At 37.6% G+C, this 144,179-nt stretch overlaps 6 protein-coding genes, 3 long non-coding RNA genes and 1 pseudogene across 15 annotated transcripts in view; 4 read left to right on the forward strand and 6 right to left on the reverse strand.

Annotated features, from left to right (window-relative positions):
* Nucleotides 1-5,924: 5,924 nt before the first annotated feature.
* LOC311292352 (CD48 antigen-like) lies at nt 5,925-13,826 on the reverse strand. The gene is made up of 5 exons (XM_084412020.1): nt 13,683-13,826; nt 9,062-9,367; nt 8,562-8,822; nt 8,280-8,396; nt 5,925-7,760 (listed from the first exon to the last, which is right to left on the reverse strand). Exons 1-4 carry the CDS (start codon nt 13,726-13,728, stop codon nt 8,302-8,304), a joined length of 708 nt encoding a protein of 235 aa, XP_084268146.1. The 5' UTR covers nt 13,729-13,826; the 3' UTR covers nt 5,925-7,760; nt 8,280-8,301.
* Nucleotides 13,827-19,044: 5,218 nt separating this feature from the next.
* LOC311292237 lies at nt 19,045-23,529 on the reverse strand. The gene is made up of 4 exons (XR_014627691.1): nt 23,399-23,529; nt 20,538-20,680; nt 20,355-20,445; nt 19,045-20,033 (listed from the first exon to the last, which is right to left on the reverse strand). It is a non-coding gene; the product is annotated as an uncharacterized lncRNA (long non-coding RNA).
* Nucleotides 23,530-27,714: 4,185 nt separating this feature from the next.
* On the reverse strand, nt 27,715-60,634 carry LOC311292351 (CD48 antigen-like). Of its 2 annotated transcripts, none has more exons than XM_084412018.1 (7): nt 32,403-32,688; nt 31,033-31,341; nt 30,512-30,778; nt 30,224-30,355; nt 29,071-29,111; nt 28,606-28,662; nt 27,715-28,436 (listed from the first exon to the last, which is right to left on the reverse strand). In XM_084412018.1, the coding sequence occupies exons 1-7, from the start codon at nt 32,455-32,457 to the stop codon at nt 28,308-28,310; spliced, it is 990 nt and encodes a 329-aa protein (XP_084268144.1). In that variant the 5' UTR covers nt 32,458-32,688; the 3' UTR covers nt 27,715-28,307. The 2 variants fall into 2 exon arrangements, with proteins under 2 accessions (XP_084268144.1, XP_084268145.1); XM_084412019.1 differs by lacking the exon at nt 32,403-32,688 and adding an exon at nt 60,466-60,634 and having other exon boundaries at nt 27,926-28,436.
* On the reverse strand, nt 33,604-69,684 carry LOC311292349 (CD48 antigen-like). 3 transcript variants are annotated; one of them, XM_084412016.1, is made up of 7 exons: nt 69,289-69,684; nt 64,467-64,769; nt 63,747-64,022; nt 63,502-63,633; nt 63,297-63,337; nt 33,900-34,025; nt 33,604-33,753 (listed from the first exon to the last, which is right to left on the reverse strand). In XM_084412016.1, the coding sequence occupies exons 1-7, from the start codon at nt 69,341-69,343 to the stop codon at nt 33,679-33,681; spliced, it is 1,008 nt and encodes a 335-aa protein (XP_084268142.1). In that variant the 5' UTR covers nt 69,344-69,684; the 3' UTR covers nt 33,604-33,678. The 3 variants fall into 3 exon arrangements, with proteins under 3 accessions (XP_084268142.1, XP_084268141.1, XP_084268140.1); XM_084412015.1 differs by lacking the exons at nt 33,604-33,753; nt 33,900-34,025 and adding exons at nt 62,097-62,787; nt 62,953-63,078 and having other exon boundaries at nt 63,502-63,630; XM_084412014.1 differs by lacking the exons at nt 33,604-33,753; nt 33,900-34,025 and adding exons at nt 62,097-62,787; nt 62,953-63,078.
* LOC311292809 lies at nt 50,120-53,539 on the forward strand. 3 transcript variants are annotated; one of them, XR_014627805.1, is made up of 4 exons: nt 50,120-50,268; nt 51,294-51,367; nt 51,688-51,790; nt 52,614-52,914. It is a non-coding gene; the product is annotated as an uncharacterized lncRNA (long non-coding RNA). The 3 variants fall into 3 exon arrangements; XR_014627806.1 differs by lacking the exon at nt 50,120-50,268 and adding an exon at nt 53,217-53,539 and having other exon boundaries at nt 50,364-51,367; nt 52,614-52,710; XR_014627807.1 differs by lacking the exon at nt 50,120-50,268 and having other exon boundaries at nt 50,371-51,367; nt 52,614-52,909.
* On the reverse strand, nt 56,602-59,458 carry LOC311291418 (CD48 antigen-like; annotated as a pseudogene). Its single transcript, XR_014630280.1, has 4 exons — nt 59,434-59,458; nt 58,301-58,607; nt 57,745-58,005; nt 56,602-57,579 (listed from the first exon to the last, which is right to left on the reverse strand). The product of XR_014630280.1 is annotated as a CD48 antigen-like (transcript).
* A 9,307-nt stretch (nt 69,685-78,991) lies between the features above and the next one.
* LOC311292904 lies at nt 78,992-82,164 on the reverse strand. The gene is made up of 3 exons (XR_014627843.1): nt 82,042-82,164; nt 80,269-80,589; nt 78,992-80,020 (listed from the first exon to the last, which is right to left on the reverse strand). It is a non-coding gene; the product is annotated as an uncharacterized lncRNA (long non-coding RNA).
* A 793-nt stretch (nt 82,165-82,957) lies between these two features.
* LOC311292685 (C-type mannose receptor 2-like) lies at nt 82,958-96,118 on the forward strand. Its single transcript, XM_084412464.1, has 6 exons — nt 82,958-83,001; nt 89,840-89,904; nt 89,982-90,344; nt 90,432-90,764; nt 95,564-95,664; nt 95,854-96,118. Exons 2-6 carry the CDS (start codon nt 89,871-89,873, stop codon nt 95,992-95,994), a joined length of 972 nt encoding a protein of 323 aa, XP_084268590.1. The 5' UTR covers nt 82,958-83,001; nt 89,840-89,870; the 3' UTR covers nt 95,995-96,118.
* An 18,119-nt stretch (nt 96,119-114,237) lies between these two features.
* On the forward strand, nt 114,238-119,872 carry LOC311291457 (macrophage mannose receptor 1; the record flags this gene model as incomplete). Its single annotated transcript, XM_084410492.1, has 6 exons — nt 114,238-114,544; nt 114,629-114,964; nt 117,546-117,881; nt 117,970-118,293; nt 119,428-119,528; nt 119,732-119,872. The coding sequence occupies 6 exons, from the start codon at nt 114,238-114,240 to the stop codon at nt 119,870-119,872; spliced, it is 1,545 nt and encodes a 514-aa protein (XP_084266618.1).
* A 14,279-nt stretch (nt 119,873-134,151) lies between these two features.
* The window catches only part of LOC311291458 (macrophage mannose receptor 1-like), a 10,114-nt gene continuing 86 nt past the window's right edge, over nt 134,152-144,179 (forward strand). Inside the window, exons 1-7 of the mRNA XM_084410493.1 lie at nt 134,152-134,212; nt 134,290-134,666; nt 134,798-135,084; nt 142,613-142,959; nt 143,040-143,372; nt 143,493-143,593; nt 143,837-144,179. The exon at nt 143,837-144,179 is cut by the window's right edge and continues 86 nt beyond it. Coding sequence (XP_084266619.1) covers nt 134,179-134,212; nt 134,290-134,666; nt 134,798-135,084; nt 142,613-142,959; nt 143,040-143,372; nt 143,493-143,593; nt 143,837-143,941 — 1,584 coding nt within the window. The 5' untranslated portion in view covers nt 134,152-134,178 and the 3' untranslated portion in view covers nt 143,942-144,179. The remainder of the gene's footprint in view (nt 134,213-134,289; nt 134,667-134,797; nt 135,085-142,612; nt 142,960-143,039; nt 143,373-143,492; nt 143,594-143,836) is intronic.

Consider the following 144,179-nt stretch of genomic DNA (forward strand, 5'->3'; position numbering starts at 1 on the left):
TTGTTTTCCTTTTCATGTTTGGTATAATATTAAGTGTCTCAGTGCTATTGGTAAAATGGTCTTAATTTTTAATTGCAGTCATTGGTTTAATGGGAAAGATTGAGAACTTTGTTTCTCCTCTCTGGGAGATATCTCTTTACGATATCTCCTGAAACCAGGTGCTACCCCCATGGGGTAAATGGATTGGCCCAAACAACTCTAAACAATATTTGTATAACCCTTTTTTCTCCTCTGGGTATTTAAGGATGGGTGTCAGCAGTCTTCGGGACTCTTTACCAGGCATCCCCCATACAGTGATGTTTCAGTGTTTTCCTGTTGGAAAGCACTCACACACCACTGTGTGTCTCTGTCAGGAAAACATTACTTACTTTTAGAATCATCTTTGAGTAAATTATGTCATGTATTTTTCTGAATTGGCTTTTAATCATTTACTTACTGTAATTGGCATAATAAATTTTTACCTGACAAACAAATGTTACATCTTGATTTATTCTGAAGTTTTAGAAATCATTCATTTTAGTGGATTAATGTGTAGTCTGGTGTTTCCGCAAATCTTTGTCCAGGATAGATCAAACTGAAGGCACTTTGAATGGAGCATGGGGCACATCTTAGGAAGACCTTCCGATTTCTGACTATTCCCTGACTGAGCATGTTGTACGCTGCAAATATTATAAAAAATTACACCTATGGGTCTGCAGTGAGCGGCTGCATAGGGTAAAATACTTGCACTGCACCCTCTGACTATTTCAGGACTGGCTAGTTTGTGATCGTGAGCGCACATTCGTGACGTGACGTCTCAAAGTGACAGTAGGTCCGTAATGAACGAATATTTGAAAGTATGAGATGCCCAGAATAATCAAAGATCTAAATTAATTCATAATCAATATTTATGATTATCTTCTAAATTATTTGATTATTATTTGAATATATCATTTGAAATTGGAGTCAGATTACGCATAGAGCTAAAGTAATACTAAAACTAAATTCCAATAAATTAAGTGAACTTCACTGGAGCGCTGAAAAGACATACACGCATTAAACCTTCGCCAGGCCGTTGGATTCCGTCGTTGGGCCAATGGATGGTCCTTACAACCCCATTCCCTTATCAACTGCTTTTCTTATTGTTGTGTGCTTTATAGGGTGAGTGATATTCTTATAATACACAAGTGAGATAGACTAGTGCAAATATTACAAATAGGTCGTTAAACTAATATTAGCACAAGTTTTGCCTCAAACTACCTGACAAATGAAGCCACGCAATGATGACGAAGGAGTTAAGTTGAAGTTTATAAGAAACTTTAACTCTGGTTTCGCTAGCTATTTGAGTAAATGAAAACATAATACCAGGGCTGGCAACTTTTGAGTTTAGCTTGGAGTGAGATTTTTTATTTGTAAAAACAAATATTGCATCACAATAAGTGTAATTGTGATTGTCAAAACATTTGGTTAGAATTTTATGAAGTTTAGTGACAACATGTTACAATGTTTACATTGTAGCCTACACTGACTGGTAGGATACAGTTTTTATTATTGCTTGACAAAAATTTCAAGATTTCAATTCCATTCTTGTGATTTGATTCCGATTTTGATTCAATATTGTCTAATTTGGATACGTTTATTTAAAATTTTATTTTAAAAAATAATCTCACCTAATGCTGTAAACATAGAGTGCCCAATCTGCTGGTATTATTAAAGGTTAAAAATAACAAATTAAATTAAATATAATGCAGTTTTTGTTATAATAACAATTATTTAATGACATAAGTAAAAATATAATACATATAGTGCTCAGCAAAATCTCCTCTCTAGCTATTTTGCCTATTCAGTTAACATGCTATGGTCATTAAATGGCTTTCCTGAGGTAAATGTAACGTTATGTGACATAATTGTTCTCCTGCTGTTATATTGACCTCTTTCCGTGGTTGAAAAACACTAATTGGTCGATATTATGTATACTTTCGGTAAGTTGTACTGCATCTTTAAATAAAAAAGTAACAGATGATCGGTTCACGTGCACTTGAACTGAGGCGCTCAGCGATCTGTCACGTCACATTTATAAGCGCCAAACGTATTTTTGTCTGAATTTCGTAATAAAATTGACGGAATCTAAGAGCTGAGAATTAGTTTAATATTAAAAGTACCTCTTTGCTCCGCAATTTTTCTGTGCGTGAGAAAATGGATGTGTGGCTTGAGTGAGAAAAATGGAGCAAGTTATGGTTATTTAAAAGTACATGCACCATGTTACGAGTGAGCGAGCACCCTGTGGTAAGATGGCCGCCATGTGCGGACGTCGACCTCCATTGGCCAGCAGCGCGCACGAGACATCTAGCCTTGCTCACTCGTAACATTGTGTTTTAATGGTGCATGTACTTTTAAATAACCATAACTTGCTCAATTTTCTAACGGTTTTCAAACGGTTTGGTTTGTTATAAACGTCAAAGATGTAGTTATGACACTGCATACATATGAATAATTATAACATACATGTTCAAGCATTCGGAATTATAGCCACGTTAACGTTTGCAAGAAACCAAACTGTTTGTAAATCCGTCAAGATTTCAGCGAGATAAGAGGATTTGTGTTCGTGCTGATCACTCACCTTACATCAGAGCCTGCCTGTGACAAGATGTCCGAACGGTGATGCTGGAAGAGACTCCGCCGTAAGACATCTAGCATTTATTATATGATATCTATGATTGGGACAGCCTTCATCGCGCCGCGGTGACGCAATCGGCCTTCAAATGCGACCTTCCAAGGATGCAGCCTTTGAATTGGGACGTCCTTCGTCGCGCCGCTGTGACGCAATCGGCCTTCAAATACGGCCTTCGAAGGATGCAGCCTTCACATTGGGACACAGCTAGTGTCTCCGGACAAGATGGCTGCCGCCGAGCCAGTAGCTGTGTCTGAAACCGCTCACTCGTTCACTCATTCACTAATCCCTACATAGTAAATGGCAGTTGAGTGCACTACATCAGCAAAGAGTGAACGAAAATGAGTGAGCGAATTAGGACGCTGACATAATTATCACGTGCCATAGAGCTCGGACAATTTCATCATAAACATTACCTACCCATCTTTAATATTTCCTTTTTTGGCTGTATGAATTATATGTAACAATTGTATTGTATGTATTTTTCACGTTTATTGCGTTATTTGATAATAAAAAAAAGATAATAAAAACACTTGCTTGTCATATTTATTTACTTTTTACATTTATATGTGAAAATAAAAGAGAACAAAACACTACACAACACATTTGTTTATTCAAATATAGATATTACGGTATATAAATAAATAAATAAAACTGTCAACAAAAAAAAACTCTGTTATTTAAACATTACTTTCGCAGGGTTTCCAGTCAGTGTCCTTCAGCTTACTCCTGAGATAAACCAGGCATAAAATGTACTCCATCCTGTTTGTTTTCATTCTGACTAAACTTCTTTTCCTGAGGAGAAGAAAACGGCTTTTCTGGAAGAGCAACAGCTCAACAGATCATTTCACTTCAAAATATCTTTACCAAGTTTTTTTTTAATTAATAGAAAGTTACACTTACATTTATAAAAGTTGCCGTCTCCGTTGTTGCCGTCTCCCATATTTATTTTTCATTCGCGCTCTATCGCCTTATCGTGTTGTATTGTGGGAAATAGTGTCTCAGCAAGTGTACATCGGATGTACACTCGAATTCAGAGAGGATTGTGGGTAAAAGTAGTGAATGAATGTAGGGAATGATGTTGTTCACTCAGAATTCGGACACCACTACAAAATGGCCGACACCCTAAATAGTGCACTGTATAGTGGATAGGGAGCGCAGCTGGTGTCCCTGGACAAGATGGCCGCCACCGAGTTAGTGTCTTGGGTTGGTGACAGAGCTCTGGCATTCCCAGTTTTTCCTGTGTTTGTTTAGTTTTGTTTATTGTGAGCACATGGTTTGTCTTGTATTCCTTGTGCCATGTGTTCTCCTGTCAATTGTCTAGCCCCTCCCATCTCATTACCTGATATTGATTAATCTTCCCCACCTGCTTTGTTCACTACCCTCTTTTGTTTGCTCCCTATTTAGTCTCCCTGTGTTTGCAGTCCTGTGCTGGTTTGTTGTCTAAGTTCCCTGGTGTTTCCTATTCCCGCTGATTCCTGTCCTGTTTTCCCCCACGGGAAGTTTTTGTTTGTAGTGTTTTATTTATTTTGTTAATAAATATCCATTTGTTTTCTGCACTTGAGTCTTCGCTCCTTTCACCAACCCAGTCCGTGACAGCATGACAACCTATCCATGATCCAGCTGATTTGTGCAATTCTGTAGATGACCCAGTCTTTTTGCTTGGCGACTTCAATAAATGTGATGTATCCATACAGTTGCAAAATCTTGAGCAATACATAACCTGTCTGATGAGACTGGTTAAGACTCTGGATAAATGTTTTGGTAACGTGGAAGGTGCATATAGACGCAAGGTTACATCCACCTCTGGGACACTCAGATCATAATGTAATCCATCTTACCAAAATATAGGCAGCTATTAAAGAGGAATAAGCCTGCCATTCAGCAGATTCAAATGTGGTCCAGAGACTCAATAGAAGAGTTAAGAGGTTGTTTTGAGTGTACTGAAGGGGACTTATTTTTTAATAATCATGATTGTTGTATTAATTATGATTTGTTGAATGATATAATAACCTGCTATGGCAACTTCTGTGCAACTTCTGTTTTTCAAACAAAGAATGTCAGAATTGATCAAAATAACAACCTATGGATTGACAAAGATTTGAAACATTATTTAAATATGAAGAAAATGGCTTTCTTGTAGAAAGTAAAAGAGCTTTTTTTTTTTTTTAAAGCAGTTAAACGTATGATAAAAGGTGCACAGAAGGAATATAAAGACAATTTTGAGGAGAAATTCAAAACAGGAAATTTAAGAGATGTGTGGAAGGGTTTGAATGTAATGATGGGTAGACAAAAGAAACCAGTTCAACAATATGAGGAATCTTACTGTTTCGCAAATAATCTTAATATATATATATTTTTTTTTATTCAAAATTTGACAATGATTGAAGTGATTTGACTGTTAATGAAGCAATGCCCATGACTCAATAATAAGCCTATGACGATACAGGAGAGAGAATGCTTAGTAAAGTTAAACCGCACAAGGCACCTGGCCCAGATGGCCTGAAGGGGAAAGTCCTGAAAGAAAGTGCAGTACAACTAGGAAATGTGTGTACAAGGCTGTTTCAAATTTTCCTGGAGAGTGGTTTTGTACCATTGGCCTGGAAGAATTCCACTGTCATCCCTGTGCCCAAGATACCCTATGCAAAACCGTTAAATGACTTTCGCCCGATTGCGCTCACATCGGTTCTTTGCAGCGTATAGTGTGTAATTGTAATTTCAAGTTGGGAGATCTATTGATCTATAGCTAATTGGAGCATTGTGGAAGCCTCTCTCAATCTTCTATATAAATTTCAACATCATCTAGATAAATCAAATACTTATGTTAAAATTATCTTCATGGATTTCTCGTCTGCTTTTAATACTGTCCAACCTCATCTTCTTTTAAAGCGACTTAATGATTTAGGTGTTAGTAGCTGGATGATTTCATGGATTAAGGAATTTTTTTAAAGATTGACCCCGCGTGTCTGTGTCAATAATATCATGTCTGACTTGGTTTTAAATACTGGTGTACCGCAGGGATGTGCGCTGTCTCCAATACTGTTCTCTGTATACATTAAAGAATTACAGTGTGATGATGATATGGCATAGGTTTCAGTGAACTCATACTTTGAGTATATCGATATTCGTTGGTTTGATAGTAGATAGTGTTTTAATTTTTTTATCTTAATATTGAAAAAGAGCTATGCTCGAGGAACCAAACGAGAATAGTAGGCCTTTGTTGGGAACTTTTATTCCTTCATCGAAGCAAAAACCAGGAGACGTTGGGATCACGTTCAAACAGAAGTTATTCTTTATTGAGCATGGCTGCAGTTTGTCCAACAAAATCTAAAACTAATACAGTATGCATTGTAGTTATATACATTCCAAGGGGGAGGGATTACATAGAGGTGGAGACTCTGAACAAAGCATGCAAATGAAGTAGGAACACACCCTACTCTGAGAGCGCTACCAGTCCAATTGAATCAGCATAACTATTCAAATGCTGATACTGGCCAGGAACTCTGGTTCCAAGAGCCATCCCAGAGCCATTAAAGACAAAAGGTGAAAGTCTCCCCTATAGCTTATTCAATCAACCTAACGATTCAACATCTAGGCTGAAAGGTGAGAATCTCAGTGTTCTGACTCATTTAAAATACAATAGAGAAAACAGGACTTGCAGGAAAGGAGACTCTTGCTGGAGACTCAATAATCATCTGAAATCAGTCTACTAAACTTTATCAGTTTATATACTATTGCAGTGGAAAAACTAAATTAAACATTTAATAAATTTGTAATACAACACCTTGCATACAAACCAGTCGTCATAAAGGGACAAACTGTACAGGTTGATGATAAAGGTAGCATCAAAAGTAATGTAGACAGGAAGGCATGACAGCAACTTGGTCGTCTTAACAAATTGAGGAGTTTGGACATCAGCACACACACTCCAGCCATGGTTTATAGGTCCTTACATATATTGTTTCATGGTATGATAATCACACAGTCAAACAGTTAAACAGAAGAACAAATTTTCACAAATAGTCAATCAAGCAAATAAGATCACTGGGCAGAAAGATATTTAATGACCATACTCATCCCTTTTACTCTACTTTTGAAATGGCATAGACTCCAAATGCGTATAAAACAATTTTTGTCCCAATGGCAGTGATTCTTTTAAATCGCATTTTTAGTAATACAAGACAATGGTTGGCATTATAGCGCTTTATAATTAATTTTTTGGTTTTATTATTATTATTATGGGATGTTTTGGGAATATGTTTGGAATGATGTGGAGAGTGTAATTCTGTTTAATTATGTGTTTGTGTTGTCAATATGTGCTGAGTTGTTAAGTACTTATGTGGATGTATATATATGTCAAAAAGCAAAATTTCCGCTCTGTGACAAACAGAACGGACAATAAAGTTAATCTAATCTGACCATTTTTCAAACACAATCTCTGACATTACATTCACTGCATGTGCAACTGCCCCATAATCTATAAAAAATTTACAGTTATTTAATAGTCATGTGCCTGGACAAGTAAAGTCATAACATAATGATACTGTGGCGAGCAGGACGAGAGAGCGGCACCAGTGTAATGGGAAGAAGGAGGCGGGAACAGGATATTCTAAAACGCTTAACGTGAAAAACGCTTAACGTGGCTTACTGTACTAAGACAGTGATATTAAATGACCAAACTCAGTACACATCATATTTATATACCATACTATGTATAAAAAAATAAGACAAGCCCAGAAATTGAACGCAACGCGTTTAATTACACGTTAAGCATTTTTCTCCCATAGAAAACCGTTATAAGAAAACGTTAAGCGTTTTAGAATGTCCCGCGGGAACCAGTGAACATTCAAACATTTTCAATGATAAAAATAAAACAAATACAAAACGAAAGTAAAGTAAAAGACAGCAGCCCCTCACGGACGAATGCTGTCACAATAAAACAAAACACAACACAAGTTCAGGCCTGTCCTCTCTCGCTCTTCACTGTCGTCACTCCTTCTTTATGCTTCCGTTCCTCCGTGAAAGATACAAGACTGGTGCATCGCGCAGGTGTCGCTCATCAGTAATCACGCCGGCCTCGTGCCGCTCTCTCACGGCCCTCGGCCTCGTCCTGCTCGCCACAGATACATTTGCAAATCATTAGCTAAGGATTAATTAAAGCAGACAACTTTTACCCATTGTGGTAATAAACACATTAATTTACAATATTAGCTAATGCTATATGTAAATATACATGCTACATTTAATTAATAGCAATTCGTATATTTCTTAATCTACTAATCATATAGACTCTTTATAGTTGCTGATGCAGTAATCCTTAATAAATGTTTTAGTTCTTCATGAGTCATACAATTATCTGTGCATTAGTTAAGTATGAATTAATGGATAGTGAAACCGTATTATAAAGAGTTACAGAGAAAAAACATATTAAATGTGTGAGTCCTTCAATGTGATGTGCATCATACAATTTTCTACAGAATAAAAATTTACCAAAATAGAAAGAAAGAAAACTATTTTATATAATCTATTTTCAACATACTTTTCAATTACTATTTTAGCACAAAAGATCAAACTGATGAACAGAGAATAGTTTTTCATAGAAAATATGCATGAGTCAACATGGACGTACTTTTTTACACTTGCAATAAATACTATAATGCAATTCCCCAAAAAAGACACACTGCCCCCAAAATATATGTCCACAACTGGAAAGATGGCTCAGTCTTGGTGTCACTTGAGTTGTTTTCTGAAAAGTGAAACACACTTCATTACTGTAGTTGTCAGTTCAGGTATTCTGAGGTCACTCAGCAATGCAGCAGTTAGACTATTAAGTGACCAAACAGAGACATTTGATTTTAGAGATGTTCATTTGCACTCTAAATGTATTATTTTTGTGTGTTTGGCAATATACCTTTATTATTGACACAGAGCTGTGTAATGTTTATTCTGTCTATTTTCCAGCTGACAGGGTTGCTATGGTTACAGATGATTGATTCCTCACTGCAGTTCAGGATGAGAGTGGTTTGTGATGTCACTTTCTCTGGAGAGCATCTGTTGTTCTGATTGTTAGAGTTTATCATGAGGTCATGAGCTCTGCATGTGAAGTTCACAGTACAGGAGTCACTGCTGGACCAGTTTGAGTTTACAGTCAGAACAGGAGCATCAACAGCGTCTGAAACACACATTTATTTTTTAACAATATCATACATCACTCTGTTGTAAGCTGTCAAATTCCTATAGCTGTTTACAGAATATACTGACTGAAACGTTGGCAGATAAATTTTGAAGTATGTTTAATATTTATTTTTTACATTTAATTTCACTACTTGTATTGTACAACAGTCAAAAGAATAAAAGACTGAACATAAATGAGTCTTATGATCTGAAAACAGCAAGCAAAATCACACTCACCCATAACAGATACTCTGTATGCAGCAATATTGTTCTCTGATTCTCCACTTGCTCTTGCTGTATAGAGTCCAGTGTCTGTCTTCTGCATGTTCTTCAGTGTGAGAGAGAAGGTTTTATCATTGAAATCCATTCTGTCCTTGTAGGAAGAGTGAGGTTTTACTTTAGTTCCACCCATATACACAACTATATTCTCTGATTTATCATTTCTCCAGGATAAAGTATAAAACTCTGGTAGATCCTGTGTCTGTATATCCAGTTGAACAGAATCTCCCGTCTTCACAAACACAGAGATCTCAGCACTGAACCCTGAGGAGAGAGAGAGAGAAAGAGTTTCTGTACAGCTGGTGAATTCACTAGGGCCATTGTACACATTTTTCTGAAATGAGCATGCTCAAATAAATCAAATGTTTTACATTTAAAAATACTCCTTTCAAAACTTTTTATTTTTAAATAGAGAATAGCATATAAAAAAAAAAATTAATACAAGTATAATGCACATATATGGAGCTATTTGTCACTGCTGACCCACATAATCAAAATAGGGAGGAGGTGACATATTTATGAAAATTAAATATTATATGTGTATTACAACACTCAAAACATTATTTTGTATGCTGTTCACTTTATTTAAATAAATAATGTTGATTTAACAGCATTGAAACAGATTTCTCATTCAATGATTGCATAATGTTAAACTGACCTGAAACTGTTGCTCTTTGTCTTACTGTAACTCAGTGTTTTCATTTTGAAATATCTGGATCAAAAAGGGCACTCAAAAAGAAATGTATTCAATTTACATTAATTAATCAAACAAATTAATTGTTCATTCAGTTTACTTAATCCATCTGAGTTGAGATGGCATAAATGATTTTATTTGTGTTAAAGCAGTGGTATGTCCAAGACATATGTTGGTGTATTATATCATGTGTATTGTGCTTGATTATATTTTTATATATTGTGCTATTTTGGTTTGTTTTCGGCACATTCGATCTCTTTTCCACTATAATGCAGGAACTCAGACTGTTATCAGCTGCGGTAGATTAGCTTGTGCCTGAGATGACTAAGATGACTGATGGTGAAGGGGAGGAGCACAGATACATAAGCAGCACTGGATCTGTGATGTTGGAGAGAGACTCCTTTTACTATAAAGGGTTCATTCTCCTGCCTTCCAGAATCACTTGTAGATTCAATATTTGTGTTGTCTTTGGTAGGTAAGTCTTCTCGAGATAATGTGATGAAATGTTTCTTGACAGAAAGTCAACCATGTGCTTTTATTGTTTTCCGATATTTCATTTCACGAGTTCACACTTACTTACATCAATTAAACAGAGTAAATATTATGCGTGCTGTCGGGGGGAGGGCTCCGAGCTCGGAATTTTTGCCCGAACCTACTCCCCCGTTGTTGTAAGAGTATTTAGGACTAGAAGTGAGGAGATGGGGTGGTGGAGGGAACTGTCAACGAACGGAGGCAAGTTTTCTGTATACACCTCTTGACTCGTTGATTGGGTTGATTAACAGAGTGTGCTCCACTCCTGTCTAATTAGGGTTGATTACCTGAACGTGCTCCTCCCGAACTTTGTTAATAAAACATAATTTATATTTGAAGTATTTATTTATTTATTTATTTATTTATTTATTTATTTCACACACGTCATACTTTTAAAGACAAATACAAAATTACAGTAGTTATAGTTAGGATGATTATTTTGTGAAAAGGGGGAAACCCCAAAGAAGCTTTTAAAAGCTTTTAGTAGGGGGCCCAATAACAACATACAACAAATAATATACAAAAACAAAAAACTCAATCCATAAACACAAATAAACAAATATAATAAATACAACAAGACACAAACAGACAGACGATCCCAGCACAAGTATAACACTGAAGTGTTCAAAATGTGTATGTTAATAGCATTTTTACCTTAAGATGTTTCTTGAAAGCGGACACAGAATGCAACAATTTAAGATTTTCCGCAAGCTCATTCCAAATCTGCGGACCTCTACAGACTACACTCAGGCTTGTACATTTCAATCGTCTTATTTTACCAGTAATTAAATGTTTTTCCCTTGTGTGATATGTATGCTGGGGTCGACTGATTGGGACAAGTTCACACAATCGGTAATTTAGCTTATGGACAACCTGAAATATCATACAGGCATTATGAAAAGCATTATATTCGGTAAGTCTTAATAAACCAAGGCGATAAAACAAAGGACGCGAAGGGGTATTTAGCTCAGACCACGTTAATACCCGTATATTTTTTTTCTGTAAAGACTGTATTTTTTTCAAGTAGCTTGTAAAAGTGTTACACTTACACCATATGACATTACAATAATTTAAATGGGACTCAAACAAGGTTTTATATAAGATGACAAGTGCTGACTGTGGGAGAAAATTTCTTACTTTGAAAAATAGTCCAACGTATTTTGATAATTTTTTTATTAACTGATCAATATGATATTTAAATTGTAGACATTCATCAATAAAGACTTTTATTTATTTAAGTAGCTCTTTTTGTTCTGTGTTTTTGTTTGGGAATATTTTGTTTGTTTTCCTGTTTATTATGAGTAGACTGGGAGAGACGGAGGACACCCTTACGGTACAAAAATATATGGGAATATACTGCAAAATATAATGTGATATATAATATATACATAATACATTTCCAAATGTGGGAAACTAGGTTAATCATATTTTTCAATGTACTGCAATATTGACCATGTATGGCAATATATTAATACAATATTATATACCTATAAAATATTTATAAATGAAGACAAAAATAGCATTACATCATGTAATATTCACAAAGTTGTATCCTTTATTGTGTACATACACTCACATTTATATGGGGACATGTATGTGCAATATTGTGTGTATAGATATATAGGCTACATATACATTCATGGAATGAGTTACAACAGATTTCCAGTTCCCAGCATGCTTTGCTTCTTACTAAGGAGAGCAAATGATAAAATGAAGTGTTATTTTGTTGTGTTTTGCTCAATATTAATATAGGAGAGAGATCTGTTAGTTTTTAATGTTCCATTATTTTGGATTTAAAAAGGTTTTCTGGTATGTCTGAGTTTTTGGGGTTACCATTGTGCTGAACAGCAGACTCTGTGGTTCGGCTGACGATTTGCCAGATTTTACAATAAATTGAATTACTTCATTATAAAATTAATTGGGGCGTCCTTCTAAGCACCGTGATTAGTCTGCTGAATATAGTGATACTTGCATGCATGTGTACTTGTGCTATTGTTACCTAGCTAAATTGTGGAACATTTATATTGTAAATTATTATAAAATACAAGAAATACATTACACATTATACATTACTCTATATATGCGTTTATAATGCATGAGTAAATATATCAGCAATATATTAGGGGAGAACAGGGGTGAAAGTAACGCGGGACGAAAGTAACAAAGCGATTTTCTCAGAGCCCTGACTATTAGCATTTCAAACTATGACAGCACGTTCAGTATGCAACCCTTGAGGGAGCTGCCAAATACCACGTGATTTTGTCATCGTTTCCCGCGGTTATGTCCGGCAAGCAGTTTTCGAGTATAAGTATTACTAGCCTACTGAAGCGGTACTTTTTTTCTAATTAAAAGTTGTGTCTTTTCATTTCATGTGTCACACAGTAATGGTCAATCTACAGGTTATTAAGTGCTGTAACACATCCTGAAGTTTGGCTTGTCAGAGTTTTTCAGTATAAAAGTAAATCGGGTTTAAATGTCAGGAGTTCCTGTCGGGTCGAAAGTAACACTTGTTACTTTTGTCCCGCTATAGTGAAAAAAAGTGTTTCATTTTGTCGCGCTGCTAATGTGGTGACTTTCTGTGTGTTGCAGCATTTATTAAAACATGGTTATGTCATATTATACCAACAGAATATGGCAAGAGTGAGGGTCAGAAAGACAGATAGAGGTTTGATTCAGCCAGATGTTTATGAGAGGGCGTTTAAAGCTTGAGTCACATTTAAATCAGCTGATTTCTGTGTGACCTTTTTTTTTCTTTTTTTTTTAATCTGTTTCCATTTACCTTAGTCACATTTAGGTTTTAGCCATGCCTTATAGCATTTCCACCTCCTTCAGTGGACTGTTATAACACATTAAGTAAACGTTTTAAAAGGTCAGAACTCATTTTCCAAGCACCATATCAACTTTATGAATGCCTACCCTTACCCCTAACCTAAGGAAGCTATGACCTTTTTTTCAGGTTCTACTCTTTGTGTAATGTAGACAAGCTAAGAGCTGCGTGTAAACCTTACTGATCAGAACTGCAAAACATTTAGTGACTAACAATCTCTCCCTTACACAACTATTCACGTCTATGATTTATGATTAAAAAAAAATACAAAATGATTCTGCTTGTAATAGAGGTCTAAAATAAGAACTAAAGTGTGGTAAGTTTCTTTCAGAATATTTTTTACAAATGAATAAAAAACACAGATTAAACAAAATAAGTGTAAATTATATAATTTTATAAAAAATATGTATAAAGAGATAGCCTAGAGGATGTTAATAAATATGGTGATCTGAGCCTCGCCCTGTGCAATCATCACTGTCACAATAATCATTATTAACAGTTATATAACAAACATGTCTCTTTTTTACCTGTTTTGAGGGTCAGAAGAAAAATAAATAGATGATTTACTCCCATTGTAACGAACTAAAAAGATAAAATGAAACTCAAAAAGAATGCTGTGGCTTCCTGTGTAAAAGCGGAAACATGAAGTTAGAACGAAAGAAAGTTCCTCTTCCGCCTTCGAGTCAGGCGTGGTGCTGAGATGGAGGACTTCCTCCTCAGAGTCAGGCGTGGTGCTGAGGTGAAAGGGTATACTGTGCGCAGGCCATTGGGGCCGAGTTCTACAGGGGCCCAGAAAACCTACACTGTAAAAAATTTGCTGTAGTTTCGCAGCTGTTTGCCAGTAACTTACAGTAGATTTAAATTTATGTTATTTACTGGCAACAGTTTGTTCAAAGTTAAATGAACATTAAACATTAACAAGTCTTTGTCTTTACAGAATAAAATTATAAAATAACAATCTAATGCAAAGCATTCTGGGAACCAGAAATCTTCATCAACCTTTTTCTGTTTTTTTCCTTCAGATTTTGGTTCCCAGAATGCTTTGCATGAGGCTGTTATTTTAGTTTTATTCTGTAAAGATAAAGACTTGTTAATGTTTAATGTTCATTTGACTTTGAACAAACTGTTGCCAGTAAATCACATAAATTTAAATCTACAGTAAGTTACTGGCAAGTAGCTGCCAGTAATACTGTAATTTCTACAGATTTTTCTAACAGTGCAGACATTTAGAAGTTTTTAATTTTAATATGAAAAGTATTGAAAATCAAAATAAAGCTCTTTAATCGTTAAGTGTGTCCCATCGGGTAATCAAAAGTTCTGCACACACTTGCAGTCTTCACGCCTAGTTGAACACTTGGGCCAAATCCAGGAAATACGTCATGTAAGTACACAAGTAGGCTACAAAGACCGCATGTGTGGGTATCTGGAAAGGCCCGAAATTTAACGCAGTTCAAAATGGCGGTGTATGGGGATTCCTCCGAGATGAAGTGCTTAGGGAGGTTCACGAGTGTATGTCTAAAAGTGGAGTGAAACGCAGCCCAGGAAGTGAAGTGGCATGATCACCTGCATGAAAGAAGTTTGACTAAGATAAATGCGTTTTTTTTATGTTTTATTTGTCAGTGTGATTTTGTTGTTTGCAGTTGTAAAGCACACAAGATGCACCAGTTACAGTACATTGAAGCTTTTATGCACATGGGCTACATAACATAAACTCATCCAATATAATCAGATCACATGTATTTTCCTTTTAAACATAGTAGCTGGCATTTATTGCTCACTTTAAACATGACATAATATGCATTTAAATTAAAAATAAATGCTTAGTTAATTTAAAGTTCATCTTAAAATCTCATATTTTTTCCAATGAATGCATATGAAACATCAGATCTATGAAGTGCAGAGATGAAGACAAGAGCTTAGATCAGTGAATACATATGAAACATCAGATCTTTGAAGTGCAGAGATGAAGACAAGAGCTTAGATCAGTATTTTAAAGACACTTAAAGATCTGAACTTAGATATGCATAGCCACACTTGCTCTCACAACTAAGGCTAGTGGTATATTCTTCCTGTGGTAGAATATGTGGCCGCGACTTGAACACAACTTATTCTTCCTCTCTCTTTTCTCAGCAGGTTTTTGACACGGTTGGTAGCAATTCTGGTTATTCAAGTAACAGGACTTTTAAAGCATATGATGCTTGAAAAGAGTTTTAAATAGCCTCCAAATTTTAGAAAAGACACCATATGTAGATGTATATTGATTGTATGTTATATATTCCAAGGTAAGTGACACTGCCTGGACAGTTTTAATAAGGTGATATAAAACACTCAGTTTTCTCTAATATAACCACAGCAGGACAGGCAGTTTATTGCAATGTATTTTGGTCATCTGCTCATGATCTTCATGGCCGTGCTGATCTTCAACACAGGTTTGAAAATCCTTCTCTTTATATTACTGCATAAATGGACACAGAGAATATACAGTAATTAATGAATTAAGCTTTTGTTGGAATGTGGGAGCTTACTTATGCTATCTGTTTTTATGTGCAATGCCGAAAATACTGTCTCTGTGCAGACAGGAAGTTCTATTCAACTAGACATACAGGCTAATAATGAACCACCACATTTTATTTCCTTGATCTGGATGAATGAAAAATGTGAAAATATTGTGACATTCTTTGACAAAGAGACAGTGATTCTTAGGGACAATGTGTCATGATGAATCACACAGAAGCAAAGATGCAAGTAACTATTTATTGTGGGGTCAAAAGACACAAAATAATGCGGGAACTCAGGTGGGCTGGTGGCGCAGGGACTAGATGGTCAGCGTGCTGGTGAAGACAGGTGACGGTGAATCCAGTGAAGGTGAACATCCAGACGAGAAGAGACGAACACCACGAAGACACCGAACAGGAACTCAAATCAGGAACAGAACTGGAGACGGCACACGATGACACACACTGAGGACACCAAAGCAACGATCTGACAAAGAGAGATGAGTGAGATGAGTCTTTATAGGTGAGTGAATAGGCAGCAGCTGGTGCGGGGAATGAGATCAGCTGGCGCGCTGATCAGCAGGAACGAGCAGTCACGCCCACTCACACACACCCACACACACATAACAACAAAAACACGAGACACGAAGAAAACAGTGAATTCATGAACCGTGACACAATGTGGTTTTCAACCAAACAACCTTCTCTCTAACACTGAAGAACATGCAGAAGGCAGACAGTGGACTCTACATAGCAAAAATATATGGATCTACGAATGAAGATGCTGCTGAGTACAGAGTATCTGTTAGCCTATAGGTGAGTCTGAGTTGCAATTAAGACTATATTAAAAACCAATATCAAGCCAAATCTCGTTTTAACCGATGTTGGTAACACTTTAAACAACGTTCAGTTGTAAGTCATTTATAAAATTTCTATAAATATAGAAATGTCTGTATAAGGATTATCCGTTAGTAGTGCAGAAAATGTAGGCCCTACTGTTAATATACAGAATTTTCCGTTTTAGAGGTGAAGGAACTGTCCGTAATTTAACAGAAAATGTCCTGGTAATTTTCTGCCAGTACATTATCCGTTTTTTTTTACGGAATTATTTTTTACAGTGTGGTCAGTAGTCCCTGTAACAGAAGACACAATTTAAAATTGTGGTGCTACTAAAAAAAACAGTTGCAAATGTTGTACAAAATACACATAGCCTACTCATCTTTTCACAAATAAAATAACACTTAAACAATTTGTTTTACTACCAAACTACATGTAATATATGATTAATCTAACTTACAGTGAAATGTTTTCTCTGCAATCTCACGATTTCGGGGCACGCGATTTCCTGAACCTAATGCATGATGGGATACGCTTGACCTCTAATACCACTCTAATGCAGTATTCAAGAAAGTGTGGATTTAGTGTGCATTAAGGTCACTGTGCTTTGGCATTTTTTAGACATGGGACAGTCTTGCACACTTACTTCCTCTCAAGTGGCCAAGACCACAAGTGTGAGTATTTGGAAAGGTCCTTCTTCAAGTATAGATTCTGTATAGACATCAATCAAAACTAACTTTCCCATACACAATACATATTTTACAGCCACAATTATGCATTACACATTTTACCTATTGCAAGGTATTGTTTGTTAAAAGTTTATTATTATAATTCCGTGGGAAACTCTGAGACTTGGCAACCCTGGTAGGCTGTGAGTTTGGCAACTAATTGTTCTAATTATGAGATAAAGCATGTGTAAAACTTGGAAAATGTGAAAAAAGAAAATTACTTAAGCCCCTGCAAATTAGTTTTAACAACATTTGTGCAAAGAGAAGGAAAAAGGTGCAGTTCTGTCAGGACCACTATCGTTGAATACGATTGACAAGTAGCATACAGTTTGGATTGGCGGTATGGTTCTGTTCTGGGCATGAACTCCCTGCGCATCCGTGCAGCCTAACCTCCCTTAGGGTAAACAGAACAGAACCAACATGAATGTAATGCAGATATCATTAATTCAAGATTTTAAAGTACAACATAATCGAGAATTCAAGGGGAATCAGAATGCCAAATCCTGACTGACGAGAGGAGCTGGGGAGGGAGGAGGGTTATTATCTCCTGAGAAATGCGATAGCTGCTGATAATACTGAAGGAGCTTATATATGTATACAGTGATAGGCGTCGTATTCCTATAAGAAACCTGATCTGATTTTTTTTTTTTTTTGTATTATAGATGTGTAATAACAAGCAGGCTGACTTTTCCATTTGTTGGCATACAATTGGTAAATTCAGATGGTCAGTATAATTTATTAAGTTGGGTGTTCAGGGCAGGAGTAAGTTGGGCTGAACAAACTTTTAGAATATTTTTTTCTGTATTTTTATAAATTACCATATTTTAATATTTATTGAATTTGTGTATTTATTAAACAAAATTCTTTTAATTATCAAACTAAACAGAAAATTTTACAAACTTTGCTGAAGTGATTGTTTTGAAAAAGTTTTAATTTAGATATTATGAAAAACATGACTTTAGCTAAAGTATGTGTATTCATACTGAATACCTTAATGCCCCATGCTGATGAGGCTTTTACATTGAGTGTGGAGTAAAAGGCCCCTCTTGCCACCTCATAACAAAATGTGTTGCTCCATCAATGTTCAATAAAAAGATACACACGTTCTAGTGGGGGTAGTAAAAAAAACATTTTTCTTAATTAATAATGCGGTCACTATTTGCATCTAATTCAGTCTGTAAACTCCTATGTTACCAAGGCCTGATGCATTTGTATTAGGCTACATTCCAAAGAGCTCTGTTATAGGTCCCACAGTGGAAAATTATTATTGAAATTATTACCATATCTGTAGCGGCTGGGCTGGATCGAGTTTTTAAAAGGGACGCAAAATGATCACAGAATGATCCCATGCAATACGTGCCGTATATCCCAAGTAATCTGGAGGCACATGAAAGGTTTTGGTGAAAAACAAACTTAATGTAGGCCTATTATTTATTTTATGAAAATCTTTACCTTGGCCATTGGCCAAAAACCCAATATGAAATGAAATCCATGTACCTTTTTCTCTGGGATGAATATCTGTTGTGTTTGTCGCAATAATTAGGCCTTATTGGATTCACATCTGTCAGTTCCGGTCCAGAGATATTTAACTCAGTGAAAAAAGTACACAGACACTTTTTTGGGATTTCATGTTGCATTTTTATTAATCTTGATTTCTCACAGCTTGTGTGCTTTAGTGGATGAAGTGAACTTAGCCGTGTCAGGATTTTTGTTAATTAATACATACAATTTTGGTATGTTATTCACCAAACCCTATCGTATACCCTCAGAACACCTGGAAATATGACATGTATCACGGGACCACTCTGTGATACATAAATCTTTTTTTAAATATCCACTATTCACTGCCATTATATGGATGAGCAAATCTGGATTTTTTTATTTATTTTTTTGTGGTACAAAAAAGAAAGTAGGGAATACAGCATTAGAACAACACCAGGATGAGTAAATTATTACTTAATTTTCATTTTAGGGTGAACTAACTCTTTAAGACAGGGCTTGATAAGTGCAAACATTTATTAAATGTGTTACTGGTGCATTACATTTCCATATGCTATTGAAATCCTGAACCTTAAAAAAAAAATTATATATAGCTTTGTAACATTTTCTGGAAACAAATTTGACTGTGGAATGTAAACAAATGTACTATATCAATGTCAACTGCAAACATAAAATGATTATAATGAGAAAGTTTTCTCACATTCTCCACGTTTTGACAAGATATCAAGATGTAAGCTATGCTTTGTTATATTGTTTTATTATTCATTAATAATATCTTATCCTGAGATAGAGTCTTATCCTACAAATGTAGTGTTTACTTTTGTGGCTATAGCTAAATTTAGAACATCATTAGTGACATAGCTGACAAGTAAACAAGAAGTAGAGGTTAACATGGCGAGACGCAGCACAGCAAGTCAGCAACACACTTTTGGAGCGAGAAGGAAAGCGCAAACAAAGGCGATCGCTATCTGCCCCGAACTATTCATTATCCGGGTGCTGCTGCTGTTGTTGTTGTCTTTGGATACAGGAAGAAGAATTGGAAATGACGCATATTGCGTCTTAAGGTTGTCCGTACGTCCTGACGCTAACCGTGCGTCGCCGTTTACATCGGGATATTGCCAATTGATTACAAATTCCATGTATACAGGAGTAACTCTCTCTGCTCACGCATGTAAACGGGTTATTCCGAATGTTTCAGAAACCCAAATAGTGACCTTAACCCGACCATAACCCGGATATTGGCTGCATGTAAACATAGTCATTGTGCTGAGTGTAGAAGTGAACAATATCCAAGGTACAATGGGTGATCCATGGTTTTCTGCAAAAAAGAAAAGATGTGTCATTATACACTGCAGATCGAAAATAAGATCTAACATTCTAACAAAAAAGCTGTGAGATGTCTTATGAGTGATTCACAACAGGATAACAATATACTGTTGTCAAGTGGGGAATAGATTAACACTTAATGGGCACACAACTGAATCTTTCGGTTGACTGGGATGCAACTGTTACAGATAACACAACATTTTTTAATAAAATAGATGGTGAGAGAGTCCAGATTCAAATAATGTCACTACCCTCTGAGAGCTGAATCTGCTTTGAATAGTCTTAATTGTGAGGTCCTAAAGTCTACACTTACCAACAACAGATACGTTGTACTGACCAACTTTTCTAGTTTCTTCCCCAATTGTTGTTGTGCAGTAGAGTCCACTGTCTGTCTTCTGGATGTTCTTCAGTGTTAGAGAGAAGGTTGTGTATTACTAAACACCACTCTGTCCTTGTAAGAATCAGTAAGATCGATTTCTTTTTTATTGTATATTACAATGGTTTCTGAGCTACTGCTGCCAAATTATGTTTTCATCCACATTAGCTCCAAAAACTCTGGAAGCTGTTTGCTCTGAACAAGCTCAACAAGCTCTCCTGCTTGCACAGACAGATTTTCGGGCTGGATTTCAGCAAAGGACACTGCAGGGAGAGAAAAGGAAACTTAGTTTGTTATAGATCAGGTCCACTACGTAGGGGATTTTGACAGAGGTGGAAAGAGTACTGAAAATTTGTACTCAAGTACAAGTACCGTTACATTGCTGAAATAATACTCAATTACAAGTAAAAGTACTGGTGTCAAAAAAGTAATTAAGTAAAAGTACAAATTACTCTTCTCAAAAACTACTCAGAGTACTAGTTACTAATTACTTTTTAGCTGGCGATAGTTAATGCATTACCAATAAAAATATACAACCAAATCATAGATTTATGTAGAAAATAGCTACTTTTAACACATTTTTACCTTATTGTCGAAGGACATTAATTAGTGGATACTGGAATTTTTTAACTTCAATATGACACCTTGAAATATGTCAATATTCAGTAGGCCTAGCCTATAATTTTTAATACCATCGGGAAAACTACTACATACTAAATATTTTAATATCTACATTTTTGTCCATCCATTTTGTCAAGGCAATCATTATTTTCAAGCATCGAAAAGCACAACACTCATTGTAACAGTAATCTATTTGAATGGAAAAGTTTAATTCAAGTCTTCTGAAGAGACACGTCCACTTTATAAGGTGAGATTTTAATTTAGGCTTTTGTTTACATATTTAAACATTGATCAATAACCATTACAATAATCTAATATTTACTCACTCAGTGTATTTGTCTTTACAATAGGGTAATGTGAACTGTTGCAATAGCTCACACACAGCACAAGGAAGCTTGATTTCAATTCAAACTGAATTTAATTTGCAAAAAGACTAGATTTTTCATAACTTTTGACAGCGTTTAATTCAAGAGCATGGAGAGATTGGAGCTGGACGTCATTTGAGTCTGCAGTGAGAACCACTTGGAGAGATTCGCGATTACACATGATATGACACACAGTCCGAGAGCGCACACTCAATATCCGAGTCCAGTCCAGTTCATTCGTAGCCTACATTTGAGAGCTCGCGTCCAGTTTTCTGCGATTACATGAATGTGCCCTCGCGTTATAATATTGTTCGTGACATTTGCCATTAAAATATGCCATAGAAACTTGCAGGTATTAATAAAATTATGCGTAATAGGCCTACCTGCAATCCCGCGCTGAGGGGAGGCGGGTGTGTCAAACTCGCTGTCGTTGAGATGAGAGAATGAGAACGCGCAGCTGGTATCGTATTGGTGTATAGGCCAAAATGAGTATTGACAGATATTTCAGTATTGATATGTATCAAAATATAGATATTTTGACAGTACTACTATGTAGTTTGTTGTTCCAAACTTTCAGTCCAGCCATTAATCACTCCTATAGGAGCTCCTCGCCTCCTTCATGATCAGCTCTTCAAAACCTGCTGCGACTGCGGCGGCTTTCATTCAGTCCAAATATCAGGGGTTTTATTGGTCCGTTTACGATCGAATATTTTTATTGGCTACCGAAATGCCATTCAAAGATTTGAATATCAATTCAAATTGTACTCAGTAACGAAATGTGATTTTACAAGTAGCGAAGTAGATTACTTATCTTAATATGTACTTGAGTACAAGTAAAATTACAGATTTAAAAATATACTCAAAAAAGTACAAGTACCCAAAAAAACGACTTAATTACAGTAACGTGAGTAGTTGTAATTCGTTACTTCCACCTCTGGATTTTGATGATACATGTATACTGGTATACTGACACACATGCATCCTAGTGGATTTGTTGTCATAATGAAAGTAAAATTTACTACAATGCCAGACCAGCAGCCTCAGACTAGCCATTAGGGTAGCAAGACACTCAGTGGGGATAGTTTTAGTGGCGGGCAGGGGTTAGGTTATGCAGTCATTAGGGTGGAGCTTGATGTTTTAGCTATGTTAAGGTTAGTGGTGAGGAGTGGCTTAAGTGTTCGTCAGCTCTTCCCCAAACGTCCTGTCTGAGACTCCTAGCCTGACGCTGCAGGTTAGAAACTGCTGTCATGTATGGTTGTGCGACCCTGAAAAAGTGCATTTGTCTTGATATTTCATATTAAAATTATTTGTAATGTTTATTTTGACAAGAAAGTGATGGACAGACTCTGCATAGCAAAGTTTATAATTTAGTGAATATTTGCTAGATGTCTTTGTGTGCTGAAAAAAAAATAAAAATAAATTGTGTTTGTACATAGTCCTGGCTCTGTGCTGTCTATAGGGGGAAAAAAACCCAAAGTGGATCAAACTGATCCACGGAGCACCGAAACACTCTTGTAGCCAATCAGCAGAAGGGGATCTATACACTCATGATAGTAGAGGAGAAAGAGTGTGAACAAGAGGGAGATTAGTAAAAAAGAGAGATGGCTGAGATATTACCAAAGAGGAAAAGGTCAGAGGATTATAATTATAAACGTATGCACATTTTTAGGTAGCTTTGTAGGAAGATTTCTACAAGCGTCTAGAAAATGGTGCCACAGTTATTATGGATTCAGTCTGGCTTAGTTTTTTTCTTTCTGTCTTTTCATCAATCAATGTTTTAAAAGCATTTCTCTTTAATAATCATAGCAGTAGTAATAATAAACAAAATATGACAAATAAGCTATGTTTCTGAACCTGATTTATGATTATTACATGAGAATATAAAGCAAGCATATACAGGAAGTTCTGAATGCTTCCTTACTCTTAATTCTTAAGGTTTACCATCATTATTAATCTGCAAATTTGTAATACGAAAAGCATACAGAGGTATGGTACCTGTGGTGATCAGATGAGCAGTTGCGGAAAAAATAAAAAGTACTGAAATAAAAGCCATTGTAATAGTCGACTAAAATTGCGCTCCAGTGTAATGCTATCTTCCTTCCGCAAACTCACAAAGGAAGTGCGTCTCTCTGCAATAAATTATATACATCCTGAAATGGATGCATACATTTTTTCTTTTTCTTTTTTTTTTTTTTTTTTTTGAGGTGTAAATGAAAAACTAATATAAATAATGAATTTGAATTTAAGAACAAGTTATAGTTATGAACCGTTTTTTTTTAGCCCATCAAAAATATTCAGTGCATATTCAGTTCCTGAACAAATATGGCCCCTATGACGCTGTCATTTACAGGATGGTTTCTGTAGTGAAGCGCACAACAAAAGGAATAGGGAACAAAAACATGATTTTAATGAATCCACAAAGAATACGCAGCAACAGTAGTGTGTGTAAGTGCACTTTTACACAAATGAAACAAAAGTTGATCAGAATGAATGGAAGAGAAATTAAAATATCCTCATAACTTAGGTTACAACAAAAACAGAAAGTAACACACTGGAAACAACACGCATGATATGTAATGGTCATATTACCTATATAAAGATTTGTACACTTAAACCAAACAAAATTAAATGCCAAGCAGCATATGAAACAAATGATGCTAATTCTCTCTTCAGAACTAACTTCAGTTTTCTTGGCCTCTTTTTTGAGCAGTGACTTCAGTCAGTTATTTTGGTGGTTTAGGGTGTGTTAGTCAGCTGCCCTCACTTCCTACTTAACGTTTCACAACAACAAAGTGGCACAAAATGTAGTCTTGTGTTTTGAACAGTATATTTACATGAATGCATTTTGCAGAAGCTTTTATCCAAACTGACTTACATTGTATTGAAGGTATACTGTACATTTTATCAGATCTTCCCTTGGAATCAAACCCATGACCTTATAGTGTTACAATGCTCTAGTGTTTGAATACAGGAATGCTATGTATAAAAAATGATAAAAAATTGAAAGGTTTTGTGTGTGTGTGTGTGTGTGTGTGTGTGTGTGTGTGTGTGTGTGTGTGTGTGTGTGTGTGTGTGTGTGTGTGTGTGTCCTTTTAAATAAATGCCACTTGTTTTGATATTCTGTTAGGCCTATCTAATGCAGTGACATGAAGACATCAAGTGTTGCTTAAGTTCAAATCGTTTCAGCATATAAAACTGCCATATGTATTGAGGGTAGATCATATCATGTGGTCAGAGATTTGGTCATGTATTTTCAGATTACATTGCTTTCATTATGTAGCCTAGCTGATGCTTGTATTTAGCTCCACCTGTATTTAGCGCTGAACACTTGTAAACTGAATCGCCAAACAACGCATTTTCATACCAGGTGGAATTAAACATGTCCATATAGCCTGCTGTACAATACTCCTTAATTAATATTTAAGGATACTGTAATGTCTCCACCTGGTGGCCAACTACAGACATAATTTTCATATTGAATTAACCCAGGGGTGCCCAATCCTGCTCCTGCCGATCGACTCTCCTGCACAGTTCATCTCCAACAACCCTAATCAAACACACCTGAACTGTGCAGGACTGTCGATCGGCAGGAGTAGGATTGGGCACCCCTGAATTAACCCATATCCCACCGGTCACTACTGTCCTCCATCCATCCATCCGTCTGTCTGTCTGTCTTTCTGTCTAATTGTGTGAGACAACGGGTCTTCGAAGGCCCGCTGTCCGGCGAAACTGGGATCGCACCAAAAAATAAATAATAATTATGGCAATACAGGTGTAAAGTTCTGTTTATTTACAGTGCTCGAAAGGTGAAACAGTCCCAGAAAAAAACAAACAAGAAAATGACCAAAGCTATGTACAAAAATAACAAAGAAAAGAAAAATGGCAACAACAACAAAACAAAACAAAAACTGCACAAAAAGAACAAAGAAAATTTGTAAATATCTATATAGGCTACACACAAACTTCATCAAACGTAAAGAATTGCTCATGCACCACAATTGCACGCTCGCTCGCCAGGTTATCTATCTATCTATCTATCTATCTATCTATCTATCTATCTATCTATCTATCTATCTATCTATCTATCTATCTATCTATCTATCTATCTATCTATCTATCTATCTGTCTGTCTGTCTGTACTTATTTATTGTGTTATACTTATAGGCTACTATATTGAATGGGTTAAGCAATAATATATCCGTTTAATAGCAGAATTTGTGGAGAAAAACTCCACATAAGCCTACCTATGGCAGAAATAAGATACAATGTCGCCATCTAGTGGTTATCAGTTAAAATGCACTAAAAAATACTTGTGATTTTGGGCTTGAACGGGACTTTGGTGTAGCCTAAGTGGATGGGGTTGTGTTTGTACTGATTTTCTTATTCTTCATTAATGTTATGCTCTAAAATTGTATGAGCAAAAAGTTAGATTTACGTCACACATATATATATATAGAGCACTCCATGGGTGGTGTGGCGCAATGGATAAGACACATGCCTTTGGTGTGAGACCCGGGTTCGAATCCACTGTGAGACACCAATGTGTCCCTGAGCAAGACACTTAACCCCTAGTTGCTCCATATAGCAATTGTAAGTCGCTTTGGATAAAAGCGTCAGCTAAATGAATGTGTGTGTGTGTGTGTGTGTGTGTGTGTGTGTGTGCGCTAGCATTTTTGCACCCCAAAAATGATTCGATTTCTTTTCTTTTTCTAACATGCTGTCTTAAATAGTTAAGACAGTTTGTTCTGTGCAGTTTTTCTGCATTCCCTTCTAGAAAAAAAATATCACATGATTTATTTATTAAAGTATTTATTTGGTTTTAGTTTCAGTTCTACAAAACATTTCACATTAGAGTTAAATCAACAGTTCACACAAATACACATTTTAAAAGGTTAGAAGGCTACACACATATTATAGAAAAAAATGTACTCCGGCCGCCGCCGTCACGAGTAGAAAAAAAGAAAAAAACCGCTTCGCGTTTTCTATTATCTATCATTTTACTGTGTGGGGAATTGGCAAATTTGCGCCCCCTGCAGCTGCAGGCGCCCCTGCTTGCTGAGAAGATGCCGTGCACAGAAGCTGTTTGTTTGAGAAGGGGAAAGGTGTACGGGGAGGGGGCGCGGAGGCGCAGAGGCGCGGGCGCGGATGACATGGTGCGTTCAAGTCCTCCTGGGAAGTTCGTACGTACGAGGTGGGAAGTCGTGCTTATAACGGCATGTGCGTTCAATTCACTTTCGTCGGAGCAAAATGGCGGAGTACTTTCTCTTAATTAATTACACAAAAATACAGTAAGGTTCTTAAACTCTTGTTCTAGAAAATGAAGAACAAAGAAATGTGCATCAGGTGTACTTTGTATTTTTATGTTTTTAATTAATTTATGAAGCCACTGCCAACACATCGTTACATGTTGCATTGTTATATTATAATACTATCATATTCTGTGTTGGCGATTAGCTGTTAATAGAAAAGCCTGACAATATCACAGCTAAATACCTTTACGTATTGTGTATTCCGCCATGTTAATCACTAGACACGCCCCCAACTCGTAAAGATTGGAGCTTAGAGAAAATCCCGAGCTCCCCACTGGTATTTACGACATTGTGGTGGCGTTCAAGTGTCAAGCACCAACAGTTCACCTCTGGGTCTCTCCCAAATGGAACGGACGGACGGACGGACGGACGGACGGGGGGGGGGGGGGGGATCCATATAGTTATCTAAGTCAGTCACACCTCGACTTTCTTCCAAATAACGCACATTTCATTCATAATATTATAAATACAGGCCTCTATATTTCCTGCACATTTTTGTTTTTCTGAATTGTCTGAATGGCTAATAAAAATAGGTAATACAAAACGATTAGCCTACTTGGTCACCACCACCAAGGTGAATTGGTTTAGTCTTGACTTCTGGTCGTGACTCGTCGTGAGTGACAGTTGGTATTGGGGGGGATCAGGGGAAATCAGTTGATTGTCGATGTCGAGTGCCAAATAAGAGATGAACAAGAAAGGTCAAAGCCATCAGGTGCCCAATTTAGAAACGAGCGAAAGATAAAGGTATGCAATGCAACTATGTTTTCTCTGTATGATTACGGTATCCATGTCATGAATGAAGGGGCAATATTAATTGGTGGGTATAACTCTTATTTGTTAGCCTTTTTGCTATGATTCTTGCTATGCTTAACAATAATTCGGTTTTAACTCAAACACGAGATCTAATTTCACCATAATATTGTGCTTTGCAACAAAACTGTTACAAGTTCAGTTATTACACTGCAAAAAATGCTTTTCTTACTTAGTATTTTTGTCTTGTTTCCAGTCCAAATATCAAACATTTCTTAAATAAAGATGCATAACGTTATTTTACTAAAGTAGTAAAATAACATAAGATATTAAGTCTTGTTTTCTGGGGAAATAATTTTTTGCGCTCGAAGGGGGTCTCGCCCAGGGTGTGATTCAATGTAGAACCGCCACTGATGAGGTCAATATTATAATCATCTTTTTTTGTTCTATTAATTTATATTTTAGTTCCATCAGTTTTATTCTACTGATTTTCATGTGGGGCAAACCGGGGTTAGTTGTCACAAAGTTTACCTCAGTTAATATTCACTGCGGGTTGTTTTTGGAAGTTTTGTGTACAAAATCAAATTCGGAATAGAATAAAGACAGTTTGGATCTGGATGTTGAAACCAATACAACTAAACAAATGCTCTGTTCATACTGCATGTATGAACAGTTCTGATTATTATCTTATTATAACAGTTCTTACTAAATACAAACTGTTCTTATTATTTTTTCTATAACATATAATGACATGGCAGACATGATAAGATAGGGTGCCATTTAAGATCAGCCCTTGTGAAACTTCTCCAGAGACAAACAGCCAAATGGATCCAAATGGAGTTTGGTTATGGTTGTTTGCACACCACTGAATAAATTGTTTCGAGGGGGACTGCAGGTTTTTGGTGTTGTCCTACTGTGCAGTAGATTGTGTGGGGTCGATTATCTCCCGTTTGCTCTTGTGTCTGGTCTTGAACCTTATGAAATACAAATAATTTTTTTTTTTAAAATATCCCCTGAATAATCCTGTTTAGCTGAACAATTACTAAACTAAAGACAATTTTATAGAACATTCACTAACCTAGAGTTTATAGAACAAGCATTTCATAAAAGCCTTAGCCTGTTAACTTTTTAGATTATTCTCACCTGTTCTGGAATATCATTTGTATGACCGTCACTGTTGTTTTTCTGCATTTCTTGAGTCTGAAATATTTAAACGAAAAACTTTATTTATGATGCTTTTGCAAAAAAAGAAAATAGTAAGTATTTGCATGCACAAAAGTCACATAAGATCATGATTATGCTGTGCTCCATTATTAAACATCTGCTGTATTTATCAAAATGCTGTATTTATCAAACAGTCAAATATTGCCAGATTTTTACCATAGTTATGTCATGTTTAGATGGTATGTATGGTGATGTGAAATACAATTTCTGACATAAAATAAGGATATACAGCAGTTCTGATAAGGTTGAAAATCACTTATTTATGTGTATGGAGGCAAAACCTCAAGACAAACAAATAACTAAATATTGCAGAAAGGGATGCATATGATATATCCTCCCAAGATATTTCCAACATGAATAAAAGAATAGTAATTTGAATCTTACCTCAACTTGAGCATGGACTCTACTACCTGCTTCTTGAGCACCTATGAGGTTTAGAATGTTCAGTAATACAGTATATAAACAAAGACACGTATCAAATAAAAAAGAACATTCATTTATATAAAAAAAGCTAAATGTTATTTTTTTTTAGCTAATTAAAATTCAATTAAATTTAGCATGCAGTTCTGTCAGGACCACTATTGTCATATACGAATGACAAGTAGCATACAGTTTGGATTGGCGGTATGGTTCTGTTCTGGACAAGAACTCCCTGCGCATCCGTGCAGCCTAACCTCCCTTAGGGTAAACAGAACAGAACCAACATGGATGTAATGCAGATATCATTAATTCAAGAATTTAAAGTACAACATAATCGAGAATTTATTCTGATTCAAGGGGAATCAGAATGCCAAATCCTGACTGAGAGAGGAGGAGCTGGGGAGGGAGGAGGGTTATTATCTCCTGAGAAACGCGATAGCTGCTGATAATACTGAAGGAGCTTATATATGTATATGGTGACAGGCGTCGTATTCCTATAGGTAGATGTGGATCAGCTGAGAGTCAGCTGATGCGAGCTTGACTAACGTGACCTGCCAGAACTGACGCTACACTTGATTTTTGTAAGCACAAAAGAGATTTTTATATTGGCTGTGAATTCTAAACTGCTCTAAACTGATTATCTGTAGTATTATGTTGTAGTCCACTGTCCTTCTGTATCTGACTGTATAGAAAAAGGTTTCATCATGTATCAGGTGTAGTGTAAAACATTTCAGATATAAGATTTAAGTAATCCTTTGCATCACATTTGATCTTATGCTACTCTTTTGATGCTCTTTTACTTAAACTTTTGAATAATTATTGTCATTCCTTCTTTTTTGGCCAAGCAACCTAGGTATGTGCAAAACACTGTGAAAATATTGCATTGTGTTCAGGTGAATATAGGATCTAAAAATCTTCAGTAGAGATAACAAGTATTAAAGGTGTGCGCTCCACAAGGTGATGTGTAGCACACAGTATTCCGCAGAATTAAACTAAAAAAGAAATTGTTAACCTATTGTCAACTTACTTTTCAATTGCTTATTTCAGTACAAAAGTGCTTGATGAACCGATGGTGAGATCTGTTTTTCTTATGGAAAATATGCACGAGGCAACATACCTTTTTTACACTTGCTGTAGAGAAATGGTAGAAATGCTAGTGCAATTGCAAAAAAAAAAAGACACACTGCCACCAAAATATATTGCCAAAACAGTCTTAGTCCCTTAATCTCGTCGTCACCTTTGTTGTCCTCTGAAAATGAGACACATATTATTAAGAACTACAGTTGACAGTTCAGGTATTCTGAGGTCAATCAATTCAGCAGTTAGACTACATTTAGTCAACCAAAACTAAATATTTGATTTGGTGTGTGTGTGTGTGTGTGTGTGTGTGTGTGTGTGTGTGTACCTTTATTATTGACACAGAGCTGTGTAATGTCTATTCTGTCTTTTTCCCAGCTAACTGGGTTGCTATGGTTACAGATGATGGATTCCTCACTGCAGTGCAGGATGAGAGTGTAGTTCTCATGTGATGTCACTTCCTGTGGAGAGCATCTGTTGTTCTGATAGCTAGAGTTTATCATGAGGTCATGAGCTCTGCATGTGAAGTTCACAGTACATGAGTCACTGCTGGACCAGTTTGAGTTTACAGTCAGAACAGGAGCATCAATAGCGTCTGAAACACACATTTATTTTTTAACAATATCATACATCACTCTATTGTAAGCTGTCAAATTCTTATAGCTGTTTACAGAATATACTGACTGAAACGTTGGCAGATAAATTATGAATATTTTTTTTAATATATAAATTTAATATTTATTTTTTACATTTAATTTCACTACTTGTATTGTACAACAGTCCAAAGAATAAAAGACTGAACATAAATGAGTCTTATGATCTGAAAACGCCAAGCAAAATCACACTCACCTATAACAGATACTCTGTATGCAGCAATAGGTTTCTCTGATTCTCCACTTGCTCTTGCTGTATAGAGTCCAGTGTCTGTCTTCGTCATGTTCTTCAGTGTGAGAGAGAAGGATTCATCATTGAAATCCACTCTGTCCTTGTAGGAAGAATGAAGTCTTACTTTTTTAGATTCAACTGTATATCTAACTATATTCTCTGATTTATCATTTATCCAGGATAAATCATCAAACTTTGGTAGTTCTTGTGTCTGTATATCCAGTTGAACAGAATCTCCCATCTTCACAAACACAGAGATCTCAGCACTGAACCCTGAGGAGAGAGAAAGATACAGTATTGTTTCTGGCTGGTGAAAGACCCATTGTACATTTTTCCTGAAATGGGCATGATCAAATAAATAATATGTTTGACATTTAATAAAACTTTTCTTCAAGAGAGAATAGCATAATAAAAATATAATACAGCTATAATGCACATATTTGGAGATATTTGTTTCTGAATACCTAAATAAACTATAGTCTGATCGCCCCATGTTTAAACAATCTAGAGAGCCCATTGTTTCAAAAGTAATTCCTTTGGCTCTCATTGGTTTGGTAGAGCTGACCGCCTACAGATGTCAGTTTATTGGACATCAAAATAACAGTTAAATTCACAACTTCTTACTGAGTAAAAAAAGAATTGTTGTGTTATCACTGATATGAGGAAAATGCTTTTAAATAGAAGAAATTCCCCCATTTGCATGATACACTGATGCATGTCTCAGTATGCATCCATGCTCAGCATTACATTATTGTTGAGTTTCATAATCAGAACTGCCACACATTTTGTGACCAACCCTCACACACTTACACAACACTCTTTACACCTATAATTACCAATCGTTACACTTAATTAAAATAATTGCAAACAAATCATTGCTTGTAATAGAGGTCAAAATAAAAAGGAATGATCAACTTCTGTCACATTTAAAAAAGTTTAAATGACTCATCTCAGTACTGCAAAAGACTTTAATACTGGCACAATCGTTCTACAATTCACTTATTGCTAGATGTTGGTGTATCTGTATTTTCCAAGCATGGCAAAAAAGGGAGAATTATTTTTTACGATTTTACACAGCTATTTTAGTTAGTAGTAAAAACTTTTTCTTTTTTTTACTTAAAAACATGAGAGTGTATAGTAAATTTCTTTCAGAATATTTTTACAAATGAATAAAGAAAAACTGAGATTTAGCTAAATAAGTTTAAATTTTATAATTGTATAAAAAAAATATATATAAAATGTGCAATGACAGTATCTGAGCCATGCCATGTGCAGTCACATGCAGTCACAACAACCATTAATAACCAATCAACATAATGAACATGTGTTTTTACCTGTTTTAAAGGTCAGAAGAGAAAGAAGAAATACGAGTAGGTGATGTACTGCCATCTTCACAAAATGAAAAGATTAAAAACAGAACTGAAAATGACTGCTGCTGAGCCTATAACGGAAATGGAAAGTTCCTCAGAAGTACTGTTTTAAACAGTGTAAGCACATTTTGACTTCTCATTTAACGAACACATCTCCATCTCATTAATATATGCTGGACCGTGTGTGTGTGTGTGTGTGTGTGTGTGTGTGTGTGTGTGTGTGTGTGTGTTGCTCAGGAGGTTTTTAATCGTTTTTTACAGAAAAGGCGTTCTATATATAGCAGGTTACAATCTGCACCACATCCTGTGGCATCTGCAAACAAATTATGCTAGATCTTTTCTCAGAACTGTTTTCACTTTTCTTTTGGCCTTTTTCTTTCCAAAATGCTAAATCAAATCAGACTGTAGCTGATGCTTCAAATCAGCTGATCTCAGTTCCTTTAAAATATATATTTTTAAATTTTTTACCCAGTTTCCACCTGCATTTATCGCTGACCACTTGTAATCAAACCACCAAAAAAGGCATCTTAACCAGGTGGAAACAGGGCCATATAGTCTTTAATTTATTTAAAGATACTGTAATGTCTCCATTAGTCAATTACAGCCATTTTGTCATATTGAATTAATGATATACCACCTGACCATCGTTTTCAACTTTAAGAGTCCCAGCTTTAGTCACAAAAACTACTTTTTGTTTACAATATTCACAATAAAAATGTACAATAACAAATTTATATTGCTATTGTTATTGGACATTCATATCAATTGTAATTATACTTTTCTGTATAAATTGTGTACAAAAGTACAAAAGTTTGTTTTTGTCTGTTGTGAAAAATATGACTGAAAATCTTCTCCTTTGCAAGTGAGACAAAATACTGATAATAGTGCCAAAATCACATTTAACCTGGAACACTCCTTTAATATACAAAGAAATGTTTCTCAAGAGAGAGACATGATAAATCCAGTTAATATTATGAGCCGTGTCATTGCAAAAGTAAGTCAGAACACAGTTAATGAAACAAACACTTTAATGACAATCAGGCAACTACAACAATACAAGTATCACTCATACTATTGACTTACATTCTGCATAGCAAGTTTAAAATGTGTTAATATATTATTTTAATATTTCTATTGATGAACACTGAATCTACTGTTTGCTGCCACATATTTACATATGTCTCCCTTGTGAGGATTTACACACTATTGAATAAATTGTATTGTCTGTTTCAGTAGGAAATTATGTTTTTTGGTGTTGTCCTATTGTACTGTAGGTGGTACTGGGGTGATTTTCTGTTTGCACCTGTGCCCGTATCTGTGAATATACATACAGTAAATACAAACTAAGTAGGCTACATATATTTTCCATCTATCTGTCTATCTGTCTTCACAAAGCTTTGTATGAGCATGTATTAAGTGTCTTGACAATGAGGAAAGTAAATGTCTTCTTCTCTTTCTTACCTCAGGACTAGGCATGTTCTGACTGGTATTGTGAGTTTGTTTGTGCTCTCCTGTAAACCCATAGACAGTTTGAGGATTCGCTGATTTCTCCAACATCTCCAGGGGTCTTTGCTCTTTAATCTTTGGCTGCGGAACAATCACTTGTCACTTGCACTTCACTGCAGTTGTTGGTGTGGTAGCTGGTGCTGAGTGTAAGGACATAACCGCTACACGAGACATTCACAATACAGGAGTTAACACTGATCATGGTGGCGTTCCAGTTCAGGACAGGAGAATCCACTGGATCTGAAACACATATTTAAGGACATTTTGCATGAAGATATGGGTTAAATGACTTTTTAAAGAGCATGTTGTAGCAATGCAATGCAACAAAGACAATCATTCTGGTGCTTTTCTGCTCTCTTGATGTTGAGTGAGAAGACTTTCTATTTGACACTTTACTTAAATTATTTTTAGATGAAGAGAGCTGACTTCTGCTCGACACACCAGAACAACCACTGCATCACATCACATCATATTTTAGTTGATGTAAAACATTGTATTTGCTTCCATTTCCATGTTATAATAATATTTTTTGCCACTGCAGATTTACTTGAGATAAAAAAAAAAAAAAAAAATGCATTGTAAACTTTTACTCTGTAAGTAGATGCACAACTAACAATATCCTCCATGTTTCTGCTACATCATAACGCAGACACTCTTGAAATTCTGATCTGAAAAATTGTCCAACAATCACCTATTACTGATACTTTGTTTTCAGCAACAATTGTGTCTTTTTCTCCTGTTGTTTGTGCTGTGTAGAGTCCACTGTCGGTCTTCTGCATGTTCTTCAGTGTTAGAGAGAAGGTTTCCGTGTTGAAATCCACTCTGTCCTTATATAAACTGTGAGGTATTAAATCTCCAGTTTGATTTAAAAATCTGAATACATTGTCTGATTTATCATTTATCCAGACAAATCTTATAAAGTGTGGCAGTGTTTTATTTTTGATGTCCAGCTTAACAGAGTCCCCCGTCTGTACAAACACATGGTTTCTGGATGCTGAGGAGAGAAACAAGAAGAGAAGTTATTTAAAAAAAATGTCATGCCTTGGTTTAAATTTTAACTTTTAACAATACAACGGCTTTTAACCCTTAAATGTATTTATTTAGATCATTAGGGAGCAGACGTCACAGTTACTGTACATCACTGCAGCTGCTTGCACATTGTGGTGGCAGAAATACAGTAAAGTATCAACGTCAATGCCATTGTTTTTTTTCTAAGGCACATATATAAAAGCTACTTAGATGTCCTAATTAAGTCATAATCCTGACTTAATCTAAACCCTGTCTGTGAAACCAGGCCTGAGTATGAAGTGTACTTGCTGTACAAAACTACTAATACTTTACTATATTTAAAAGTGTACTTTCATAAAGTAAAAAATGTTTTACAAGTATTTAAGAACTCTAAACTATCATACCTTATACATTCACTTGTAAGTTGCAGTAAAAAAAAAAAAAAAAAAATTGTAAACTAGTTGTGTACTAAAAGTTTACTACTGTTATACTTAAAGTATACTTTAAAAACTAAAATGTGGGCCACTTTAGTCCCAACACTGTAAAAAATGTCGAACCCTCCCAAATCAAAATTTTCAAGTGACCGATAACATCTAAATTTTTCAATTGGCCCAAGTGAAATTCTTGTTGCAATAGTCTGTTAACATTGGCTCAATGAGAAATAATACGTCAGACTAATTGAAAAATGTAGATGTTATCGGTCACTTGAAATTTTTGACTTGGGGATGTAATTTTTTTTTACAGTGAAGTAGTATTGAAATAGTACATTTATAAGTAGCTATACTACTAGTACATTGATATTAGTATACTTACTACATAAAGTATACTTAAAAATATATTATACAATTGAAGTATAATTAATAAAATGAACTTAAGTATACTTTTTTGTGTGTGTTGTGAGATCTTTTATTCTGTGGCTTCCATAGACGACTAACTCAGAACTGTCATTTTCTGCCACCAGGTAGGCTCCGCCCACAAAACACGTCATCGCTATTTGCAAACACCCAGATTGTCTTTTATGTATTTATTGTGCATATTTTTCCACTAGGCGGAGCTGTTATCTTAGTTTCAATATGGGTTTGGCTCAATTTTCCTTTATTTTTTATAAAGGTTCCAAAAGAGGATTTTCATAGTTATTTTTGGTTCCCCAAAGAACCTTTCAGTGAACAGTTCTTAAACCATTTTTTCCTTAGTGTAAAGAACATTTAATAACCTAAAGCAACTTTTTTCCACTATAATGAACCTTTTGAGCAATGATAACGTTCCATGGATGTTAAAGATTCTTCATCTAACCATCAATACCAATAAAGAACCTTTATTTTTAAGAGTGTGGCTAAAGAAGTGGCACTACCAAAAGAGTGCCCTTTATTTACAAAATAAATAAAAAACTCTGTGAATATGGCATTTTAACAAATTCCACATGAATCTGTCACAACCAGACAAAATGGTGATTTTTTTCACATTCATTAACTGCTTGGTAGAGATCTTTAATTATTTTTTTAATATTTTTTTTGGAACAGAAAGTACTCTTAAGCAGCTTTTCTCTGATGAATTTGTGCTCACTCACCAAGTTGCAGGTTTTTTCATCACCTGCTAAGCTAAATTATAATGTTCGTACTCGGAATTCTAAAGATGTTGATAAAGATAGTAAAGATAACTGAGATAGTGACAGTATGGAAAGCCATGAATGTTTTTACTGCCATGAGGTTGGGCACCTCATCATTGCAGCTTGTCCTGCTTTGAAACGGAAATCAGAAAGGCTAACTCTTCAAAGAGTGTGGCCTAGTTGACAGTTGCATATGTTCACCAGAATGTGCATCTTCATCGACTGCTGATTCCGCATTCGAACCGTTCTTTTTTAATGGAACCTGTCCTTTGATGAGTCGAAGTCCGAAGCCAAACTCCACTCCTGAATTTGTTCCTTTTGTTTCTGGTTTTCACTATTTTCTTGTTAATAAATCTACTTTTGTTTGACATCATTTATAAGATTGTGAGTAAGCGCACATTCATTTATGTTACGGCTGGCCCTAGACAGTTGTAAATCATTTATAATACAAATAAATGCAAATATTAGTGACCTACTCCTTGAATGTCATGTGATCTCCAAATCAGTTGAGAAAGAGAATTTCCAGAATGTTTTGAATGTTTGAATATTCTATATAAACAACATCCATCTAGCCAGTTATGGAAATGAAATAATAAAATATGAATACTGTAATGTATTGCATATAATAATAGAAATAATAATTAACCATTAATCATGTGAGCAGCTTTTCATACCTGTGCTGGAGATCAGAATTGTCAAGAAGAGCGTTAGAAGGTGAATAAATTCCATTGCAACAGACAGATTGGATCGATCCAGCTGGGTATATAGCACCTATATATACCTATGATATAGCACCTACTTGTCAAGAAGAAGTTGATGGTTTTGTCTGAAACACTCAGTGAACCTTATTTAAGTGGTCTAGCCAAAAATGCATATTACAGCATATTGCAAAAACTAAATGTAATCTTGTAGCCTATACTGTATGTCTGCTGTTCTGCTCTTTGTCACTATTGCCTGTCCTTACTAAAACTGAACTCAAACTGCCCAAAGTGATGCTACTGTAGCACGACACAAGCCCCTTTAAGAGATCAACAAAGGAAGATCTTACTGCTGTACGGTTACTAACCTCTTTTTTTTATAAACCACTAGCCCTTCGCAGTGTGAGCGCAGACCTAAGTAGGCTGCACTTGTCAACCTATCAGATTATTTTCAGAAGCCAAGAGTTAAATCTCACAACACGCTGTTGATTTCATCCCAATTGCTTGGACATTTTAAGAACATTAAAGTCAAACTCATAAACAAGTCCAAACAACATCAAACAAAACCAGGGTAGACCCTTTGGGGCAGGAGAGTATGTCCAACAAATCCAAAAATATTTGTTTCGTAAATATTTAGGCTACAACTCTTTTGTTCTGGTCTGGGTATTTAGGGGAAACTGGCAGAAAAGTCATGGGGAATCTGTAACCAGAAAACCCCCCAGTGCTGTGTGAGTCTTAAGTCCTGCGCTCAACACTCATAAACAATTTATTTTGTATGAACAAGTATGGAGCGTGTGATGGCTACGGCCACACAGGGTAATATCGCCTCAGTTCTGAGCAGTTGATTATCGTTTTATTTCATTTCTTTAGTTGGTTGCTTTTATTTACAGCCATCTAAATTATATTTAAATAACAAACACAATACAGTTTTTTGATTTGGTTTATTTTGCTGTACCTTTATATTGATTTACAGGGAGTGCACTAATCACATGTTTCTTTGTGTTGAGTTACCTGGACCTGTTGGGGGCGGTCCCTTCCTGGTTGGGCGAAAGGAGTGGCTAAGGGCTGAGGAGACCTATATCCGGGAGCCAGCTCGTTAGGCCATACCATGTCTCACCATGTGCTGGGGGGATTTTGTCCTTAGTTAGCTTTTGAGTTCTCAAGTGTTAGTTTGTTTACCCCTTCTATGTTATTTGGTTTTGTCAAGCCCTTATATAAGCTCCCTTCTGTGTCTTTGTGGGAGGTCAGTTTTGTTCAGTTAACTTTGGGTTATGAGTCTATGTATTTGAGCTTATATTTAGTTATTTTTTGTTGACCTCTTTTTAAGGCCTAGTTCTTAATTTTGGTCTTTATGTAACTTTTCAATATTTTGGGTAATAAAACCCCCTTTTTTTTGAAAACAGTCTCCTGTGTCCTCTTGCCTCACTGCCTTGGTCCCTGACATTTGGTGGCAGCGGTTGGGATCATCCAGTGACGGACACAGGAATTTTTTTTTTTTTTTTTTTTTTTTTTTTTCACAAGAAGAAATGAATCGTGGTGGAAGAGGGGGAAAAGGCAGACAACAAGGAGGAGCTGCAAGCCAAACTGCATTGGACAAGCAACTTGTTAGTGAAGAAGGAGAAAATGGAGTTTTTGGAGTGGAAAACACTGAAGATGAAGGAAAGGAGCCAACCCTGTCTGACCTGGCAGCCATTCTCCGAGCACACATGGGACAGCAGGAGGCCCGAGATGAGAAGCAGAAGGAAGCAACTACAAGACAAGAACAGCGGTTTAAAACACTTCAACATCAATTTCAGATGCTGCAGTTGGAAGTACAAGCTCGAACATCTCCACTGGTAGAGCCTCCACCAACAGATTCTGATCAAGATCTGGAGGCCTTTCCACCCAACAGACCTCGTTCTCAAACCCGAATGGATCATACTGCTGTGACTGAGTCAACTACGACAGCAGCAGGTCAAGTCCATCCACACCATGGGCCCAGACTAGAGAAATTTACTGATGATGACGATATTGAACACTTTCTCATTGCATTTGAGCGTATTGCCTTAGCCTGCAGATGGCAGAAGCCAGACTGGGTTTTTCATTTAATGCCATTGCTAACTGGTAAAGCTAGGAGTGCTTATGTGCATATGGATGTTGACGACTCTCTTGATTATGATAGGGTTAAAGGTGCAATTCTTTCCAAGTATGACATTAACCCTGAGACCTACAGGCAAAGATTCCGTTCCCTAGAGGTGAGCCCTGACGAGAGCCCAAAGGAATTGTATGCAAGAATCAAGGAGCTGTATGGAAAGTGGATCCAGCCAAAAGGTAAAACAACACAAGAAATTGGTGAAATGATCATGCTGGAACAATACTTGAGAATGGTGTCCCCTGAGCTGCAGATTTGGATCAAAGAGCACGACCCAGGTTCTGCCATGGAGGCTGCTAAACTAGCGGATGTGTTTGTGGCGGCGCGGAGAAAAGGACAGCCATGGAGCTACAACTCATGGAAGACCCCAAGAGACAGCCGTAAACCTTCTCAGCAGTATCAATCCACCCAGCAGTACCAACCAAAGCCAGAGGTCAGCGGGGGTAAGGTTCCCACTGGGGAGAACCAGTTGTTTAGCAGACCATCACAGCCCTCAGGTAGAAAACCAATTTGCTATCTCTGTGGAATAGAAGGCCATACAAAGCCCATGTGCCCTAAAAATACAGCAAAGTTGACTCAGATGTGTGTTGTACCACGCCCTCATGTGGATGCTGTTTCCAAGAATGACCAGGTGGTAAAGATGGCTGATGTTGAAGTTAACGGAACTGCTCTTAAAGCTTTAATTGATACCGGGAGTGATCAGACACTTGTGCACAGGAAGTTTGTACCAACCAATATTATAAGCACCAGAGATACCATCCCTATATGTTGTGTGCATGGTGATGAGAGGAGTTACTCAACTGCTGACATGTATATCAAAGTTGACAATCAAACATATCTCTTGAACATTGTGGTAGCTGATAAATTGCCTTATCCCGTGGTGCTAGGACGAGACCTCCCAGTACTTTTTGATTTGTTCGACTCAGACAAAACCAGAAAATGCTATGCTGCTGTCACCAGGGGGCAGGCTAAGAAGTCTAATGAGCACCTGGAGATCCTCAGTACCTTGCCATTCTACAGTGACGAGGCAACATCCCAGAAGTCACGTAAAACTCGTAGGCAGAGAAGACAGGAGAAATTTCTTCACACAGTTGTGAAACCACAAACTAACACCCAGCCAGAGTTGCCTTTAGGATTTCAAATGCCAGCCAGTATCATAAACATGCAGAAATCTGATCCATCTTTAGCATCTCTTTTTCAGAAAATTGAGGAGAAGGAGCCAGGAGATGAACTGGATGTGAGCAAAGAGGAGTACATTTTGCAAAATGGCATTCTCTACCGTCAACAGGAATCCGTATTGCAGCTAGTGGTTCCCCAAGTAGCCAGAGAGGCTATACTGGTGTTGGGGCATTCTGTTCCCTGGGCTGGTCACCTAGGTAAGCACAAAACCACAGCCCGCATTAAACACCATTTTCACTGGCCTGGACTGTGTAGAGATGTTGCTGAATTCTGCAAAAGTTGTCCTCAGTGTCAAATGACATCTGCTAGTCTTCCCTCCAGAGCTCCACTCCTACCACTCCCCATCATTGCCACTCCGTTTGAACGCCTTGGGATGGACATTGTTGGTCCTGTTGAGAAGAGTAAAGCTGGGAACCGTTACATGCTGGTTATAACAGATTATGCAACCAAGTACCCAGAGGTGTTCCCATTGAGGTCCATAAAAGCTAAATCTGTTGCTTTTTGTCTAGTACAGTTTTTTTCAAGAGTGGGTTTCCCTCGTGAAATACTGACTGATCAAGGAACCAACTTTATGTCAACTCTGTTGAAGCAGGTCTATCAATTACTTGGTATCCGGAGCCTGAGAACCACACCTTACCACCCCCAAACGGATGGGCTGACGGAACGTTTCAACAAGACGCTGAAGCAGATGCTGCGAAAGTTTGTGAACAGCAGTGGTACAGACTGGGATCTCTGGCTGCCATATCTGTTATTTGCATACAGGGAAGTACCCCAAGCCTCCACTGGGTTTTCTCCCTTTGAACTTCTTTATGGGCATGATGTCAGAGGCCCTCTTTCTCTGCTGAGAGAGAGTTGGGAGGGAGACCAGGGGAGAGGGGATTCTGTTAATGTGGTATCCTATGTGGTGCAGATGAGAGACCGATTGGAGAAAATGAGCGAGCTTGCCCAGTCACACATGGCAGAGGCCCAGAAACAGCAGAAGTCCTGGTACGATCGGTCAGCCCGCCAGAGATCCTTCAGCCCTGGACAGAAGGTACTAGTGCTTCTCCCTAGTGACGACAACAAGCTTTTGGCAAAGTGGCAAGGACCATTTGAGGTCCAGAAGAAACTTGGGCCTACCACCTATAGGATATTGACCACAGGTCAGTCACGTTCCAATAAAGTATTGCATGTGAACCTCCTGAAGGAATGGGTGCAACGACCTGAAAAGAAAACGGAGGTTATGCTCGTCAGAAGCATTCTGGAAGAGGAGGAAGTGGATGAGCAATACTTACCTTCTGAAGGTGTTCCAGTGGACTTCGATCTCAGTCATCTCTCTGAAGACAGACAGCAGCAGGTGAGAGCCATCTGTAATCTTGAAGTGTTCCGAGAGCACCCGGGGAGGACTGACCTTGTTGAACATGATATTGTCCTTAAAGAAGGTGCTTCTGTGAGACGACTCAGTTACAGGATCCCTGAGCGCCTGTTGACTGCACTGAAGGAGGAGGTGGATCTCATGCTGTCCCAGGGTATCATAGAGGCTTCAAAGAGTGAATGGTGCAACCCGGTGGTCCTTGTACCGAAAAAGGATGGTAGCATAAGATTCTGTATTGATTTCAGGTACTTGAACTCAGTTTCTCAGTTTGACTCCTATCCAACACCAAGGATTGACGACCTGCTTGAACGTCTGGGAAAGGCAAAATTCCTGACCACATTAGATCTTAGCAAAGGGTACTGGCAAGTACCACTAACTGAGCGATCCAGAGAGCTGACTGCTTTTCGGACTCCATGGGGCCTATTCCATTTCACGGTGCTCCCATTTGGCCTTCATGGAGCGCCAGCAAATTTCCAGAGGCTGATGGACCAGGTGCTTCGTGATTCCTCTGCATTTGCGGCAGCCTATCTTGATGATATAGTTCTGTATAGTGACAGTTGGGAGCAACATCTGGAACATCTGTGCACCGTCTTGGGCTGTCTTCACGCTGCTGGGCTGACCGTAAATCCTGCAAAGTGTGCCTTTGCTGCATCTGAGACTGAGTACCTGGGTCATATCATTGGGAATGGGATGATACAGCCACAGGTTAGTAAGATCCAAGCCATTGAGTCATGTCCGTTACCCCAAACAAGGAAGCAACTCAGATCCTTTTTGGGCATGGCAGGCTTCTATCGTCGCTTCATTCCACAGTTTTCCACCAGGGCGGCTCTGCTCTCAGACTTGACCGGGTCCCGGAGCCCCAATCAGATCCAGTGGACAGAGGAGGCCGTGGCATCTTTCCATGATATCCGGCAATCAATGAGTAAGCAACCAGTTTTGTATGGTCCAAACTTTAACGACCATTTCTTTGTGCAGACTGATGCGTCCGACAGGGGTCTGGGCGCTGTGCTTCTTCAGGGGCCCCCTGAGAACCGTCATCCTGTTGCTTACATCAGCAGAAAGCTGTTTCCCAGGGAGGTCCGTTATTCGACCGTGGAAAAAGAGGGACTGGCTATCAAGTGGGCCCTGGACTCCTTCCGTTACTACCTTCTGGGTAGAGAGTTCACACTGGAGACCGACCATAAAGCACTGCAGTGGATGGAGAGGATGAAGGACACCAATGGAAGAATCACCCGGTGGTACCTGGCCCTACAACCATTCCGCTTCAGCATCCAACACATCCCGGGCAAAGAGAACCAGACAGCTGACTACCTGTCTCGCTGTACCAGCGAGAGTCCTGAAGGGGGGGAGTGTGTGATGGCTACGGCCACACAGGGTAATATCGCCTCAGTTCTGAGCAGTTGATTATCGTTTTATTTCATTTCTTTAGTTGGTTGCTTTTATTTACAGCCATCTAAATTATATTTAAATAACAAACACAATACAGTTTTTTGATTTGGTTTATTTTGCTGTACCTTTATATTGATTTACAGGGAGTGCACTAATCACATGTTTCTTTGTGTTGAGTTACCTGGACCTGTTGGGGGCGGTCCCTTCCTGGTTGGGCGAAAGGAGTGGCTAAGGGCTGAGGAGACCTATATCCGGGAGCCAGCTCGTTAGGCCATACCATGTCTCACCATGTGCTGGGGGGATTTTGTCCTTAGTTAGCTTTTGAGTTCTCAAGTGTTAGTTTGTTTACCCCTTCTATGTTATTTGGTTTTGTCAAGCCCTTATATAAGCTCCCTTCTGTGTCTTTGTGGGAGGTCAGTTTTGTTCAGTTAACTTTGGGTTATGAGTCTATGTATTTGAGCTTATATTTAGTTATTTTTTGTTGACCTCTTTTTAAGGCCTAGTTCTTAATTTTGGTCTTTATGTAACTTTTCAATATTTTGGGTAATAAAACCCCCTTTTTTTTGAAAACAGTCTCCTGTGTCCTCTTGCCTCACTGCCTTGGTCCCTGACAGAGCGGTTCGACTCAAATGTATTAGTTCACCCTGCACACTCTGACTAAGATCAGAACTGGCGAGTTTGTGTCTGTTGAGAACACCACCAGCCGAGGTGAGGGTCCCTAATGAACGAATTATTAAAAATTATGGGATACCCAGAATAATCAAATATCTAAATTAATACATTACCAATATTTGTGATTATTTCCTAATTGGAAAAAGTCCAAATTTAATAATCATTTGAAACTGGAGTCAGATTAAGCATAGAGCGGAAGTAAAACTCAAACTAAATTCTCCTAAATTAAGTATTACTACACGTATTATACCTTCACCCAAGCCGTTGGATTCCATTGTTGGGCTGATGGGTGGTCCTTACATACAGTAGTGGCCAAAAGTGATGTCCCTCTTAGGAAAATTGGCTTCTTCGCACTTTAAGCTTTTGATTTAAATATTTATTGAATATTTTTTATGCATGATGTGAGTGTAAAACTAATGTACATTTCATGTTTCAATTGTTTAATTTGTCATGATGCAATGAAACAGGCTACCTATGTGCAAAGGTCATTTTTGGCCAAAGTCGTCATACCAAGCCTGCACTCTTTATCCCCAGCCTATAATTCAATATGTGGCAGGTATTAGCTATATTATTAGGTGTTATTTTGAGGGTTTTAGTAAAAATGACCATGGTGGAAGAAGCTGTCATCTGCAACCAAGGATGATTTTGTTAAAACGGCTAAATCTGGTCAATCGGTTTTGGATATTGCTCATGTGCTGGATGTGAATGGACACAGTGTCCACAGAATGATTTCAACGCACAGTGAAACCACTACCATGTAGAATGTAAAAGGATCACCTTCTAGTTTTGGAAGTTCAGGGCTGAGTTTCCCAACAGTATCTTAAACCTAAGTTGAACGTATAGACCATTGGTGGCAATTGTTCTACGATCAACTTAGGCTTACGATGCTTTTGGGAAGTGCAGCCCTGGTCTGGATGTTTGAAACCAATTGGACAAAAAGCCTTGGCCAAATTTCAGAATAGCCTACTAGCATACTGTTTTTATCTTTTCTACCATACAGAGATAGTAAGAGTTGAATGCCATTTTGAGATCAGCCCTTGTGAAACTTCCCCATGTGACAAACACATTTTCATGTTATGTGTCTTCAGATAAAATGGTGGGTGGTTTCTTGGTTGGTGGTTTGCACACTGTTGAATAAATTGTATGGTCTGTTTCGACGGGGACGACTGGTTTTTGGTGTTGTCTTACTGTGCAGTAGGTTGTGTTGGGTCGATTATCTCACGTTTCCTGTTGTTTCTGGTCTTAAATCTTATGAAATACATATAAAAAGTTATTTTTTAAAATGTCACCTGAATAATCATGCTTAGCTTAACAATTACTAAAGAAAGACAGTTTAATAAAACATTCACAGTACAGTATATAACAAGCATTTCATAAAAACCTTTTTCATAATCTTAGCCTGTTAACTTTTTAGATTATTCTCACCTGATCTGGAACATCATATGTATGACCATCACGTTTTTGAGCATTTCTTGAGCCTGAAAGTTTTTTTACATGAAAAACGTTATTGATAACGTTCTATTAAAAGTAGCAGTAAGTGTTACCATTCAATTTCAAAACAATCATGATCAAAAGTGACTTTTTACTGAAGTCAGTTGTATTGACTATTTGGTTCAGTTTGTGTTTTTAATTTAAAAATGTAAAACTATATTCACTGTGAACCTGCATGCAAGACGTTTATTATATGACTCTTGTCGCATTAGCAACAGAAAAAAGGCATAGTCTTTACTGCTGTCAGAAAGTAATTTATCAATTCAGGTTGATTTTAGTTGCAGAAGGATTGGATATATCAATGTTAAATATTGTGTTTAGTTAAGTTAAATAATGGGGTTATGCCTCTAGTTTAGGTAATGTTGATGCATTTGCTAGACAATTTTTGACACCAAACAAGTGTCATGATTCTGCCTTCATGTCCTAGATCTCTCTTGTTTTGAGGCAGGATCATGACAGACCCATGTTTTATGTGTAAGCACATGGCCATTTGTTTTGGCTGTGTGCTTGCGTTGTCTTGTCACCTTACCCCGCCCCCTTGTTATCTCATCTTGTAATCATTAGATTGTTGCTTTCACCTGTTCCTGATTAGTTTGCTCCCTATTTAATACCCTCATGTTCTCTGTTCTGTGTCGGTACATTGTCTAACATTGTGTGTTATTCATTGTGAAAACTTGTGAGTATCCTGTCAAGAGTATTGTCTAGAGAAAGTTCTGTTTTTGCTGTTTGTTTATAGTCTAGTTAATTGTCAGAGTCATAGTCTAGTTTAGTCACTCGTAGTCCTGTCTTGTCTTGTTTTGCCCCCTTGTGGGCTTTGTTTTTCCTGTTATTTGTACAATAAACTGTGTTGCTGTGACTACTGTCTGCAATTGGGTTCATCTCCACACACCCCCATGACAACAAGGACATGTAGTTGAAAAGTTGAGAACCACTTATTATTTGTAGATGGAAGCAAACCTTGCATCAATACAAACGTACAACATATATTTCTGCATATATAATTTATATTTCTGCAAGTATTACAGAAAGGAGTGCACATGATATGTCCTCCCAAAATATTTCAAACATAAATAAAAATAACTAGGCAGCATGACAACTTATCCATGATCCAGCTGTCAGTAGTTCAGATTCTGGTGTGCTGATATTTTTGTGCAATTCTGCAGATGAATCTTCAATAAATGTGATGTATATCCACACGGTTACAAAATCTTGAGCAAAACATAACCTGTCTGACGAGACTGGTTAAGACTCTGGATAAATGTTTTGGTAATGTGGAAGGTGCATATACACGCGAAGGTTACATCCACCTCTGGGACACTCATATCATAATGTAATCCATCTTACCAAAATATAGGCAGCTATTAAAGAGTCAAGTCAAGTCAAGTATATTTGTATAGCGCTTTTCACAATACAGATTGTATCAAAGCAGCTTCACAGTATTAAATTAAAATAATACAACAAGGTTTGTTTCTAGTGGAATTTATTGATAAAATCAAATTAGATATCCCCAGAATATCCCCAACTGAGCAAGCCAAAGGCAACAGTGGCAAGGAACCGAAAAACTCCATCAAGTGACCTAATAGTGTCCTAAAACTCCATCAGGTGACCCAATGGAGAAAAAAAAACCTTGGGAGAACCCAGGCTCAGTCGGGGGCCAGTTCTCCTCTGGCGTTTATTAACTAGAGGCCGGATTGTAATTTGAACTGTAAGATTAAAAATATTATATGAATGCCTGGCTGAAGAGATGCGACTTTAATCTAGTTTTAAACTGGGAGAGCGAGTCTGAGCAACGAACAGTATCAGGAAGGCTATTCCAGAGTTTTGGAGCTAAATGTGAAAATGCTCTCCCTCCTTTGGTGGTTCTGGATATCCTAGGTATGACCAAAAGCCTTGAATTTAGTGATCTTAAAGAGCGCGATGGATTATAGGGCGATAGAAGATCCGTTAAATAGACTGGAGCTAAGCCGTTTAGGGCTTTATAAGTCAGTAGCAATACCTTGTAATTAATACGGAACTTTATAGGTAACCAATGCAGTGATGATAAAATCGGTGTTATATGATCCTATTTTCTTGATCTAGTAAGAACTCTAGCGGCGGCATTTTGGACTAACTGTAGCTTGTTAATTGAGGATGCAGGACAACCGGCTAATAAAGCATTACAGTAATCTAGTCTCGAGGTCATGAATGCATGAACTAACTTTTCTGCATCAGAAACTGATAGCATATTACGTAGCTTAGCAATGTTTCTAAGGTGGAAAAAGGCGGTTTTTGTAACATATGAAATATGATTTTTGAAAGACAGGTTGCAATCGAGTATAACACCCAGGTCTTTTACTGTAGAGGATAAAGTAACAGGACATCCTACTATATTAAAGTTGTATTGCGAGAGGTTTTGTGGGCGGTTTTTTGAACCGATAAGTAGTACCTCTGTTTTGTCTGGATTTAATAAAAGAAAATTACGCGTCATCCAATCTTTTATATCTTTAACACACTCTGTCAATTTGGATAATTTAGCGTTTTCATCTGGCCGTGATGAAATATAGATTTGAGTGTCATCAGCATAACAATGGAAACTAATTCCATGTTTCCTTATAATATTTCCAAGTGGCATCATATATACTGAGAATAATAGAGGGCCTAACACAGATCCCTGCGGCACTCCATAGTTTACTGGAGTTATGATCGATTTTTCTCCATTTAAATAGACAAAATGGTAGCGGTCAGATAAGTATGATCTAAACCAGCTTAATGCTTGTCCTTGAACACCAGTATAATTTTGTAGTCGATCTAAGAGTATTGTGTGATCTATAGTATCGAACGCAGCACTAAGATCAAGTAAAACTAGTATTGAGATACAGCCTTGGTCAGAAGCTAAAAGTAAATCATTTGTGATTTTAACGAGCGCAGTTTCAGTGCTATGGTGCGGCCTGAATCCTGATTGAAACTTTTCATAGATATCATTTTCTTGCAAGAAAGAACACAACTGAGCGGACACCACTTTTTCTAATATTTTAGACATAAATGGCAGATTTGAAATGGGTCTATAATTTGCTAGGTTATTATGATCTAATTGTGGTTTCTTAATGAGAGGTTTTATAACTGCCAGTTTAAATGTTCTTGGAACATGACCTAAAGATAAAGACGAGTTAATAATATTAAGGAGAGGCTCTTCCACTACAGGTAACACTTCTTTCAGTAGTTTAGTGGGTATCGGATCTAATAAACATGTTGTTGTTTTAGAGGAAGTGATAAGTTTATTTAACTCTATTTGTTCTATAGTTGTAAAGTACTGTAATTGTTCTTGCGGGGTGATAATTAAGGCTGAATTATAAGGCGCAACTGAAGATTGAACGTTTACAATTGTGGTTCTGATGCTTTCTATTTTCTCAGTGAAGAACTTCATAAAATCATTACTACTAAACTGTAACGGGATATTTTGTTCGGGTGATGTCTGTTTATTTGTTAGTCTAGCCACGGTGTTAAATAAAAACCTTGGATTATTTAGGTTATTTTCTATTAGTTTGCGGAGGTGCTCAGCCCTGGCTGCTTTTAGGGCCTTTTTATAACGTGACATACTGTCTTTCCACGCGATTCTAAAGACCTCTAAATTAGTTTGTTTCCATTTACGCTCTAAAATACGGGTTTCTCTCTTTAGAACATGCGTAGTATTGTTGTACCACGGTGCTTTAATTTTCTCTCTGACCTTTTTTAATCTAATAGGTGCAACAACATCCAATGTTCTAGAGAGAATAGTGCTCATAGTGCTAGTTAGTTCTTCTAGTTCATCTGTTTGTTTGGGTTCAGGCAGCAGCTGAGACAGATCAGATAAGCAATTTGAGAAATGATCTATGGTGGATGGAAGGATTGTTCTGCCTGGTTGATAACGCGGCGCCGCATGACATATTACAGCAGTACGTAATATGCAAGTTACCATGTAATGGTCAGTGACTTCATCACTTTGCGGTATAATATCTATATCGGTTGGATCGGTTCCATGTGATATAATTAAATCGAGTGTATGATTAAGACGATGAGTTGGTCCGGTGACGTTTTGCTTGACCCCAAATGAATTTAATAAATCTGTAAACGCAGCCCCTAACGCATCATTTGGATTATCTACGTGTATGTTAAAATCTCCAACAATTAATGCTTTATCGACATTGACTAATAGGTCTGAGAGAAAATCTGCAAACTCTTTTAGGAAATCAGCGTAAGGCCCAGGCGGTCTATATACGGTAGCCAAGGCTAGAGATAATAGGGATGTTTTTCTAACATCTAAGAGCGTAACATTTAGTACAAGTACTTCAAACGAAATAAACTTATAACCCGCTTTCTGAGTAACATTGAGAATATCTCTATAAATTGTCGCAACACCACCGCCACGACCAATCAGACGGGGCTCATGCTTATAGGAGTATCCAGGAGGAGCAGACTCATTTAGACCGAAATAATCATTTGGTTTAAGCCAGGTTTCAGTTAGGCAAAGTACATCGAAGCTATTACACTGTAAAAAATCCAACTTGCAAATTGTTAACTCAGTTTAAAATTTTAAGTTGAGTGGGCAAATTTTTTACTGCAATGTTGAGTTTACTTATAAAAACTATTTAACTGCAAGTGCACTACTATTTTGTCCAATAAACACAAACAATTAAGTTGAGAAAACTTAATATTTTGATTTCATAGTTCGAACGTTTAACTTCCCGTCATCGCGCATGCGCAGTCTGTCTCGCTGTACGTTACTTGGGGTTTCCTCCTCCAACCACGCTATCGAAAGGACTGGATTTCATCTGATTGCGGTAAGTTTTCTTTAAGCTTTATGAATGAAAATAGGCTATAAATTGTACACATATGTTGATAAAATATAGTATTATGTTAAAAGATATATTTTGTGGTGACGATAAGTTTCTATTGTTAGAGATTATCCACGTAGCACATTGCTACTTAACGTGCTAAAGTTACCCAGACTAACGTTAGAGTGAGGAAACATGCTTGAAAAAGAAGGACAAGGACGTGCATGGTGTTTAAAAGATGTTAAAAATGTTAAGCTCAGTAAGTCGTGAATAAAGACTTAAATGCGGTGCTTGCGCTGATTGAGAGACATTCTGCCGCTTCTCTCGGACTCGGACAGAATCTGAGTGCGAATTCAGCTATCTTTCGTGGCGTATTGCGATTTAATAATGACATACACATACAATTATGTCAATAACAAAAAACAAAACAAAAAAAGTACTCAAGTAAACACAGTCGGCAATGTCTTAAGTGAACATAACCAATTTGGTGAAACCTAGATGTTTCAGTATTAGATCCATGAGCTCTTAAAGTGACCGCAGTCCGTTCAATTTAATTTCAAGTTTATTTGTCACGTATACAAATTTCAGTTACAATTTGTACATGCTTAGGTTGAGGCTCAGTCATTCTACAGTAGTGCAATATAATTAAATACAATACAATTTAGAGGAAAAATGTAATAATAGAAGCCTATGCAAAACTAATGTGTTATGTTAAAAATATGTATGTTAGCTTTGCATATCAAATAATAGAATGGGTAGTATGTGTGCGGTATGTTTTAAAGTGAATAGGATAAAAATATTGTGTATCCTTAAATATTAGGCTAAATCCTTAATGTTAATCAATTAACAAAAGACAAAATCGCTGTAAATACAGTGAAACCTATGCATTGATTCTTTTTCCATTTGATTATTCATTTTCTGTATTATTTTTGCTACATGTTAAATTAACTACTAACTGTAACTGATTTTTTTGTTGTTGTTTTGTTTAATAAAATTATGTATCTTTGTTCTGTTGTATTTGTCCTTTTTAGACTAAAGAACATCAGTACAGTGACAAGATCCTTGGATGTGCTAAAACAGTGGCCTTTATTTTTTAAAAGATCAGGTGAGTTGAACTGAATTTACTTACTGTTTCTTACTGTTCAACAATGTTTTTTTTTTTTTTTTTTAGGGTCTCTGCTGAGTATTACAGTATCACACAAACTGATCCGAAGAGCACCTTTTTCTCTTAGTTAAATGAATACACATCTAGTTGTACAGAGCAAGTGGTGGAGATGAAGATCCTCACTTAATCATCAAGTAATTATTTTGCATGTGATCATATCTCTCTGGTTAAAGGCTGAAGGGTGCCATCTCTTTTTCAAGGTAATTCCCATGCTTCACTTTGTATATAACTTGTTCCATATTTGTTTTTCTGTCTTTCAGACACAGAAACTCCAATGTGCTTCCTCAAAGAAAGTCTACAACTCTTAAAGGTCTGCCTTTGTTTATGAGGGAAAAGTCTGGAAACATCCTGAAGACTTGCCTGGTAAGAAGATCATCAGCATATACACTCACACCTGATATATTTCACCTATTTACCAGATGCTGTTAAGAGATAGGTTTTGTGTGATATACAAAACTTATCATCAACAGACAAAGTCATGGTAAAAATTACTTTATTAAATAATTGTAGTTGAAACTTTCTCAGTGATCAGTTTGACTTCATCTGATAGCACAAATTCAACAAGCTGTTATTTTACCAAAGCAAAGACAGTGGAAAATTACTGCTTCACAACACTGTCCGGAGACATTCCCTCTGATATCTAACCTGTTAAAACAATACAGTGCACAATCATACGGTTAAACAGTAATGTAGCAATAGCAGAGTAAATAAAATTAATATAATATGAAAGAATATGAATATAGGAGATATAAACAAGAAAAGGCAGCATGAAAGTAATCCATGTGACTCTAGTGATTTAAACCAATCTTCACTGATGCAATATGACCAGTTTTGGGTGATGAACAGAATGTGTGCCTTAATACATGTACGATTTTGGGTGACCTAAAATAACTAAACTAAAACTAAAAAAAACATTAAATCAGAATGGCCGTGGATTCTGCTGTGGACGAATGCCACAGGCAATCACATCAATGCTGATATGGCATTGTTTGGAGTTGGGAAAATGTTTTCCGTTTATCAGTTTTAGCTCTATGGCTGAATTTGAACATGCTTAAAAAAACATGACCACCTTTACTTTTCAAGTGAAGTTACATGAGCATACCTTTAGGAACACTCTGTGGTCTAACATAATTCAATACAATAAAAAAATTACCCTAATTTTATGCTGATTTATTTTCTACTGCAGGACACAGAGCCAGAAGACATTCACAAGGGGAGAAGATGAGGACCTTAACTATCGTTGAAGATGATGTTGCCACTATCCACTCAAACCCAAATATAAGGTGCCTCTCTGTAGTACTATAAGAGCAGTTTGGGCCAGATAATGTGCAAGACCTTTGCCACAGTTGTTACTCTCCTCTTTGGCTTGATTTATGGCCCCAATGTTAACTATTCTAAAGCATTAAAATACACCAGTAGTAACTGGTTAAGAAAAAAATTGTTTAGTTTGTTTAGAAAAAAAAACCCGTTTATTTATCTTGACCTAAAGTGCTCCGCAAGGCTGATTTTTTTTTTTTTTTTTGCATAGTCCTTCAAAAGATTGTCCAAGTAGCTGCAATCCATATGGATAATTGTAAGGTTGAGCATTTATTTATTCCAGTTTGTACTCTAATTTTGTGCATAGTGGTTTTTTTTTTTTTAAATAAATCTTGAAGAGTGGAATAGAACTTCATCACCTTAAAATATGTGTACCTAATGCAAATAGAAAATGTGTTGTTTTGCAGAATATTTGTCAATAAATAAGTTCTGTAATGATAGCAATGTCTTTTGTATTGTGTTGTATTTACAGTATGGTTTACTCCCTGCATTTGGATTCTTAATGTGAAGGCTGTACAAGTATCTGGGTGAGATATTTGAAAAAGTTGAATCAACTTAAAAAAGTAAAAAAGTTGAATCAACTTAAAAAAGTTAAAAATTGAATCAACTTAAAAAAGTGAAGCAACCAGCTGCAAAGCTTTTTTGAGTTTACTGAACTTCAGGACCTCTGTAGTTGTGCTTACTCGTTTCTTTGAGTTGGACTGGTAGTTGGATGAACTTCGACCACTGAAGTTGAGTAAACTCAAAAATGCTTTGCAGCTGGTTGCTTCACTTTTTTAAGTTTACTCAACTTTTTATTTTTTACAGTGTATCTGTGACTATTTCATTTACAATAACTGCCTTAGGTGTGAGCGATCTAATGTTTAGAAGACCTAGCTTTAGAAATTGTTTTTGTTTACTAATAGCAACATTTTCTGTTTTAATAACAATTAGATTTTTCCTAGATCCTGCAGTAGATTTGTTATTTGATCTCACTAAACGAGGAATAGACACGGTTTCTATGCAATATTCTACACTAGTATTTATATCAGTTAAATTGGTGCAGCAGAGACTATGATTTGGACTTTTGGTTACTAGTCAAAAGGTATTTAACATTTTGGAGATGTTATCCGACAGAAGATCTGCTCCGAATCTGCTTGGGTGTAAGCCATCGGCACGGAAAAGCCTAGGACGCTCCCAAAACAGATTCCAATTATTTACAAAGAGCAGTTTCTGCTCATTGCACCATGACATTAACCATTCATTTAGCGCAAATAATCTGCTAAACTTTTCATGTCCTAGTCGGTACGTGGGAAGCGGTCCTGACACTATGATCGTTGTTTCAGGCGATGTGCTGCGTACCGTATCGATCAGATTCCTGAAGTCTTTCTTCAGAATCTCTGTCTGGCGCATCCTGATGTCGTTCACTCCCGCGTGCAGGACAACAGTTCCGACGCGCTCGTCACCGTTCAGAATCTCGGGAACGTGAGTAGCGATTTCAGAAACACGAGCACCAGGAAAGCAGTGACTGTGCACCTTACTTTTACCTAACGTTGCGCGTACGTGCCGAATGATGGAATCGCCGATGATCACAGCATCGCGTTCTGTTTCGCGAAGAGGGGAGAAGCGGTTTTGTGTGGATAACTCGAAAACCGGGAGGGTCGGAGAGAGTCTTGGTCTAGACCTGACTCGCGTCTTCCGCTGCGGAACCACCCAGGCTTCGTGGTGGCGTGTTGGAGCCGGAGTGAACGAGACCATGGCTGATCGCGACCTCGGCGCTCGGGACCTATGTTGAGAAACGCACGGAGTAGACGAAGTCGGAGTCAGCGGGTTAGTAACGTTAATCTCTGATTTGTGTGCATCGGCGCGTGATGTTTCAAGAGCTAACCGCCGGTCTATCAGCTCGGCTTGTCTCAATAAAAGGTCGTGGATCTGTTTCTCAACAGCTTCCAGCTCAGACTGCAGTGCGTGCAGCTCAAATGTGTCCTCACCTGCACCAAAAGGTAGACTACTTTCATCTGATATATTCGCCATTTTAACAGATGGACAGTAAGTTAGCAACGAAGCTACCAGTGATGCTATCAATATTAATACTAATTTATGACTGAAGTTTTAGATATAATCCGTCTTTTTAGTGGTACGGGTGTAGAGTAGACGCACGATAGGCGAAAAATGTTTGTAAGTGAGTGTTGAGAAGACGCGTTCAGCCGTGATCCACGGGAGTAACCTATAGGAGTATCCAGCGTTGGATCACTAATAGGCTTGAGACGCGTCTGCTCAACAGTCCGCGGAATAAGCCTGCCATTCAGCAGGTTCAAATGTGGTCCAGAGACTCAGAAGAGTTAAGAGGTTGTTTTGAGTGTACTGAAGGGGGCTTATTTTTTAATGATCATGATTATTGTAGTAATTATGAATGGTTGAATCATACAATAACCTGTTATGGCAACTTCTGTGCAACTTCTGTTTTTCAAACAAAGAATGTCAGAATTTACCCAAATAACAACCTATGGATTGACAAAGATTTGAAACATTATTTAAATATGAAGAAAATGGCTTTCTTGTAGAAAGTAAAAAAAAAAAAAAAAAAAAAGTGCACAGAAGGAATATATAAAGACAATTTTGAGGAGAAATTCAAAACAGGAAATTTAAGAGATGTGTGGAAGGGTTTGAATGTATTGATGGGTAGACAAAAGAAACCAGTTCAACAATATGAGGAATCTCACTGTTTCGCAAATAATATTCATATTTTTTTATTCAAGATTTGACAAAAATTGAAGTGATTTGACTGTTAATGAAGCAATGCCCATGACTCAATAATAGCCTATGACAATACAGGATTATTGCAGTGCTTCGTACAGTTAAACCGCACAAGGCACCTGGCCCAGATGGCCTGAAGGGGAAAGTCCTGAAAGAAAGTGCAGTAACTGTGTGTACAAGGCTGTTTCAAATTTTCCTGGACAGTGGTTTTGTACCATTGGCCTGGAAGAATTCCACTGTCATCCCTGTGCCCAAGATACCCTATGCAAAACCATTAAATGACTTTCGCCCAACTTTTCACATCGGTTCTTCACAGCGTATTGTGTGTAATTGTAATTTCAAATTGGGAGATCTATTGATCTATAGATCTACCAGGCTAATTGGAGCTCTGTGGATGCCTCTCTCGCTCTTCTGAGTAAAATTCAAAATCATCTAGATAAATCAAATACTTATGCTAGAATTCTCTTCATGGATTTCTCGTCTGCTTTTAATACTGTCCAACCTCATCTTATTTTAAAGCGACTTTATGATTTATGTGTTAGTAGCTGGATGATTTCATGGATTAAGGAATTTTTTAAAAGACTGACCCCAGCGTGTCTGTCAATAATATCATGTCTGACTTGGGTTTAAATACTGGTGTACCGCAGGGATGTGCGCTGTCTCCAATACTGTTCTCTGTATACATTAATGAATTACAGTGTGATGATGATATGGCATTGGTTTCAATGAACTCATACTTTGAGTATATCGATATTCATTGGTTTGATAGTAGTTTGGTTTGATAGTAGATAGTGTTTTTTTATCTTAACATTGAAAAGAGCTATGCTCGAGGAACCAAACGAGAATAGTAGGCCTTGCATACAAACCAGTCGTCATAAAGGGACAAACTGTACAGCAGGGTTGATGATAAACTTAGCATCAAAAGTAATGTAGACAGGAAGGCATGACAGCAGCTTGGTCGTCTTAACAAATTGAGGAGTTTTGACATTAGCTCACACACTCCAAATATGGTTTATAGGTCCTTACATATATTGTTTCATGGTATGATAATCACACAGTCAAACAGTTAAACAGAAGAACAAATTTTCACAAATAGTCAATCAAGCAAATAAGATCACTGGGCAGAAAGATATTTAATGACCATACTCATCCCTTTTTCTCTACTTTTGAAATGGCATAGACTCCAAATTCCTTTGGCCTTAAGAAATGCGTATAAAAATTTTTTTGTCCCAACGGCAGTGATTCTTTTAAATCACTTTTTTTTCTGAAGTAATACAGGACAATGGTTGACATTAAAGTGCTTTTTAATAAATTTTTTGGTTTTATTCACTTTTTCACTGCATGTGCAACTGCCCCATAACTTATGACCAAAATGACATATTACTTGAGTTATTTAATAGTCATGTGCCTTGACAAGTAAAGTCATAACATAATGATACATTTGCAAATCATTAGCTAAAGATTAATTAAAGCAGACAACTGAAAGTTGAAGTACATAGCTTTTACCCATTGTGGTAATAAACACATTAATTTACACTATTAGCTAATACTATATGTAAATAAGGAATTAATACATGATGGAATTGGCACATTAAATTAATAGCAATTTGTATATTTCTTAATCTATTAATCATATAGACTCTTTATAGTTGCTGATGCAGTAATCCTTAATAAATGTTTTAGTTATTCATGAGTCATACGATTATCTGTGCATTAGGTAAGGATGAATTAATGGATAGTGCAACCGTATTATAAAGTGTTACAGAGAAAAGACATATTAAATGTGTGAGTCCCTCAAGGTGATGTGCATCACACAGTTTTCTACAGAATTAAAATTGACCAAAATAGAAAGACTAAAAAAACTATTTTCTATAATCTATTTTCAACATACTTTTCAATTACTATTTTAGCACAAAAGATCAAACTGATGAACAGAGAACAGTTTTTCATAGAAAATATGTATGAGTCAACATGGACGTACTTTTTTTACACTTGCAATAAATACTAAAATGCAATTCCCCAAAAAAGACACACTGCCCCCAAAATATATGTCCACAACTGGAGAGATGGCTCAGTCTTGGTGTCACTTGAGTTGTTTTCTGAAAAGTGAGACACACTTCATTACTGTAGTTGTCAGTTCAGGTATTCTGAGGTCACTCAGCAATGCAGCAGTTAGACTATTAAGTGACCAAACAGAGACATTTGATTTTAGAGATGTTCATTTGCACTCTTAATGTATTGTTTGTGTGTGTTTGGCAATATACCTTTATTATTGACACAGAGCTGTGTAATGTTTATTCTGTCTTTTTTCCAGCTGACAGTGTTGCTATGGTTACAGATGATGGATTCCTCACTGCAGTTCAGGATGAGAGTGGTTTGTGATGTCACTTTCTCTGGAGAGCATCTGTTGTTCTGATAGCTAGAGTTTATCATGAGGTCATGAGCTCTGCATGTGAAGTTCACAGTACAGGAGTCACTGCTGGACCAGTTTGAGTTTACAGTCAGAACAGGAGCATCAACAGCGTCTGAAACAAACGTTTATTTTTTAACAGTATCATAGATCACTCTGTTGTAAGCTGCCCAATTTCAATAACTGTTTACAGACTTGCATGACTGTAATTTTACAGTATAACTTTACAGTTCATGGAGTAGCAGATAAACTGATGACCAAAAAAACATTGATATATTTAACGAATTGATATTTTTCTAAAGATATAAACATGTCATTTCACTACTTGTACTGTATAATATTGCACAGAATAAAAAGCTAAACATAAATGAGTCGTATGATATGAAAACGCCAAGCAAAATCACACTCACCTATAACAGATACTCTGTATGTAACAATATCTTTCTCTGATTCTCCATTTGCTCTTGCTGTATAGAGTCCAGTGTCTGTCTTCTGCATGTTCTTCAGTGTGAGAGAGAAGGTTTTATCATTGAATTCCACTCTGTCCTTGTAGGAAGAGTGAGGTTTTACTTCTTTAGTTCCACCTATATACATAACTATATTCTCTGATTTATCATTTCTCCAGGATAAAATATAAAACTCTGGTAGTTCTTGTGTCTGTATATCCAGTTGAACAGAATCTCCCGTCTTCACAAACAGAGATCTCAGCACTGAACCCTGAGGAGAGAGAGAGAGAGAGAGAGAGAGAGAGAGAGAGAAAGAGAGAGAAAGATTTTCTGACTGCAGCTGATGAATTCACTAGATCCATTGTACAAAATAGGCATTGTTTCATTTTTATTTATTTTTTTATAGCACCTTACAGGCTACCACCGTAGTTCCAAAGTGCTGTACATTGCAATAAAAAGCAACAGAACAATAAGACAAAACAATAAGCAAAAAACATCCATGTACTAATGTACTAAAATGCCAAAGAGTACAGATACGATTTTAAGCAGTCCTTAAAAACAATAAGAGTCAATCTTCAATAAGAGGAAGATCTAACATCCAATGGCAGAGTATTCCACAATCTAGGACCAGTGACAGAGAAAGCACAATCTCCCTTCAATTTGAGACGCGCACAAGGAATAGTTAGAAGATCCTAGTCTTACGCCTGAACTTAGTAAGCTCAGCTAAGTATTCTGGCGCCATTCCGTGAAGTGCTTTAAAAACATGTATCAGAATCTTATACTGTATCCTAAAATGTATTGGTAGCCAACCTAAAAACGATTACAAGGACATGTATCCATTTCCTAGCATTCATTAACAACCTTGCAGCAGCATTTTAAGCGGGCGACGTGTGTTTGACAGGTCCCAACATAAAGTGAACTACAATAATCTAGATGGGAAAAATATAAGCGTGGACAGCTTTTTTCAGGTCACTAGCTGAGAGAATTGGTTTCAGTTTGGCTATTGCTCTTAAATAGAAGAAGCAATACGAACCACCGTCTTTATCTGTTGGTCAAATATGATAGATGAGTTAAAAAATGACTCCCAAGTTCTTTACTTGATCCTGCAGGAACCCCTTCCATGGGCCTAAGTTATCGATTACCATTTGGCTACCAGCTGTGTGACCAAAAATAATATGTTCCATTTTGTTTTCATTCAATTGAGTGAGATGTTCAGCCATCCACAGCTTTACTTTAGGCAAAAAAAGCGTTTTGAGAAATTCTGATGCTGTAAGTGGGGTGAATATACGGGAATATACCATCGACATAGGAGCAGAAAAACATACACGTGGGAGATTCACATTAAATACCACTGGACAATGATCAGAAAAACTATGTGGCATGATATTAAGATCACAAATCGAAATTCCTAAAGACAGAACGAGATCAAGTTCAAAGAGGCATGATCAAATAAATTATATATTTGACATTTAATAAAACTTCTTAAAGAGAGAATAGCATAATAAAAATGTGATACAGCTATAACGCACATATCTGGAGATATTTGCTGCTGATTACCTCATAGGGAGGAAAGTTTAGTCATAAACCATGTGTCCTGCTTCATACTGATTGTCTCACATTTCTTGTTATTAATATTAATCCAGGTGTCATATTTATGAAAAATAAATAATATATCCATACTTGTTACATTTCTTGTTACAATATAAGGCTACTTATCAATAATCTAGCGAGCCCATTGTTTCATGCATGTGTACTGTTATTTAAAAAGTTATTCCTTCGGGTCCCATAGTGAAGTAGTTGGTTTGGTAGAGCTGACTGTCCCAGCATATGGGTAAAAATTATAAAAAAAAATAATCCAATAAAATTACCTAGCAGGCTAAACCCATATGGGTTAAAAACTAATAACCTAACATTTTTTTTGTCAATTTCTTTTCAGAATACTTTTACAAATTAATCAGACAAAATAATTGACATAAGTTAAAATTGTATAATTGTATAAAAATGTTATATAAAGCAGTATCATTTAGAGAATATAAATGTATGTTAACTGTATGTGAGCCGTGCTCTGTCCAGTCATCACTGTCACAATAGTCATTAATAATCAATCAACATAATGAACGTGTTTTTACCTGTTTTGAAGGTCAGAAGAAAAAAAAGAAATACGAGTAGGTGATGTACTGCCATCTTCACAAAAAGAAAAGACTAAAAAACAGAACTGAAAATGACTGCTGCTGAGACTCCCTATAACGGAAATGGAAAGTTCCTCAGAAGTCCTGTTTTAAACAGTGTAAGCACATTTTGAATTCTCATTTAACGAACACATCTCCTTCACATTAATACATGGATCATAAGGGTGTTACTCAAAAAAGATAATAGATAAAGACATCTACAGTATATAAAAAGTTGCAATCTGCTAGCCTAGAAATCTAGACGCACCCTAGCGGCAGCAAAATGTATTTTGCAGCCAGGGCAGTCTAGCAACTCTCCATTGACTTTCGAGCTGCAAAAACCTAAATTGGGTCAGGCCAATCACGTCGTGTATAGAGTAGGCGGGGCGGGCTTAACATAATGACGACAGAGTTGCGACGGTTCCCTGCTATGCTGCGTTCCAGTCCACTTTTAGACACGCACTTGCGAACTTCCCTAAGCACTTCCCCTTGGGGGAATCCCTGCCGCCATTTTGAAGTGCGTTCCACTTCGTGAAGTGGACTAGGGAAGTTTATATGGACAGACCCTCGTTCCCTCGATTTTGACCGAGGGAGCGAGTCTGCTTCAAATGTACACTTCAGGCACCTATATGTCCCACAATGCAGTACGATTGTGACGTCGCCACATATCTCATCTAATCACCACCACAACAGACAACTCTATGATATATTAATTATATATATTTTTTGTTTAAAACAACCCAAACACACATAAACATTTGGATGCTGCATTAAACAAATTCTTAAAGGAAAATTTTTTTAAAATAATAAATCAACTCCACAGCTGATTCTAAGTGATCAAGGGCTTAGGACGTTCCAGTTCAGCCCATTGCAGTTTCCGCCAGTAGTGGGCACTCGCAATGACGTACATCCGAGTGAACGAGACGGAGGGAAGTTTGCGAGTGAAGGGCATGACAATTTTGGACTGGAACGCAGCACTACTTGAAAACAAAGAATGGCCTTTCGAATGAGGTCTTCAACTATCTATCAACTAGCTCCGCTGTTGGGAAAACGCTCTGGTTGGTTGAAGCGCTGTCCTATTGCGTGCAGAGGGAATTTGAAAGACAGCCGTTTATCCCGCCCCTCGGATTGAGCCATGTCTATGGTGAGTTGCCAGACCTAACATCTTGATGTAGGTCTGGCTTGCCAGGCTAGCAATCTGCACCACATCCTGTGGAATCTGCTAACAAATGTTGCTAGATCTTTTTTCAAAACTAATTTAACTTTTCTAGGCCTTTTTTCTTTCCACAATAAAACAAAATGTAGCTGATGTTTCACAGCAGCTGATCTCAGTTCAGTGATAACATTTTGATGTTTCCACCTGTATTTTCCACCTGTATTTAGCACTGGCCACTTGTAATCAAACCACCAAAAAATGCATCTTAACCAGGTGGAAACAGGGCCATATAAGTCTTTAATATATTTAAAGATAATGTAATGTCTAGGTGGCCAATTACAGTCATTATGTCATACTGAATTATTGATCAATATAAATGTCACCTGGCCTTCATTTTCAACTTTCGAGTCAGTGACTCACAACCCAGACGCATCCAATGTATATAAAAACTAAAGTTTAATGTGTTAAAGTAATTAACAAAAATATAACACTTTGTTAATATACAATAACAATTTTATATTGATCTGTTTATTGGACATTAATATCAAATGTTATGAAACTTCAAACTGTACATAAATTGTGTACAAAAGTACAATTCTGTCATTATGAGTTTTCCTTTTGTATGTTTTGTGAAAAATATGACTGAAAATCTTATCCTTTGCAAATGAGACAAAATATTGTAAATAGTGCTTGAAAATCACATTTAACCGGGAACACTCATTTAATATAGGAAAAGAGAGATATTCAAGAGAGACACATGTTATATAAATCCAATTAATATTATGAGCTGTATGATTGCAAAATAAGTCAGAACACGAAACAAACACTTTAATGACAATCAGGCAACTACAACAATACAATTATCACTCATATATTGACTTACATTGTTATGCTTGTGCATGGCACGTTTACAATCTATTGGTGAACACAGCAGCATCCACTGTTTGCAGCCACATTTTTACATTCATCCTCAGTTATGAATGACCAAGTTGTCTCCCTTTTGAGGATTTACACACTATTGAATAAATTGTATTGTCTGTTTCAGTAGGAAATGATGTTTTTTGGTGTTGTCCTATTGTACTGTAGGTGGTACTGAGGTGATTTTCTGTTTGCACCTGTGCCCGTATCTGTGAATATACATACAGTAAATACAAACTATACATTTTCCATCTATCTATCTGTCTGTCTTTGCAAGGCTTTGTATGAGCATGTATTAAGTGTCTGCACAATGTATGAGCATGTATTAAGTGTCTGCACAATGAGGAAAGTAAATGTCTTCTTCTCTTTCTTACCTCAGGACTAGGCATGTTCTGACTGGTATTGTGAGTTTGTTTGTGCTCTCCTGTTAACCCATAGACAGTTTGAGTATTTGCTGATTTCTCCAACATCTCCAGGGGTCTTTGCTCTTTAATCTTTGGCTGCGGAACAATCCAATCAAACAGTCACAAATCCCTCTGTACATGCACATTTACATTTACAATATGGCTAGTAGTATGGACACTGAAGAGGTTTGATGTATTTCCAATAATTCTACAGCATAAATTGACATTCTGGAGAATTAGGGGTTAGGATTCATTAATTCATTCTTGAATTAAGAGCATTTATTATCTAAGATGGCTGCGGAAAAAATAATTACCTGAACTTGTGCATAAATTGTTTGATTCTCTTCTTGGGCCCCTAAGAGGTTTAGAATAGTATTATTGTAAAGAAACAACTGATCATTATTGTCATCACAGAAAGTGTAAGTGTGACTATTTGTGTGTGTTCTTTGCGAATTCCTTCAGCCAGCGATTGAGTACCTTGAGGATACGGTCCTTTTTATTTCATTAAGACAAAAATACCTTTTTTATGCTTCTTGTAAGAGCAGCATATTACAGAAACTGCTGCTAAAACCACCAGTGGAACAACAGCGATGATTGTGCCAATCATCAAGTGCCAATTGAGAGGACTGTTGCTTTCTTTGGGATTCTCTGCTGAAATGCAAGACATCACATTAATAACTACAGCCATCAGAACAATCATTGAGTGTATCTCAGTATTGAGAATACATTTTAAAGAAATTAATTATATGATGTAAGTTATTTACTTAAGGTTTGCTCATGAGGTGTGCAAATGGGGTTAATCTCTATGGTGTCATTCTTCCAGCTGACTGGGTTACTATGGTTACAAACAACTATGTTCTCTATACAATGCAGGGTTAGAGTCTGCATGTCAGTAGATGTCACTTGCACTTCACTGCAGTTGTTGGTGTGGTAGCTGGTGCTGAGTGTAAGGACATAACCACTACACGAGACATTCACAATACAGGAGTTAACACTGATCATGGTGGCGTTCCAGTTCAGGACAGGAGAATCCACTGGATCTGAAACACATATTTAAGAAAATTTTGCATGAAGATATGGGTTAAATGACTTTTTAAAGAGCATGTTGTAGCAATGCAATGCAGCAAAGATAATTATTCTGGTGCTTTTCTGCTCTCTTGATGCTGAGTGACAAGACTTTCTATTTGACACTTTACTTAAATTCTTTTTAGATGAAGAGAGCTGACTTCTGCTCGACACACCAGAACAACCACTGCATCACATCACATCATATTTTAGTTGATGTAAAACATTGTATTTGCTTCCATTTCCATGTAATAGTAATATTTTTTGCCACTGCAGATTTACTTGAGATTTAAATAAAAATGCATTGTAAACTTTTACTCTGTAAGTAGATGCACAACTAACAATATCCTCCATGTTTCTGCTACATCATAACGCAGATACTCTTGAAATTCTGATCTTAAAAATTGTCCAACAATCACCTATTACTAATACATTGTGTTCAGCAACAATTGTGTCTTTTTCTCCTGTTGTTTGTGCTGTGTAGAGTCCACTGTCGGTCTTCTGCATGTTCTTCAGTGTTAGAGAGAAGGTTTCCGTGTTAAAATCCACTCTGTCCTTATATAAACTGTGAGGTATTAAATCTCCAGGTGGATTTAAAAATCTGACTATATTGTCTGATTTATCATTTATCCAGACAAATCTTGTAAAGTGTGGCAGTGTTTTATTTTTGATGTCCAGCTTAACAGAGTCCCCCGTCTGTACAAACACATGGTTTCTGGATGCTGAGGAGAGAACAAGAAGAGAAGTTATTTAAAAAAAATGTGTCATGCCTTGGTATAAATTGTAACTTTTAATAATACAACAGCTTTTAAACTTTAAATGTATTTATTTAGACCATTCGGGAGCAGACGTCACAGTTACTGTACATCACTGCAGCTGCTTGCACATTGTGGTGGCAGAAATACAGTAAAGTATCTTAAAATACGTCAGTGCCATTGTTGTTTTTCTAAGGTACGTATATATAAAAGCTACTTAGATGTCCTAATTAAGTCATAATCCTGGCTAAATCTAAACCCTGTCTGTGAAACCTGCAGGCCTGAGTATGAAGTATACTTGCTGTATAAAACTGCTAATACTTTACTATACAAAAGTGTACTTTCATAAACTAAAAACTGTGTTACAAGTATTTAAGAACTCTAAACTATCATACCTATACATTCACTTGTAAATTGCAGTACAAATAAAAAATGTATTTGTAAACTAGTTGTGTACTAAAAGTTTACTACTGTTATACTTAAAGTATACTTTATAAACTAAAATGTGGGCAACTTTTGGGCAATGTGGGCAACTCCCAAGTATTGAAATAGTACACTTATAAGTAGCTATACTACTAGTACATTGATGTTAGCATACTTACGACATAAAGTATACCTAAAAATATATTATAAACTTGAGGTATAATTAAAAAAAATAACTCAAGTATATTTTTTGTGGTTTTTTTTTTTCTTTTTTTTTTCTCAGAATTGTGAGATCTTTTATTCTGTGGCTTCCGTAGTAGTCCAGGCAAAATAGCGTTTTACGACAGACAAATTGTAAAAGAATTTTTTTCAGCTTAGATCATTTCTATGAGGTGTCCAGAACAACATACTAAAAGTCCTAAGAAATCCTAGTTGAGGAAATATGTTAAATTCTCATCAATCCGAGATGTGTGCCAATAAGGCCAGGCAACAATACACCCCAATGGGGCTATTTTTTTCCTTTACTCCTATCAAAATGAAACTTTACACAATGAAAGTACCCATGAAAAGTAAAAAAATTTGTATTACAAGTTTCTTTGAAAATTTATTTGAATATGCAAATGAGCTATACACTAATCGAATATGCCCAAAATACACCCAAATAGGCTTAATTTTTTCCTTTACTCCTACCACAATAAAACTTAACATAGTAAAAGTATACATGAAAAGTAACTTTTTTCGTATTACAAGTTTCTTTTGAAATGAATTTGAATATGCACATGAGCGCCACACTTATTGAATATGTCCTAATTTGCATATGAAACACCATTCATATCTATGACAAATACATCGGCTCAATCTTCATCCAATCATCCTACTGCCAATGGGTGATGGCAATGCTGCTTTTAGACTGGCCTCTAACCTGAAAACTGCCTGCTTGGTAGTAACTAAACACATCCTATTCAATGTGATCACAGTCTCTTTCACGGACATAATTTGTAGTAGCCTATTCACAAACTGTTTGCTCAAGCATAGCGTTTTCTTAAATATATCGGTAAAAGAAGCACTTAGAAGGTTGTGGTTTAAAAATTTACATTCTGACATAAACACTCTGTCAGCTATGCTGTTTACTTCTGAATATTATATTTTATTCACGGCCATCAAATGTAGTAACCTAGCCTGCTCCCTGAATTCAGTGCGTTCACAGTCTCTTTCACGGGCACCAAACCAACAATTACTAAAAACACACACAAAAACTGATTTTGCATGGGCATTTTGCAATAGTAGTTATTAAAAACATCGTTAAAATAGTCCAAGTGACTACAGTGGCTCAACCATATGTTTATCAAGCGACGAGAATACTTTTTGTGCGCAAAAAAACAAACAAAACTAACGACTTTATTCCACTATTTATTTTCTTCTCCGTGGGCCTGAGTGACTTCACGTAGTGTTTTAGCGTAGCGCTTCTGTGTTGTACGTCACACGCATCACACACATGACCAGCATCGCCCAATAGTGAGCCTACGCGGTGACGTGCAACAGATGCGCTGCGCTAAAACACTAGGTGAATTCACTCAAGGCCCAGAGAGAAGGAAATGAATAGTGGAATAAAGTCGTTATTTTTGTTTGTTTTTTGCGCACAAAAAGTATTCTCGTCGCTTGATAAGCATATGGTTGAGCCACTGTAGTCACTTGGACTATTTTAACGTCTTTAATAACTATTCTAGGCCAGCAAGTGAGACAGCTCTCAGATTTAATCAAAAATATCTTAATTTGTGTTCCGAAGATGAACGAAAGTCTTACGGGGTTGGAACAACATGATGGTAAGTAATTAAAGACAGAATTTTCATTTTTGGGTGAACTAACCCTTTAAGGTGAATATAAGTGTTTTTGTGGCAAGTGACCCAGGTAAGTGTGGCAAGTGACTTCAAATTGATCGTGTTTATGCATAGATTAACTTACTGAATGGACATGAATGTGTTAGTTATTTGGCCCCTTTTTCTCTACTTGTGACTTTATGGTTTCTTAGTCTGATGCCATGTTGAATTCCATAGATATAAACAAACTGCTTCGTTGTGTCGCATAGACGTCATCATCGTCTTGCTGCTCCCTCCCCATTCTGTGATTGGTTCCCTTTTTGAGGGGAAAATCTGGTCCATGGTATCCAGGCTGCCTAGCAGCTTGAATAAAATCGTGCAACGATCAAGGCAGCAGGGGGAAACCCAGGCTACCATTAGGGTGTATTTTGGGCATATTCGATTAGTATATTGCTCATTTGCATATTCAGGTTCATTTCAAAAGAAACTTGTAATACAAAAAAAGTTACTTTTCATGTATACTTTTTCTATGTAAAGTTGTATTGTAGTAAGAGTAAAGGAAACAATTAAGCCTATTTGGATGTATTTTGGGCATATTCGATTAGTGTATAGCTCATTTGCATATTCAAATAAATTTTCAAAGAAACTTGTAATACAACATTTTTTACTTTTCATGGGTACTTTCATTGTGTAAAGTTTCATTTTGATAGGAGTAAAGGAAAAAAATAGCCCCATTGGGGTGTATTGTTGCCTGGCCTTATTGGCACACATCTCGGATTGATGAGAATTTAACATATTTCCTCAACTAGGATTTCTTAGGACTTTTAGTATGTTGTTCTGGACACCTCATAGAAAGTATCTAAGCTGAAAAAAATTATTTTACAATTAGTTCAACTAATAACACATGAGTTACTTTGCCTGGACTATAGACGTATATCTCAGAACTGTAATTTTCTGCCACTAGGTAGACTCTTCCCACAAAACACATCATCGCTATTTGCAAACACCTCTTTTATGTATTTGTTGTGCATCATTTTTCCACTAGGCCGAGCTGTTATCTTAGTTTCAATATGGAGTTGGCTCAATTTTCCTTCTTTTAATTTTAAAGGTTCCACAAGAGGATTTTCATAGAATAATTATTTTTGGTTCCCCAAAGAACCTTTCAGTGAACAGTTCTTAAACCATTTTTTCCTTAGTGTAAAGAACATTTAATAACATAAAGAAACTTTTTTCCATTATAATGAACCTTTTGAGCAATGATAATGTTCCATGGATGTTAAAGAGTTTTCATCTAACCATCAATACCAATAAAGAACCTTTATTTTGGCATTTTATTCATGGCATTTTAACAAATTCCACATTAATCCATCACTTTAATACCAAGTAACAACCAGACAAAATAGTGATTTTTTTTCACATTCATTGGTAGAGATCTTTCTTTTTTTCTTTTTTTTTTTGTTGTTGTTGTTTGTTTGAACAGAAAGTACTCTTACAGAAGCAGCTTTTCTCTGATGAATTTGTGCTCACTCACCAAGTGGCAGGTTTTTTTTCGTCACCTGCTAAGCAAAATTCTTATGTTCGTACACGGAATTCTAAAGATGTTGATAAAGATAGTAAAGATAACTGAGATAGAGACAGTAGGAAAGCCATGAATGTTTTTACTGCCATGAGGTTGGGCACCTCATCATTGCAGCTTGTCCTGCTTTGAAACGGAAATCTACTGCAGAAAGGCTAACTCTTCAAAGAGTGTGGCCTAGTTGACAGTTGCATATGTTGACCAGAATGTGCATCTTCATCGACTGCTGATTTCGCATTCGAACCGTTCTTTTTTAATGGAACAGTGTCCTTTGAGTCGAAGTCTGAAGCCAAACTCCACTCCTGAATTTGTTCCTTTTGTTTCTGGTTTTCAATATTTTCTTGTTAATAAATCTACTTTTGTTTGACATCATTTATAAGATTGTGAGTAAGCGCACATTCATTTATGTTACGACTGGCCCTAGACAGTTGTAAATCATTTATAATACAAATAAATGCAAATATTAGTGACCTACTCCTTGAATGTCATGTGATCTCCAAATCAGTTTAAGAGAATTTCCGGAATATTTTGAATGTTTGAATATTCTTTATAAACAACATCCATCTAGCCAGTTATGGAAATGAAACAATACAATATGAATACTGTAATGTATTGCATATAATAATAGAAATAATAATTAACCATTAATCATGTGAGCAGCTTTTCATACCTGTGCTGGAGATCAGAATTGTCAAGAAGAGCGTTAGAAGGTGAATAAATTCCATTGCAACAGACAGATTGGATCGATCCAGCTGGGTATATAGCACCTATATACCTATGATATAGCACCTACTTGTCAAGAAGAAGTTGATGGTTTTGTCTGAAACACTCAGTGAACCTTATTTAAGTGGTCTAGCCAAAAATGCATATTACAGCATATTGCAAAAACTAAATGTAATGTTGTAGCCTATACTGTATGTCTGCTGTTCTGCTCTTCGTCACTATTGCCTGTCCTTACTAAAACTGAACTCAAACTGCCCAAAGTGATGCTACTGTAGCACGACACAAGCCCCTTTAAGAGATCAACAAAGGAAGATCTTACTGCTGTAGGCTACGGTTACTAACCACTTTTTTTTATAAACCACTAGACCTTCACAGTGTGAGCGCAGACCTAAGTAGGCTGCACTTGTCAACCTATCAGATTATTTTCAGAAGCCAAAAGTTAAATCTCACCACACGCTGTTGATTTCATCACAATTGTTTGGACATTTTAAGAACATTAAAGTCAAACTCATAAACAAGTCCAAACAACAAGTTTTTCTCCAAAAAAAAAAACGTAAGGGCATTTGGTGTACTGTAGGAGGCCATATAGAACAGCTCATTTAACCTTAATGTCTCATGTCTTTTTCACATGCATCACAAATGTGGGATATACATAGGTCACCCTTTAAGGAGTTTAACTTTGTACAGAAAATAAATTTTTAAAGCTCATGATTTCTCTGCACATGCAAAAATTGTCTCATAAACCATACTTAAAAGAGTATGGGTTGTTTTTTCTGCAGTGCCAGTAAGTATTCTTTTATCTTCAACTTTGCCTAACATTGTGGCCTGTTCAGCTTATAGACAGAGAGAGACAGAGGTGAGAGAGACCGGTGAGACAGATCAGATAACTGAAACTGAAGCCCACGTATATCCTTCCTCTTTCAGAGATGACATGTTGCTACAGAGAGTGCTGCTTAAAAACTCCTGTGATAGATCATGTGATTTTATTTTAAGAAATGGTCAGTGCACAGATGTGGATTTTTTCTTTTGCCTCGCTATATTTTCTGTATTTATACTTATAGATTTCTTTAATATGGGTCTTTTTTAGGCTCACTAGTGGTGTTGTGCTCCCACACAACATCTTTTGAGAAACTAGTCTTGTGATTTGAGCTTCTCCTTATTTGGACATTCTCTAGCTTTGTTCCTCCTTATGTTCTGCCTGACTGACTGGAGGCAAAGGTGTTGTATGTTAATGTGTTTTTTTTTTTTTTTTACTGTACAAAAGCACAAACATATAATATGTTTGTAAAGATTTAGGAAATATGCTAAATTCATATACTTGTTTCTTTAAAAAAAAGTTTTTTTTTTTGAGAAACAAAAGGCTTGTGCAGTGTTTGCGTACTTTACAAGAGATGAAGCAGAATATTTGTTAAGGACACAGAAGTTTCAGACGTTTTCGTGTAGCAGCAGATACATGTTCATTCAATACTTTATGCCTAATACAGTGCCTGTATGTAGAAGAATAAAGTTCAACATACGCCTATATTTACATAACAATAAAGTAAGGTCTGTTTATTTTTATCAGTTTTATTTTGATAAACATGAGTCATAACACAATTACAATTGCATTTAAAGAGCTTTTACTGCTATAAAAACACAGATTTGTGAGCATGAAAGTGTTAGAAAAAAAGGTAAGTTAACGTCATGTCGTATTTACAAGATTTCAACTTGTAAAAAGCATTCACATCCTCGTAGAGCTCGCAATTACAACTTGTAAGATGAGAATTCAGCCGGTCTGGAGAAGCTGCACAGAATGAACCAGCCGGCTGCTCTCCAATCACTCTCCGTCTCTGCAAGTTTCGGAAGGGAATGATTCAGATTTCTCTTGGCACAGCTACTAGAAGATTTACACTTGTCAGACAGGTTGCTCACGTCACATCCACGTCGTCAAGCTCAGTTTGAGTCTGCGCAGTACGCTCAGCCATCAGGAAATGAGTGCTTCACTTTTCTCTGTTGAAGTCTATGGGGTCGCTGTGTCCATTTCTTTTACTGTCTATGGTTTTGTCCCAGCAGTGGGCGAAAACGCCCCCCAAGGTGGGGTAAAATGCCCCCTTTCTTACCTACCTGTTTGCTTCATAGATCAACAGCAAAATGAACAGACTATAGTTTTAAAGCAGGGCTATGCAGTTTCGGGAATTTCTTCGCTGTATTCTCGCTTTTTGCTCGCAGGTTTCTCTATAGAGCTCCCCCTACAGCTTTGGAATAGATATTTGACAACACTGTCGAAAAACTCGTTGGCGATTCTCAGACACCAGAGGCTAGTAGATCAACGACATCAAAGCAGATGGGACATTCTTTAAAACGTCTTCTTCATTCGGGTTCGAACAGCGTGAGGTAGCGCAATAATGACAATAATGCCCACCGGCCCAAAGTTGCAAGGGTGGTTTTTCGGCTCACAGGCGCTTCACTGTAAAAAATGTCTAGCCTCTCCAAGTGAAAAATTTCTAGTGACTGATCACATCTAAATTTTTTAATTGGCCCAAGTGCAATTCTTGTTGCAATAGTCTGTTAACATTGGCTCAATGAGAAATAATACGTCAGACTACCAGTCACTAGAAAATTTTGACTTGGGGATGTAATTTTTTTTTACAGTGTTGGGGGGTGCGAGACGACCACCATTCAACCTGAAAAAAGTCATATAACTATTCCAATGACTCCGAAGCTGTTCGGTTAAGGTAAAAAAGTTACTTAGTTCACCTTTAATCTCTAAAAGTAAAAGGCAAGTAATGTATCAACATGTAGGCTATGTTAATATTTATTTCAGAAATTTCCAAAAGAGCCAAATTTAAGTACCTTCCATCAGTGAGCTAACTGTGCTAGCAATCTAGCTAGCTAATGCTAGCAAATTTTTTCATGTTTTGTTCAAATATTTTGATTTTACCACCTAGTTATACTGCATTAAGTCAATGTAAAACAAAGGATTTGATAGACAGAAATTTGTTATTATAGTAATTATGATAGAGAGAAACTATGCCCCCTGGGGGGTCATTTTACCCCTCAGCGTAGGGGGCGTTTTACTCCACAAGCTATGACTTTTTAAAAAATTGTTTAATTTTTCAAATATAATTATATTCCTTATAAATAACATGCAAACTACAGACTTCACTATTCATCTATCATACATCACTGTGATATCCTGCAGAACAATATTCTCTTAAACACTTGTTTACTAATTTCTGAAAATTATATGTAATCCTCTTCTCTTCAAATATGTAGCTGGTGTCAGCTTCTCCATGGAGATTTGTATATCCCCGTTCAACGTAGTGCATAGCAACAGTAAAAATGTATCTAAAATGTATCTCCCTCTAGTGGTTATTTTGGGAAAAACAGGTGGGGGGGGCGTTTTCCCCCACTATACCCATACCTTTGATAACTTAAATTCACATTATTTTATTTCATTCTAATAAAAGAGATGCAAGTTCTGAAAGGTCCCTTTATGTGACGAATTAAAATTGTAGGGTAACACAGCAAGTTTTACTTGGCCAGAACAATCATACTAAAATACATTTGAGTGTGTTGAAAGTTATGTTAAAGCTACAATATGCAAGAATTTTTTGCCGCTAGAGGGCGCTACATTCCAAACAACAACAACGGCGTAGCTTGATGACGATGTGAAGGAGCGTGGAATGATGGGAACTGTCGTTTTAAACTCCACCGTGGATGTAAATCAGTCAGACGGGAATCGAAAAATCATGTTCATGGATGAGGCGAAGTTCTATTTTTATAATGACACGCTTTTTGTGGCGAGGGGGGCGTGGTTCAGCGCGGTTTGTAATGGGAGAGAGAAGAGACGAGCAAGTAGGTCAAGTGCAAATGACGAACACCTGTGTCTTATTGTTGTGATCCGCTTTTAAGCCGCGCTGGAACGAGAGAAAGACTGGAGAGAAAATTGGACGCAGAGAAAGAAAACTGGCGGATCCGAGCACTCATTTTTGAACTGTTTTGTGCCGTCGCGGTTGCCACGGTGAATGCGCGTTGGGAACGACTTTTGTTTGTTTTGCTTTATTTTAATAAAGTACGAGTCCCTGTCACGCCAACCCCTGTCTTCTTCCTTCCTGACTCTTGAACCTCATCACACTTTTATTTCATTAAAATGAATTAACCGCAAGAAAAGTAAGGTTTAATACTATATTGATTATCATTGATGTTACTGTATGTCGATAACGCTGCGCAGTTTTACGTGTTCTAAACAATTGTTGTAAAAGTACATTCGAACATACCCACATCATTTGCCAAAATACTGATTAAAAACCCTCTGGGGACCAAGCTGTTTTTGGGGCCCTTGAGATGTTCTGACATGCTCTGACATTTGTGCTTTTTTCAGTTATTTATAAACATGTTAATGGCAAAGGTGTAAATTCACTCTATATAGCACAAACAGGCCTACCATAATATGCGAGCAACATGTATGTAGATGTTTGTATTTTTAAGAGAATAATGTTTATGCGTGGTTATTTAAAAAAATTTAAATGAAAGTTGCTGAAATAAGACCACAAAACTCATACAAAATATGTGCCCACAAGACTTTTGACTAATGGATGTTTTCTCTTCGAGTTCTAGCTTCAAAATTATGTGAAAATAGTCTTGCTTTATCGTTCACAAAAAAAAAAATACATTGATTTAAATGGTGTAAAACAGGTTTTGCTTGGAAAGCCAATATGCGAGGGGGAGGAGTAGTTTACACCTTAGTCCCACCCACTCTGCATAATGACTCTGCATAATTAGCCATTCATTCAGGTGTGACACTGACTGAGCCACAATGCAAGGACAAAATATATATTTTGAAGAAGACTTATATTGACCATTTAAGATTTTGCTTACATCTATCTTGTAAATATGTTTAGCTATTTTATTAAAAAGGTTACAATTACAACAATAATTACAATTTCAGCAATATTTCTGCAAAAAAGAACTCTTTCTTTGTAAAAAAAAAAAAAAGATTATAGGCCTACATTTTATCATATGTATTCATTAGTTTTAATATATCCAACATTGGAACATCTTAGTCTATGACTTTATTTTTGACAAAATAGTATTTTATATATATGAGCAGAAAAGCTTATTTGATGTGACAGTATATTCTACAGTAAAAACTGTACCCAAATCTAGTCAACAAAATATTGTCTTTCATACTTCGCCTGACTGTAACGTTGTTTTTATGAAATATTAGGGCATAGCCTATAAATGTTAATTTGCAGTTTAATACGTTGCTTATACAAATACATTTTATTTCAACATATTTCAGTCGATTTTTACTCATCTCAGTAGGCTATAGCAAAGCAGTTTATTCTTTCACACACAGACGCGCGATTCATATTTAGGCTAAACAGTCTTTACAAATATGTACCCTTCATTCATCTCACAGAAATGCGATTCATATTTAGGCTAAACAGTCTTTACAAATATACCCTTCATTCATCTCACAGAAACGCGATTCATATTTAGGCTAAACAATCTTTACAAATATGTACCCTTCATTCATCTCACACAAACGCGATTCATATTATAGAAACACAATTCATCCTTTTGTTTACATAAGCCTACAACGTTATTCCATAAAGTTATTCCACATTAACACTTGAGAAAGGATAACTTAGCCTACCTCACTCCTCAGCGGGAAAATTTTCTCCATAAGGTAGGCTATATTATGCCTCTTTGTTTACACTGATGTGGGCGTTTCACAGACTGAAATGGTTCTCAGAATTTGCGTTTGAATAGCACGCGCTCTCCGGGGAGTGGTCAAATTACTGTGAATCATCTCGTAATGAGCTCGACTGGAGTCGCTCTCTTTTTATACAGATTACAGAAGCTGATAATATTTGTTTTTTATATAAATTACTTCATTTAAAAGCTGCGATCTCAAGCTTTATGCCCGTGGGTCTGTTTGCCTGTTTGACTGAATTTTCGCGGAGTTATAGATCATTTTCGAACGCGTTTCAAATGGGAGTTTACTGACAGAGAGAAGGCAGAAATAGCATCATGTTAGTTTTTCTTTATTTGTCAAAAAGCAAAACACTTAATTTTTATTGTGAGTATACAGAAAAAAAATAGAAACTGAACAGGATCGATTGATGTATTACACGAAAATGAAAGATCAAAATTAACAGAGCATTTTGTGTTTATTTTTCATTGCTAAAAAAAAAAAACGAGCAAAACGCGCGGGCGCGTTTTTGGTCCCCAGAGGGTTAATCTTTATGTATAACACATGCTATATTTATTTACCTGGCCATAAACACCAGATGTGATAAACAATGTCAATAAACTAAACACAAATCTAAAGAAATAATACTTCCCTTACATAACCATCACTATTACCGAATGCTACATTTGGAAAATATAAAATTAAGCATGCTTTGTCGACAGAACCAGCTGCAATCGGTAAAGAATAATTGTGTTCCATAACGACTGCACGAAACAAGCTAACGTTTGTTGCTTGATAGACGCTACAACTACAACTTCCGCATTTGTCCAGAGGTGCGTTCCATTCGACCATAAGTGGACTGCGAAGTGGACTTCACAGGGTATTCCGCCATCTTAAGTGAGATTCCAATCCGAAGGGAGCGAACATGTTTAGTTCGAAGGGCACTGCGCACGGCATAGGGAATAAGGGAACATCGATACATCACTTCACAGGAAGTGGAGAGCGATGATCACCCAACTGTCATTTCGCGCACCACGTCATCACCAGTCAGAACGGTCATAACTAACGATTAGTTTACGTATGTGTGTAAGTATTCATACGTTTCGCCATAGTATTTTTAACGGTTATTGTTGTGAATATTACATATACTATTTTTGATGATTATAATTTACCTCAGTGAATGCAGCCAGCTTAGCTAGTTTGTGATTTTATTTTAGGTAGTTGTAGAATAGTGCAATATAATTGTAAATATATAATATAATAATACAAATTTAAATATGAATGTAGTCCTATATATATTTATGTAATCTGCATATGGTCGAATGGAACGCACCTGTGGACAAATGCGGAAGTTGTAGTTGTAGCGTCTATCAAGCAACAAACGTTAGCTTGTTTCGCCCCGTCGTTGACTTTCTTTGATGACGTTTGCAGGGCGTTTCAAATGAGCGGTTATTGTCAGTGAAGTCCACTTCAACTGATATACCGTGCTCAGGGAGTATGGTGCGTATGGACCCTGTCGAATGGAACGCACCTCAGGACTCCACGCAGTACGAGCGGAAACAGAGGGTAACGCGGATATGACGCAATTGACCAGCTCTCCCCTGCTCTAACGCCCCGTTTCCTTGGTTAAAATCGCAATTTTCTCACGATTTAAAAATAGTTGGAAACATTTGGGATATTGTAAGTAATCAACTTAACAAAATATATAACACTGGCCTTGAGATTATGGGATATTTTAATGCAAAATTCTTGCATATTGTACCTTTAATGTAACTCTGTGCATTAACTTGGTGACTGCAACGTTGTATATTGCAGTTAGCTAGATCAATGTTAGAATTAAGCAATAAGCCCCACGAAGCCATGTTTTACAGTGGATTTAGAACAGCTAAGGGGGTTTTAGGCACTTGTTTAACTCCGCTTCGTGTCGTGCCACATCCCTTAGCTGTTCTAAACACTGTAAAACACGACTTCAAGGGGCTTATTGCTTTTATAAAACGGTTACTCCATAAAAATATTCATTTTAATATTTATTTTATTCATAAAATAAACACTAGGAACAAAAAATATAACGTTATAACACATTGGCCGTTTCTCAATATGCGTTCTTGTCTGTACTTGTGTTCTTTTGGACTTGTGAAACCTGTGAAAAATGTGCTCAAACGTTTTCGAAGTGAGAATCTCCTTAAGCGTTGCTTTATTGTTATATACATTACATTGTAGTGTACAGTTGTAAAGTAACGTTAATCCCTTTAGCTGAGGGTAGGCTTGGGCGATAAAGCCTGGCTGTTATCGTCAATAATTCTCGTTATGTTTGGGTACTGCAGACGGCGTCTGTGCGGGGGTATTATTGCGCAATACCAGCAAGAACACATCGTCTCAAACTGTCAGCAGCGTTCTGTCTGCTCGTCACCTTGTGAGTTCATTCTTCCAAGAACAACTAGCAAGAGCGTTCTCCCCAAGAACACAAGTCCGTTCTTTGCATTCTTGGTTTTGAGACACACCCATTTATTCCTCCACCAAGCAATATAGAATAGAATAGAATCGGGCATTTATATAGCGCTTTACAATCATGTCAGGGGGTCTCTCCTCAACCACCACCAGTGTGCAGCATCCACTTGGATGATGTGACGGCAGCCACAGTACAACGGCGCTAGTGCGCTCACCACACACCGGATATAGGTGGAGAGAGGAGAGAGTGATAGAGCCAATTCAATGTAAGGGGATTATTAGGAGGCCATGATTGGTAAGGGCCAATGGTGGAATGTGGCCAGGACACCGGGGTTACACCCCTACTCTTTACGAGAAATGCCATGGGATTTTTAATGACCACAGAGAGTCAGGACCTCGGTTTAACGTCTCATCCGAAGGACGGTGCTCTTTTGACAGTATAGTGTCCCTGTCACTACACTGGGGCGTTAGGACCCACACAGACCACAGGGTGAGCACCCCCTGCTGGCCTCACTAACACCTCTTCCAGCAGCAACCTGGTTTTCTCAGGAGGTCTCCCATCCAGGTACTAACCAGGCTCAGCCCTGCTTAGCTTCAGTGGGCAACCAGTCTTGGGCTACAGGATGATATGGCTGCTGGCCATGTAGTTCCAAATAGGTTGCTAAGCAACACATGCAGCAACAAAGAATCACAGACGGCAGTTGTGCAGTAATACTAATGTAATGCGGTCACAGGTGTATGTTTGTTGAGTAATTTACAATGGCTTCGAACGCGGCTCAACCAATCAGAATCAAGGACCGGAACTATCCGTTTCATAATATCATAATAATAACAGCTGGATGACTTGTGTTGCTAAATGGCATGCAATTCATTTTAAAATATATTGTATGGTGGAGAAAATGCTGTATTACTGTTACTACAAATAAAGCTCTTTCTGATTATGCTATGTAAGCCAAAATAGTGTTGTCTCCCTACAGACATGATGCAGACATGTTTTACTTGCGTTAAATCAAGAAAACAAGAGATTCAAACAAAGACTATGAGCTATATAACAATGATTAGTTTTCTGTCGAGAAAGTATCCAAACTGTTGCTCACTTGTCCAATAAACTGCATAATATATTAAAGTGTCTTTGGTGTATCCCTGGTTTACTACGGAAGTAAAATTGAAATCAAGGGTGGACATGATGTCATTGATAGGTGACGCAATGACATGGGCCGGGCCGTTACATGGTTGAAATTTCTCTGGATTAAAACATTGTTGGAAACATTCGGGATAATGTAGGTTGTAGCAAATTAGCTCTAAAGAAATATTAACAATTAATTATAACTTGTTAATTGACTATGAAAATTTGGATCAGTTAATAGAATTAACTTAATGTAGTAAAAATTAATATACAATCAACCCACCTGTTCGTCCCGTGAACACTCAGCGTTAATTGTTTATTAATTCTACGAAATATTTTATTTTCCGGGGGAGGAAAATGTCTTTCTTACGGTACAGTACTACTAAGAGCCTTAAATCGTAAAAGAAACTTTATTGCAAGCAGAGAATCAGAACCAAATACGTATTGTGCACAAGTTTTAATAACTAAATCACAAACATAACTAATCTAAACACACATACATACATGCATAGGTAAAATGGTGAGTGACAGAATGGAACCGGAAGCAGGAAATGGAACTATGGAAAAGATCCATTTAACTATGAAAAGAACCATCAGCTTATCATTTTCAGAGCACCTCATTAAATGTATGCTTGCATGGCCTTCGCAGTGGAAACATTTCGTGAAGTTCCTGAAGGAGGATTTTGATGGTTCCATTAGTCTCAATCGATTTCTTCGGCGTTGAATGAAGAAAAGTTGATCAACCCAAAGAAGCAGCAGTAGAAGCCAGAAGAAGAGAGGATGGGTCGCTGTGAATGTGTCTCTAATAAAGCCTGAGAAAAGCCTCACCTCCAAGCAAGAAAATTCCTCTGTTGTTGATTTTTGGATCTTTGTTTTAAGCGTGCTCATTTGCATGTGCAGCTGGATTGGTTGCTCATGAAGAAAATATGAAAGATTCTTGTAATACTAATATGTTGCGCATGCCATCGACATAACATGTTCGCAATTATTACGATCTTCAAAGTACCAATTTATAGAGATCAAACATGATATAGATGAGGTTACATTGACCGTTGTCTCTATCATAAAATACACAGTATCAAAAAAATAATAGAATTAAAAGACACTACACAAGACAGTAAATCATTCACACAATGTTCTGGGATGCATGTTCATTTATAGGTCAGTTTGTCTATTTTTTGCTTTAAAGCTTATTTGTTAAATGTAACAAATAGTTATGTGTCTGATTGTCTCAGTTGTTACAAAGTACACAAGTCCAAAAAAAAAATAACAACATTGTTTTAGTCCCTTAGATCCCTTTTAAGCTAACAATACAGTTATTTTTTTGTTTGTCTGTAGCTCAAATCATCATTGTACCCAAAAGAAAAAGGAAAATGATCCAAGTAAGAGAAACAGATCCCGTGGTTGATCCATGACTGCTTGTCCCTAAGAAGAAATGGTATAAGAAATGTACGAATCTGTTAGTTCGTTATAATGAAGGTAAAAAAATTTTTTTTTTTAAAAAGCTTTTTACATTTTTTATATAGACTTTAAATTAGTTCAGAATGTGCTAATCTGAACACTACAAAATTATGTTCAACTATGAGCTGAAGTGCTCAAATCTACTCAAATTATTGAGTAGATTGTAAAGTTCTGAATTCTAAATTTGACAACAAAACTCCCTGATTACTTACCAACAGTTACATTATATTGACCAATAATAATATTTGATTCTCCACTTGCTCTTGCTCTGTAGAGTCCACTGTCTGTCTCCTGCATGTTCTTTAGTGTTAGGGAGTAGTTTACAGTATTGAAATCCACTCTCCCCTTGTAGGAAGGGTAAATAATTTCGGATTTTGTTTTAACAGTGAATGAGACTACAACAGAATTATCTTCTAATCCATATATCCAATCCAAATGATCAAATGTCTTATCTGCATGTTTTTGTACTGTCAGCTGAACAGATTGTCCTCTCTGGACAGTTATTGCAGATGGTTGGATTATGTCACTGGATACTGTGGGGAGAAAAAAAGCAAGTATTATGACAATGTACAGTATTGCTTAATTCAAAGAGGACCTATTATGCTTTATTAAAACATTTTTAGTGTCTAGTGTTGCTCTTTTAGTGTGAAAGTTAAAAAGCACAAAGTCACTCCAAAGGGATTTATCAATAAGCATTCCCTTACAGAACAAAAATATATTTTCCATATATGAATGATCAATATATTAAATGGTTTAACGTTATATTTGAAAATATACAGATTAATATAGTGTTATTTTACAAAATATTGAATGATACATAAGGAATTCCCGCTTTTCATATATTGAAAAATATGTGACAATATATTTACTAATATATCATAATGTATTTTAATTTTATATTAAGTAATACACTTGATATATAGATGTATATGTGATCAGATATGGTACTGCATGTGTAATATATTGCAGATATATGTACTCATGCAACTTAATCACAAATATAAAGAGAAACATATAATGCAATATATATATTATAAATGTTTAATATTTTCAAGCTAGTAGTCAGTAGCACAAGCACACCTACATGTACTAAAGTATTAAGCCAAGAGTCTATCACTGTACTTAGGAATGCGCAGCAATTACTATTAAAATATATTAATTACAGTCTTAATGGAGTTTGGCCAATAGTCAACTTAACAACAGGCTCTGCTCTTCAGGACAACGGTAACCCCAAAAACTCAAACATACCAAAAAAACATTTTAAATGAAAAAAATAATAGGCCATCTCCCCCTAAATTAATATTGAGCAAACCACATTAAATAACACTTAATTTTTACATTTGCTCTCCTTTAACAGTCTGAAGCAAAGCATGCTGAGAACAAGAAATCTGTTGTAGCACTCTCAGAAAAAAAGGTACAAAAGCTGTCACTGTGGCGGTACCTTTTCAAAAGGTACACCTTTGTACCTAAAAAGTGCATTTAAGTCCCTCAAAGGTACATATTAGTACCTAAATGGTACATATTAGAACCCTTTTGAAGCGTACTGTTCCAGTGACAGCTTTTTTTTTCTGAGAGTGTAACTCATTCCTTGAATGTGTGTGTGTGTGTGTGTGTGTAACACTATAAAGTATAAAACTTTGTGAATATTACATGTAATGCTATTTTTTGTATTCATTGATAAATATTTTATATTCATTAATATAGCCACATGGTCAATGCATATATTGCAGTATAATGAAAAATATAAGCACTAGTTTCCCATATATGGAAATCTAATATGTAATAAAGTATATCGCATTATATTGTGCAGTATATTCCCATATATTTTGGTTCCGTAAGGGTTGCCACAGCTATATGGCCAGATCTGAGTCGGAGTCTGGTTGCGCTCTGAGGCTAAGCAGGGTTCAGCCTGGTCGATACCAGTTTATATCAATAAATATTAATCAGTAAGAATGTACTTTGAATAGTATAAAGGGTCTTGGTACCTGTGTTGAAGATCAGTTGACTGATATACGTCACAACGACGATCAGAAGTAGATGCGTTAATGCCATTTTTAATAAACCAGCAGGTTCACGCTCACACTGCCATCGCCTCAGAAGGGGAAGTGTTTACAGGAAGTTAACTTTACTACCGCAATCTTTTCAACACGCGAGCATTAAACAGAATTTGCAATAAATACAGATATATATTTTAACAGGTCTGCTGGTTCAAGTTGACACCAGCTTGAAAAATATGGTGACAGACAGTTGATTGTATAGCGATTGACTTACACAGTATTTTTTCCCCTACTTTTACCAATATTCTTCATAATATCTTTTGTGTTCAACAGAAGAAAAAAACTCACACAGGTTTGGGACAACTTGAGGGTTTGTAAACGATGACAAAAGTAGCACTTTTTTGGATGACCTATCCTTTTAAGATGAATATTAGCTGGTAACAAAGACACTTAAACGTAAACCTTGAGGAAGATCCATAAAAAAAAAAAGCATAGTTTTGTCCTTTATTGGGTTCAGATTTATTTCTTTAACTTTGTTTCGAATTCTAGTTGAGTTGTGTATCTGGTCAGTCATTTCATGTTGTGTATTGCTTGTAAAACGGTTCCTCTCTTGTGGGTGACAACTTGTGAAGTTTTATTGGAAGGAACAAGCTGTGGTTGATACAGCGTACACAACTCTAGAAAGTCCCCAAGCTATTGTTATACCTGATGTCATATATCACACTTGTTTCATGGTCATTCAATAGCTTCTTAGAAATGTTTCTGTAACATCATCTGTTGTAACTGTTGTTTGAAAAGAATGTTTGAATCAAGTGTTGTTTAAAAAAGTGTCACAAAAGTAATGATTTTACAGAAGTAAGCATGCAGTTGTGAGTTTGTGAGTAATAATGTTTCTGTAGAGCATGTGGGAAGTGATACATGAGGAAAGAGGGGGAAAACCAGCTTAAAGTTAGTTGAACCTATTTACATTGCTCTATGGTGTATATATTTGTAACACAGTCACCTTATGAAGAGTATAATTATTATTTAAGAGAATATATATTATATATTCCAAATGCTTAAACAACTTAACAGATTTTCTTTTGCCACCTTCTTTTGAGAGCTCTTATTGATGTGTCATGTAATGTAAGCGTGATGATGAACTCATCTGTTTCTATAGTTTTGTTTTGTAACTGGTCTTTTTTTACTTATCTAGCCTTTTTCGTGCTTTTAAACTATTTATAATAGTATAGCTCTTAAAGCTTCAAACATGTTGTCAAATCAACACTGTCAGAGTTTTCAAACAATGCAGAATTTGTTGCAGAATTTTCATGGTAATATCAATGTGATGTTAGTTTTTAGAGAGCCACATGACTAACTGTGACCAGTTTTACAAACTGAAAGTGCAGACAGAGATCATTTCCTCTGGTTTACGGTTTAAACCGCAAGTGCAATATAAGCCATGCTGTTGCCAGGCTTGAGTAGCAGAGATGATGTCTCCACCTAGTGTTCACATGAATGTGATTTAATCCTTATATTGCAGTATGCTCAAATGTCCTTAAATAATTCTTGATCCTGCATTAGTGTGAGTAAAAGCATTTAACAGAGTAAGCCGGGGACACACTTAACGGCTGTAAGGGCGATTATGAATGTAATTTGATACTTACAGAGACCGTTGCGTTCAGTCAGTGTTCACAGTCGGTGTTTAAAATCTGCTCCAGTCGTTGGAAACAGTCTGTAAGTGTGTTTAGTTCAGTCTTAGGATGTTTCAGCTAGTCGTTAAGTGTGTCCCCGCAGTAGGGAAAGATGATGGGATTGAATTTTTCAGCCATTTCAGATGGGACATTTCCTGTTTTCCTGTTCACTACCATCCGCAGCTTTAAAGACTTAACATGCCACAACAGCAAACTTTGTTATCTTTCCTTGAAAGAATGTTTCTCAGGACCGAAAGGAAAGTAGTCTATGTTGAACAAAATTAGAACAAAATGTTATGTTTGTCATGAACACAACTTGAGACTATTTGAGACTATACTTTTACTATTTGTAGGCATTGGTAAATGATGGTATCAGAAAGTGTAAAGAAGCAAAAATTTGCAAACAGCAATGAGGAATCATTCAGTATGGGAGAGCCGGGCACAACCTAACGCTTTTTGACTTTCTGTAAATCTGCTTAGTATTTCAGGGTATTTATTTTTAATACCCTGAAATAATTGAATACCACATTAATTTCCCACGTCTAGTACAATTATGTGGTTTTATTAATACAGTGTATACTTTTTTTCTTGATATAGCCAGAAAGAATGGAAGTGAAATGTGACAACATGCCCCATGGGTGGGGTACATTGTAACATGACCATATGACAGCTTAAAATGCTATCTGATCTAATCAAAAAAATATACAAGACAAACTAAAACATTTTCTCAATAAAATACAATTATTAACTTTTTTTCATATAAAATAATGGCATTTTTTTAAAGCTGCTAGCTTTTTTGGGTTAAAAATTATCCAAAATAATTTTTTGAGCAAGTACATAACCAGCCAGTGTTCAAAACGATCTGCTTTTCGTATCTCGATTCAAAATGGTAAGCTTGTAATAATGTTTTTAATTTCAGAGGTACTGGTGGATTTCCACGGGAAATTCGAGCATGTCTTTGCGTCATTACGTCACATCTGTACACATAAAGAAGGTGTCTCTGCTAGTAGGCTATGTTGTCTGTGAGGATGTGAGTGGTGGAGATTTTTTTTTTTTACTGTTTATTTGACATGGCAGATGTATGTATAGTATATGGCATTTTATAGTATGGCAACTAGTAAATACACTAAGTTTCGTCATTCTAGTATGTGTGGAAGTATTTAAAACAAGGGTGTTACCGCTAACCCCGCGTTATTGTGCCCCGCTCTCCCCTACGTAAGATATTTCTGTTTATTTTTGTGTGAAGCACATATAGATTGATTTGAATAGCTTAATATAAATTAATTAATAATGTGAACCAGTGACTGTTTATACTGTATGTGCACTAATAATGTGATTATTATTTTGCAATAATCAGAGTAGGACTTAATTGCATTAAGATGTTTACATGACACAAACTAACCTCTTCACTCCCGTTTACACACGATGTTCATTATTCTGATTAGTTGCTAGGAATTGTGGTTATTTTTATGCATTATGTATATACCCCAATTTAAAGTGTAAATAAACTCACTGGCCACTGTTTTAATCTACTTTTGTCTAAAGCAAAAAAAAATTATATGGATGTATTTTATTTTTTGGTAATGTGCCTAAAATGTCTTTATTTATATTAAGACATTAGTGTTACGCAACGATGTCAACATGATCTCAGTTTCAGTTTCTTGCCTTTTTTATGGCCGGTATATATAGTGATGTAGAATTTGTAACTTAAATACTGTATGTCTTCAAGATGAAGTCTAAAAATGGACATTTATAGTATGTATAAAATCTTATGGCAAAGTACACACAACAAGTGACCAGCGACTGTGTAGTAATGTGATAGAATGTGCAAGAAGATCTTCAATTGAAATGAGCTATTTGAATATGAAAATCATGCTTTGCTTGCCGTCACATTAGAATTGTATTTATTTATCCTCATGCTGCAGTAGCCTATGCTGAAAGGATAACACCGCACTCACGAACAACAAGGTGCCAGACAAACAAAACTGAAGATCTCAAAAGATAAATAAAACTGTCTGCACACTTGAATCCTTTCAGCAAATTTAATAGCCAAGCTTTCGGTCAGACGACCATCCTCAGGGCATACAGACAGCAGTAGCCTATGCTAAAATGTCCTCAAATAATTCGTTATCCTGCATTTACTGCATACAGTATGAGTAAAAGCATTTAATACTACAGTATAGGGAAAAAGTGGGAACGCAACATTAATTCAATTCAGATTTATTTATATTGCGCTTTTCACAATACACATCATTTCAAAGCAGCTTTACAGAAAATGCATGAGTCCATATTACAATTTAGAGTGATCTGTTATCAGAGGTAACTGTCTAAGTTATGTATTTCAGAAATGTACATATACAAAATCACAGTTAGCAAAAAAAGGTATTCATTTAAACAATGTAATAATTTAATGCAGAAACATTGAGGTAATGAATACTTGTTTGTTAACAAATAATTGTGACATTTAGAAACATGTAGCATTGGTACATGTTGATTCAGAGTTTGCGTCATCTGAAGTCTTCGCAGGGTTTGGCGCCGTCTCTTCATAGGTGTTGAGCATCTGAAATCTTCATAATATAGGCTGGATCCAAACTGGAGCTGACATACTCTAGTTACCTCAGGATGGACATCCCGAGATAGAACAAAGAAGCAAATAGAAAATAAATAGCGTAGCTGCTGTTCATAAAATTTCAATTAAAGATAATCATGAGCATTTAATCTGAGATAACTAAAGTGCAAGGTTATGAGATGTATGATGTGAATGCTTGGCTAAAGAGATGCGTCTTTGATCTATATTTAAACTGGGAGATTGAGTCTGAACCCCCGAACATTATCAGGAAGGCTAGTCCAGAGTTTAGGAGCCCAGTGTGAAAACGCTCTCTCTCCTTTAGTGGACTTATATTCTAGGTACTATCAAAAGCCCAGAGTTTTGTGACTTTAAAGAGCATGATGGATTATAAGGCAATAGAATATAAGATTAGTTAAATACACAGGAGCTAAATCATTACTTTGTAATTGATATGGAACTTAATAGGTAACCAGTGTAGAGATAAAAATAAAATTGGAGTTATATGATCACATTTTCTTGACATTAGAGTGTCAAATCAAATACAGTAATAGAAGTTTTGATTCAGTCAAAGCAGGTGAGGCTTCTTTATGAATTTGATAATCATCTGCACATTTTATCTTTGTCTCCGCACTTTGATACCAAGTGATTTATTGCCACTGTACCTCACCTTATTTCTGCTTTACCTCACCTGCCCCTGGACCAGCCTAAAGTGAAAAGTGAAAGTGAATGCAGAATTTACCCTCTGCATTTAACAAAACATCACAAACATGCAAAGGGCGGGGGGGGGGGGGGGGGGGGGGGGGTGTTTTGACTAAATCTGGTCCACATTGCAGCTTAATCTGTTCTGGACAACAATAACTGAGACAAACATGTAAAGCAACCAAAGACATTTTGTTTTGTTTTACTTGCCATTTATTGGCAGGGTTAACCTGATATAACCAGTGCTGCGACATCACACTTGTACGTGTGTATGTCTTTGAACCTCCTGGGGTGACTTTAGCAGTTTTACATACATCTCTGTGTAAAAAAATATAGGATTTACAAAAAAAAAAAAAAAATTGAGGTAAGAAAATACACGTTTATGTTTGACCGTAGTTTACAATGATGTTAATGCTGTAAAAAGAAATCTTGGAATTAGCTCTGAAAATATAACATTTTACTTTCCCGGATTTAACTTGTTCAGATAACTCAAATATCCAAGTTGTCACTTAATGCAACTTCACATTTCAAGTTGACTTAAACTTTTACAAATGAACACAAAGTTAAATAAACAATTGTTACAGTTTACAGCATACTATTGTCAAACACACTATCTGTTAAGTTTATAGGGTTTAGTCTACTGTATGTTTTGTGTATTTCCATATGTTTTCACTTTGCTGTTGACTATTGATTTAATTTGATTTCCAGTGTGCATTCATGCCCAAGGTCTAAAATATGAATGTTTTCACTTTGTTACAAATGAAATGTGTTGCAACACTTATTGGTCTTCCCTGATCCACAATTTAAATAATAATAACACTAGTAGTAAAATAATAAGAATTTAATTGCATAACTTATTAAAAAAAAAAAAAAAAAAAAAAAACATTTATATAGCATATGTTCGAATTTTGTGTTAAACCGCAGTGTCAAGATATCATCAATATTATGCTTTTTGAACATGTTGAATACTTTTAGCGCATGATGGAATGTTTTGTCCATCGATAAGATGCTACTGTACGTGCTGAAACATCTTCAATGAAAATTAGCTATTTGAATATGAAAATTACTAGCATCTTGACTCTCATTCTGATGCTCATTCTGAAGTTTAATTATAAATAGTGTAATTTGGTGCGTTCAGGAGGGTCAGACTCTGGAGGTTACTTTTATTTTAGTTCCAGGCTAATATTGTCACATGCCTGTCCTGTCTTGTGCTGCACATGGGTGTTTTGTTATTTTGGGCCATGTGCTCGTGTCATTGTCTGATCCATCCCCCTTGTTATCTGATTTTTGTTTAAGTTCATCCACCTGTTCCCTCCTGATTAGTTTCCCTTTATAAGTCCCCTCTTGTTTGCAGTCTGTGTCGGTACGTTGTCTAATGTTTCCCGTTCCCCGTGATTCTCAGTACGTTTCATGTTCTGTTTTGGTTTTGTATTTGTTATGTTTTCCCCTCGAGGGGTTTTGTTTTCTTTTGTAATAAACAACATTCTCCTGCACTTGAGTCCTCACACCTTTTGCATTGTACCAGCCGTGACAAATATGTTATAATCTGTGACATACTTGTGTCTCAGGCATCTGTGCACTTTTTCAAAGACTTGATATCACTAACCTGGACAACTTACATTTACATGTAGATTTATTTATTATGCAGACACTTTTATCCAAAGTGACTAACGAATGAGTAACATCACCAGCAAATTCTCATAAGAACCAATGATATTCAAGTACAGCAACTCTGTATTCCTGTAGCTCAAAAACTAGAGCATGTCTATGCAGCAAGCTTAACACTCCTCCAAAAAGTACCCCAGACAGAGCTGACTTCAAGTGCATTTAATGGAAGCGGTGTAAAACTGCAAAAAACAACAGTAGAAAATAAACATTAACTTATCTGACACTTAGATGAGCATAAACCTCTTCTGATACGTCATTCTCAAATATATATAGCATACATAACAATAGCATAGACAACATTACAATATCATTGCATACCACAACAGCTTGCATTCATTTTAGTATGCAAATGTTTACACAAATTTGAAATTAAACCAAAAGATTCTTAAATACCCAAATTACAATGCAAATCCAACAAGCATGTAAAATGTGCTTGGTAGTCCATCTGTATGCACATCTAACATCTTCAAATGCAACACCATGATATATGATGAACACGAAAGAACATTCATAACATTATTGATTAAGCCTTAACCCTTGAAGACAATGCCTTTTCAAGAGTAAAGTATGGATGGTGATGGATATCAAATGTGTGCTCTCTCTCAAATGCCTCGCAACAAAATGGCTTAACAGCACATGCTCTACTAAAGGGCATATTACCTCTAGGGTTCGCTAAATTGCAAACTGGAGCATTATGTCACTAACAACATGGGTTCGATTCCCAGAGAATGCATGACCTGATCAAATGTAAAATTTACTGTAGGTCACTTTGGATAAAAGTATCTGCCTTTAATCCTGTATGTTCCAGCAGATTTATATCTTACAACACCGAGAAAGTATCAGTTCCATCAAAGGATACACTCAACACTGTCTTTCAAAAACTGTATGGACCAGTTACTATGCAGATTGTTAAAATAGAACCTTTTAAAAACTTAATGTAATTGGTACAATAATTAAAACTTAGAATAAAATGCAGAAATTGTTATAATAGAAATAGATATATATATAATATAATAGAAAAAAAGGGTTTGGTAAGTTCTGATGTTTAAACATTTGGAATGCATTTCTTGACATGAAGTATGTGAAGTCATGATACATTTGCAATGTACTGTTTGTATTCACTCCTTACAGAACTGTGACAGAAATGTTTGATTAATGTTTGATCATCTCTTATTAGAATCCAGCAGAGAGGATCTGTGTGAGCAGTCATGGACGGGAGTCTGTTTGTGCTGCTGCTGTCAGGTTGGTGTGGTCATGTGTAATCTGTATTTATGATGATGTGTACACATATAGATGGTTTAACATGTTGATTTTAACAGGGCTCTTCTGGAGCAGTTCTGCTCTTTCTCGTCAGTACCACTATATAAATGTGAGAATGTCATGGCCAGAGGCTCAGAGTTACTGCAGAGCGAAGTACACTGACCTGGCTACTGTAGACACCATGGATGATGTGAACAGGCTGGTGAATATAGTGGATGCTGGATACAGTGAATCAGTGTGGATTGGACTGAAGAGAGGGACACAGAAACGCTGGGCTTGGTCTAATGGAGAAAACACACTCACACAGTTTAGTGCCTGGGATGAAAACGAACCAATCAGTCATAAAGAATGTGGTTATTTTGCCATTGGAGTTTGGTATAGTTATCCATGCTCATCAAATTTACACTATGTTTGCTACAGCGGTGAGTTCTGAGTTGTTATCTGTGTAAATGTGTAAATATAAATCTATCTTGGGTTGAAGATGATTCTTCTTTTCCATTCTTCGATAGAAAGTGAATACATCAGGGTACAGGTTTATAAGAACTGGAGTGATGCTCAGAGCTACTGCAGACAGCATCATACAGATCTGGCCACCATCCACAACTCTGAGGAACAGAATAAGATAAAGAGTATTGTTCCATCGGGATCGTGGGTCTGGATTGGGCTGTTCCAGGACTCTTGGGAATGGTCTGACAAGTGGAGCCTCTTCTTTAGAAACTGGGCAGCAGGACAACCTTCCCAGAGTTCAGGATCTGGTGACTGTGTCGGCATGTCAAGAACCAATTCTGGGAAATGGGCTCATGAAAGCTGTGATCTAAAGCATCCTTTTATTTGCTATGGAGGTGAGTTTCCACAGTTAACAGAATCAAATGTTTCAAACAAGAGATTTATAGATCATTCTTGAAACAGATATTACAAACAACTGTCACTGATAGGGATGTAACGATTCACTCAACTCACAGTGCGATACGATACAATTCACGATACGATTTTCTCACAATTTTTTTAACAAAATGTGATTTAAGACAAATTGAAAGAGTCCTTTTTTTTTTCTCAGACAAAATGCTGCACATTTCTCTGTAAAATTAAAATGCAAATAATAACACTAAATTGACATTTTAAAACAAATCCCCCAAAAGACCCTCCAGGGAGATCTTCCAATGCTGTTTTCTTGTTTCAGCTCAGTCTGTCTGTTACAGGCGGTGGATACTGGCACCTTCTTTACCCTCATCCTGCACAAAGAGTAATTTAATTAAAATCTAAAATAATTTAAAAACAGCAGTGACAGGGGTTTCACACTGTGATAAAGGCAAGATTTTAATATTTTTTTCTTATCATTTGTATCATTACACTTGGAAAAGTTAGAAAAACAGAACACATTGAATAATAATTCAGTGTCAACATCTACGCGCTTGCCATGTTCTCTTACGAGAGGTTCTCTCGTACTGCGTAATATCTTACGCTATGGGGAAATCTCTTTTCCACGAGATATTGAAGCCAAAAATTATCCTTAATTTTGTAATAATGTAAAACGCTGCAGCACCACGCAGACATAGGCGAGACAGCTTGCGCGCCTATTGGTTGCTCTGCGGCAACTGCAGCAGCCTATCAACAAGGCCCTGTCGTGACGTCAGCTCCAATGAGGGTGCTTCGCGCCGTAAACGGGCGTGGCCTTGGGCTGTAATATAGCTCGGGAGGCTGATATAGCTGATTTTCATCCCTTCAAGCAGAGCTCACGCGTCACTGGATCCTGAGAGAAGAAGCCGCGCCGTCAGAAAAAGCCTTTTCAGCGGGACAAGCCTTGCATCTGAAGCCGCTGGCCGCGCCGCCTTCAGCTGCCGTTCCTGCTGCGCTATCCGGCGTTATATCCTTTTCTCTGCTACTGTGTTTTGTGTGTGTGTGTCATTGCACTAAAAGAGCTGGGCGTCTTTTTCAAGATACCCCTTTCCTGCCTGGGTGAGGTTCACGCAGCTCTTGCGAGCTACTGCCTATGGCGACTCTGAGGACTCGCCTGGCATCCTTTCTGAGACTGCACCTCTGCCCGCCGCGGTACCGCGCCATAAAAAGCGCCGTGCTCGGAACCTCCCCCAACCCGCAAAAGCTCGCCGATTCGCTCGCCTGCTTCACCCGCTTCGCTAGAGTCTTTTCCTGATGGACAGCGGCCACAGCTTTCCGTCGTGGATATTGACCAGGAAGCCGCGTCTGTGGGGGATGATACCTGCTCTCCCTCTGTTCGAGCCGCGCAAACTGCGCCGTTCACAGAGAGGTCGGGAACGGACGGTCCCGGGGCTAGTTTTTCTTTACGTTACAAGAAAGCTACCCCGCCTTCATTCACCCGTCACTCACCGGCGTAAGAAGAAGAAAGAGTTTTTAGTTCCGCCGAGGCCGGTCTAACCTCCATTTCTCACACATTTCTCAGTCCCCTCTTAAGTCAGGCAACTGGAAATATCAATATTGCAGCAAACGAGCCTGTTATAATACACGCACGCCTGCAAACAAACGCCGAAGCAAAACATGATGACGCTCTCTCTCCCTTTGCTCGTGCCGCGCAATCTGCACCGTTCGCTTTCGCTCTGTCAAGTTCCCTTAAAAGACGACTGCAGATGTGTATTTTGCAGCCAACGAGTGCGTTGTACTACCCGCCCGCCTGCACCCAAACACCGTTTCTAAAAACGGTTTCTAAAGACTGGACATTCAGCGCATGACGGAAACCTTTCGCTGCGGTGCTATAGTCCCGCTCAGAAAGTTTCAAAGGATGCTGGGTCTCATGGCCTCAGCATCATCAGTACTTCAACTGGGTCTGCTTCGCATACGTCCACTGCAGTTCTGGTTAAAAGCGCGAGTGCCGCGCCGAATGTGGACCTCCGGTCTTTTTCGCCTCAAGGTCGATCGGAAATGTGTCTCAGCTCTGAAACCTTGGGAAGCGATCGACTGGTACCAGTCAGGTGTAAGCCTGGGGACTTCCTCGAGTGTGAAGGTGGTGTCTACGGACGCCTCCACCTCGGGATGGGGAGCGCTGCTCGAGTCCCGAAACCTTTACAGGCTGACGGAACGCCTCCTGGTCTGGGCCCAGCACAATCTGTGCTCGCTGAGAGCAGCGCACGTGCCCGGCCACCCGAATGCGGGACCAGACAGACTGTCCAGGAACAATGTTCCAGCAGGTGAATGGTCTTTACACCCACAGACAGTCCAGCTGCTGTGGGAGGCATTTGGCAGAGCGGAAGTAGACCTGTTTGCGTCTCAAGAAAACGCTCACTGTCCGAAATTTTTCTCCAAGAGCAAGGATGCGCTGGCCCACGTCTGGCCCCGCTGCCCGCTCTATGCTTTTCCCCCCGTCGCGTTCCTACCTCAGGTATTAGAGCGGATCAGGGAAAACGGATGCTCAGTGCTACTAGTAGCTCTGTTCTGGAAGAACCAGGCCTGGTTCCCAGTTCTGATGCAGCTGACAAGCACTGCCCCATGGCTGATACCAGTGAGGAGGGACCTCCTCTCTCAAGCCAGAGGCTCGATCTGGCATCCTCGCCCGGGGCTTGGTCCCTACATGCGTGGGCCATCAACGGGTACCCACTAGCCTCCCGGAGGGAGTGTTAAACACGATCACGCAGGCTAGAGCCCCCTCTACGAGACGGCTTTATTCCTCAAAATGGTCTGTGTTCTCTAGCTGGTGCACAGCCTGTGGCATATCACCCCCAGATTGTGGAGTGACGGAGGTTCTCTCCTTCCTGCAAGAGCTACTGGATAAGGGCAGGACCCCATCCACGCTCAAGGTTTATGTGGCGGCTATAGCAGCGTTTACTAAACCAACGCTTGGCCAGTCACTTGGAAGGAACGATCTGGTCATTCGCTTCCTCAGAGGAGCTAAGAGGCTAAATCCTCCCAGACCTCCCTCAGTTCCCGTATGGGACCTTTCCACGGTCTTGGAAGGTGCCCCATTCGAGCCAATCCAATCAGTGGATATCATACACTTGTCTTTCAAAACAGTGTTTCTTCTGGCTCTCGCTTCAGTGAAGCATATTGGGGACTTACAAACGCTCTCAGTGAGCGCGACATGTATGGAGTTTGGGCCAAATGACTCGAAAATCATACTCAAACTGAGGCACGGGTATGTTCCTAAATCCCTCAACACACCGTTCAGGTCTCAGGTGATTTCCCTGTCAGCCCTGCCGTTCTCTAACGAGGAAAAGGATGCCAGCTTCCTTTGCCCGGTCAGGGCATTAAGGGCTTATGTGTCTCGCTCATCTGTCTTCAGACAGACAGAGCAGCTCTTTGTCTCGTTCAACGGCCGTTCTAAGGGACTAACCGTGTCGAAACAGAGCCTATCCAGATGGATAGTCGATGCTATAGAAGGGCTTGCAGTGCCCGTTAGGTGTTAGAGCGCACTCCTCAAGAGGCATGGCATCATCGTGGGCTTGGTCTAGTGGGATTGCCTTACAAGATATCTGTATGGCGGCGGCAGGCTGGGCCTCCCCGTCTACATTTATAAGGTTTTATAACCTAGAGGTTCCCGCTTTGCAGGCTAAGCTGCTTTCGGTCTGATAAGTCGGTATTATCTGCCCCGATGTTTTCTGCCCAGAATACTGAAACTACTTGAGCAACACTCGCTGATCGATCATGCAGCTCTATGGGCAGTGTGTAAGACCCATAATATTCACCAGACTAGGCCGAGTTTTCGCACTGGCTGTGTGTGAAACACTATTTATATAATCGCTCCTTATAGGATGCTATTCATTGTAGGAATGATGCTATTTTAGCCCCTCTTCCTGGACTCTCTGTGGGTCCCTGATGATCATGTACTATATGGGCCCCGGGCACCTGCCCTTGGGACTTTGGTACTGGATCTAAGCACGCACAGCGTTTTACACTGTGGTCCCCATAACGTAAAATATTACGCAGTACGAGAGAACTTTTGTAAGAGAACGTACTCGGTTACTAACGTAACCTCGGTTCTCTCTAGAGAGGGAACGGGTACTGCGTATCTTGCCGTGCCTGCAACACGCTCTGGTTCGCTCCGGCGATGAAAACCAACTATATCAGCCTCCCGAGCTATATTATAGGCCAAGGCCACGCCCGTTTACGGCGGGACGTGACGCAGTGGGCGCGAAGCGCCCTCATTGGAGCTGACGTCACGATAGGGCCTTGTCGATAGGCTGCTGCAGTTGCCGCAGAGCAGCCAGTAGGCGCATGAGCAGTCTCGCCTATGTCTGCGTGGTGCTGCAACGCGTTTTACATTATTACAAAATTAAGGATAATTTTTGGCTTCAATATCTCGTGGAAAAGAGATTTCCCCATAGCGTAAGATATTACGCAGTACTCTCTAGAGAGAACCGAGGTTACGTTAGTAACCGAGTACGCTTGCTACTGTTTGACGGTGCGTTCACACTCGCAGAGCGAGCTTTTTCAGTTAATTCAAGGAAGTTGAGCTTTGCGGTGTGCACGCATCATCCGTAAAGCTAGCTACAACTTGCTTGCTGCTAGCGTGCTTGTAAAGCGAGGTCAGAGTATTAAACGCCGCTGCTGATTAAAATGTGTATCGTGATTTGTTAAACATCTCAACCGACTTGATTGTCAACCGGCTCGGAGTGAATCGTTACATCCCTATATATCTTCTGTGTTGATGATGACCAACTCTTAATGTCTCTAGATGACAAGTTAATTAAAAAGCAGATCGTAAGACTGGAATTCTCCTGTAATGGAGAATGCACACTGAATGATCCTTCACTACAGACTGCCATTCTGAATGAGGTTTGTGCCTTAAAAATTGTGTTCAGTTTAAGTGTCAAATGTTGGATGCATAACAGTACCATGACAGCCGCACACATAATCCAATATCATTGTGCTTGTGAGTTTTGAGCAGGCAAGCAACTCTCATATCACATTGTTGCTGTTATTAGGTTTGGACTTTTTTTAATTATTATTTTGCTGGTCTTCCAGATCAGTGTAAAGCTGAAGAGCTTGGGCCTGGAAAGTGACAGCAAAATAACCTGGAGAAAAAGTGAAGGTGAAGATGAAGATGTGTTTCATCGGAAGATCACTCATACAGCGAGTTCCAATGATAAATGTAATGAAAAGTAATCTGTTATTTACATCTTTATATCAAAATTCAAAACAGACTTGAAGAAAATAAAGGGGTTTTTATTTTTAGTCAAGCTAGATTGTTTTAAGGAATTGTGAAGTAGTTGTAGTAGAATTATCTATATTATTTAAGCACCATGAAGTGTCATATTATGTTAAATATACCATTTACTATAGCTTCTAGAGTCTCTAGTTTCTTGTTTCTAGAGTATATGCGTTAAATAACTTTAATATGCTATGTGTTTAAAATCAAATTCAATTTGTAAAACTCTTTCTCTCTTTCTCTCTCTCTCTCTCTGCATTCTGAGATAACATGAATGATAAATAACATATAGAGTAAGTATAGATATACTAAGTAGATATGCTATATGTGTTCAAAATAAAAATGTACTTTGTAAAACTAAAGATTGGGAATTCAACTTTTATTATTTTATTAACACTGTATTAACTATTTAATGGAAATCTCTCTCTCTCTCTCTCTCTCTCTCTCTCTCTCTCATGCATTCTGAAATAATAATAACATTAATGGTAGATGCTGTTTTTGTTGTTTATACTATTATTATTCTTACCCCATCTATAATATATTGTCAGCCATGTTAATGTTTTATTTTATTTTTTACTTTTTTAAATCGGATGTACCCGGGTACACTGGGTTAGGTTGTACCAACCAACAGCACACAGGTTAGGTGTTATTCATCCTTTCACCACCAGATGACCACAAATTACACCAGTTTGAGAAGTGCAGAGAAATGAACCATTTTAAAACATTTTAAATGGTGCTCCCAAGCACTGAACATGTCTCCCTAATCAGAACACACCTGATTCAATCCACAAGTTTCTAAACATGAATGGCCATATTGTATAATAGTGTATATTTTACACTATTCATTGAAATTGATTATGACATTATTTTTCTGAATGTTGTTCTTTGTCAACAGCTCTATTAATAGTAATAAAATAATAGTTGTAATAATTGTGTATTATAGGTTTTATTTATTAATGCTCTAGTTTTAACAGTAAAACATTTTGATAATAACATTCAATATTTTTGTGAAATCACCATTACAAGTAGCCTATACCAACGATTGAAAAAAATGCTCTGTAAAAACATGGTCGTAATTTTAACTGAAAGACTATATCCTTTACAAGGAAAACTGATATAACCTTACATTTTACACTAAAGAAAAGTAGGCTACAGCAGTAATTATTCTGATATATTATTACAATATAAAATTACTGTTATCTATGTATCTCTTTCTGTGATGGCAAAGCTCCATCTTCAGCCTCATTACTCTTCAGTAGAGATGGGACGGTTGATACCGGGGGCCTGTTTCAGAAAGAAGGTTCAACCAACTCGGAGTTAAAACTTGAACTCTGAGTTGACTTACCCTAAGATGGGAAACTGAGTTTTTGGTTACAGAACAGCTAAAATGAGTTAGTTCAATCAACTCTGAGTTGACTGACTCTGAGTTAAGCGCGTGCACCACAACTATAAAAAGCCATTATCAATGGAGCGCAGATAGTATGAGTCACCATGACAACAGCGCCAGACAAAAAGAGGTCTGCATATTTCTCACCAGCAGAACTGGATGAGCTTCTGCAAGCATATGGAGAGTACAAACACATATTATTATTATTTTTTAAATGTCGACTCCAGCAGCGAAGGACAGAGAGTTAGCTAGAGAGAAAATAGTTGCTCGAGTCAGTGCATATTTTTACATTTTAATTACTGTTATACAGTGTTGGGTGTAATTAATTATCAAGTAATCTAATTACTGTAATTTAATTTAAGGGATTACGCTTAATTCTTCTGTAATTTAAAGTAAAATCTGATGTAATTGCATTGGACTATAGAACAATTTTGTATATTTAACAGACATTTTTTAAAAGGTATATTTTTAATGTAACCTTCTTCCTAACACTTTGGTCAATTCAAGAATAATTCATGCAATTGTATATTGTTTATTTGAAACCATTAAAAGTGCAGTTTCTTGTCCCTCCTTGTATTGTTCAAGTGGTTGAGGTTGATATGGGATTTAGTAATAAGTAGACCAATACTTTCTAAAGACAGTCATTATTACATTAATTACACTGTTGAAGATGTCATTTGTAGTTAGCAAGTAACTTACCCAACTGTTATAATATCAGAGGTGAAACTGGAAGAACAGTATGTTGTTCAACCTAATTTTAATTTTCATGTGGAGCAATCCTGCAGGTATTAAAAGAACATGGCAGCAGCTGAAAATTAAATATAAAAACATAATTCAATCAAGTAAGGCTTGAGCATATCATGGGTGTACCTGACTTCACAAACATTTGACATATTAAATAACTAAAGCATCCAGTGTCTAGCAGTGCAGCAGCATTTTTAGCTGAGGGAATTCCTGGAGGGACTTCAGAGCCAGTCACTCCCGAAGATCCAAGGGCCTTCATAAAATGTAAGAGGTTTACATATGTGTTATTTTTTATATAGGCTATTTTTTATATTTCCATTTATTTTACTTTGGGTTGGGTTTTTTGTTGGTCCCAACAGATTCTGACGGTAATATCTCTTTGGAGCCTCCTGTCCCAACAGAACCCCAGGCAGTTGTAAGTAGCCTGCTCAATACACCAGAAATTATGACAAATAGTATTATAAAGTGTACTGACCAAATGCTCATCACATGACATGGGGATAAAGAGTTTCTGCTGCCACAGAGAGGCCTACAGAGGTAATGTTAATATTATGTGTCTACACATCAAACAATCTACACGATTTTTTCACATTTTTATGTGGAGTCGCCTATAGATTCTTAGTTTAAATCTAAGTGGAAGAACAGCAGGAGGACGGTCCATCAACTTCTGGTGCACAGATCAACACAGTTCAGTGATTTTCAGTAAATGCCACAGTTTAATTCTGTAGAATTTGTTTAGAACTACAGTATGTAATAGTTATATAGACTTCATCTTATATATATATATATATATATATATATATATATATATATATATATATATATATATATTATTATTATTTTTTTTTTTTTAACAGCAGTAAAAATAGCAATATTTTATTTATTAATAAAAGATTAATTTTATTATTAAAAATGTACTGAAAGAATGAATGAGGTGTTTAAACACTGCTTCCTCTTTAAAAAAAAATGGGGAGGAGACCGAAAGAAACCAACGCTATCTCACGACCAATTCGTACGAATTCATACGAATGATAAAAAGATGGCTAATTCGTACGAATTTGTCTAAACCCATGTGATGGGTAGGTTTAGGGGCGGGGTCATGGGTAGGTCATTCGTATCGAATTGGGCAATTCGTAAAATATGTACGATTTTGCAAAAAAGAAATTGTACGTTTTCCCGTGAGATCGGGTTGAAGAAACTCTTGGTTTACCGAAGAAAACCTGCTCCCGACCAGGTTAGGTTCTCTGAGTATAAGTTACCTCTCTTTCAGAACTCTGCTTCCTCAGGTTTGACATACCTCCAATTCTGACACAGAAAACCCAGAGTTTCCCTCATTTCAGGGTTAACATACTCAGAGTTTTCACTTAACCTCCTTTCTGAAACAGGCCCCGGGGCTCCGTTGCTCCGACGCAGTTTTCAAACCACTATTGTATCACACACTGTGTCGATGCTTGCATCAAAATGACAATACCACGTGATTGATGACGTTTGAAGCTTTGAACATCATGCGTTGGAAGCAGGGGGGTAATCCAGCACTCGATAAGTGTACCATCCACAGGGGCTGCCATTGGCTAACAAGCCATCACCTGCTGTTAGCATTCCATTGGCTCCCATTTATTTTGGCGTCACTTTGACAGCGAATAACTTTACATCTGAGGCGTTTAAAGACTCCATTTGTCCATTATTTATTTCTAAAGAAACACGACAATGTATAAAAGGCTCCATTACCTTGTATCTTACGTTATGGCCCCGTAGAAGCAGTTTTTGTAAAAATAGGCTAACGATTGTGTCATAACCACGCGACTCTCTGGAAATTACCGTATAGACAGGAGGAGAAGCTCGCAGGCAATGGGGGGGACGTGGAGGCATAAAGTCCGATAAAGTCAAGGGAGAAGCCCATAGAGAGTCATAAAGTTGCTCCTGCTCCTAGCTCATGGACAACTCCTACTCACGCTCTCCGTCTCTGCAAGATTCAGAAGGGAATGATTCAGCTTTCTCTTGGCACAGCTACTAGAAGACTTACAGCTGTCAGACAGGTTGCTCACGTCACATCTACGTCATCAAGCTCAGTTTGAGTCTGCGCAGTACGCTCAGCCATTAGGAAGTGAGTGCTTTTAATTTGCTTCACTTTTCTCCGTTGAAGTCTATGGGGTCGCTGTGTCCATTTCTTATACTGTCTGTGGTTGGAAGGTCGGAACAGCTGGTTTGAAAAAATTGGCGCTTTGCGATGTATAAAAGGGAAAACAATTATCGAAGAAACATTACTTATTTAAATTAACACTATATTTCCCTATAACATAAATTGTATAAAAATAAATAAATAAATAAATAAATAAAAACACCCAAAAGATTTCTACTCATGTCAATCCTAATTATGATCACTTGTCAATACGTGAATCCGTTGACCAGGCTACACATGACACGAGTTGTGGTCTCATTGGCACAGATTAATTTAGAAGAGATTAGATGAGATTAGATAGAACTGTATTGATCCCAGATTGATTCTCTTGTGTAACAGACTTCCGAAGCATTTGGTCACATGCTTTTTCGGCTGTGCTGTGATTTGTTAGATATGATGGAGAAAACAAGTCTGACCACCAGATGTCACTACGCATTGTGTTAAAAACTTTGAGTAATGAACAATTTTTCGCCACAATTTGATGAAAGCCTCGGTTTTCGTTTTAAGTTGTGTTAAGCCGGGTGCACACTGACTCGTCCAGAGATTTACATCATCAATCAATCACACGTTCGGTGACTGTGAGCTGCATTACATGCGGGATTGAATGATGGCTAAAAATAAATCTCTAATGTTAATCTGGTCATGGCTTGTCATGAAAAACTAAGACAATTTGACAGTCGTCGTGGAAGAAGTCAACACTGCAGGACTGTGAGTCCAATCTTCTGACACTGCCAGAATTTCGTCAGAGGTAAAATTTGATCGCAAATCGCAATGATCACTATTCGGCTGTCGGTGAACATGTCAAACTAATGATCATAGACTTCTGATTTTGGCCTAGGATCTGAGGAATCTTTTAGGATTAGCAAAATTTGTCTTCGACGGCCAAATCGTGGCTGAAATTGTACAGTGTGCAGTGCACCCGGCTTTACAAAATGATATACTTGGCTTTGCGTGCTAATAAAGTTTAAAAGTATGCTTAAGTGTGCTTCTTTTTAGGCTTGCAGTCTATATAAAGGCAGCAACGTTTCCAGTTACCAGCTCCAAGTTTGCAAAGCCCACACATTAAGCAAATGTGTAATCTGCCTCTCAAAGCACATGTAGGCTACAGTACATGTACAGTGTTCTGTATGCATTCACCACCACCACCCTTATCAATGACTTGTTAATCATCTTTCATTTCCTCTTCTTTTCCTAGAACAGCAGCTCACATAAACAGCAGAGAGGATCTGTGTGTTCAGTCATGGACAGGAGTCTTTTTGTGCTGCTGCTCACAGCATAGGCATAATTTGCGGATGGGACGGGTGGAACATGTCCCCACCACTTTTTGCCAGGGGCGATATTGTCCCCACCACTTTTTAAAACATCTCGTGGCACGAATGTACCAATTCTACAAATAAATAAAACATCTCCAGTTAACTGGCAGAGCATTCATTTCATTCGTTTTTTAAACAAGAGGCGATCTGGCGCTCAAATGTGTTTTTTAAATCAAGTGATCAAAGTGCTCGTTGCCGCTGCAATCAGTGGCGCGGATACAGTGTTTTCTCGTGTGGCTCGCGCACACGCCGCACTGTCTTCACTCGGACGCGCGCTTCAATCCATTGCGGATACGCTCTATTCGTTCTGGTGAAATCACAAAACATAATGCACACAAAGTGGCCCTGCTTGATATACAAACACTGATGAACATAATCAGTTTTGATGAGAAAAAAAATAAATAAACGAGTACGGATTAGAACCCAGAACCCAGCGAAAGTTCTACCACTGGACGGTACACGTTGGTCAAATAGGCGAAATCGATGTATTTATTCACACTAAAATTCTCTGCACTGACAACATACATTAGATTAGATTCATTAAAAAACAAATTAAACCCCATTATATTTAAATATTTTAATCGATTGCTGGACATCGAAATGTTATTGTACATATATCTGATTTAGCATTTAATTAGCAACCCCCACCCCACCTGTCCCACCCACTTTTTAAAACAAAGTTACGCCACTGGCTGTCAGGTTGGTGTGATCATTTGTAATCTTTATTTATGATGATGTGTACACATATAGATGTTTTAACATGTTGATTTTAAAGGGCTCTTCATTTTCTTGACATTAGAGTGTGATGATGCTAAGCCAAATCAGATGATAGAAGTTGTGATTCAATCAAAGCGGGTGAGGCTTCTTTATGAATTTGATAATCATCTGCACATTTTAATTGTTTAAATCAACAATTTTTACAGTTTACAGCCACCAATTGCCAAACACACAGTATGCTAAACTCTATAAACTTAATATAGTATGTTTTGTGTCCATGTGTTTCCAAAGTGCTGTTGTCTCTTATGTTTACCATTGTGAATTAAAATGTTTCAAATGAAATAGAAAAAGGGGGTTGGTGATGTATTTGTAATTTTGATTTCCAGAGTACATTCATGCCCAAGATTTAAAATGTTCGTTTTCTCTTTATGTTACATACATTTGAAATGAACTGTTGCAACACTTATTGGTCTCCCCTAATCAACAATGTAAATAATTAAAAAAATAGTAATAATATTAATGATGATAATTTAAGGGTTAGTTCATCCAGAAATGTCTTTTTTTTTTTTTCATCATTTACTCGCCCTCATGTTGTTCCAAACCTGTATGAATTTATTTCTTCTTGCTGAACACAAAATAATATATTTTGAAGAATGTTGGTAATTAAAAAGTTGATGTATTGTATATTTTTTTTTTTTCTATTATAGAAGTCAATGGGTGCCGTCAACTGTCTGTTTACCAACATTCTTTAAAGAGGGTGGTATAATGCCCCTGTTTACAAGATATAATAATAAGTCTCTGATGTCCCCAGAGTGTGTATGTAAAGTTTTAGCTCAAAATACCCAAACGTATCATTTTTTACAGCATGTTAAAATCGTCCCTTTTTGAGGCTGGGGGTTTGTTAGAATAAATAGCTAAAGGTCTCGTCTGCTTTCCTACTCAGGACAAAAACATGTCAAACATGTAAAGCAAAGAGTCAAACATGTAAAGCAACCAAAGACAGTTTGTTTTGTTTTACTTGACATTTATGGGCAGGGTTAACCTGAAATAACCATGTGCTGCGACATCACACTTGTACATGTGTATGCCTATGAACCTCCTGGGGTGACTTTAGCAGTTTTACATACGTCTCTGTGTAAAAATATAAAGAAAAAATTGAGGTAAGAAATTACAAGTTTATGTTTGGCCGTAGTTTACGATGATGTTAATGCTGTAAAAAAATTGTTGGAATTAGCTCTGAAAATATAACATTTTACTTTAACGGATTTAACTTTAACTTCAGAATATCCAAGTTGTCACTTAATGCAACTTCACATTTCAAGTTGACTTAAACTTTTACAAATGAATAAATAAACAATTGTTACAGTTTACAGCATACTATTGTCAAACACACTATCTGTTAAGTTTATAGGGTTTAGTCTACTGTATGTTTTGTGTATTTCCATATGTTTCCACTTTGCTGTTGACTATTGAGTTAATTTGATTTCCAGTGTGCATTCATGCCCAAGGTCTAAAATATGAATGTTTTCACTTTGTTACAAATTAAATGTGTTGCAACACTTATTGGTCTTCCCTGATCCACAATTTAAATAATAGTAATACTAGTAGTAAAATAATAATAATTGAATAGTCAAGTCAAGTCAAGTATATTTGTATAGCGCTTTTCACAATACAGATTGTATCAAAGCAGCTTCACAGTATTAAATTAAAATAATACAACAAGGTTTGTTTCTAGTGGAATTTAGCATAACTTATATAAAAAAAAAAAACATTTATATAGCCTATGTTAGAATTTTGTGTTAAACCGCAGTGTCAAGATATCATCAATATTATGCTTTTTGCACATGTGGAATACTTTTAGCGCATGATGGAATGTTTTGTCCATCGATAAGATGCTACTGTACGTGCTGAAACATCTTCAATGAAAATTAGCTATTTGAATATGAAAATTACTAGCATCTTGACTCCACAAATATTTGCATATATTTTTTGTGTTAGACCTACATGAGGCCAAAAGCCGAAAAGTATTCCACATGTGCAAAAAGCATAATATTGATGATCTTGACACTGCGGTTTAACACAAAATTCTAACATAGGCTATATAAATGTGTTTTTTTTTTATATAAGATATGCTATTCAATTATTATTATTAATCTCATTCTGATGCTCATTCTGAAGTTTAATTATAAATAGTGTAATTTGGTATGTTCAGGTGGGTCAGACTCCGGAGGTTACTTTTATTTTAGTTCAAGGCTAATATGTAGTAATCAGTGACATACTGTACTTGTGTCTCAGGCATCTGTGCACTTTTTCAAAGACTTGATGGCACTAACCTGCACAACTCTGGACACTTTTATCCAAAGTGACTAACAAATGAGTAACATCACCAGCAAATTCTCATAAGAACCAATGATATTCAAGTACAGCAACTCTGTATTCCTGTAGCTGAAAACTAGAGCATGTCTATGCAGAAAGCTTAAAGGGATAGTTCACTTTGAAATTAATTTTTGATATGTTTTAGCTTACCTCAAGGGCATCCAAGATGTAGGTGTCTTTGTTTCCGCAGTAGTTTCAATTTTGATATTTTTAGGTCAAACCGTTCGTCTGTCAGTCATATAATGCAGGTCGATGGTCACTGTCTCAAAACACAAGCACAGAGTCCAAATTAAAACAATTCCCCATCGTAAGTACACATTGATGGCCTAAGACACGAAACGAGCGGTTTGTGTGAGAAAACGAACAGTATTTATATCGTTGTTATCTCTTGAACACAGCACACGTCCAAATGATCTGACGGTGCGGGCGGGTATAGATATGTACATAGTTGTCGCCTTGGCTACGGTTTTGTTCCAATGAACTGCAGTAGCGAAGGCGACATCTAGTGTATACATCTATACCCGCCCGCGGGCGGGTATAGATGTATACACTAGATGTCGCTTGGCTACGGTTTCGTTCCATTGAACTGCAGTAGCCAAGGCGACATCTATTTATATACCTATACCCGCCCGCGCCGTCAGATCATTTGGACGTGTGCTGTTTTCAAGAGATAACAACGATATAAATACTGTTCGTTTTCTCACACAAACCGCTCGTTTCGTGTCTTAGGCCATCAATGTGTACTTACGATGAGGAATTGTTTAATTTGGACGATGGGGAATTGTTTTAATTTGGACTCTGTGCTTGTGTTTTGAGACAGTGACCATCGACCTGCATTATATGACTGACAGACAAGAACGGTTTGACCTAAAAATATCAAAATTGAAACTACTGCGGAAAAAAAGACACCTACATCTTGGATGCCCTTGAGGTAAGCTAAAACATACCAAAATTGTATTTCAAAGTGACCTATCCCTTTAACACTCCTCCAAAAAATTACCCAAGACAGAGCTGATAAGTGCATTTAATGGAAGCGGTGTAAAACTGCAAAAAACAACAGTAGAAAATATACATTAACTTACCAGACACTTAGATGAGCATAAACCTCTTCTGATACATCATTCTCAAATATATATAGCATAGAATACATAACAATAGCATTGACAACATTACAATATTATTGCATACCACAACAGCTTGCATTCCTTTTAGTATGCAAATGTTTACACAAATTTGAAATTAAACCAAAAGATTCTTAAATACCCAAATTACAAATTACAATGCAAATCCAACAAGCATGTAAAATGTGCTTGGTAGTCCATCTGTATGCACATCTAACATCTTCAAATGCAACACCATGATATGATAAACATGAAAGAACATTCATAACATTATTGATTTAGCCTTAACACAAGCAACAACTTCGGATGTAAACAGGGAACTTCAGAACATTCTGATGGAACATAAGACTGCAAATCGACTCATCATTCATGTGGGGAAGAATGATATTCATAAAGAGCAGTCAGAACTCCTTAAGAAGTCAAGTCAATGAACTTTTTGAAATGCTTAAAAGACTGAAAGTTCAAACATTCATCAGTGGACCACTCCCAGCAAGAGGAACAAACAGGTTTTCACGGCTGCTTGGGCTTAATACGGCTGCAAAAAACCTGCAATACAAAAGGAGTGAACTTCATTGACAATTTCATTCTTTTCTGGAGTCAACGACAACTGTTTCATCGGGATGGCCACCACCCAAACTTGGTTCAAGAGTGCTAAAGGACAATATCTACTTCTCCCTCAATCATCCTTCTGCAGTGTGTGCCAATCCACTCAAACTGAACAGCACACACTCACCTGGACACAGTAATGAGCACAGGACTTCACTTCAGCAGCAAAATGGACATGCAGTTGACATACCACACAAGGACAATGATAACACCACTCCGCCACAACAACCTCTGCTCACGGACTCAATCTCAGCTGAGCCCTGCCCACAGAGCTCACCACAGACAGACTGTGACATATTAGAACTGCTCCAAGATTCAGCACCCAAGGACGACTTCCTGGAAAACAACCAGGGAAGCCAGGACAGCATATCACAGCCTCCTATAACACCAGAGCAACAGTCCCTTTCAACAGACACTTTTACCCTCTCCCCAGCATCCCCACTTCTGTGTTTCTCACAGAAAATGGAAGAACTGGTGTATGCTGGAACCAAACTATCCCACTCTTTTGCTGGAAGCCCCCAGATACCAACCAAAAAACGTCAGGCACCTCAACCACCCGCACCAAAGCCTGCGGGCCCAGCTCGGCCTCCCCCTCCTCCTGTGAGAGCTCTTCGGCCTCTGCCACAACGCCAGGGCCCACACCCTCCTCCATCTGCTCGAGGTGAACCAAAAACAACTGATACCAGCTCTCAGTGATATGTGTCGGGTCCCCGCTCTGATAACAGTAACTTTCTCAAATGTTTACAAAACAAGCGGGAACCCAGTGTGCCTGTATCTTTCTCTATTGCTGTTCTATTACAAGATAGAAAGTCTAAGGCCTTCAATAGCCGTACAGCAAACACAACTAATCTGGTGCCTATTACACGTCAAACTAAGATTGCTGTGGGGCCTGTCAAGTTAGCTCTTTTAAACATTCGTTCACTTAAAAATAAATCACTTCTAGTCAACGACTACAAACAACCTGGAATTTATGCTTCTAAATGAAACCTGGCTAGAAGGCAACTGCAGTGCTACTATCCTCAATGAAACATCCCCTTCTAACTTTACCTTTATGAGTGTCTGCAGAGCTGTTAAGAGAGGTGGGGGTGTAGCTGCACTTTTTAAAGATATCTATCAATGTAAGCAAATATCATTTGGGAATTACCCGTCTTTCGAATATCTGGGTATTGTGTTAAAAGGTGCTCCACGCATTTTACTTATCATTATTTACAGGCCTCCAAAATACTCTCCAGCCTTTGCTGAGGACTTTACAGAACTGTTATCAACAATTACCTCAGAGTTTGACTGTTTTGCCATTGCTGGAGATTTTAACATTCACATAGATAATGCAGAAAACAATATGGCAAAAGAAATCAAAACTGTTTTAAAAACTTTTGATCTGACCCAGCATGTTCATGGACCCACACACAATCGTGGACACACTCTAGATTTACTTATCAGTAAGGGTCTAAACATTTCACTGATTGTTATTAAGGATGTAGCACTGTCTGATCATTTCTGTATTTTCTTTGATATATTGATCTCTCCTGCCACTGAAGCGAGATCTGTGTCTGTCAAGAAGAGATGCTTAAATGAGAACACTAGTGTGCTATTTATGAAGGCTATATCCTCAACACCAAGCATATCTGCAGACTCTGTTGATTTTCTCCTTGATTCTTTTAACTCAAAAGTTAAAGGTGTAATTGATGATATTGCTCCTGTGAAAGTCAGGAAGAAGAGTGGCAGACAAAAAGCACCTTGGAGAAACTCAACAGCAGTGCAAAATATGAAAAGACAATGCAGAAAAGCAGAGCGCATGTGGCGGAAGACAAATCTTGTAGTCCATTATAACATCTACAAAGACAGCATCCATGCTTTCAATATGGAGCTAGGCAAAGCTAGACAGACTTTCTTCTCAAATATTATAAACAGCAATTTAAACAACACATGCACTCTTTTTGCTACTGTAGAGAGACTGACAAACCCCCCAAGCCAGATTCCCAGTGAAATGCTCTCAGACAGCAAGTGCAGTGAGTTTGCCTCTTTCTTCTCTGAGAAAATCAATAATATCAGAAAGGTGATCAGCACATACTTGAGTTGCGCTGGGGTCAGACAGATCAAACCACCTGAGAAAGTAGTTACGATGTCTGATTTCAAAGAAATTGATGGCAACATTTTGGAAGAAACCGTACAGCACCTTAAAACATCAACCTGCGCTCTTGACACGCTTCCCACATAATTTTTCAAAAGTGTGTTAAACAGTTTAGAAGCAGATCTTCTAGAAGTGGTAAATGCCTCACTTCTCTCTGGGAGTTTTCCGAACTCCCTGAAAACTGCAGTTGCCAAGCCCCTCCTGAAAAAGAGCAATCTGGATAAGACCATATTAAGCAACTATAGGCCGATTTCAAATCTTCCTTTCATAGGCAAGATAATTGAGAAAGTTGTCTTCAATCAGCTGAACAAATTCTTAAGCTTGAATGGATCCTTTGACAATTTTCAATCTGGTTTCCGATCGCACCACAGCACAGAGACAGCGCTCATAAAGATAATAAACGATATTCGCTTAAATACTGATTCAGGCAAATTATCAGTGCTGGTGCTACTTGACCTCAGTGCTGCATTTGACACTGTCGATCATAACATACTTCTGGACAGGCTGGAAAAATGGGTGGGGCTTTCTGGGATAGTCCTTAAATGGTTCAGGTCATACTTAGATGGGAGAGGTTATTATGTGAGTATAGGAGACCATAAGTCTGAATGGACATCCATGACATGCGGAGTCCCTCAAGGCTCAATTCTTGCGCCACTCCTGTTCAACCTGTATATGCTCCCAATGAGCCAAATAATGAGAAAGAACCAGATCTCTTACCACAGCTATGCAGACGACACACAGCTCTACTTAGCCCTATCGCCTAACGATTACAGCCCCATTGACTCCCTGTGCCAATGCATTGATGAAGTCAACAATTGGATGTGTCAAAACTTTCTTCAGTTAAACAAAGACAAAACTGAAGTCATTGCATTTGGAAACAAAGATGAAGTTCTCAAGGTGAACGCATACCTTCACTCAAGGGGTCAAACAACTAAACGTTGCGAGTTAATGAAGTGTAACAATCCCCTAGAACATCATAAAGCGGAGATTGATCAGTTATTGGAGAAGGCTCTACATAATGATTGGATTACTGAAAAAGAAAAAGACTTTTTGACTGTAAAACATCCTGTATGTCCTGTGTTTTATGGACTTCCTAAAATACATAAATCCCTTATTGATCCACCACTCAGGCCCATTGTGTCTAGTATTGGTTGTCTAACTGAACCCTTGTCACAATATCTTGACTTCTTTTTGAAAAAATATGTATGTGAATTACCATCTTTTTTAGGGGATACATCTGACATATTGAGACTCTTGGATTCGTTTGAATGTGACCAGGACTTCATGCTGGTAACTTGTGACGTGCAAAGTTTGTATACATGTATTCCTCATAAAGCAGGGACTGAGGCGTTACTACATTTCTTTGAAAGACGGGCCACTGATATAGCTCCTCCCAATGAATTTTTACTGACATTGTCGGAAGTCATTTTAACAATGAATTATTTCCAATATGCGGGCCATTATTATCTACAGAAGCGTGGGGTCTTTGCTCCATCTTATGCATGCTTAGTAATGGGTCTATGGGAAGCTAAATTTATTGATAACCCTGTGAACAACTTATTCCTCCCTAAAATCCCTCTTTGGAAGAGATACATTGACGATGTTTTCTTCATTTGGAAGGGGACTTCGTTTGAATTGGAGAATTTCATGGCCTATATTAACTCTACTACATCTTTTTTGAGATTCACAGTAGAACACTACAGAAAATATTAGTTTTCTAGATTTGACTATTTACAAAAATTCCCAAGGAGGTTTAGAAACATCGATCTATCGTAAACCTCTGTGTAGAAATACCCTCCTCCGAGCAGATAGCCAGCATCCTAAACAACTTATTAAAAATATTCCCATTGGTCAATTTTTACGGTTTAGAAGAAATTGTAGTAGCGATGCCGAGTTTGAGCGCGGAGCAGTAGAAATGACAGAGTGCTTTCGCAATGGGGCTATGCTGAAGGCGATATCTCCGCAGCCTATGAACGAGCTAGATCGACGCAACCATCACAGCTCTTGACAAAAACCAAACGCGCCTCAAAGCAAAGACTTTGTTTCTCCACTGATTTCTCTCATATTGGTGGAGAAATAAAGCATGTTATTAAGAAACACTGGCATATCCTGCAAAGCGATCCAGCTCTTAGAGATATATGCGCAGAACCGCCGTGCATTACTTTTAAGCGCCCTCGCTCACTGAGAAACAGGTTGGTTCACACGACCATGAGCCCCCCATCAAAACCTACGTGGTTGCCGGCTCCTCCTTTGGGTTTTTACAGATGTGGGCATTGCACCCATTGTTCTAACTCAAATGACACAAAGCAATTTTTCCATCCTCAGTCAGGTAAAAAATACAAGATTAATTCTTTTATTAATTGTAACACCACCCACGTGATCTATATGTTGAAATGTCCATGTGGTTTGGTGTATATAGGTCAGACTAAACGCTCTCTTAAATTACGCATTGCAGAACACAAAGCAGCAATTCGGAACCGTAATATGGATTACGCAATTGCGAGACACTATGTACAAGCTAATCATGGCTCCAATGCGTCTTTGAAATATTGGGGTATTGAAAAAATTATACCCTCCCAACGAGGAGGTGATATAGTGAAGTCCCTATTACAAAGAGAGGCGTTCTGGATTTTCACTCTCAACACAGTGGAACCTAATGGTCTTAATGAGGAACTGTGCCTCTCATGCTTTTTATAGTTCGCATTTTGAGGTACTTGTATATACGTTGCTAGTGGATTTGTGTATTTTTTATTTATTTTTTTATGTGTTTAATTTATATATAATTAATTTATTTTTATTTTATTTATTATTATTATTAGTATTATTATTATTATATATTTTTTTTTGTGCGTTTAATTTATATAGCTTATAATTTTTTTTTTTTTTTTTTTTTTTTTTTTACACCTGGGGCATGTTCAAGTTCAAAACGGTGCGCAACGTTTTGCTACGGTTTCCGTGTTGAACGTCATGTTTCCTGGAAACGGCGTGCACCGGTGTGCAACGGGGTTTGAGATACGTTTTCTCTTGTTTGGTGGGTGTGTCAGAACTGCAGTCCAATCAGCAGCAACATGTACTGTATATAAAGCACGTGGTATTAAAGTGAACTCGCACAACGGGTTCAAGGAAAGTCATTTACAAATGTGTTCGATGCAGCTCGGTATACGCAAAAACTGAGGATATTAGAAGACATGTTTGTCGAAAGTTTTATTGTAAAAAATATAGGATATCAACATAATGATGTAGTTGTTTATATTTTTAGCTTCATTGCAAGTGTATTGGTATAGAAATAAACAATGGTAATTAAGTGCTTTTCCTAAAAATGAGAAAGAAAATACAGGGTATTAAAACAGTATGACCTACAAATAAAGTCAGTATGTGAGGCTAAATAGATGTGTTTTAGTCTGCATTAGGTAAGATGTGTGCTTCCATTTCAGTTTCCACAAATCCCTTCACTCGATTGGGATGTTCTCTTTTGTTCTGGGCGGCAAGTGCAGTAACTGTAACATCGGGCATATTTTGTAGTATTAAACACATATTTATACCGACTTCATCAGGCTCAGAAAATTCTTCACAAAGAACACAAAGAATGGCCTTCTCAGCTGCCATAGTTGCAACTCTTGCGTCATCAGAACAGTGTGTTCAACGCATCACCGTTTCTGTTTAAAAAACGTTGTGCAACGTTTTGTCGGGGCTGAACGCAGCCCTGGTTCACACCTGAGTGCTTGTATAAGATTGGTTAATTGATGTACCACACCCATCTAGGCCAGTGGCCAATGCTTTGAGCTTTGATTCTTTTAAAATCTGTACATTGTTGCCATTGACTGTTTGACTCTGAAGAAGACGCATGGGCGTCGAAACGTTAGTCGTTTTGTACCAATAAATTATTTAAAACGCTGTGTGCTCCGGTCCCATTCCTTGGTCCTAGCTAGACCTCGGGTCTCCTCTGTTCATTTTTGTGTCCTGTTCCGTGAGCACCAACTGGGCTGAAGCGCAAGTGACCTCTTTCTACTATCAAGTCAGGAATCTTGGTGTGACACTAGAGTCAGACCTTAGTTTCAGTAGTCATGTCAAAGCAATAACTAAATCAGCATACTATCATCTGAAAAATATTGCAAGAATTAGATACTTTGTTTCCAGACAAGACTTAGAGAAACTTGTGCATGCTTTCATCACCAACAGGATGGATTATTGTAATGGACTACTCACTGGACTTCCCAAAAAGACCATAAGACAGTTGCAGCTCATACAGAACGCTGCCGCCAGGATTCTGAGCAGAACCAGAAAATATGAACATATCACACCAGTCCTCAGGTCTTTACACTGGCTCCCAGTTAATTTTAGGATTGATTTTAAAGTATTATTACTGGTATAGAAATCATTCAATGGCCTAGGACCTCAATACATTTCAGATATGCTCACTGAATATAAACCCAACAGATCACTCAGATCATTAGGATCATATCAGCTAGAAATACCAAGGGTTCACTCTAAGCATGGCAAATCCGCTTTTAGCTATTATGCCAGCCGCAGCTGGAACCAGCTTCCAGAGGAGATCAGATGTGCTCCTACAGTAGTCACTTTCAAATCCAGACTCAAAACACTTCTGTTTAGCTGTGCATTTACTGAATGAGCACTGTGCCGCTGTTCGTCCGACTGTTTGTACTGTATTTTATTTTTTATTTTCCTAAACTGTTTTAATTATTCTTATTTCTTTTTATTATTTTAATTTATTCTATGTAAAGCACTTTGAATTGCCATTGTGTATGAAATGTGCTATATAAATAAACTTGCCTTGCCTTGCCTTGCCTTAACCCTTGAAGACAATGCCTTTTCAAGAGTAAAGTATGGATGGTGATGGATATCAAATGTGTGCTCTCTCTCAAATGCCTCGCAACAAAATGGCTTAACAGCACATGCTCTACTAAAGGGCATATTACCTCCAGGGTTCTCTAAAATGCAAACTGGAGCATTATGTCACTAACAACATGGGTTCGATTCCCAGATAATGCATGAACTGATCAAATGTAAAGTATACTGTAGGTCACTTTGGATAAAAGTGTCTGCCTTTAATCCTGTATGTTCCAGCAGATTTATATCTTACTACACTGAGAAAGTATCAGTTCCATCAAAGGATACACTCTACACTGTCTTTCAAAAACTGTATGGACCAGTTTTATACTATGCAGATTGTTAAAATAGTACCTTTTAAAAACAATGTGGTACAATAATTAAAACTTAGAGAATAAAATGCAGAAATTGTTAATAGAAAAAAAGGGTTTGGTAAGTTCTAATGTTTAATTAAACATATTTGGAGTGCATTTCTTGACATGAAGTATGCGAAGTCATGATACATTTGCAATGTACTGTTTGTATTCACTCCTAACAGAACTGTGACAGAAATGTTTGATTAATGTTTGATCATCTCTTATTAGAATCCAGCAGAGAGGATCTGTGTGAGCAGTCATGGACGGGAGTCTGTTTGTGCTGCTGCTGTCAGGTTGGTGTGGTCATGTGTAATCTGTATTTATGATGATGTGTACACAGATGGTTTAACAAGTTGATTTTAACAGGGCTCTCCTGGAGCAGTTCTGCTCTTTCTCGTCAGTACCACTATATAAATGTGAGAATGTCATGGCCAGAGGCTCAGAGTTACTGCAGAGCGAAGTACACTGACCTGGCTACTGTAGACACCATGGATGATGTGAACAGGCTGGTGAATATAGTGGATGCTGGATACAGTGGATCAGTGTGGATTGGACTGAAGAGAGGGACACAGAAACGCTGGGCTTGGTCTAATGGAGAAAACAAATCTTCTCCATACTCTAACTGGGCTTCAGGAGAGCCAAATGAGAATTTAGATTGTATAGCTTATCGTGACGGGTTCTGGTATGATCATGGATGTAGCTATGGACGATATTTTACTTGCTACAAGGGTGAGTTCCCCGTTCTTTTGAATTTATAATTGAGCAGTTTAACTGGGAAAGGAGAGCTATGAACTTATTATTTTTTCTCATTAGAAAATAATGGATACATCTTGGTACAGAGCGCTAAAAATTGGAGTAATGCTCAGAGCCACTGCAGACAGTATTACACAGATCTGGCCACTATCCACAGCTCTGAGGAAAATACTAAGATAACTAAGATTCTTTTATCTGGATATAAGATCTGGTTTGGGCTGTTCCAGGACTCTTGGGAATGGTCTGATAAATGGAGCCGCTTCTTTAGAAACTGGGCAGCAGGACAACCATCCCAGAGTTCAGGATCTGGTGACTGTGTTGGCATGTCAAGAACCAATGCTGGGAAATGGGCTCATGAAAGCTGTGATCTTAAGTATCCTTTTATCTGCCATGGATGTGAGCATCTAATAAATTAGATCATGTTACTTAGACAGAATGACTAGCATTTCATGTTCTGTAGAAGTATTGTGTATTACTGTATTGAACAGTGAGTGTGTACAAGCACAACAATGCACTGATCACTATAAAAATATTTTAAAAAGTCTAAAAACCTGACACTCAAAACAGCACAATATTTATTTTTTATTTTTTTAAATAAATTATAGACTAACCTATACAGAAAGCATGCAAGGAAGCTGTGACTATTCCCAAACAACCCAATGTCATGAGAAAAAGCTATTTTCTGAGTTTGTGATTTCGTATGAATTCGTATCATTTATATTATTATGCAAAACGCATGAAGGTGCATTTTGATAATCTATACAAATTAACACAACTTTTACACATTTTGAAAAGTAAATACAATCAGCAGAAGTCAAAAGCTAAGAGTAGGTTATAAACAAACTACTCCACGGTGGCATGAGTTCAACTTCACCATCACTAAGCTTCTGACCAGGGCCGGCTAGGTTATTTGGTGCCCAAGGCGAGAGTGCCACCCAGCAGTAAACATTACGTCGGTTTTATTTTGACATTATGAATACAGTTGCTGCCCTCAAATGTTAATCATTCTGAACTAAAATAAACCTTTGTTTATAACTACTACAATATTTTTTCCAAGGAGCTGTTTTGTTTTATATGCTCCTAAAAAGAGTCAATTATTGCTCCAGAATTGCTCAAAGTAAAAAAAATATCATACTTTATGATGTTAGTTTTAAATAAAAAAAAATCAAGGAAATTTCTCTGGCATTTCTTTCTTTTTGTTGTATCAAAAATGTACCAAACCGAACCGTGACACAAGTGTATCGTATCGAACCGAATAGGGTCTGAATACTTAGGACCATGTGATATTTCAGTTTTTCCTTTAATAAATGTGCAAAAAAATTCAACAATTCTGTGTTTTTCTGTCAATATGGGGTGCTGTGTGTACAATAATGAGGGGAAAAAATAAACTTAAATGATTTTAGCAAATGGCTGCAATATAACAAAGAGTGAAAAATTTAAGGGGGTCTGAATACTTTCCGTACCCACTGTACATCCTCTTGATGTTTCCAGAATCTGTGGCAGACTGTATCTGGGAGCAAAGATGTAGCCAAAAATCATTGGCAGATGGCCAAGCTCCCTGCTAAATCTTACCTCGAGTGGCCTGAAGAGCCTGCATGTTTTGTTGACTGGGCCAGGTCTTATAAACGGCCAGTGCATGTCTCTTTGCTTCAGTGACTGGCCCTGTCACCTTGGCATTGGCTTCAAACTAATCTGCAGACTTTTTTGTCTTCTTGCCAAAAATGGAAATGGCAGTACTGTGCACAGCATCCCTGAGGTGTTGCACTCTCTCACTTGCATTGCTGTTTATTTCGCCTGGAAGGACTTCCTCTAGCGCTTACGCAAACTCTTTCATTCTGAAAAAAAGCTGATACAACTTGGGTTTGATGATGCCGTCGCAGGAGTTGCCAGAGCTGCCTTTAGGACTCCAACTCTGAATTTATCCTCAGGGTTGACCTCTGAAGCCTTACCCATGGCTAGGTTTAGCCACAAGGCAGCAGAGGTGTCTCACCTTCACCTCTTCTCCTGTCAGTGGAAACGGTTCCGCCGGGTTTAGATGCTAATCCACACATGAAGGCCATGAGCTGGACTTGGTTGTCAGAGGCTTATACGCTGATTTCACGCAGCCGTTATTTTGAAATCGAAAGCGAGGCTCCGGTGGGAAGAAAACCGGAAGTGTCGCCTTTAATCACAGGAGAGTCGTGAATGTGATGGCGTATTGTTGTGTTTAATGATGTTGTGTCAATTCTAAAACTGTACATACATTTCTTTCATACTTTAGACTATATACAGTGAAATTCATTTATAAAAAAAATAAAAAAAATTATATATATAATTCAGAAAGTAAAAAAAGAAGCAGGAATGAACTATATACAGTACATATCCTATATTGGATATTACCATCCAATAGTGTAAATCGCGGCAGCAGCTTCAGGTTGGTAGCCCAAGGCATTGTTTAATTACTTCTGGGGTTCTTCCCACCGGAATCGATTTCAAAATGGCGGCTGCGTGAAATCAGCGTATTGAGCCTTTTGAGGAGCAACCTTTGGAACATTCTTAGTCTCTATGGATTTCATCTCTAATTTGTATGAATTCGTACAATCACATTCATAAGTTTTCTGCTTACTCCTCAGTGACGGGTATGTTTAGGGTTATCTTCATGCGTAGTTTTTGTGCAATTCACATCGTACAAATTCATATGAAATCACCACCTCAGAACATAATTATGTTCCCTGTGAGATCAGGTTTGAAAAAAAGAATATCTTTAATTTCAATCATTTTGGATCAATGTCTCCCAAATGTGTCTGTTCAGTTCTGAATATTTTTAGGCCATCTTTATTATTAGAGTAGAAATATTCAGTCTATTACTAATTTAATTTGTTCAGTTTCAGCTTATAAATTGCTCCAAAAAATATCATGTGTTTTAGAGTGCTTTTTAATCATGATTGTATCTTCAAATATCTATTATCTTTACAATCCTGTCATTTCCCTCCTAAAGGGCGCAAGTACCAGTACCAGTTTATAAATGAAAGCATGACATGGCAAGATGCTCAGAGTTACTGCAGAGCGAGATTCACTGATTTGGCCACTGCTGACAACATGATCGACGCGGGTTTGCTGCTAAATACAATGGATGCTGGATACAGTGGTTCAGTATGGATAGGTCTCCACAATGGAACAGAGTATCGCTGGGTCTGGTCTTTGGGCCCACTGTCCCAGTACAGTAACTGGAATCAAGGAGAACCAAATGGTGATGGGGAGTGTGTGAGGAGTTTTAATGGAAAGTGGTACGATGAGAGCTGCAGCACCGTTCTCCCATTTGTGTGTTTCAATGGTGAGTCCTTAAAATGGGTTCATTTTTTTTCCCACACTTTAGCAGATCCTGAACTAAGGGCTGGTCTTTATCTGGTGTTTCTGAACAGATAGCACTGGTTTCATTATCAATGAGACTGCTATGACATGGAGAGATGCTCAGAGTTACTGCAGACAACACCACACTGATTTGGCGAGTATCAGCAGCGCAGAGCAGCAGAATCTGATCAGTGATCAAGCATCGCTCTGGATTGGTCTGTTCCTGGACTCTTGGGAATGGCCTGAGCGGTGGAATCTCAGTTTTAGAAACTGGGCAGAAGGTCAGCCATCCCAGAGTTCAGGATCTGGTGACTGTGTCGGCATGTCAACAACTGATTCTGGGAAATGGGCTCAATACAGCTGTGATCTAAAGCATCCTTTTATCTGCCATGGAGGTGAGTTTCCACAGTTAACAGAATCAAATGATTCAAACAAGAGATTTATAGATCATTCTTGAAACAGATATTACGAACAACTGTCACTGATATATAGGGATGTAACGATTCACTCAACACACAATGCGATACGATTCACGATACTGGTTTCACAATACGATTTTCGCACAAATTTTTTTTTTAACAAAATGTGATTTAAGACAAATTGAACAAGAGTCCTTTTATTTCTCAGAGAAAATGCTGCACATTTCTTTGTAAAACTGAAATGCATTTTATGCCAAATAATAACACTAAATTGACATTTTAAAACACATCCCCCAAAAGACCCTCCAGGGAGATCTTCCAATGCTGTTTTCTTGTTTCAGCTCAGTCTGTCTATTACAGGCAGTGGATACTGGCACCTTCTTCACTGCACAAAGTGTAATTTAATTAAAATCTAAAATAATTTAAATACAGCAGTGGCAGGGGTTTCACACTGTGATAAAGGCAAGATTTTAATATTTTTTCGTATCATTTGTATCATTACTCATGCATGCTCACAAACTCATCTTCCATTGGAATGAACTGAAAATGCTTGTTCTGCTCGGCACCGGTGTGCACCATAGACAGTAAAAGAAATGGACACAGCGACCCCATTGGATTCAACACTGGATTACAAAAACTGCTTCTACGGGGCCATAACTGTAATGGTAATGGAGCCTTTTATACATTTTCGTGTTTCTTTAGAAATAAATAATGGACAAATGGAGTCTTTAAAGTTATTCGCTGTCAAAGTGACGCCAAAATGAATGGGAGTCAATGGGATGCTAACAGCAGGTGATGGTCTGCTAATCAATGGCGGCGCCCGGGGAAGCTTCAGTTTTTTATGAAACATAAGCCCCCTGGTGTGCACGCATCGTCCGTAAAGCTAGCTACAACTTGCTTGCTGCTAGCATACCTGTAAAGCGAGTTCACAGTATATAGTAAACATCCCTTCTGATTAAAATGTGTATCGCGATTCGTTAAACATCTCAACCGACTAGCTTGAATCGTGACATGTTATTATTGATTCATTTCAACCGGCTCGGAGTGAATCGTTACATCCCTTTTGATATATCTTCTGTGTTGATGATGACGAACTTTTAATTTCTCTAGATGACACGTTAATTAAAAAGCAGATCGTCAGACTGAAGTTCTCCTGTAATGGAGAATGCACATTGAATGATCCTTCACTACAGACTGCCATTCTGAATCAGGTTTGTATCTGCCATAAAAATTGTGTTCAGTTTCAGTGTCAAACTTTGGATGCATAACAGTACCATGACAGCCGCACACAACATCATATAGCATTGTGCTTGTGAGTTTTGAGCAGGCAAGCAACTCTCGTATCACATTGTTGCTGTTATTAGGTTGAACATTTTATTATGATTATTTTCCTGTTATTATTATTATTTTCCAGATCAGTGAAAAGCTGAAGAGCTTGGGGCTGGAAAGTGACAGCAAAATAACCTGGAGAAAAAGTGAAGGTGAAGATGAAGATGTGTTTCATCGGAAGATCACTCATACAGCGAGTTCCAATGATAAATGTAATGAAAAGTAATGTTATTTACATCTTTATATCAAAATTCAAAACAGACTTGAAGAATATAAAGGGAGTTTTATTTTTAGTTAAAGTAGATTGTTTTAAGGAATTGTAATAATTATCTATATTATTTAAACACAAGTGTCATTTTATGTAAAATATAGCCTACCATTTACTATTGCTTCTAGAGTCTCTAGTTTCTTGTTTCTAGAGTATATGCAGAAATAAAGAGTGAAAGTATGATGATTTCTTTCTCGTAATGAATCTGAAGGAAATTTGATTGGCAGAAATCAAAGAGCATATTAGGCTATTTCCATTTTCGGGTGATGCCTAGATGTTTTTAAATTTGAAATTGTATATATTTTTGGGGTTTTCTTTTGAAATTGGTGACACATTTAAGTAACTTTTATATGCTATGTGTTTAAAATCAAATTTACTTTGTAAAACTAAAGATTCAGCTATAGGCTAATTCATCGACACTGGGGGAATAAATTTCTCTCTCTCTCTCTCTTTCTCTCTGCATTCTGAGATACATGAATGATTAATAATAGATATACTATAGATATAAGTATAGATATACTATAGTATATACTAAGTAGATATGCTATATGTGTTCAAAATAAAATTTACTTTGTGAAACTAAAGATTGTGAATTTGACTTTTATTTTTTTATTAACATTGTATTAAGTATTTAATGGAAACCTCCCTCTCTCTCTCTCTCTCTCTCTCTCTCTCTCTCTCTCATATATATATTTATATATATATATATATATATATATATATATATATATATATATAGGCCTATATGTGCTTTTATTTTGAAATTGATGAGAGCTTTAAGTAAATTTAAAGGGATAGTTCACTTTGAAATAAATTTTTGATATGTTTTAGCTTACCTCAAGGGCATCCAAGATGTAGGTGTCTTTGTTTCCGCAGTAGTTTCAATTTTGATATTTTTAGGTCAAACCGTTCTTGTCTGTCAGTCATATAATGCAGGTCTATGGTCACTGTCTCAAAACACAAGCACAGAGTCCAAATTAAAACAATTCCCCACGTCCAAATGAAACAATTCCCCATCATAAGTACACATTGATGGCCTAAGACACGAAACGAGCGGTTTGTGTGAGAAAACGAACAGTATTTATATCGTTGTTATCTCTTGAAAACAGCACACGTCCAAATGATCTGACGGCGCGGGCGGGTATAGATATATACATAGATGTCGCCTTGGCTACGGTTTCGTTCCAATGAACTGCAGTAGCGAAGGCGACATCTAGTGTATACATCTATACCCGCCAGCGGGTCGTCGCTTGGCTACGGTTTCGTTCCAATGAACTGCAATGAATTGTTTTAATTTGGACTCTGTGCTTGTGTTTTGAGCCAGTGACCATCGAAATGCATTATATGACTGACAGACAAGAACGGTTTGACCTAAAAATATCAAAATTGAAACTACTGCGGAAACAAAGACACCTACATCTTGGATGCCCTTGAGGTAAGCTAAAACATATCAAAAATTTATTTCAAAGTGAACTATCCCTTTAATATGTGTTAAAAATAAAATTCACTTTGTAAAACTAAAGATAAGAAATTCAGCTATTATTCATTCATTGACCTCTCTCTCTCTCTCTCTCTCTGCATTCTGAAATAATAATAACATAAATGATAAATAGTAGCCTAGATAAAGATTTATTTGCATGGTCATGTCTTGCATTTGATACAATTGTGAAAATGACTGTTTTGTGTTTTTTGATGTTGCAGGTTTTGTTGTTTATACTATTATTATTCTTACCCCATCTATAATATATTTTCAGCCATCTTATTTTTTTTTATTTGGTTAAGTTTTTTAAATCGGATGTACCCAGGTATACTGGGTTAGGTTGTACCAACAGCACTCAGGTTAGGTGTTATTCATCCTTTCACCACCAGATGACCACAAATTACACCAGTTTGAGAAGTGCAGAGAAATGAACCGTTTTAAAGCATCATGTTGCTCCCAAGCACTGAACATGTCTCCCTAATCAGAACACACCTGATTCAGTCCACAAGTTTGTAAACATGAATGGCCATATTGTATAATATTGTATATTTTACACTTCATTTATGACGTTATTTTTTTGAATGTTGTTCTTTGTCAACAGCTCTATTAATAGTAATAAAATAATAGTTGCAATAATTGTGTATTATAGGTTTTATTTATTAATTAGTTTTAAAAGCAACATTTTTTGATAATAACATTCAATATTTTTATTAAATCACCATTACAAGTAGCCTATACCAACGATTTAAAAAAAACGCTCTGTAAAAAAAAAATGGTTGTAATTTTAATTGTAAAATATTATATCCTTTATTATATACAAGGACAACTGATATAACCTTACATTTTACACTAAAGAAAAGCACTCAAAAATACAGTCAAAAACTGTAATTATTCTGATATATTATTACAATATAAAATAACTTATCTATTTAACTCTTTCTGTGATGGCAAAGCTCCATCTTCAGCCTCATTACTCCAGTCTTCAGTGTCATTGTCATGATTTCCTCTGTTTCGTTATTTTGATACTTTATTGTCTTGCTGTTTCTGTTTTTTTTCCCCTGTGATTCAGTTCCTGTTTGCATTTGTTTCCTTAGTTATTGTTTGTCACCATAGTAACTAACTTGTTCCTTGTTAACCTCTTGTTTGCCTGTGTATATATACAGTACCAGGGGTGTGCGGTCCATACAGTGAACTGCGAATGCTCTGCATACCCAAGCCATTCGCTGACTCGCTAATTAAAGGTATACTTCAGGATTTAGCATTAAGCTTTGTATTAGTAGAAAACCTGTAGTATTTTCGAATTACCATGCTTTCCACCCTCATATCCCCCTGAGAGGAGAGATTTATGTATTTTTTGTCTGGAAAAAATCCTCCGATGACGCAAAAATCGTCATTTTGCGTCATCGGAGGATTTTCTGTCCTGAGGCTAAAGACTACAGCCAGTAGGAGGAGCTGTTCCGCATATTTTCAGCCCGCCCATACAGGGTGGGATCTCACTCACAGAATGTACACACAGTCAGCCGTCTTTCTTTGGAAGCTAAGCTAGCAGGCTCTTGTTCTGTGGAGAAAGCTGAATAGTAGGAGAAAGCTGAATAGTAGGAGAAAGCTGAGTAGTAGGAGAAAGCTGAGTAGTAGGAGAAAGCTGAGTAAGTAGGGGTTACATCCTCCTTTTCCCTGACTTGTCCGGCGGGCGAGATCGTTCAAAATGTCCGAGATTCGGCTTTTGCTTTCTGCGGTCGCCATTCGTTGTTTACATGCACACCTCTCGTTTCAATCTAACTGAATTCATTCCGATCGGTGAATCTGAGTGTAGTGTTTACATGAACGCTAAACAAGTGATCGGTTGATGTGCGTTTTAACATTGCTAAGAAAATTCCTGCACCTCCGTTGCGAGACCGGCGCTTCTCCGTAATGACGCCACCGGCCTCGCGCCGTTCTCCCGCGGCCGTCAGCCTCGTCCTGCTCACCACAGTAAACGTGATGAATGGCGACTGTAGAACGCAAAAGCCGAATCCCGGACATTTTGGGCGATCCCGAAATCCCAGGCAGACTCGTCACGGAGACTCACTGGTAGCCTAACCTTGTTTTAAACTGCGCTCTCTTACCAGTAGGCGTGGCCTCCTAGGGCAGCGAAGCAAGTGCATTCTGGGAGTTGTTGTCTTTCATCCACATGAGCCAAAAATAAATTTTCTGGCTTTTCTCAGGCTAGAAAGCTCCAAATTAAAAAATTTCTTCACATTTCTTCTACATAAATGACCTATTTTAAATACACATTCATCTTTCCAGAGGTGAAGTATCCCTTTAATATTAAAGGTTCTGTCTGTAAGAGTGACAGCTAGTGGTCGAGATAGTTACTGCAGTCCAAATTCAAAATATCAGAGATCGTTGTTTCCTCCACTATTACTTCTGCCCCTCCTCCTCAGACTCTACGCTCACGCAATTTGCCAGTGTTGTGCCGAATTTCGACCCCCTGCCAAATTATTATATACTACTTATTCTATATTATATACTATTATATAATACTAGGGGGGTAATAATTTGGTGGGGGTCGAAATTCGGCACAACACCGGTTTGAGGACACGCAACAGGTACGAGCACAATTTGACAATGAAAGCCGAGGAGACTTACAGACTGTAGTTGATTTATCCGCACTTTAATATGCTCTTGTTCATAGAGATTTTTTGGATGGATATCGAGGCTTTTTAGATTGTGTGGAATCTGCAATCTCTGACCCAGTTTGTTTGCTCATTTCACGGCTGCAATAGGCTGTGTTTCCTGCCAAGTGGCATCCCGCGGTGTCAAAATACTATTGGGTGAACTGGCAGTGGGCGAGAACACACAGACCAAAACAAAAACTGACTGATAACACGGAACGTGTAAATAAATAAGTAGAATAACTGGCTGTAGAAGTCTTTTTCAGAGAAACGAGTATGTGAGCTAAACATGTTTTCGAAATATCTGCAAACATATTATGGTATTTTTATGCTTTAGTACTGTAGAGTAAAAAAGTTACATACAGCACCTTTAACACTATAAATGACTATAAATGCCCTTGGTTTAGGTGTAGCCTACTATAAAGCTTACATGATAAAATGTTGGTAGCCTATAATACGTATGGAATGTCCCTCATTTATTTATTTGCCAATCAAAGGTAATTTCAAGTGCATTTTAAGTTGTGTTAAGCTGATTTATAATAGTCCTTTATGATTTTTGCTTGTCAGACTGAACAAACATGATCATCGCTGTAAATCATGTCACATAGGATCTCAGTTGTCATTAATGTCAGACTGTACAGCAGTCAAGGCACGTTAAAAACAGACATCATCAATCATGGACCTGTCCACCCATGGCAACAAACTGCCGGTCTGATGGGTAAGACTTAAACCCGTTCAATGCAGTCTCAGTGAACACAGATTCTCTACGAGTGAGTACAAATGGAATGATTGATTGATATGATGATATCATTCTTATAATAAATTTGAGGGAAATAGGGCAGGAAATATTCAGTAGCCTAGGCTACATATTGTTTTCAGATGATGTTTATATTATGTACAATTTAAATATTAGAAATACACTGCCTTTCTTTTTAAATTGATGAGTAATTAAATAACTTAAATATACTATTTTTTTATTTTTTTTTGCATATGCAAAGAGATAGAAAATTTACATTGTAAATCTAAATGTTTTAATTCTAACTCTATGAATTCAGCATGGTATTAGCATGTTCCTGTTGACTGTAGCCCTGTTCAGGCTAGCTATTATGCAAAGCTGTTCCATTAAAATAAATGACCCTTTCATGGAAATGACTAAGTATTCTGGAACAAAAATAAATGTTCCAGTGGACAAATGTTTGAGGACAAAACCTGAAAAAAAACTTAAAATAAATAAATGTACAAATAAAGATATAAATAAATCCACAAAATTCTTCATAGATAAATATATAAATAAAAATAATAATTTGCAAATAAATACATAAATCCACATATTCCTGCATAAATAAATATATATATAAATAAATGTCTGAGGAGATAAATAATTAAATAAATGAAACCCAATGTAGGGGGAAATTAACAACATGTTAAAGGAAATGCTCAACTGAAAGTTGTCTTTTGTCTTTCAAACCATTTATTCATTTCTGAATATAGCTCTGTATTTTTTTTTTCCTTGGCGCAACATGCTAATGAGAGGGTGTCAATCAAACATCAGAAGGCAGTCTGTACGCCACCATTGGCTGATCTCTTGACTGAATAACTCTTGTAACTTTAATAAGGACGAATCAATGTTTAATTTATACAATGAAGACTATGCTTTGTTATTTTACATTTGATTACTTTATTTCATTTCTCTAACTGAAAAATACTTTTAAACCTACCGGAAAATCCTGAAAAGCAAGAGTGTTTATTTCATTTGTATCTTTGTAGTGTATTGTATTTATTTGTGCTATTGCTTGAAGTTTGCCATTTACTTGTCTTTAATAATGTTTGGCGCTTATATTAGTTAGTAGTTTTAGCTGTGGTATCGAAATTTGTGAAATTTCACTGGAATCTAACATTTTGGTGTCATAACATTTATTTCATATTTAACACAAACACTAAACAGAGCAATTCCGAGAGGGTCCTCGCGCCATCTGTCCTTGGGCCCTAAAAATAATATTTTATTAATTACTTTTTTGTGGTGGAGCAAGTGAAAATTATTATTTGAGTCGAATCGAGAATCGAATCGAATCGAATTGAATTGGGACATCTGTATCGTTACCCAGCCCTAATGATGACAGAATTACAATTTTTGGATGAACAATAATTAAATGCATTAAAAAATATATATTATCTAAATAACCTTTTTTCAGAATGGAATGGTTCTTCATAGAACCTTTACTGTCAAGAGTGTATTTGTATAAAATAAATATTTGAAGAAAATTGTTTTGACCTCTATTTGAGGTCCATCCCTCCCCACAAATCAGTTTCAGTTTTTCAGTATTCCTGGGTTGTTTTGATAGATAGGTTGTGCAACAGCATTTCAATTTTCTCTGCAGGAGATACAGCCTCTAGGGGAAAATAGTGCCTGGAAGCAGATTAATGGAACAATCATAGGGCTGATGAGGGGGTAACACGGTGGCCAGGCATTTGCTGAAGACCTCCTGATAAGGATGATATACAGGGAGCACTTGAGAGAGATCAAGGGGTTCTTGGGACTGTGAACAAGCATCTGGGGAACTCGAAGATGCATGTGGCATGACAGGTGGGTCCCCACCCAAGGATAGTGTTGGTGGACCAGTCGATATGGGGGTTGTGCTGAAGAAGCCTGGGGTAGCCCAGGATTACAGGGAAAGCAGAAGACTGGATGAGATGGAAAGATATCTCCTCTTGATGTTGCAGAATGGAAAGACATAGTAGGAGTGTTTGACGAATGATTTCTCCATGGCCCAGAGGTCACCCATCCAGGGCAGTAACAACCAGGAGAGACAAAAGGGACTCAGAGGGAAGACTTAGCTTCTTGGCTAAGGAAATATCCATAAAATTTCCAGCCGCACCAGAATCCACCCAAGCCTGCAGAGAATGTCTTTCATTACCCAGGAGAGTGTGACTGGAAGGATCAGGCCAGTGTCTGTTAGGAGAGAGATGTTAGGAGAGAGATTTGGGTAACTCCCATCACAGATCTCTCCTGTCTGCACGGGACAAAGCTTTTCCCAAAAGCTAGGACAGGATACTCTGAAATGTCCAGACTGGCCACAGTAAAGGCAGTGGCTGTCGTTCATGCGCCAATCGCGTTCAGCAGGTGACAGCCTTGTACTTCCCAACTGAATGGGCTCTGGGGTTTCTTGGGAAGCTTGAGTTTTGAAGTGTACAGGGGCATGGGGATGGAAGACTAACGGTCCCATTCTCCTTCTCTAAGTCTATTGTCTAAGCGGATTCCCACCTCAATTAGAGTCTCGGGACTACCAACAGGATCTCTGGTAGCAAGCTCATCCTGGATGGCCTCTGAGAGACTGAGCTGCTGCAACAGTGCGGAAATGGATGGCGTAGTCTGCCACGCTGCGTTTACCTTGCTGGATGGACAACAGCCTCTTCGATGCCTCCTGACCTCGGAGAGGGTGATTGAGGACTCGTTTGAACTCTGCCACAAAAGCAGAGTAACTGGTACAGATGGGACTGTGGGCCTCCCAGATAGCTGTGGCCCAAGACAGGGCTCTTCCAGAGAGGAGGGTGATCATATAGGCTATCTTAGCCGTGTCTGAAGGGAAGGATGATGGTTGTAACTCAAAAGTGAGAGCACACGGTGTCAGGAAGCCGTTGCAGGCATAGGGTCTCCTGCAAATCGTTGAGGTGGAGGGAGCCGGGGTTTTACTCATTAGAATTACTCATGTCTTGTCCCAAAAATCAGCATATAATATTTGGTTACATGTGCATGTGAACAAAGGCATTTAAAGAGATAGTTCATCCAAAAATGAAAATTATGTCATCATTTACTCACCACAGGTTGTTCCAAACCAATATGATTTTCTTTTTTCTGCTGAACACAAATGAAGATATTTTGAAGAATGTGGGAAAATGAACAGTTCGGCGGCACCATTGACTTCCAGAGTACTATTTTTCCTACTATGGAAGTCAGTGGTGCCCCAAAGCGTCCGGGTTACAAACTTTCTTCAAAATATCTTCCTTTGTGTTCATCAGAACAAAGAAATTTATACAGGTTTGGAACAACTTGATGAAGTTAACAGATGATGTCAAAATGTAAATGATGACAGAATTTTCATGTTTTGTGTAAACTGTCTCTTTAATTCAGCAATTTTCTTCAGGTAAACAGGTAAGTTTAAATGTTAATATAATTGTAATTTATTGGGTTCAGGTGGGTCAGATCCTGTTTCAGATGTTTCTATAATGACTCACTTTCTGTTCCAGGCTAATATGAAGGAAAGCTATGTAAACACCCAATTTACTGTGTTAAATAGTGCATGGAGTACTGCACTCGCATTGGTATCTGGAAGCATACAGTATTTTTCAAAACATAAACAAATATGCAAAGGACAGAGGGGTTGTTTTGACTAAGTGGTCTGGTCCACATTGCAGCTTATTCTGTTCTGGACAAGAACGGAGAAAAAAATGTAAAGTAACCAAAGATAGTTTATTTAGTTTTACTTGCCATTTATGGTCAGGGTGAAGTAACCTGACATAACCAGTGCTGTGATATCACACTTGTACATCTAGACCCTCCAGAAGTGACTTTAGCAGTTGTGTGTGTACGTCTCTGTGAAAAAATATAAAGGATTTACAAAAAAAAAAGGTTGAGGTAAGAAATTACAATTTTATGTTTGACCGTAATTTACGATCATGTTAATGCTGTAAAAAAAAAAAAAAAAAACCTTTTTACTTTCCTGGATTTAACTTGTTCAGATAACTCAAATATCCAAGTTGTCACATAATACAACTTCACATTTCATGTTGACTTAAAATTTAGCAAATGAACACAAAGTTAAATCAACAATTTTTACTGTTTTCAGCCAGCAATTGGCAAAAACACAGTAGGCTAAACTCTATAAACTTACTAGACAATATGTTGTGAGTATTTCCATTTGTTTCCAAATTGCTGTTGTCTCTTATGTTTACCATTGTAAATAAAATGTTTAACCCCTTCAGACCTGAATTATGTTTTAAGTTTCTGAAAAATATAAAATTACATTTTCCCAGCTCATGAGGCTTCTATAAATGAGACCAAAAAAATTATAATTGTTTTTATTTAATTGGCTTTAATTGTAATTTTTTTTTTTCCATTTCAATGGACGTCAGGTCAAAACAGGTGTACTTCACATAAATGTACCAACATAAAATTAAATAATAAACATAAAAATTGTTAGTATATACTTAAAGCTTTTTCTCAAGGTCAAAAACTTTTCAACAGTACACCATTTCAACTTTAATTTTGAGGTTTTTGTTTTACAGATTGCACAATGTTTGTAACAAACTAAATATCTTAGAATCAATCAATATGGTCATGTTAGAGTCATTTTCTTTGTGCATCTTTCTTTTTTTAGATAAAAAACTTGAACATTACAACATTTCAACTTTAATTGTAAGGTTTTTGCTTTATAGATCGCACATTTGTTTATTCATAACAAAATAAACCTAGGAATCAATTAATGCATTCACGTTAGAGTAATTTCCTGTGTGCATCTTTGAAACGATTTTCTCGTATTTCTACAGTACATTACTGGCAACATGGTTGATGCATGTATTTTGATTTCCAGTAACTGTACTGTAATTCACTTTACAGCTATAGTAGGAAATAATACTATGGAAGTCAATGGCTACTGTCAACTGTCTAGTTACCGACATTCTTTAAAATATCTTCTTTTGTGTTCAGCAGAATAAAGAAACTCACACAGATTTAGAACAACATGAGGATGAGTAAGTGATGACAAATATAATTTTTGGGTGTACTGTACCTATAAAGGGATAGTTCACCCAAAAACTTAAATTAGCCCATGATTTACTCACCCACAAGCCATCCTAGGTGTATATGACATTCTTCTTTCAGACGAATACAATCGGAGTTATATTAAAAAATGTCCTGGCTTCCAAGCTTTATAATGGCAGTGAATGGTTGTTTCTGTTTTGAAAGTCCATAAAAGTGCATCCATCCATGATAAAAGTACTCCATGCGGCTCTGGGGGGTAAATAATGGCCTTCTGAAGCGAAGCGATGCGTTTGTGTAAGAAAAATAATTCATATTCAAGTTACGCTTTAGATTTAAGTAAAATCCGTATGTTTCGTTTGGCCGGAAGCTAGTCATTTTACTTTAGAAAGTTTTAAATACGGATATTTTTCTTACATCTCCATCTTCCTCATCACTCCACATAAAGTCAACATCTGAGATATTTCCATCAGCTATATGTTCAAGCACTTCAAGAACTATATATTCTGCATATGAAAAAGTTTCAAAAATGTATCGGTACTGTGATATTGATTTTTGATAAGAAATTTCAATCAGAATTACTGGACTTCAGTTACTGGAATGTGATTTCAGTAACAGGCTTTTGAACCCACTGTCCATTCTAATGGACAGACACATTTGAATCCTGATTTAAAACTTGAAATTCTACAATTGATTTTTAACTTTAATTAATAAGTTCAATCTTTCTATTTTACATACAAACTATGAAATACTGGCAAACATGTCAAAAAATGTAAATAAAACCATAGAAAATGTTGCTTGCTTCTGTGTTTGGAGTGAAGTGCTGCCATGCTTCTCTTCAATGTAGTGTTTTTTTTTTATTTATAATTACTACATGCAGAGCTTTACTGCCATTTGACTGGATGACAAGCGTCCAATCTAATGGACTGCAGGCTTTAAACTAGGTGAAATGCTCCAGAAAAAAAAAAAAAAAAAATGGGGGTTGACATGTGATGTCCATTGTAATGGACGCAGGGTCCGAAAGGGCTAAAATGAAGTACATTTGAGTATATGCATGCCCAAGATTTAAAATGTTTGTTTTCTCTTTGTTACATAACATAACATACTAATATTTGAAATGAACTGTGTTGCAACACTTATTGGTCTCCCCTGATCAACAATGTAAATAATAATAATAGTAATAATAGTAATATTATTAATGATGATAATTTAAAGGGATAGTTCATCCAAAAATGAAAATTTTGTCATCATTTACTCACCCTCATGTTGTTCCAAACCTGTATGAATTTCTTTATTCTGCTGAACACAAAAGAAGATATTTTGAAGAATGTTGGTAATCAAAAAAGTTGATGTATTGTATTTGTTTCCTACTATGGAAGTCAATGGCTGCTGTCAACTGTCTGGTTACCAACATTCTTTAAAAAATCTTCTTTTGTGTTCAACAGAACTCAGTAACTTAAACAGGTTTTGGACAACTTGAGGGTTAGTAAGTAATGACAAAATGAAATATTTTGAGTGAATTATCCTTTTAATGGCATAACATATTATTTTTTATATGTTAGAATTTTGTGTTAAACAGCAGTGTCAAGATATCTTCAAGATTATGTTTTTTGCACATGTGGATTTTTTTGCGCATGATGGAAAGTTTTGTCCATCGACGAGATGCAAGATGCAAAAACATCTTCAATGAAATATCCATTTAAATATGAAAATTACTTGCATCTTGTCATCACAAAAATTAGCATATATTTACATGGACATGGTCAACTTGAGTAATGACGAATGAGTAACATCACCAGCAAATTGTCATAAGAACCAACAATATTCAAGTACAGCTATATTCCTGTATCTCAAAAATGAGAGCATGTTACTAACAACATGGTTTCGATTCCCAGAGAATGCATGAACTGATCAAAAAAGTATAGGCTACTGTATGTTCCCTTTCAGTCGGTCACGTTCAACACCACGTCAGAGTGATCCGACTGTATAGGAATCTCTCTAGAGAGCCAATCTACTTTGAGTGAAACTAAAGGAGGCATACATTGGCATACAATCATTTGCAGCAGCTGCTCTGCCACACAGCGCGGGTATATAATGAGCAGCAGGTGTGATTGCACTTCAGCTTTTCGCTTCGGAGCCGAGTGTTTCGAATGCTGATCTTACTAAGAGTGTTGACATTCAACGAGCAGCTCTTCAGGAGAACCTTTGGCTAAGTCTGGCTAAGGGTTACACGTGCATCCCTTGCTAGGCAACTGCCCTAACTCCACCTGGCGGGGGGAGCTGTGTCTCTCTTCCCAGGCCTGTAAGCACTCGTTGGACTTAACTGGCAAGGCTCACCGGGCCTGTGGGAAAGCCGCCTCTGCCTTACAAGCCATGGCGTTGTTGCAGGTCCATCAGGCCAAGTCACAGAAGGACCTGCACGAGGGTGGTAATGATCAGGGTAGCGAGACGATTAAATCCTCCTCGGCCCCCCTCAGGAACTTGCCCTGGTGTTTAGAGCACTTCAGGATGCTCCCTTTGAGCCTCTGCAGTCAGCAGACTTAAAGTTTCTTTCCGTGAAGACATTGCTGCTGGTTGCACTGGCCTCTATCAAGAGGGTAGGGAACCTGCAGGCATTTTCGGTTGATGAATCGTGCCTAGAGTTCAGGCCAGATGACGACCTGGTGGTATTGAGACCCCGGCCTGGCTATGTGCCCAAGGTTCCTTCCACTCCCTTCAGGGACCAGGTAGTGAACCTGCAAGCGCTGCCCCTGGAGGAGGCAGACCCAGCCCTGGCTTTGCTCTGTCCCGTCCGCACTCTGCGACTGTACATGGGCAGAAGTCGAAGCCTCAGGACTTCAGACCAACTTTTGTCTGTTACAGAGGCCAGCAGAAGGGAAAGGCTCCCTCCAAGCAGAGGTCAGCCCACTGGATAGTGGATGCCATCGCCTTGGCTTACCAAGCACAAGGTGTGCCTCACTCTACGAGAGGCATTGTATCCTCCTGGGTGTTGGCGCGTAACATCTCGCTAATAGATATCTGTAGAGCTGCGGGCTGGGCGACACCTAACACGTTGGCTAGACTTTATAGCCTACATGTAGAGCCGGTCTCATCCTGTGTTCTCACCCTAAAAGGGTAGAAGCACTGAAAGGCCCAGCTCTGTCGGCTTGCTGCGCCCTACTGTGCGCTTATTGCTCCAGAGTGAAAAACCTGTTGATTCATCCACCACACTCTGAGCCTATAACTTCCTATAGGCCTTTATCCTTTGAATCCTTGAGAAACAGGTCTAGGCTGGGTTCCATATGTGCGACCCTGCGGGGATTCCATTCGTGTATTCTTCCACAGCTGCTCCTAAACGGAAGCCTGTGTCTTTCTCTTGGGCTAAGTCACCCCAGTATTTCATATGCAGTACAACTTTCGGGTTAGTCCATACTGTATGTATATCTCCACATAACTCCTTCAGGGAAGAATGTGGCTTCAGCAGTGTTCTCCTTCCTAAACGGTAAGGGCACGCTTTCCCAGTGTTATCCAATAGTCTCGCTGTATGGGTTACCATGGAACACCAGTGTCAGACATTCTTTGTGTTAGCCCTCTCCTATCGTCCTTCCAGGCAAGAAGGGGCTGGAGGCTTGCTCAGGGCACTAGAAGGGGGCAGCTGCTGTGGTGCTGTGGTGGGGATTCCTATACAGTCGGATCACTCCGACGTGGCGTCGAACGTGACCGATTGAAAGGGAACGTCTTGGTTACATATGGTAACCCTCGTTCCACTGGAGGAACCTGCTGCTCATTATATACCGGCACTGCGTGGCAGAGCAGCTGCTGCAAATGATTGCACGCCAATGTGCATTGGCTCGTTTAGTTTCACTCAAAGTAGATTGGCTCTCTAGCGAGATTCCTGTACAGTCGGATCACTCCGACGTGACGTCTCTGTTCCCTCCTTCAGGGAACGAGGGTTGCATACGTAACCAAGACTTTACTTTGGATAAAAGTATCTGCCTTTAATCCTGTATGTTCCAGCAGATTCAATCTTACTAGACCGAGAAAGCACCAGTTCCATCAAAGGTTACACTCTTTCAAAAACTGCATGGACCAGTTTTAGACAGCAGATTGCTTAAATAGTTCCTTTTCAAAACTTAATGTAATTGGTACAGTAATTAAAAGTTGGAGAATAAAATGCAGAAATTGTTAAAAGAAAAAGTAATGAATACAAACCAAAGGGTTTGGAAAGTTCTAATGTTTTATTAAACATATAGAGGTGCATTTCTTGACAAGTATGTGAAGTCGCGATAAATTTGCAATGTACTATTTGTATTCACTCCTTACAGAACTGTGACAGAAAATGTATGTTTGATCATCTCTTATTAGAATCCAGCAGAGAGGATCTGTGTGTTCAGTCATGGACGGGAGTCTGTTTATGCTGCTGCTGTCAGGTTGGTGTGGTCATGTGTAATCTGTATTTATGATGATGTGTACACATATAGATGGTTTAACATGTTGATTTTAACAGGGCTCTTCTGGAGCAGTTCTGCTCTTTCTCGTCAGTACCACTATATAAATGTGAGAATGTCATGGCCAGAGGCTCAGAGTTACTGCAGAGCGAAGTACACTGACCTGGCTACTGTAGACACCATGGATGATGTGAACAGGCTGGTGAATATAGTGGATGCTGGATACAGTGGATCAGTGTGGATTGGACTGAAGAGAGGGACACAGAAACAATGGGCTTGGTCTAATGGAGAAAACAAATCTACTCAGTACTTTAACTGGTTTTCAGGAGAGCCAGATGAGAATGCAGATTGTGTATGTTTTAATTCCGGGTTCTGGTATGATGATAAATGTAGCAATAGTCAATTGTTTGCATGCTACAATGGTGAGTTCCCCTTTTTTTTTAAATAAATTGTGCAGTTTAACTGGGAAAGAAGAGATATGAAATATTTTTTTTTTTTATTCATCTCTCAATAGAAAATAATGGATACATCATGGTAAATAATCGTAAAAATTGGAGTGATGCTCAGAGCTACTGCAGACAGTATCACACAGATCTGCCCACTATCCAAAACTCTGAGGAAAATACACAGATAACTACGATTCTTTTATCTGGATATTACATCTGGATTGGTCTGTTCAAGGACTCTTGGGAATGGTCTGATAATTGGAGCCTCTTCTTTAGATACTGGACACAAGGACAACCATCCCAGAGTTCAGGATCTGGTGACTGTGTCGGTATGTCAACAACTGATTCTGGGAAATGGGCTCAATACAGCTGTGATCTAAAGCATCCTTTTATCTGCTATGGAGGTGAGTTTCCACAGTTAACAGAATCAAATGATTCAAACAAGAGATTTATAGATCATTCTTGAAACAGCCATTACAAACAACTCATATCTTTTCATTTACGGTATTGATGTATCTTCTGTGTTGATAATGACAAACTCTTAATTTCTCTAGATGACACGTTAATTAAAAAGCAGATCATCAGACTGAAGTTCTCCTGTAATGGAGAATGCACATTGAATGATCCTTCACTACAGACTGCCATTCTGAATCAGGTTTGTTTCTGCCTTAAAAACTGTGTTCAGGTTTGTCAGTACCATGACAGCCGCCCACAACATCATATAGCATTGTGCTTGTGAGTTTTGAGCAGGCAAGCAACTCTCATTTGGTTTTTTTTTTTTTTTTTTTCTTCTCTAGATCAGTGAAAAGCTAAAGATCATGGGACTGGAGAGTGACAGCAAAATAAGCTGGAGAAAAGGGGAAGGTGAAGAGGTGTTTCATCAGAAGATCAACCGTACAGCGAGTTCCAATAATTCATGTAATGAGGAGTGATCTTTAATTTATATCTTTATATCAAAATTCGAAGAATATAAGACTCGAAGAATATAAAGGGGTTTTTATTTTTAGTAAAAGTAGATTGATTAAAGGAATTGTAAAGTAGTTTAGTAAAAAAAAAAATGTTTAAACACTATGAAGTGTCATATAATATAATATACTGTGTTTACCATTTACTATAGTTTTGAATTTAGTAATTTTTTTTGTAAAATCATTATTAAAAGTTTACAGAATTTTATATAGGTTCTGCAGAAATAAGGGGTGTAAGTATGATGATATCTTTCTAGTAATGAATCTGAAGGAAATTTGATTGGCAGAAATCAACCTGAGCATATTATTTCCATTTTCGGGTGATACCTAGATGTTTCCAAATTTGCATTCATATATATATATATTTGTGCTTTTATTTTGAAATTGATGAGAGATTTAAGTAAATTTAATATGCTATATGTGTTAAAAATAAAATTCACTTTGTAAAACTAAAGATATGAAATTCAGCTATTATTAATTCATTGACCTCTCTCTCTCTGCATTCTGAGTAGATAAAGATATGCTATATGTGTTTAAAATAAAATTTACTTTGTAAAATTAAAGATTTGGAGTTCGACTATTATTATTTTATTATTATTATTTTATTAGTATTGGAACTCTTGCATGGAAATCTCTCTCTCTTTCTCTCTCTCTCTCTCTCTCTCTCTCTCTCTCTCTTTGTCTCTGCATTCTTAAATAATAATAACATAAATTATATATAATATCTAGCCTAAATAAAGATTTATTCTCATGTTCATGTCTTGCATTTGATATAACTGTGAAAGTGACTTTAATATGCGCATAGCCTACACTATGCTTTGTTTTTTGTTGTTGCTGCTTTTGTCATTTATACTATTGTTATTCTTAGCCAATCTATAATATATTTTCAGTCATTTTAATTCTACGTTTTTTTTAATGGGATGTACCCGGGTATACTGGGTTAGGTTGTACCAACAGCACTCAGGTTAAGTGTTATTCATCCTTTCACCACCAGATGACCACAAATTACACCAGTTTGAGAAGCACAGAGAAATGAACCGTTTTAAAGCATCATGTTGCTCCCAAGCACTGAACATGTCTCCCTAATCAGAACACTGATTCAGTCCACAAGATTGTAAACATGAATGGCCATAGTGTATAATATTGTATATTTTACACTATTCATTTATGACATAATTTTTCTGAATGTTGTTCTTTGTCAACAGCTCTATTAATAGTAATAAAATAATAGTTGTAATAATTGTGTATTATAGGTTTTATTTATTAATGCTCTAGTTTTAAAATTAAACATTTTTGATAATAACATTCAATATTTTTGTTAAATCACCATTACAAGTAGCCAACGATTTTTAAAAAACGCTCTGTAAAAAAATGGTCTAATTTTAACTGTAAAAGACTATGGGCCCTATCTTGCACCCAGCGCAATTGACTTTGTACACCGACGCATGTATCATTCCTATTTTGCACCCGCGCACAGCGGACTTTTCCCTCCACAGATGCACGTCGGTAAATTAGGAAATGAACTTGCGCTCCCGGGGGTGGTTCAGCGCAAAGAGGAGGCGTGTTCCGGCGCAAACGTTCCCTCATGCTATTTTGCAGGTTTAGAAAACAATTGCGCCACTGGCCAGGAAAAACCTAGTCTAAAGTCAGTGGCGCGTTGCGCATGTTATTCATATGCTATTTTAAGGGTGCATGCTTGGCCATAATCAATGTAGCGTGTGCAACAACGCGCATGCACTTTTCTTATCTCATCTACACACAGACGCAGCAGTTCTCATTTTTAGAAAACCATACATTACAAGGAAAAATATTAACACACGAGGGAAATCATTGTTGTGTCCATGAAGGGTGAACGTGATTTCACCAAGTACCACATGTTCCTGGATCAACATCTTTGTTGATCCTGAAACAACTTTCCAATCAACCAATCAGATTTGAGGAACAAGTTTACAGTTTATGTCAAGTTTAGGTTTAAAACCAGGGTGAGGTGCTTCAACATCAGTGTTATTCACCTATCATTTCCCTCTGATTTTAGGGAAAAGTTTGTGTAGGGTTAGGTTTAGGGGTAGGGTTAGGACTAAATTTTGGGGCAGGAATGTTATTCCAGGATCAACAAAATATGTTGATCCAGGAACATGTGAAAAAATAGGCATAAATCTAGCTGACACATTTACCCAAATTTGTATATGCCTGTTTAACCGAAGCTAATTTGGGTGGGTTTCTCCATCCCCAATGTCACTTCTCTGTGTTTTACGGCCTTGACGAGAACGTCGGCCTCCTCGGCTTTGAACCGCTCCTGGCGCGCGCCTGGCAAATCCGCCGTTATAATAGCAATCCGCCATGGAACAAGCGCGCCTGCTCTTAAAGGGAATGTGAGGTGTCGCTCTGGGCTGCGTTTCCCAAAAGCATCGTAAGCCTAAGTAGATCGTAAAAACGATCGTACGACTGATCTTAATATTACGGTCTGTTTCCCAAAAGCATCTTAACTTAAGTAGCACTTGAAAATCATCGTAGATCTACGAGTGCTCTGGAGTAATCGTAAATCCCTAAGTGCATCGTAAGAAGACAGAGTTATGAGGTCACCTGCAGGACAACCGACAGATTACACCTTTATTCAAGTGAAATGTAATTATAAGGTTTTGATTTTACTTTAAGTTTATTGTACACTCTATTACTCATTTTGTGTTTAAATGAATTTCTAAATTAAATAATTAAAATGGGCAGAAAACAAATCATTATCAGAAATCATTTTAATCTCAATTAAATGAATGAACAATTTTTTTTATAAAAGATGACATATGCTTCAAAGACTGGGAAAAATAGGGATGAACTAAAAAAATCTGTCAATGACTTATACTTGTACCATGTATTGGGCATTTCTTGGTTGGCCATCATGTGGCCCCATCATGCCATCTTTGACCTCCTCCTCCTCCTCCTCCTCCTCCACCACCTCTTCATCTTATTCCTCCCTATAAGGACACTCTCATATGTCCTGACTACAACTACAAAGATTCTCAAACTGCTGAGGTGTGTGGCTGCAGTCTGGACAACAGAAGATGGAGGCTGAGGCCTGGGAGGGTTGTTTGGAGGACTAGGAGATGTGCTTGGAGATGGCAGATGAAACTGATAGTTCCTCTGAGCATGAAGGACCTGACTCAGGCTCAGGTTGAGTTACCCCTACTCCTCCATGGATGTCAAGACCACCACAAATGCCATCTGAAAGCACTTTTGCCAAATGACAAGGCCTTTTCTTCCTCTGCTGTGAAAAGGGAGGACTCATTGGGCCCACCACCTGTTTTATTAAATGTTGTCCTCTGCAGTGCCCATTTCCTTTTAGCAAGGCTTGCCACTTCTTCCTGACCTCTTTCCCTGATCTTTTTATGCCCCTAGTTGCAGTCAGTTTTCTAGCAATATCCTCCTACATTTTTTGTTTTTATTTATTTGTTTGACTGCCCTTAAACCTGCTGAAAATAATACGTTTGGATAGCTCCACCTCATATAAAATGACATTAATCTCCTCTTTTAGAAAATGGTTTTTTTTTTGGGTTCAGCCATTTTGCTGGTGTCTCCACCCGAAGGTTTGTGCTTTTTATAGATTTCAAAATACAAGCGTGTGCTACAATTACGAGCCATTCTACAAGGTGACATTTCAGCACTTGACAAACGGACAGCGACTCTTAAGTAGCACTTAAAGCACAGCTGCGTGCATTCGTGCTAAGTGCATTTTTGTGAAACGCACGTGAAAAGAACACGAACGTTCGTAAAGTCGCTCGTAGAAAATCCTCGTAAGTGCTAAGATCCATCGTTATCTGGAAACGCATTGGTTTATTTCACGTTACGCCCAAACCACACCTATGAATAATGAAGCTACTTCAGACCAACCCAACCCAACAGCGCCCAAGACCCGCCCACAAAGTTACTTGCGTTTCGCGCTTGATACTTGCGTTTCAGATCGTTAAAATAGGGCCCTACTGTATATCCTTTACTATATACAAGGAAAACTGATATGACCTTACATTTTACACTAAAGAAAAGCACTCAAAAATACAGTCAAAAACAGTAATTATGCTGATAGCCTAGGCCTATATTATTACAATATAAAATAACTGTTATCTATTTAACTCTTTCTGTGATGGCAAAGCTCCATCTACTTTTCAATGATGGCGATATGGTGAAGGAAGCCTTTCTCGAGGCAGCGGATAGCCTTTTTGACGACTTTAAAAATAAAACAGAGATCGTGAAGGCCATTAAAGAAGTGCAACTCTCCCGCAATACTACAACAAGGCGATTTGAGAGAATGGCTGTGAATGTGGAGGAGCAACTGAAGAAGGATATTGACGGGTGTGAGTGCTTTTCCCTTTAATTTGACCAGTCGACTGATATGGTGGATGTGGCACAATTGTGTGTTTTCATCAGGATGGTTTTTGGAGACATGAGCGCCAAGGAAGAACTACTCACAATTTTGCCATTAAAAGGACACACCAGAGGTGAGGATATTTTTAATGCTTTCATGGGATTTGTTAGCGAGACTGTCGCTCTTCAAGCTGATCTCCATCTCAACTGATGGGGCGCTGCTATGATGGGCCGCACCAGTGGGTTCATTGCACTGTGCAAAGAAAGTGAATCTTTCCTGGATATCCTGAATTATCATTGTATAATTCACCAGCAAGTGTTGTGTGGAAAGATTTTAAATATGAAAGAAGTGATGGATATTGCAATGAAGAAGTGAAGTTCAGTTCAGGCCAGGAGTCTGCAGAGAAGGCTTTTCCGTGCTCACTTGGAGGAGAATGATGCTGAGCACACAGACCTGCTGCTTCACACAGATGTTAGGTGGTTAAGCAGAGGTACATTTTTGGCCAGATTCACGGAGCTATTGCCTGAAATCAAGGACTTCTTGAAGCTTTCAAAACATGTGGCTAACATGTAGCTTTACAAAGCTAGAGGACCACCAGTGGCTTTTAGATTCATCTTTCTTCACTGATCTCACTGGCGAGCTCAATGAATTGAATTTAGAGCTGCAGGGTAAGGATAAAGATGTAGTCAACACAATGAGTTCAGTGAACACATTTAAAAGCAAGCTACAGCTGATGTCAAGCAGGCTGCAGTGTGATAACCTGCACAACTTCCATCACATGCAAGCAGAACTACAACGTCAAGGTAAAGGTGTGACACAGCTTGACAGTGCACGTTATGAGGAGCATGTTCAGAGCATCTCGGCAGAGTTTGAAAGGCGTTTTACTGACTTTGCATCCATCGAGCCTGTAGCCAGCTATATGTGTTATCCATTTGGTGCAAGTATTGATGTTGGTGACATTTCCACCAAAGTCAAATCACTTTTCGACTTGGAAAGCTCCGCTCTTGAGGATGAGATTCTGACATTGCAAAATGACATTGAAATCAAAGCCAGATCAACATCCGCTCAACCTGGAGAGCATGTAGTGTTCTGGAATCTACTGGTGGAGGAGAAGTATCCCAATCTCAGAAGATGTGCCTTGAACCTGACAGCTCTTTTTGGATCAACTTGTTTGTGCGAGTCTGCTTTCTCACACATGAAAATCATCAAGTCCAAGTACAGATCAACAATGACTGATGACCACCTTGCAGCCTGCCTACGCCTTGCAACCAGCTCCCACACTCCTGACTACGAGAAGCTATCCTCCTCCTCCCAGTGCCAGGTCTCCCACTAGTGATTTCCTTTTTACAAACTCAGAGATCTACCTGTTTTGTATCTGGTTTATTTTTCTGTTTGGTTCATATTAAGGTCAGTTATGACTATTGCTCATCATGCAGATTGGCGTGTGTGTGTGAGAGAGAGAGAGAGAGAGAGAGAGAGAGAGAGAGAGAGAGAGAGAGAGCGGGTTTGTGCTACAGCGCACTATGCAAACTGGCAACTGTGAGAGAGGAATTTGTCTGTGTGTGTGTGTGTGTGTGTGTGTGTGTGTGTGTGTGTGTGAGAGGCAGGGTTTGTGTTGTGATGTCTACTAGTTGTGTGACAACAAGAAAAAGTGTTGTGAGGTTAGTTACTGCAGGCTGGAAACGATGTGTGTGGGTTTGCGATGTTGACACTGGACTGGTAGATCTCGGGAGGTTGGCTACTTGAAAAGTAGATCTTGGGTCAAAAAAGGTTGGGCACCCCTGCCATAGGGTGTCCCATTTGTCATTTTAGGCCAAAGAAGGGTGCTCGCAAGCGCCCCCTTTGCGGTCGATATGCGCAAAAAGGCATTATACCACCCCTTTAATTTGGTCATGGCTTGTCATGAAAAACTAAGACAATTTTACAGTCGTCGTGGAAGAAGTCAACACTGCAGGACTGTGAGTCCAATCTTCTGACACTGCCAGAATTTCGTCAGAGGTCAAATTTGATCGCAACGATCATTATTCGGCTGTCGGTGAATATGTCAAACTAATGATCAAAGACTTCTGATTTTGGCCTAGGATCTGAGGAATCTTTTAGGATTAGCAAAATTTGTCTTCGACGGCAAAATCGTGGCCGAAATCGTACAATGTGCACCCGGCTTTACAAAATGATATACTTGGCTTTATGTGCTAATAAAGTTTAAAAGTATGCTTAAGTGTGCTTCTTTTTAGGCTTGCAGTCTATGAAGATAAAGGCAGCAACCTTCCAGTTACCAGCTCCAAGCTTGCAAAGCCCACACTGTCTGTTTAATTAAGAAAACTTGTAATCTGCCTCTGTAAGCATGTGTACAGTACATGTACAGTGTTCTGTATGCATTCACCACCACCACCCTTATCAATGACTTGTTTAATCATCTTTCAGTTCCTCTTCTTTTCCTAGAACAGCAGCACACATAAACAGCAGAGAGGATCTGTGTGTTCAGTCATGGACGGGAGTCTGTTTTCGCTGCTGCTGCTGTTAGGTTGGTGTGATAATTTTTAATCTGTATTTATGATGATGTGTACACATATAGATGGTTTAAAATGTTGATTTTAACAGGGCTCTTCTGGAGCAGTTCTGCTCTTTCTCATCAGTACCACTATATAAATGTGAGAATGTCATGGCCAGAGGCTCAGAGTTACTGCAGAGCGAAGTACACTGACCTGGCTACTGTAGACACCATGGATGATGTGAACAGGCTGGTGAATATAGTGGATGCTGGATACAGTGGATCAGTGTGGATTGGACTGAAGAGAGGGACACAGAAACGCTGGGCTTGGTCTAATGGAGAAAACACACTCACACAGTTTAGTGCCTGGGATAAAAAAGAACCTATCAGTCATAACGAATGTGGTTATTTTGCCTCTGGAGTTTGGTATAGTTATCCATGCTCATCAAATTTACAGTATATTTGCTACAGTGGTGAGTTTTGAGTTGTTATCTAAATGTCAGGATTCTCTATCTTGTGTTTAAGATGATTCTTCTTTTCCATTCTTCAATAGAAAGTGAATACATCAGGGTACAGATTAATAAGAACTGGAGTGATGCTCAGAGCTACTGCAGACAGCATCACACAGATCTGCCCACCATCCACAACTCTGAGGAACAGAATACGATAAAGAGTATTATTCCACTGAGATCACAGGTCTGGATTGGTCTGTTCCAGGACTCTTGGGAATGGTCTGACAAGTGGAGCCTCTTCTTTAGAAACTGGGCAGCAGGACAACCTTCCCAGAGTTCAGGATCTGGTGACTGTGTCGGCATGTCAACAATCGATTCTGGGAAATGGGCTCAATACAGCTGTGATTTAAAGAGTCCTTTTATCTGCTATGGAGGTGAGTTATCAGAATCTAATTATTAAAACAAGAGGTTTATAGATCACTCTTGAAACAGATTTTACAAACAACTCAAATATCTTCTATGTGGAGGATGACTTTAACTCTGTATTTCTCTAGAGGGCAAGATCATTACAAAGCAGATCGTCAGACTGAAATTGTCCTGTAATGGAGAATGCACATTGAATGATCCTTCACTACAGACTGCCATTCTGAATGAGGTTTGTTTCTGCCTTTAACATCATGTTCAGTTTCAAATTCAGGTGCAGCAACACAGTTTGCTGAGCATGTACTGGATGAAATGGTGTTAAGAAACAAGAATGTGTTACAATAGGATACATTACCTTACATCCAACCTTCATTGTTGTTGTTGTTTAGAGTTAAAGATGAAATGCAGCCTAAAAAGGTGTGGCATAATTTTAAGTTTTATTTAACTTTTAAATAAACTTTTATTTAACTTTCAGATAAGTGAAATGCTAAAGAGCATGGGGCTGGAAAGTGACAGCAAAATAAGCTGGAGAAAGGAGGAAGGCAAAGAGGTGTTTCATGAGGACAGCAGTTTCAAATAATAGGTTAAATGTACCTCAATGGATACCTTCAGTGTACCTCTTTAAAATGAAAATTGAATACAATGTTATGTTTGACTCCAAAGCTTGGGTCAAAAAACAACACATTTCACACTGATGCATTTTTTTATAACACCTAATTCAACCTAGTAATTAGTTAGGAAAGAATCCAAAAAATGTAAATGTAAATGTACTGTATGTAATTTGTGTAAATTTTAAATGATTGATGCGGACCAGGGTT

Source organism: Rutilus rutilus (genome assembly GCF_951802725.1).
Source record: "Rutilus rutilus genome assembly, chromosome: 6".
Lineage (NCBI taxonomy): Eukaryota > Metazoa > Chordata > Actinopteri > Cypriniformes > Leuciscidae > Rutilus > Rutilus rutilus.

Excerpts from the sequence above, each read along its gene's own strand:
- LOC311292352 (XM_084412020.1), bottom strand. The coding sequence starts at position 13,728 with ATGGGAGTAAATCATCTATTTATTTTTCTTCTGACCCTCAAAACAG. Across the intron at positions 8,823-9,061 it reads ATACAGAGTATCTGTTATGG|ACGCTGTTGATGCTCCTGTT; the intron begins GTGAGTGTGATT and ends TGTGTGTTTCAG. Across the intron at positions 8,397-8,561 it reads GCTCTGTGTCAATAATAAAG|AAAACAACTCAAGTGACACC; the intron begins GTATATTGCCAA and ends TTCACTTTTCAG.
- LOC311292351 (XM_084412018.1), bottom strand. The coding sequence starts at position 32,457 with ATGGCAGTACATCACCTACTCGTATTTCTTCTTTCTCTTCTGACCTTT. Across the intron at positions 30,356-30,511 it reads GCTCTGTGTCAATAATAAAG|AGGACAACAAAGGTGACGAC; the intron begins GTACACACACAC and ends TCTCATTTTCAG. Across the intron at positions 28,437-28,605 it reads CAAATGATATTCCAGAACAG|GTTCAAGACCAGACACAAGA; the intron begins GTGAGAATAATC and ends GTATTTCATAAG.
- LOC311292349 (XM_084412014.1), bottom strand. The coding sequence starts at position 69,343 with ATGGAATTTATTCACCTTCTAACGCTCTTCTTGACAATTCTGATCTCC. Across the intron at positions 64,770-69,288 it reads AATTCTGATCTCCAGCACAG|CATCCAGAAACCATGTGTTT; the intron begins GTATGAAAAGCT and ends TTCTCTCCTCAG. Across the intron at positions 64,023-64,466 it reads ACACAATGTATTAGTAATAG|ATCCAGTGGATTCTCCTGTC; the intron begins GTGATTGTTGGA and ends TATGTGTTTCAG.
- LOC311292685 (XM_084412464.1), top strand. The coding sequence starts at position 89,871 with ATGGACGGGAGTCTGTTTGTGCTGCTGCTGTCAG. Across the intron at positions 90,345-90,431 it reads ACACTATGTTTGCTACAGCG|AAAGTGAATACATCAGGGTA; the intron begins GTGAGTTCTGAG and ends ATTCTTCGATAG. Across the intron at positions 90,765-95,563 it reads TCCTTTTATTTGCTATGGAG|ATGACAAGTTAATTAAAAAG; the intron begins GTGAGTTTCCAC and ends TAATGTCTCTAG.